Here is a 110,316-nt window from a genome sequence, read left to right as displayed (position 1 = left end):
GCCTGCTCACTCAGGGTCCCTGGGACCAGTGGCTGTGGAGGTTTAGTCAGGGGCACTCCTGTGTGCGATTTCCTAAGCCTCCCGCCTCCCTCCCCGCTGCCCCGCCCCTTCCCCCCACCCCCACCCCCACCCCCACCCCGACACACAGGGCCAGGGCCTGTCCTCAGCTGCCTGGGACTCCTGGTCCCTTCACGAATCACCCAGGAAGTGAGGCTGCAGGCTGAAGAGCCAGCACTTGCTCGGGCTGGGCTGGGGCTGCGCCATCCGGGGCCAGGCCAGGTCCCCTGCAGGTTCCGGGGCCTGGGCAGATGTGATGCCGGGGTGCCGGGGCATACGTGTGCATGTCTGTGGGCTCAGCCCTCATCCCCCAAGCCCCATGGACGGGACCGCCGGCATCTGCGATCCCTGTCCACCATCTTGCTCCCCCAGTCCCTTCATTCTGAAGCCCCTCTGTGAGCACGTGCAGCTCCAGGCATGCAGGCTCCTCAGGTTGGACTGTCTGCACACAGGTCACCCAGAGAGTCATGACAATGAGGTGATAGGTGACGCATGGGGGTGGCGGTGGGGCTGGGTGGTCTTCGACCAGGCTGGGGTCAGCCAGGTGCAGGGCAGGGGCTGGCGGAAGAACTGGGCACCCTCAGAGAATGGAAAGGAGCTCTCTGTGCCTGCAGTGCGGGGAGTGGGCTTGGGGAACGAGGCAAGAACTGAGGCTGGAGAAGCATGTGAGGGTTCCGAGGCCGTTCCAGGAGCTGGGGTCTCACGTCTTGGGCAGTGGGAGCCATGGCAGTTTCAAGCAGGGCCCCATGTGTGCCTGCTTGACATCTGTCTCTGGCTGGAGTCTCAGGAACGACTGGGGGGAGGGGACCAACCAGAAGTCTGCTGCCTTCTTGCAAGCGAGACAGGAGGGTGTCCCGGTGGGCGGGGGCCGGGCGGGGGGCGCTGAGGGGAGAGGGCAGTGCTGTGGTCTGCTTGGAAAGCAAAGCCCGCAGAACGAGATGCTTGATGCTTCCTTAATAGGTTTGGTTGTGCAGATGGACGTGAGGAGAACTGGGTGGGACCTTCCGACCCACAAGCATGGTGTAGCTATCCATTTTTGACAGTTTAATTTCTCTCAGCGATATTTTGTGGTTTTGAGCATACCTGTTTTCCATTCCTAGTTTGCTGAGAGTTTCTGTCATAAATGGGTATTGAATTTTGTAAAATGATTTTTTTGCACCTATTAAGAGGATTATGTTCTCCTTTATTTTATTAATATAGCGAATTATATTGATGGATATTCTAATGTTAAAATAAACCTTACAATCCTGGGATACTTGTGCATGGTGGATTATTTGTTTTCTATATTGCTGGATTCAATCAGCTAAAAATATTTTATTAAGGATTTTCGTGTCTATGTTCATACATGATGTTAATCTGTAGTTTTCTTGTAATACCATCTTTGTCTAGTTTTGCCATGAGGGTAAAGCTTGTCTTTGAAAATGTGTTGAGAAGTGTTCCTCCTTATTTATTTTCAGAAAGTGTTTAAGATTAGCATTATTTCATCCTTAAATGTTTGATAGAATTCACCAGTGACATCATCTGGGTCAGGAGTTTTCTTTGTGGAAAGGTTTTTAATTATAAATTCAACAACTTTAATAGATGCAGGCTATTCAAATTTTATATTTCTTCTACAAATTTTGGCAAGTGGTGACTTTCAAGGAATTTGTGAATTTCAACTGAGTTGTGAAATGTCTCCTCATAAAGTTATTAATAAGGTTCCTTTATTATTGTTCTAATGTCTGTAGGATCTAAATGATATGTCCTCCTTCATTCTTGATATTAGTAATTTATGGATTTTTTTTCCTTTTTTTTTTAATTTTTAAATGTTATTTTATTTACTTTTTTATACAGCAGATTCTTAGTAGTTATCCATTTTATACCCATCAGTGTATACACGTCAATCCCAATCTCCCAGTTCATCCCACCACCACCCCCCCGCCACTTTCCCCCCTTGGTGTCCATACGTTTGTTCTGTACATCTGTGTCTCAATTTCTGCCCTGCAAACTGGTTCATCTGTACCATTTTCCTAGGTTCCACATATATACGTTGATATACGGTATTTGCTTTTCTCTTTCTGACTTACTCGTCTCAACAAATGACCCAATTTCGTTCCTTTTTATGGCTGAGTAATATTCCATTGTATATATGGACCACATCTTCTTTATCCATTCGTCTGTCGATGGGCATTTAGGTTGCTTCCATGACCTGGCTATTGTAAATAGTGCTACAATGAACATTGGGGTGCATGTGTCTTTTTGAATTATGGTTTTCTCTGGGAATATGCCCAGTAGTGAGAGTGCTGGGTCATATGGTAGTTCTATTTTTAGTTTTTTAAGGAACTCCATACTGTTCTCCATAGTGGCTGTATCAATTTACATTCCCACCAACAGTGCAAGAGGGTTCCCTTTTCTCCACACCCTCTCCAGCATTTGTTGCTTGTAGATTTTCTGATGATGCCCATTCTAACTGGTATGAGGTGATACCTCATTGTAGTTTTTTTTTTTCTTTCTTTCTTTTGTGGCACGCGGGCCTCTCACTGTCGTGGCCTCTCCCGTTGCGGAGCACAGGCTCCGGACGCGCAGGCTCAGCGGCCATGGCTCACAGGCACAGCCGCTCTGCAGCATGTGGGATCTTCCTGGACCAGGGCAGGAACCCACGTCCCCTGCATCGGCAGGCGGACTCTCAACCACGGCGCCACCAGGGAAGCCCGTTCTCATTGTAGTTTTGATTTGCATTTCTCTAATTATTAGTGATGTTGAGCAGCTTTTCATGTGCTTCTTGGCCATCTGTATGTCTTCGTTGGAGAAGTGTCTATTTAGGTCTTCTGCCCATTTTTGTATTGGGTTGTTTGTTTTTTTAATATTGAGCTGCATGAGCTGTTTATATATTTTGGAGATTAATCCTTTGTCCGTTGATTGGTTTGCAAACATCTTCTCCCACTCTGAGGGTTGTCTTTTCGTCTTGTTTATGGTTTCCTTTGCTGTGCAAAAGCTTTGAAGTTTCATTAGGTTCCATTTGTTTATTTTTGTTTTTATTTCCATTACTCTAGGAGATGGATCAAAACATATCTTCCTGTGATTTATGTCAAAGAGTGTTCTTCCTATGTTTTCCTCTAAGAGTTTTATAGTGTCCGGCCTTACATTTAGGTCTCTAATCCATTTTGCGTTTATTTTTGTGTATGGTGTTAGGGAGTGCTCTAATTTCATTCTTTTACATGTAGCTGTCCAGTTTTCCCAGCACCACTTATTGAAGAGACTGTCTTTTCTCCATTGTCTATCCTTGCCTCCTTTGTCATAGATTAGTTGACCATAGGTGTGTGGGTTTATCTCTGGGCTTTCTATCCTGTTCCATTGATCTATATTTCTGTTTTTGTGCCAGTACCATATTGTCTTGATTACTGTAGCTTTGTAGTATAGTTTGAAGTCAGGGAGTCTGATTCCTCCAGGTCCGTTTTTTTCCCTCAAGACTGCTTTGGCTATTCGGGGTCTTTTGTGTCTCCATACAAATTTTAAGATTTTTTGTTCTAGTTCTGTAAAAAATGCCACTGGTAAGTTGATAGGGATTGCATTGAATCTGTAGATTTCTTTGGGTAGTATAGTCATTTTCATAATATTGATTCTTCCAATCCAAGAATATGGTATATCTCTCCATCTGTTGGTATCATCTTTAATTTCTTTCATCAGTGTCTTATAGTTTTCTGCATACCGGTCTCTTGTCTCCCTAGGTAGGTTTATTCCTAGGTATTTTATTCTTTTTGTTGCAGTGGTAAATGGGAGTGTTTCCTTAATTTCTCTTTCAGATTTTTCATCATTAGTATATAGGAAAGCAAGAGATTTCTGTGCATTAATTTCGTATCCTGCAACTTTACCAAATTCATTGATTAGCTCTAGTAGTTTTCTGGTGGCATCTTTAGGAATCTCTAGGTATAGTATCATGTCATCTGCAAACAGTGACAGTTTTACTTCTTCTTTTCCAATTTGTATTCCTTTTATTTCTTTTTCTTCTTTGATTGCTGTGGTTAGGACTTCCAAAACTATGTTGAATAATAGTGGCGAGAGTGGACATCCTTGTCTTGTTCCTGATCTTAGAGGAAATGCTTTCAGATTTTCACCATTGAGAATAATGTTTGCTGTGGGTTTGCCATATATGGCCTTTATTATGTTGAGGTAAGTTCCCTCTATGCCCACTTTCTGGAGAGTTTTTATCATAAATGGGTGTTGAATTTTGTCAAAAGCTTTTTCTGCATCTATTGAGATGATCATATGGTTTTTCTTCTTCAATTTGTTAATATGGTGTATCACATTGACTGATTTGCATATATTGAAGAATCCTTGCATCCCTGGGATAAACCCCACTTGATCATGGTGTACGATCCTTTTAATGTGTTTTTGGATTCTGTTTGCTAGTATTTTGTTGAGGATTTTTGCATCTATATTCATCAGTGATATTGGTCTGTAGTTTTCTTTTTATGTAGTATCTTTAGTTTTGGTATCAGGGTGATGGTGGCCTCATAGGATGAGTTTGGGAGTGTTCCTTCCTCCACAATTTTTTGGAAGAGTTTGAGAAGGGTGGGTGTTAGCTCTTCTCTAAATGTTTGATAGAATTCACCTGTAAAGCCATCTGGTCCTGGACTTTTGTTTGTTGGAAGATTTTTACTCAGTTTCAATTCCATTACTTGTGACTGTTCTGTTCATATTTTCTATTTCTTCCTGGTTCAGTCTTGGAAGTTTATACCTTTCTAAGAATTTGTCCATTTCTTCCAGGTTGTCCATTTTATTGGCATAGAGTTGCTTGTAGTAGTCTCTTGGGATGCTTTGTATATCTGCGGTGTCTGTTGTAACTTCTCCTTTTTCATTTCTAATCTTATTGATTTGAGTCTTCTCCCTCTTTTTCTTGATGAGTCTGGCTAATGGTTTATCAATTTTGTTTATCTTCTCAAAGAACCAGCTTTTAGTTTTATTGATCTTTGCTATTGTTTTCTTTGTTACTACTTCATTTACTTCTGCTCTGATCTTTATGACTTCTTTCCTTCTGCTAACTTTGCGTTTTGTTTGTTCTCCTTTCTCTAGTTCCTTTAGGTGTAAGGTTAGATTGTTTATTTGAGATTTTTCTTGTTTCTTGAGGTAGGCTTGTATAGCTATAAACTTCCCTCTTAGAACTGCTTTTGCTGCATCCCATAGATTTTGGATCGTCATGTTTTCATTGTCATTTGTCTCTAGGTATTTTTTGATTTCCTCTTTGATTTCTTCAGTGATCTCTTGGTTATTTGGTAACGTATTGTTTAGCCTCCATGTGTTTGTGTTTTTTACATTTTCTTCCCTGTAATTGATTTCTAATCTCATAGCGTTGTGGTCAGAAAAGATGCTTGATGTGATTTCAATTTTCTTAAATTTACTGAGGCTTGACTTGTGACCCAAGACGTGATCTATCCTGGAGAATATTCCGTGCACACTTGAGAAGAAAGTGTAATCTGCTGTTTTTGGATGGAATGTCCTATAAATATTAATTAAATCTATCTGGTCTATTTTGTCATTTAAAGCTTCTGTTTCCTTGTTTATTTTCATTTTGGATGATCTGTCCATTGGTGTAAGTGAGGTGTTAAAGTCCCCCACTATTATTGTGTTACTGTTGATTTCCTCTTTTATAGCTGTTAGCGGTTGCCTTATGCATTGAGGTGCTCCTGTGTTGAGTGCATATATATTTATAATTGTTATATCTTCTTCTTGGATTGATCCCTTGATCATTATGTAGTGTCCTTCCTTGTCTCTTGTAACATTCTTTATTTTAAAGTCTATTTTATCTGATATGAGTACTGCTACTCCAGCTTTCTTTTGATTTCCATTTGCCTGGAATATCTTTTTCCATCCCCTCACTTTCAGTCTGTATGTGTCCCTAGGTCTGAAGTGGGTCTCCTGTAGACAGCATATATATTGGTCTTGTTTTTGTATCTATTCAGCAAGCCTGTGTCTTTTGGTTGGAGCTTTTAATCCATTCACGTTTAAGGTAATTATCCATATGTATGTTCCTATGACCATTTTCTTAATTGTTTTGGGTTTGTTTTTGTAGATCCTTTTCTTCTCTTGTGTTTCCCACTTAGAGAAGTTCCTTTAGCATTTGTTGTAGAGCTGGTTTGGTGGTGCTGAATTCTCTTGGCTTTTGCTTGTCTGTAAAGCTTTTGATTTCTCCATCGAATCTGAATGAGATCCTTGCCGGGTAGAGTAATCTTGGTTGTAGGTTCTTCGCTTTCATCACTTTAAGTATATCATGTCACTCCCTTCCGGCTTGTAGAGTTTCTGGTGAGAAATCAGCTGTTAACCTTATGGGAGTTCCCTTGTATGTTATTTGTTGTTTTTCCCTTGCTGCTTTCAATAATTTTTCTTTGTCTTTAATTTTTGCCAGTTTGATTATTATGTGTCTCGGTGTGTTTCTCCTTGGATTTATCCTGTGTGGGATTCTCTGCGCTTCCTGGACTTGGGTGGCTATTTCCTTTCCCATGTTAGGGAAGTTTTCAACCATAATCTCTTCAAATATTTTCTCGGGTCCTTTCTCTCTCTCTTCTTCTGAGACCCCTATAATGTGAATGTTGTTGCATTTAATGTTGTCCCAGAGATCTCTTAGGCTGTCTTCATTTCTTTTCATTCGTTTTGCTTTATTCTGTTCTGCGGTAGTGAATTCCACCATTCTGTCTTCCAGGTCACTTACCCGTTCTTCTGCCTCAGTTATTCTGCTATTGATTCCTTCTAGTGTAGTTTTTATTTCAGTTATTGTATTATTCATCTGTTTGTTTGTTCTTTAATTCTTCTAGGTCTTTGTTAAACATTTCTTACATCTTCTTGATCTTTGCCTCCATCCTTTTTCCAAGGTCCTGGATCATCTTCACTATCATTATTCTGAATTCTTTTTCTGGAAGGTTACCTATCTCCACTTCATTTAGTTGTTTTTCTGGGGTTTTATCTTGTTCCTTCATCTGGTACAAAGTCCTCTGCCTTTTCATCTTATCTTTCTGTGAATGTGGTTTTTGTTCCACAGGCTGCAGGATTGTAGTTCTTCTTGCTTCTGCTGTCTGCCTTCTGGTGGATGAGGCTATCTAAGAGGCTTGTGCAAGTTTCCTGCTGGGAGGGACTGGTGGTGGGTAGAGCTGGGTGTTGCTCTGGTGGGCAGAGCTCAGTAAAACTTTAATCCACTTGACTGCTGATGGGTAGGGCTGGGTTCCCTCCCTGTTGGTTGTTTGGCCTGAGGCAACCCAACACTGGAGCCTTCAGGCTCTTTGGTGGGGCTAGTGGTGGACTCTGGGTGGGCTCACGCCAGGGAGTACTTCCCAGAACTTCTGCTGCCAGTGTCCTTGTCCTCACGGTGACCCACAGCCACCCACCGCCTCTGCAGGAGACCCTCCAACACTAGAAGGTAGGTCTGGTTCAGTCTCCCGTGGGGTCACTTCCCCTGGGTCCTTCCCCTGGGTCCCAATGTGCACACTACTTTGTGTGTGCCCTCCAAGAGTGGAGTCTCTGTTTCCCCCAGTCCTGTCAGAGTCCTGCAATCAAATCCCACTAGACTTCAAAGTCTGATTCTCTAGGAATTCCTCCTCCCATTGCCCTAGCCCTAGGTTTGGAAGCCTGACATGGGGCTCAGAACCTTCACTCTAGTGGGTGGACTTCTGTGGTGTAAGTGTTCTCCAGTTTGTGAGTCAACCAACCAGAAGTTATAGGATTTGATTTTATTGGATTGCACCCCTCCTACCTTCTCATTGCGGCTTCTCCTTTGTCTTTGGACGTGGGGTATCTTTTTTGGGTGAGTTCCAGTGTCTTCCTGTCAATGACTGTTCAGCAGTTAGTTGTGATTCTGGTTTTTTCACAAGAGAGAGTAAGAGCACGTCCTTCTCCTCTGCCATCTTGATTCAGGCTCCAATACACAATCTTGTATTATGTGTGTTTTACAAAATGAGGATATAGAGGAACACAGAGATCATCTGGCCACAGCTAGTAAGTAGCAAGTGCTGGGATTTAAAGTCAGTCTGTTTGTATCCAGTCTGAGTTCCATTGCCTCCAGCTGATCAAGGAGTGAATGATCCTTTGTCTGGATTTTTTTTTCTTGATCAGTTTAGCCAGAGGTTTACCAGCTTCATTGATCTTTTCAAAGAACCAACTTCCATTTTATTGATTTTTCTCTGTTGTTATTTTTCTATTATATTACTTTTACCTTTTCTTATTTCCTTTCTTCTACTTACTTGGGTTTAGTTTGTTGTTGTTGTTGTTTCATAGCTTCCCAAAGTGAAATCTTAGATGAATGATTTTAGGCCTTTTCTCTTTCCCAGTATCAGCACTTAAAGCTACAAGTTTTTCTCTAAACACTGCATTAGCTTTATCTCACAAATATTGATAAGTTGTGTTTTCATATCAATTAGTTCAAAATATTTTCTGATTTCCCTTTGATTACCTATTTAACCTTGAGTTTGTTATACTTATGTTGCTTAATTTCCAAATATTTGGGCATTCTTTAGATAGCTTATATCTTTTGCTACTGATTTCTCATTTAGTTGTGTTGCATTTGAAGAACATATTCTATATGATTTAAATCCTCTTAATTGTTTTGAGACTTGCTTTCTGGCCCAGTATATAGCCTATTTTGGAGACTATTCATGTGTACTTGAAAAGAATGGGTATTCTGCTCTTGTTGGGTATGCTGCTCTGTGGACATCAGTGTGGGCAAGTCGATTGATGTTGTTCAAGTCTACTATACCCTTAATAATTTTTTTCTCAGCTACTGAGAGAGGAGTGTCAGAATAACCTATCATAAGTGTGGATTTGTCTACTTATTCTTCTGAGTTGATCCTTTTATCAATATGAAGTGTCACCTTTTTATCTCCAGTAAGAGTCCCTGTATTGAAGTCTACTTAGATAACAATACAGCCATCCCAAATTTCTTATGATTAGTGTCTTCATTTTACGTCTTCTTCCATTCTTTCACTTAGCTTTCATTTTTTGCTTTTAATCTATCTGTTTGTTTAAAGTGTATATCATTTAGAGAGTGTATTGTCACTTCTTGCATTTTTAATCAGTTTGATAATCTTTGCCTTTTAATTGGAGTGTTTAGACCAGTTATATTTAATGTGATTATTGATATGGTTGGGCCAGATCTACCATCTTGCTATTGTTTTCTATTTACCTCATCTATTCTTTGTCTCTTTTCCTCCCACTTTTGGATTAATTGAGTACTTTGTTTCATATTCCATTTATGTCCTCTGTTGGTTTATTTCTTATGCCTCCCTGTTTTATCTTTTCAATGATTGCTATTGTGCTTACAATCTGCATACTTAACTTATCAATGACTGATTAGATGTAGGAGGGAGGGGAAATTTGTGTGTTAAGAATGACACTCAAATATCTGGCCTGGGCAACAAGAGGGATCATTCTCTGAGATGGGGAACTTTGAAGGAAGATTACAGCATGGGGGTATGACGAAGGGGCTTGATGATGTGGTCAGTTCTGGTCAAGTTGCGCTTAAAGTGCTTGTTATATGTCCAAGAGAAGATGCCTTGTGGACAGTCCATGTGTGGCCCAGAGGTCTGGGCTGGAGCTGGCAGAGCGGTCAGGGGATAGGGGTGATTCTTGAATCAACAGGACTGGGTGAATCTGTATGGAGAGTGTGTGATGGGGCGAGAAAGGGCCCAGGACCAAACCCCAGCAAACCCCAAGTTAGGGACCCACATGGAGAACAACAGGGATGTGAGAGGAGAAGCCAGAGAGGAAAGAGCAAAATAAGGCGAGTGCACCACTGTCTCAGAGCCAGAAGGGCAGTGGCCCAGCAGTTAGCCTGTGCCCTGGGTCCTGCGGCCAGATCCAGACAGCATGCAAGGGGGCCTCAGAGGCCATCTGAGGGCCTCCCCCTTACCTGTGCACAGGTACCTGGTGTGCATTAGACCTAGTTAACGTTTCATTAAAACATTTTAAAAGTAAAGAACTAGGGATAGTTCATCTCTGCCCAGTGCTGCTGGGAGATGGAACAAGGTGGTCTGCCAGGGCCTGCTGGGTCTACGACATGGCAGCCAGAGGGCCCCCTCAGGGAGGATGCCTCTATGTGCTGACCATGGTGGGTCCCAAATCCCAGTGGCGGAGCAAGGAGGGGTTGGGAGAAGCAGACACTGTGCGTGCAGACGTCTTTTGGGAGAACGTGTGGGCCTGAGGCACTGTACTGTCCTCTAGCCAGGCTCTGCAGAGGGCTGAGCCCCCAGGGGCGGCAAGCAGTCAGCCGGACCCAGGCCAGTCTTCTCCAGAGGGGGAAGTGCAGTGGGGGGAGCATCGCAGCACCATGGCCGACAAGGGGCCCATCCTCTCGGCCGGCAGCGCTTCCCTGGGGACGGGTCTCATGAGTTGTGTCGTGCTCTGTCCTGCTCCGGAAGCTGCTCTTGCAGCCAGCCGCCCCCTGGGGCACGTTCCGCACGCCCCACCCCTCTACTGGCTGCTTATCTAAACAGGAGCAGCCCCAGCAGCTTTCCACAGCCCTGCAGTCTGACCAATCTGCCCCAGTACTGACTTCCTGGGAGTGCAGCCCCACCACATGGGGCTGTGCAGACTGACTCTGACCTCAAGCAGGAGACCAGCTGCTTGGCTCAGGGGCTGCCAGAGGGTGCTCAGCAGATAGCGGGGGGGAAACGAACAGCTGGTAGATGGGGTGGCAGGCCTGCTGCAAGGGGCCCAGAACGGGCAGGTGGGGGAGGTAAGAGCAGAGGTTGGTGGCCCAGGTGAGGGTGAGCAGGTGCGAGGGTAGGGCCCATGAATCCGCCCTGAACTGCTGTGGTGTGTGTGCATGTACATACACGTGTATGCATGTATGCATATATGTGTATACATGTATCTGTGCCTGTGACTGCGTCTGTGTGTCTGTGTACGTGTGTGTGTGCATATGTATGCGTGCATGTGTGTGTACATGCACGTGTATGTACATGCATGTGTATATACATACATGTGCATAGGTGGGCGGGGTGCTTGTTAAGTTGGGCTCGCCCCAGACAGACTGGCTGAAGCCAGCCTGAGCTAAAGGCCGGCTGCCCTTAGGGGAGGGGGGAAGGGGGAAACCCCTCATAGAGAGACAGGAGCCTTTCAAGGGAGATGCGCCCCCTCCTGCTCTGAATCCAGCTGCTGACTTTAAGGCAAGGATGATGTGTGCTGGGCACACACTTGGGTTGCTCTCTGCCCATTGGACTCCCCAGCCCGAGGTCGCCGCCGGGAGCAGGGCCTGGGAGCTGCTGTTGGGCAGTGGGGGCCCCTGCAGGGGACTGGCCACCTGGTGAGGAAGGAGAGCAGAGAGTGGACAGGGGATGCCCGGGTGGGGTGGCGCGGGCCAGGATGGCCATCTCTGCTGGGAAGGGAAGCCCGAGACCAGGTGGGGTGCTGGCGCTGGAGGGCCGCCCGGGGACATGGAGTCCCAGGGGGGGCTGTCATGGGGCCAGCAGCTGCCTTCCAGGCAGAGAAACCCCAGGCAGAGAAAGGGGAAGGAGACCCTGGAGCAGGCAGGAACCTGCGGTTGGAGCAGCGCCACGGCCCACCCACCGCCCCTGCGGGAGGGGTCCCGGGGTTCAGGGCAGGTGACGGAGCGGGCGGCCTGGGAGCCACCCCAGAGGAGGCCTGATGGGCCGTCAGGCGCCCCTGCCCTCAGCCAGCTGGGAGAGGACTGGACATCCCTGGCTTGGCCTCTGTTGGGCACCAAGGGGTCCCAGGGTGAAGGGAGCATGGGGGTAGGAAGGGGCTGCAGAGCATAGGAGGGCGGAGGCGGGGTCTGTCTGGGGGCACCAGGGGTTTACGAGCGGGACTGGGTGGGGGAGCTTGCAGTGAGAGAGTAGCGGCGCCGGGACGGCCGGACGCCAGAGCTGCCCGCCCCAGGGCACCAGAGTGCGTGCTCTGGACCCATGGCCTCTGTCCGCCGGGCCCCTGGCCTGTGCGGTGGTCACAGACAGAGGGACATTCCAGAGCCTGGAGAGCATCTGCAGCGCTGGCCGTCTGACCAGAGGACCACAGGCTCCCCGCCCCGGATGTGCCTGCTCGTTCCTGGAAACAGGGCAGCCATCCTTGGGCCGCTCAGAGCCGGCCCCCCGTGGGCTCCCTGGCCGGGTGGGGACCGGGTGGCAGTGGAGGCCAGAGGCCGAGGGCAGGCAGGCGGCGTGGCCGCCACGTCCTCCCTGGTGTTTCCAAGCCCAGTGCTCTCCCTCTCTGGCTGCGTCCCACTGACTCCACCGTTTAAGGGGGAAACACGAGCCCGTGCGGGTGACACAGTGGGTGTCCAAAGGTGGCCTGTGGGAGCTGGCCTCCCTGTCCCCTGTCTGCAGCACAGCCAGGCCCTGAGGGCGGCTGCCGGGGCTCTGGCACTCCCTGCCCTCCTGCCCACACCCTTCCCTGCTCAGCCACATTTGCTGAGTGGGTGAACGAATGAGCGAATGGGGGGCAGGGTGAGCAGGGCGGGTCACAGAGGCCACGTAGCGGCTTTGTGGAAGGACAGAAGTGGCAGCCGCAGGGGCAGGGGCTGGAGGCCTTCCGCGGGAGGGCCCCTGCTGGCCGTGGTGGCATCTGCCGCTGAGCCAGGCGGGGCTGGCGGGCAGGAGGTGGGGTCTAGGAGGGAGGCGGGTGGCTTTCCCCGCCCCTCAAACCACTCCTGTGGTGCCGTCCCCTCTCCGCCCGGCCAGCGGGCAGTGCATGGAGATGAGTCATGGGTCGTGCCCGAGGCCCTGCGCTGGCGGCCGGGTGAGCGCCAGGCTTGGCACAGAGCAAGTCTTGGGTTGAGGGCACCTCGGGCCGAAGAGCTGGACTCGGGCAGGCAGCCCCTCCCGTTCCACGTGCCCTTGCTGACTGGCCACCTCATCTGCCCACCTAATGCAGACCCTTCCCCAGCCATGCACCTGTGTCTCTATTTTTATAAACTTTTTATTACGGGAAGCTCAACTATATATCAAGGTAGGGAGTCTAGTACAGAGAACCCCAGGTCTCCTGCCCCATGAGGATCAACTCCCCGGCTCCTGTCCAATTCCAGCCACTGTGTCACCCCAGCCAGTGACACTTGAGTGTGCTTCCAGCAGACAGGAGGCCAGCCAAGGTGCCATGAAGGCGCCCGAGGACAGAGGGCTGATTCCTGGCCTCGTCCTCTTGCTGGCCGATTCCCAACGTCCAGTCACAGAAGGATGCCTTCCCCAGGTGGCTCTCCCCAGGTGGCAGGCAGTTGGGCCTGCGAGGCCCCATCTGGCCGTGCCTCTGGTCTGTGGATCCCACCGCCGGGTCCCCTGAGGGGCTGTGAGGCTGTGGGCAGAGCCGGGGGCCTGGGCTCATCCATTGCCCCTGAGAGAGAGAGGAGAGAGAGAGACCGACCAACCTGCAGGGAGACAAAGGGAGTAAGGCTGGGAAGAGCCAGGCCGGGGGGTGGGGGGCAGACCCAGCAGAGAAGGGCTCCTAGACGCCAGTGGCTGCTAGGTGAGGGGACGGGGGACGGTGCCGGAGAGGAGGGGGCGAGGGGGCAGCCCTGACCGGAAGGGTCTGTCTCCTGCCTCTCCCGGCCTTCCTCTGGGGAGCTGAGGCTGGTCTGATGGCTCAGGGGGGACCCAGGGCCCAGGGCCTGCGGGGGAGAAGCAGCCCGCCCAGCGCCCAGGGCCTGCGGGGGAGAAGCAGCCCGCCCAGTGCGAACAGGGCCGGCAGCGGTTCAGGGTGCGGGGGGAGTGTTGAGCGGGAGCTCGAGTAGCTGACGTGAGGACCCGGGACAAGGCTGAAGGGACTGCGAGGAAGAGCGGGCGGCCCAGGGCAGGGCTGCCGGCCAGCGGGAGGAGGGCAAGGGGGATCCTCTTCCTCCCCCGAGCCGTGTCCCCATCGCCCGCAGTTTCCTGAGGGGTGTGCCCCCATCCTCCTCCACTCCCCGCGTGGCGTCCTGCAGTCACCCCCGCCTTGCCCCACTACGGTGACAGCAGGGGCAGATGACAGGGCCCCCAGGCTGGCTTTTGGCCAAACCAGCGGGAGGCGGGAGGGATGTTTCCTAGGCCTGGTTTCCGAGAAGAGGGGAACAGAAAGTGCCCGCAGTGACAGAAGTCCACGCCTCCTCTCTCAGCTTCGCAGGGATGCCAGGCCCAAGGCTGAGCCCAGGGCCCACGGGCCCACAGGTCCACGCCATCCCGGCCAGGCGCCTGGGCCAGGGTGAGGCAAGTGAGGCCTCGGCCTCGGCACATCTATGAGGCCCCGCAGAAGTCAGTAATCAAGATAAACTGTCCTTCGGTGCAATATTTCAATACATCAGAGATAATGCAGAATCCACGAGAACAGAGAGTCAGCGTATACTAGATTAAAGGCAGGGTGGTGGGACCGGCATTCCTTTGCCTCAGGCCGAGAGGCGCGATGGAAAACCAGCCTCCACGGGCCCGTCAGGCTCTGGAGGTGCCTGCTGCGCGGGGTCCCCCTCCGCCTGCGCCAACGGCCACATCTCCCTGCGGGCAGTCCAGCTGCCCCGTCCGCCCAGCTGTGCTGGGGATCGTGCGAGAGAGGTTGTGGCTCATCTCCAGCCTTCTGTCCCGGTGCCAAGGCAGGTGTCGCGCTTCCATCTTCCAGGAAGCCCCTCCCCCTCTCCGCTCCTCCCACCTCCCAGGTCCAGCTCCAGGGCCTCCTCCTTCAAGAAGCCTCCAGGTCCTGACCTGCCCTCTGTGAAGCCTCGCGATATGACTGCACGCTGCCCCCGTGCTGGGTACGCCCACCTGGTCCATGGCCCCCGCCCCCGCCCCCCGCCAGCCATGTCCAGCACGTTTGCCCACGCGTGGGGCGGCGAGGGTGGGCACAGAAGAGGGGCAGACCGTAGTGTAGAGTGAGGTCGGAGTGGACACAGAGTGTATGTAGCCTGGGGAGGACAGCCTGGGTGGGTCAAGGCCCTTGGCCAGGGGCCACACTGCCCGGCTCAGGACACCCCACCTGGGTGTCCTCAGGGTCCTTCGTCCTCTTTCTCGGCCAGGGTCCTGAATCCCCCACTCTCAGGGCTTTGTCCCCTCCTTGACCCTGACGGCAGGGGCCCCGCTGCCACCCGAGGTGAGGAAGCTGGGGCCCCGGAAGCAGTGAGGTTCCCGGGTGGCGGTGCGGTAGGGGCCCTGGGCCACGTCCAGAGCCTATGCTGGAGTGACTCCGCCTCCGGGGGGCACTTCCCTCGAAGGAAGGCTCACCTAGATAGGGTAGTGATGCATATCTCCCAGCTGCAGCTGTTGCCAGCAGCTTTTTTCTCTCAAACCCTAAACGTTCGGAGGGGTGGGGGGCCGGGAGGAAGGGGCAGGAGAGACCCTCCTTCAGACATGCGCCTGGACCGCCACCACCCACGGGCCTGCCACGTGGGCTCCCTAGCAGGTGCAAAGCCGGAGAGGAGGGTGCTGGGACGAGGCGCGGGGGGCTCTGTCTGAGCCTGAGCACCGAGGCTCTGGGGGCTCCAGGGTGGGTGCCAGCAGCGGGGTTCTTTCCGGTCCTTCTCTGAGGAGGGTGCTTTATGGTTTTGAGACCAGCCGGCAGTGAGAATGGGCCAGGCCTCTCGGAGCCCCGGGGATCCAGTGGGACTTGAGGAAAGGACCCGGCCCTCCCCTGAGCAGCCCCAGCTCCCTCCACTGGGAGGGAGCTGGCCGAAGGGCCGGTAGAGGGAAGGGCCGTGGGGCAGGGAGGTGGGGAGAGACGCTCCATCCCACTCCAGGCCGACAGGGTTCTGAGCCTGCGTCCCCTCCTGTTTACAGCGCGCCCGCTATGGGCCAAGAATCTGCTTGTTCCTTGGCGCTGGCCACCCGGTTGGATTCTCCGGTTGGGGCCCCTGCTGACCGGTGAACGGGATTTGTTGAGGCCCTACTATGCGCGAGAGTGGGTGGGGGTCCCAGAACAAGGACACGGTAGACATTCAGGGGAAGCCCTGTGGAGGACGCCAGGCAGGGTGGGGGGCTAGGGAGGGGCCGGGGGAGGAGGCTGGGGAGACTGGGGGTCGGGGGACGGGCATAGAGCAGGCAAGGCAGGGGAGGAGCCCACGGCAGGACCCTCAGGCCTGGGTCTGGAGGGTGGAGCCCGGGCCCTCCTCAGGGGCCTCTGGGCAGGGTCTCTGCAGGCTTAGGAGGCCTGGGCCAGCCACTCCCCTTCTCGGGCCTCAGTTTCCACCTGTGGAGATGGGCAGGGCTGGGGTCGGAGCTCTCCCAGCCCCTGGCAGTCTGTGCAGAGAGAGGTGCTGAGGCCAGGTGCTGCGGGACCCAGGCGGAGGGCTCCGTACCCGGAGGTGGGCTCTGCAGGGGGCGGGAGTAGCCCTTTGAGCAGGGTGTCCCAGCCCTGAGCTCAGAGCGGGGAGAAGAGAACGCCCCGGGAGGGCCTGGCGGAGCGGGGCGGGGGAGAACACTCTAGACCAGGGGAAGGGACGGTCTGGAAAGAAGGCCCCTCAGGAGGTGGGTGTGACGAGGTGCAGCTGGTGGAGGGGAGGGACGAGCCTGCGGCTGGAGCAGAGCTGCAGGAAGCCCCCGTGTGTCCGCGGTCACCCCGTCAGCGTCAGCGTGGGTGTGGTGCGTGCGAAGGTGCAGGGCCTTCCCGCCAGCGTGCCGGGGTGGGGTGCAGGCACCGACCGCAGCCACGGGGCTCAGCCCTGGGAAAGGCTCAGCGCCATCCAGAGAGGCCAGAGACGATGGGAGAGAGGATGCCTCCGCGCCGCCGGGTGGTCTGGACTCGCTAGCTCGGGCCGTCTCCAGAGCGGGTGCTGTCTTAGCAAGCACACCGCTCCTCTGGAGGTGTTGACACAGGCGGCCCCTGGCACCCCACTTCCTCTCCCAGAAACTCCCCCAGGCAGCCCTGGGGTGGGGCTGGTGCAGGTGGTGGGGAGCCATGTCACCCCAACTGTGCTGTCATCAGCCTGCCCACCGCCTGCCGGCTTGAAGGAGGCGTACAGTCAGCGGGACCGGCTCACCTCAGCCCTGCTTCCCCACCACCCCCATCAGGTAGCACCTGCGTAGGCTTCGGCGGCTCAGTGCCAGCAGGCCAGTGCCCCTGGGGCCAGGGGTCTCAGAGCGGAATGAGGGCTGGGATGGGGTCTCAGCAGGTGGGAGCTGGGATAGGGTTTTGAACCTCAGCAGAGTGTCCTGATGGAGGAGATCTGCGGGAGGTGATGGTCTAGAAAGGGGGCATGAGCGTGGACAGCAGTGCAGAGGAACTTAGGGTGTCTCCCAGGGCCTGGACTCCCACGTCATTCAAGTCTCTGAAATGTATCCGTGGGTTGAGACAAGCATCTGAAGCTGGAAGAGGAGGTATCTGAGTGGGGTTTTCCTAGCACAGTGAGCGCTGCTTTGTGAAACTTGTCCTGGATCCTGGGCTCTTTCTAAAGTGCGGTCCCAGCTCCAGAGGTCGCTGTGGTGCCCAGGCAACGGGGGTCTGTGCCCACTCTCTGCCCCAGATCCCGTTCAGGGGGGCTGCGGGGGGCTGCGGGGGGCTGCGGGGGGCTGCGCTGTGCTCGGACCCCCCAAACATGACCAGACTTATCTCCAGGTGACAGCAAAGGCATTTCAGCGCATAATCAGAGGGTGGCTTCCTACGTCTTGCAGGGGAAGCCGACTGATCTCCCTGTCACCCCTGGAGCAGGAAGCGACACCTCTGAGGTCCTCCTACCCCTCGGGCCAGCCTCCCCCAGCAGGGACTGGCAGAGGGCCCCTGACAGCCGAGCACCCTGAGCACCGGCCGTGCTGCAAGGGGCCGTAGCCGCCACAGGGCAATGGCTGCACAGTGTCTGTTGGAGGTGACAGGTCTGTACATCCAAGCAGGAGGCCAGCTGGGCCCCCTGTTCTCCACAGAGGGCCCCACGCCCTCGCCTGGCACAGGCAGGGACCTCAACTGGTTGCCACGCCTTCTGGGGACCCCATGCTATTTGAGCTGGACCTTGGGACTTGACTCCCCAAACTTTTTTCACCCTAAAGGACAGAGGTGAGGTGCCACGAACAAGGCATTTCCTCAAAGTCTCGTGTGCACCTTGAGACTCTTGCAAAGTTGGTGTCCTTCTCCCTGACAGTTAGTTTGTTTTATTATAAAAGGGAAAATTGAAAGACTGCAGTTAGATTTTTTAACTTTCCTGCACAAAATATTGGGCCACACTGAGGCTACACTGAAAGTTATACGCCCCGGGGTGTGTGGACCGGGGCCCAGACCCTAGGCAGCCGTCTGAGTGGAGGGCATCAAGGGAGGGGACAGGCCTGCCTCCTCTTCTCCTGCCCAGGCAGTGCCCTGGGCTGTGGGTGATCCAGAAGAGACAGCAGCCATCCACTGGTGCGGCACCACTGGCCCGAGTAGTGAGGGGTAGGCCCTGGACCCAGCTCGGGTGGGGAGATGGCACGGAGGACCCCCTGTGGCAGCTGGGCCTGCAGAATCAGGGGACATTCCCAGTAGGCTCCGAGGGTTCTGGGCTGGGGGTGCCACACACAGCTGGCCTGGCTGCGGCCAGCAGGGCAGGCGGACAGGAAGGGAGGATCCCAGCAGTTGTTCCAGTGGGTTCTGGGGTCCGAGGAGACTGCCTGCATGGGTCTGGGGGTCACAGAACCTGTGCAGAGTGACGTGTCGCTCAGAACAGGGAGAGAACAAGCAGAACCCTGCAAAAACGAGGAGAGAAGCTCCTTAGGGGCTGTAGAGATTTCATACACAGTGAAAGGGCCCATGAAAATGTAACTGCTGGCAAATGTGCAATTTATAATTCAGCAGAGATGGAATGGGGGCAACTGGTGGAAGACTTCTGCTCTGGCTACAGTCTGTGCTCCTGCCTCCCTAGTGGCCTGTGGCCTGGAGGCTCCCAGGAGGCCGTGGCTGAGGAAGTGGGCGCCCCCCATGCCGGACACCAGTGAACCCGACTCTGCAGCCGCGGGCTCTGGAATACTCTTCCCTTCCTGTGTGGGGAGGGGGCCGGTGGAGCAGAACACACCAACCTGGCTGCGGGCCCTCCCCTGAGTGGACTGAACCCCCTTCCCTACCTCACCTAAAGGTCAGCGAGCCCCCAACAGGGCCTGTGCCCATGGGGGAAGGAAGGCCACTTCCGCCCCACCCCTCCAGGCCCTTCCAGCCAGAGAAACAAAGGTGGGGGGATGGGAGGGGGTCTGGTGGGCGTGCACCACTCACGCATGTGTGCTCCATGGTCCCGCACGTTTGACACCAGCACCCCCGGTGCTGCCCGGCTCAGGGTGAAGCCAGAGCCTGACCTTTGCACCATCTGCCCCGGAGCACTTCCAGGGGAGCGAGAGGCACGGAGGGTGAGGCCACGTGCGTGCTTCTGATGACAGGGTGTACGACGCCCAGGGCCACCCTAAGGCCGGCTCTGAGCCACGGGTCTGCACCCGGAGGAGCAGGGCTGCCCTCATGGCCCTGGCTGTAGGGAGCTCAAGGGGACTCCTGACCCCAGGGTGGCCTCAGGCCAATCTAAGTGGGACCTCAGGGCAGAGAGCTGGGGAGGTCTCGGAGGGAGGGAGGGAGGGAGGGAGGCTGGCGCCTGGGGTGGCCCCAGCCACTGTGCCCTCAGGAAGAGGATAAAGCACTGGTAGGAGGGAGGAGGGAGGGAAGGAGGGAAGGAGGGAGGGAGGTAGGAGGGGGGAGGGAGGAGGGGGAGGGAGGGAGGAGGGGGGAGGGAGGGAGGAGGGAGGAGGGGGAGGGAGGAGGGAGGAGGGGGGAGGGAGGAGGGAGGAGGGGGAGGGAGGAGGGAGGAGGGGGAGGGAGGAGGGAGGAGGGGGAGGGAGGAGGGAGGAGGGGGAGGAGGGGGGAGGAGGGGGAGGAGGGGGAGGGAGGGAGGAGGGAGGGGGAGGGAGGGAGGAGGGGGGAGGAGGGGAGGAGGGAGGAGGTGGAGGGAGGAGGGAGACGGAGTTCTGGAGTTTTCTGGAGAGCTGGTTGACTGAGCCACGGACCCTGCTGTCCTGAAACTCAGCAGCCAGGAAAGGCCAGGTGGGGCAGGTGCCGGCCCACCGAGGTGCAGGTGTGGGTCAGACTCGGGCACCACCTGCAGCTGGGTTTGCCGAGCGGGTGGAGGCGGCAGTAGGCGGCCCTGGGCTTTGTCCTCGGCCTGTCTCGGAGTCGCCTCTGAGCGTCCCCCCATGCTGTGAGAATGGTACTGGGTCTGGGGCGAGGCTGGCCCCCCTGGCCCCCCCATCCCAAGAGCTGGCAGAGTTGGGGTGGCTGGGACTGGAGGTGGACAGTGGGCTCCCGATTTCCTCTCTGCCCAGCGGCAGGCAGGTCCCTGCAGACGGGGCTCGGGAGAGGGGAGGGGAGCTGGGTCCAGCCCTGGGTCTGCTCACCGTGCACCTTGGACCCGCAGGCCTCTGAAGGCCTTGGTTTCCCCACCCATCCAGCAGGTGGGGGGCGGCCTGGAGGGTGCCTCAGAGCTCCTTTTGATTTCTTCTTTGGGAAGGTGAACTGGGGTCTCCTGACTGTGGGGTGGGCGCTCACCGCCTGCATCCCTGGCCGGAGGTGGGCGGGCCCGGGCGCCCCTCCCGGCCTGCGGCCTGCGTGCCTCACACCCTGCTCCCCTCCTGCAGCCCCAGGACCATGAACAACAGTACCTGCGGCTCCAGGGAGCTCCCCGGGCCCCAGGCGGCCAAGTACATCTTCTTCATCTACATGGGCGGGCTCCTGGTGCTGGGTCTGCTGTTCAACGGCCTGGCACTGTGGGTGCTGTGCTGCCGCCTGCTGCGCTGGACGGAGACCCGCGTCTACATGGCCAACCTGGCCGTGGCTGACTTCTGCCTGCTCTGCGCCCTGCCCTTCTTTCTGCACTTCCTGAAGAGCAGCACAGACTCGCCACTCTGCCAGCTGTCCCAGGGCATCTACCTGGCCAACAGGTACATGAGCATCAGCCTGGTCATGGCCATCGCCGTGGACCGCTACGTGGCCGTGCGGCACCCACTGCGAGCCCGCGGGCTCCGCTCCCCACGCCAGGCCGTGGCCGTGTGCGCCGTGCTCTGGGTGCTGGTACTGGGCTCCCTGGTGCTTCGCTGGTTCCTGGATATGCAGGAGGGCGGCTTCTGCTTCTCCAGCCGCTCCGGGCAGAAATCCTACACCGTGGTCTTCTTGCTGCTGGGCTTCTACCTGCCGCTGGCCGTGCTGGTCTTCTGCTCTCTGCAGGTGGTGACCACCCTGGCCCAGAGGCCAGCCGCCGACGCAGGCCAGGCGGAAGCCACCCGGAAGGCCTCCTGCATGGTCCTGGCGAACCTGGCCGTGTTCGTGGTCTGCTTCCTGCCCTTCCACGTGGTGCTGGCTCTGCGCACAGCCATGGGCCTGCACACCTGTGCCATCCATCTTGCCCTCCAGATCACTAGCAGACTCTCGGACGCCAACTGCTGTCTGGACGCCATCTGCTACTACTTCGTGGCCAAGGAGTTCCAGGAAGCGTCTGCGCTGACCGCCCTCCCCACCAGAGCCAAGGCCCACAAAAGCCAGGACTCCCTGTGTGTGACCTTGGCCTAGGAGGTGGGCCACGGGCTCCTGGGCGGTGCTGCTGAGGCGGGGACCTGTGAGCAGTGACGAGGAGCTCCGGGATCAGGCTGGGGGCACTCTCACGAGGCCCAGGTGGGCAGAACAACCCAGGCATGGAGCGTGGGGAGGAGACACCCCTAGCCCTGGGGCCGAAGAGGGGCAGGGAAGACGGCAGGAGGATGAGGCCTGAGCGAGGCCAACGCCAGGGGCCCTGGGTGGGGCTGCACCCGGAGCCTGGTACCTCTGGGGTGCTGGGGGGTGGGGCCTCCTGGGTGCTGTGAAGCTCTGATGGCTAGCTTTCTGCTGCTGCCCCACAGGGGCCGGAATAAAGCTCTTGACCAAGGCTCTGTGTGTGCCACCCACACTCACATGGCGGGAGGTGGGGGCCTGGGGGCATCTTCCCCGGTAACTTTCTAGAGCTTTCCCCGTGGGGGCTCTCCTCGGGCCCTGCCACCTGCTTCCCACCCCTGCCCACACTCCACATCCGTCTGGCAGTTCCTGGAGGGGCCACGCTGGCCACCCTGGAGGGCTGGCTCTCATCTGCCTTGCCAGGCCCAGGCCCTGGCCGTGCCGAGTGTAGGCAGCTGGTCCTGAGCTCCCGGGCCAAGTGTAAGGAGGGGCGGAGGGGACGGTTGACGTCTGTGTCTGGCAGGTGACACGAGTGAGCGTCTGTAAGGGCCAGAGGTGGGAGGAGCCCCATGTGCCTCAGCCTGGGGCGTGAGGAGGCCCTTGAGACAGAGACAGTCTCTGGAATAGAGAAAAAGTGAGAGATGGGAGAGAACGAGACAGACGAGGAGAAGGGAAGAGGGAATGGGGGTGGGAAGTGTGGAGGAAAGAAGCAGGGGGACAGAAAGCAATGGGGGGAGAGCGATAAGGAGAGCAGGAGAGAAGGCCCGGCCAGAGACAAGAGTGAGGAAGACGCTGAGCAGAGCGAGAAGGGGCATCCGAGGAAGGTGAGGAGGGAGCACGAGGGCAGAGCCGGAGACAAGGGACAGACAGACTAACAGACAGACAGACAACAGGTCAGCCTGGTCTCCCCGAGGCGCCAGGCCCTCACGCTCTCCTGTAGACTGGGAGCCCCAACGGCTGGCCTGGGAGCCCTTCTGGTCCCTCAGAGGGTCCCCGAGAGCAGGTGGGGGTCCTGGATTCTTGAAGAAGGGCCAGGGGCCAGCTCTGCCTTCCACAGGAGTCTGGGGACCCCACGCCTAGGGCTGCAGGAGGATGGAACTTACAAGGGGCCACATGGCCTGGGCAGACAGGGTAACTGGGCGGAGGTGCGGACCGGCAAAGGTGCTGGGCTGAGCAGAAGCCTTGGGTGGAGAGGCCCAGAAAGGACCCCCCACAGAGCCCCCTGCCTGGAAGGATGCCACAGTCCATGCCCAGGCACAAGGCCAGCGGCTGGGGCCCCTCGTCCCACGGGGCAGCGTAGGGGAGGTGGCGGGTCCACAGGCTGGAGGGGGCCTTGGTGGAACCCCCTGAGGTTAGGGGAGGGGCACCCTGACCCAGCTTGTTCGGCAGCCCTGGGGCTGCCACTGGAAGTCGGCGGGAGAGAGGGAGAGAAAGATGGAGGGGCTGGGGGAGGGGGAAGAGAAAGGCAGTGGCATCTCCCTCCCTGGCCCAGGTGAAGCTCAACCCAGCCAGGGCAGTCCTGGCCCCTGAGCCCGCTGAAGCTCCCACCATCTCCCCCCCGCCCGCTCCAGGCCGTTGGCCTCGGTGCCTGTGGCCGCTGCCCCCGGGAACGACTCCAATGGCTGCAGTACGGGCAGGAGTGTCTTGTCCAGGTGGTGACCAGTGTCTCCATCTGCCTCCTCATGGCGCTGGGTCTGCCCTCAGCGGCCTGGCACACTGTGTGTTCTACCACTGTCGACGTAGGTTGACAGAGACCTGCATCACCTGGTCAACCAGGTGGTGGTGACCGCCCACTGCTGCTGAGCTGGACGGATCCTGCCCCCAGGGCCGGGAGGCCGCCCTGTGCGAGGTCCTGCAGTGTCTCCTAGGTCAACACCTACAGGAGCAGGTGCGTCATTTCAGCGCAGCCTGAGGGGAAGCTCCGGGGGACCCTGCTATGCCCAGATCGTCATGGACCTCAGGATGTGTCCACTCCACTGGGGCCAGAGGGTCTGGCTTGGAACCAAATGACTGGATCAGCACAAACACCTGCACTAAGAAGCCCAGGAAGGCGACCGTCCTGAGGACTCGTGCTAGAGTCCGGAACCCCCAAACCGGGGCCAGGGCAGTAGCGGTGGGTTCCCCTGACAACCTCAGGTGGCCGGGTGACCGGAAGAAGGATCAGGAGGCCCAGGCCCCTCGTTGGCCTCCCCAGCCACACAGGGAGATTTGTTCATGCAGAATGAGGGTGGACAGGCCGCAGGCAGGGCAGTGTCCCAGGCCAGAACTGCTTTCCTGCCTGGCCACCAGCCTCAACCTGAGGGAGACAGACTTCTTGGCACTGAAACAAAGCAGCAGGGCCCTGGACCTGCAGGGTGGTCAGCGTGGCCTGCTGGTAAACCCCCATCTGCCCATGCAGGTGCCCCACCCATGGCCTGGCCCCGGGGTCTTCCGCTGCCAGGAGGTCCAGGCTCACCTGGATGCCCCGGTCACGCTGACCGCCGGCCGCAGTTCACCTGCCCCCTCCCGCACTTGCTCTGGTGAGGTGTTCAGTACCTCTGGCCCCTGGGCACACTGCTCTGGGCCCAGGCCCAGGGACGCTTCAGATGGCCCGTCAGCAGGCTCCTCAGAGAGGCCGTTTTTGTGGCCAAGGCGGGTGGCAGCATCAGTGTCCTTGGCCGCTGCTCCAGTGCCGAGGACGTCAAGAGCAGCCGTCCTGTCCCTGGATCAAGTGCGGAACTTCTTGGGGTGCCAAGAGCACGGCCACAGCCCCTGCCCCCATCTCCTCTCGGGGCTGCCTGCTGGCCAGAGTGGCAGCTGGCCGGCAGAAGGAGGTGTGGCCCTGGCCCGGCATCGCCCCCTCTGGAAACTGCAGGGCATGAAGTCCACCCCACGGGGTCCAATCCTGACCACCGGTGGGTGGGGAGGGGGTTCCTGAAGGGGGCACCGCCACGTCATCGTGAAGAGGCAGCGCCTTGGAAGACAGCCCTGAGCTGCGAGTGACCCCCGGAGGGCCAGACCCGAGTTGACTTAGTCATCAGCCAGTGGAGACACAACCAGCCCCGTGACAGGCACGGGACCCAAAACGCGCGCCCCGGAGCCTCAAGGGCTGCGCTCTGAGGCCTCGCATGGAGGGAGCGGGGAGGAGAGAAGCTGGGAAGCGGGCCAGATAGGATCATGGGGCCTTGCAGGGGGATGCGGGCTCCACGGGTGCTCTGAAGGTGGGGGAGGGTTTGTGTCAGAGGAGCCGGAGGCGCTCTTCGTGCGGGCCTCTCCTCGTGCTGCGCTGGGGTGTCCAAGGGAGGGCTGGCCAGGGCCAGGGTGTCAAGGGCAGATGTTGGCCAGGATGAGGGCTCCGACCGTGATGAGGGGCAGCACGGGACTCAGCGGGACACGCTAGAGGGGCGTGGCTAAGGAGGAAGAAAGGGGGCCCCCAGGAGTCGCGGTGTCCTGGTTCCAGTGCGGAGGGGTGTGAGGGCCGGAGGAAGCAGGCAGCAGGCAGAGGCAGCGGAGTGACCCTCCGTAACCAGGAGGGTGCTCTCTGGAGAACAGCGGGGCGGGGTTGCCCAAGGGTCACGCTAAGTTCTGTCTCTTCTCAAGGACACCCCGGACCCCACCCCCACCCCTGCAGAACCCCCACCGGTTCTGTAGTCTTTGCGCCTCACACACTGGACTGGAGGCCGGAATCGCTGTCCTTGGCGATGCTCAACTTGCTGGTCCCAGCCCTGCGCCCCGCACGGGGCAGGGACAGGCTGGACAGGACTGCCCTGGCGGGCGGGGGCGGAGCTTCGGCGATGGGGGGCGGGGCCAGGCCACCGGAGCCGCCCACGTCCCCCGCCGCTCCAGGTTCCGCCCCTCGGCGCCAGGCCCGGCCCATGCCCAGGGCCCCGCCCCTTAGCGCCCCGCCCCGCCACCTCCCCTCCTTTCCTAGGAGGTTCTGCGACCCGTGGGGCTGGGGCCCTCTGGTGCAACCCCTCTTCCGTCCCCAAAGACTGTTCAGGCTCCAGGAAAAGAGCTGGGGGTCGGCTCCCGGCGCTGGTGGGGAGGGGGAGGAGGGCCGGGGCTTTGCCTTCCCCCTCACCTGCCTCTCACTACGCAGCTGTGTCCAGCTCTGCTTAAGGTTTTAAGTTAATTTGCGAAGGGAATGTGAATTCTGCACTGCGACCGAGATCGACAGGGTGAGGATAGCATGCTCAACAGAGAACCAGCGGCGGGCACACAGGCAGCTCGGGTCATGGGTCTGTCCTGCCTGCCACTGTCCCTCGGCCCTAACTCCTTCCTGTAGGACTGTCCCAGTCTGCCGCGGCCGGTGGGGCGCTGCAACGGAACACCACAGGCTGGGTGGTTTGTAAACGGAGCCCCGACATCAGTGCCCACTTGGTCCGGGTGCCGGCGTGGCCGGGTTCTGGTGGGGCAGGCTCCCGGTTCCCAGACCACCGTCTTCTGCTGGGTCCTCATGTGGTGGAAGGGATGCGGGAGCTCCCTGGTGTCTCTTTCATAAGGGCTCTAATCCTGTCCCCGAGGGCTCCACTGTCGTGACCTAATCAACTCCCGAAGGTCCCACCCAGTACCATCCCACCCGGCGTTAGGATTCCAACGTAGGAATTGTGGGGACACACAGACATTGTGGCCATAGCAAGGGGCAAGTGATTTGACTTAGGTCATCACCTAGAGCTTGCCTGGTACATAGTCAGTATCACAAGGTGCTGGTGTCTATTAGGAACTTCCAAGCCCCCTAGATGAGAACCACTTTGTTAGTGAGAAGTGCCACCCAAGAGAAACAAAACTGAGACCTGGGCCCCTGCCCTCTCCCCTCCCTGCATCCCGGCCAGCACACACGCAAGAAGGCCCATCTCCCCTCGCCTTTCCTACCACCTCCAAAGTTTACACCCCAGCTGCCCTGTCCTCAGCCTGCCACAGCCTCTGGAACCCTCCCGCCTTTGCCCTGTTGCCCAGCTGGGCGCCCAGTGTGCCAGGGCCGGCAGGCTCTGACCTGCCCTTAGGATAGCCTGAGGTCCCACAGTCCAGAGCGTGGTCCCGCAGCCTGGCTGCCTGAGTGCAGATTCGCGTGGCTTCCTTACCAGCCTCAGTGTTCTCTCAGCCTCAGTGTTCTTGCCTGTATCCTGGGATCCTTGGATCCAGGGTCACCTCTAACATTTGTAGGGCCAAGGACATGAGTACAGGTGAGACCCAGGCACGTCCAAGTATTGAACTTACACCCGAACCCTCGGAGTCTGGCCTTAGTTCCCAGCCCAGGTCCCCAGGCCTGGAGACCACAGGGGGCCCAGGGCTGAGGAGCTGCCCCGTCCCTGGCAGGGCTCCCCGGGAACCTGAGCCATATCCCCAACTTCAGGGTCTGGCCAGGACTCCTGGGAGTGATTCCCTGGCTTGGAATGATGGGGGTCAGGGTGGCCTCCCTCAGGCACCCCTTTTCAGACTTGGGATCCCGAGGACTCCCCCAAACCACCACCTGAGCAGAGGACAGGGAAGGGCACGTCCCGCCTGCACTGTCCCTCTGAGCAACTCTGAGAAGCAGTTTTCAATGCTCCTCCCATCTCATCTCCTGGACTTTCTGCAAGGCCCCTGTGGGTCCAGGCACCACAGGCCTTGGTCCCCCTATTTGTACGTAATATTGCCACGAATGGTCACTGTCTTCCTGTCAAGATGCCGAGGCAGCTCTGCATCAGACTCGGGGAAGGTTGTGGGCCTGGAGAACCCCAGGCAAAGCTTGAGTTTTGGGTGTTGGCTTTGAGGCCTGGAAATGGGGAAGGCGTTAGACATTCAGGATAAATGGCCACCCATGAGATTTAGCGGTGATACCTTTGATAAAACGGTCACCTGCATCAAGGTCAGAGCCAAAGATCACCAGGAAGCCTCCGTCAGCAGCCAGCATCTGTTTTTTTTTTGTTTTTTTTTTTGCGGTACGCGGGCCTCTTACTGCTGTGGCCTCTCCCGTTGCGGAGCACAGGCTCCGGACGCGCAGGCTCAGCGGCCATGGCTCACGGGCCCAGCCGCTCCGCGGCATGTGGGATCTTCCCGGACCGGGACACGAACCCACGTCCCCTGCATCGGCAGGCGGACTCTCAACCACTGTGCCACCAGAGAAGCCCCCAGCATCTGTTTTATTACTCACTGCAGCGGACGACTATTAAGATTCACATTTATAGCAGGTACATTTATAAAACTCTATCCCAAGAATTATAATTCTATCAGGTCCCCATTTGAGATGCTGTCTGATCACTTAGACGATAGCATTAACACTGAAAGAGAAAAACATCAGAATTATTCTAGAAGACAAAACAAAATTCTTGCTGTGGGGCTGGATTATTTTATTATCCTGTTTGTGACAACGAGATACTGTAATTACACTTCCCACAAATGGAATAACTTGGAAGCCCTCACCTTCTAAGGGAAAATAAAAATGATTTTAGTGGGCAAAAGCATCTCTCTTGGTTCTAAATCTTCAGAAGCTCGTGGGAAGGTGGGGGCAACTCGGAGGTGACTCATTTCTGGGACCCCTTGACCTAGAGCCCATGCCCTGTGTTTCCAAAACCTGTGGGCGAAGTCCCAATAGAAGCGAACGTTAGATCTTAGGAGGAGAAAGGAACGCAAGAGTTGATGAGATTGAAGTGAAACTTTGGATGAAAATTGGATGCTTGAACAGACTGCAGGGGAGGTGCATCCTCTGTAGCAGAACGTATTCCGGGGATATGTACTGTGTCTGACTGGGGACGGCATCCCCTACCTAATCCCGTAAAACAGGAGGCGTGTAAACCCACCCTTCAGCCCACATTGATCGAGAGTTCTAAGTGGGGGGTCAATGAGATTGTCCAGCCCACAGAGGTTATTAATATGAAATAGTATAGGACGCCTGATGGACGAAAGGGGATTACTATCTTCTTTATGTCCGGTAGAAGCTGGAGCTCAGTAAGGACAAATTGAACTATAATGCAAAAGAACTATTGCCCCATGTGGAGCACAGACTGGGCCTTAGGGTAAAAGTCAGTGAGCGCCACCCAGCGGGGACCACTGGGATGCTGGACCGGAACATTTCCGTCTGAGATGATCGGTCAGCTATTGGGCTTTGATTGAGATCACTCCTCTTACCCTGGGACCTAAAGTAATTCTGAAACATCCTAAGTGATGCCAAAGAAACCGCCAGTGGGGAGGTCCGTGACCGGAAGAGCTCCCCAATAAGATGGAAATTTTCTTTACTTATTTATACAGGTGCATGCTCCCAGAGGAACATCCATGATCAGGGAGCCTGTTTCCCCCTTGCACTGACTTTGGAAGCCCTGAGGAGCCGCCAGACGCCACTACCGCATGGACGGTGCCCTATACACAGCTCTCAGGGGACAAACAGAGGGCTGCCTGGTTTACGGACGGCAGTTCCAGGGGGATGGGCAGCATCCTGCTTGCATGGTCACCATGTGATCCAAGAAGGTAAAAACGAATCAGCTCAGCGGGCTGAATTGCATGCGGTTTGCCTCTGCGTTTGAGTTTTTACTGACTCGCGGGTGGTGGCCAATGGCCTGGCCATACGATCAGGTAGATGATCACACAGATGACCTGTTAAGGAGACGGTCCCACGCAAATCACTATGGAAATTTAAGGGGTGCATTAAACTAGGACATTTCGATACCCATCAGAAGAACCCCCTTCCAGGATCAGAGGTGATTGGAATTGGCAAATGGCTATCCCGGTGCTTTTGCCTAAGGTGGCCACAGGGGCCCATGAAATGAGTGGACATGTGGGCACTGCAGCCACGCAGAGATGGGCTGAATCCCTACAGGGTCCTCCTGCCCCCGCTGACGCACAGAGTGCCGACAAAGGCTGTGTGTCCATCAACGAGAGAGACTGAGACTGCAGACGGCTGGGGGTAGGTTCCCAGCTGGTGGTGGCTCCCACAGGGCTGACAAGTCAGATTGATGCCCCATGGCCCCAGGTGGCCACAAATGGGTCCCACTAGGAGCAGATGCTAACCCTGCCCTGGGCTTTGCGGGCCCAGTGGTAGATGCAAGCGCTCAGAGTGCCAGCAAATAACTGGAACAGCAGGGTTTGCGCCAGTTTGTATGGTCAAGTTCTGTTTCTTCAGGCCGGAGAAGACACTTTCATCTTCAGAGTAACGGTCTGACAGAGAATTGGGGCAGGCGATTGAAACACTGGCTGCCTAAGTGGTGGGGAGATGTGGCACAAAGGGCCGGTGTGTGCTCACCCTCAACACAAGGGGCCACGGGCAGCTCCTCCCAGAGAGCTTCCTGTGTTTCTCTGGGGGGTCCAGGGAAAGGGGGTGAGGGAGAAGCTCGTCCAGCTATACGAGTCTAGGAAGACTTGTAGAAACGGGGAAGGATTCTAGTGCAACTGTGCGGTTTGGTGCACGTATATTAAGGACTGCCTTGCCTTCTTGGTGCATTTAACCCCTCTTCTCAATATGTAATGCCTCTCTCTGTCCCTGGTAATCTCTTTGCTCCGCAGTCTATATCTGATATGAACATAGCCACTCTGACTTTAGTTCATGTTTGCACGGCATATCTTTCTCCATCCTTTTACTTTCAGCCTTCTTGTCTGATGAGGGTTGAAGCCAGCTTGTGAAAGGCAACATGGATTAGTGTTTTCATGTCCATTCAGCCAGGCTCTTTCAACTGGCATATTTGATCCATTTACATTTCATGTGGATATTGACATGATAGGGCTTTGTTCTGCCATTTTATTTACTGTTCATTCCTTCTGTTTTTGTCTTTCTTCCGTAGAATTTATTTTTAGAATAGTTTTAGATTTGTAGACAAGTTGAGAAGATCGTACAAATAGTTCCCACGTGCCCTGTACTCACTTCCCCATTATTAGCATCTTACATTTGTGTGGTGCATTTGGTACAATCAACGAACTAATATCGATTGTTGTTATTGACTACTGTCCATAGTTCATTCCTATAGTGTAGTTTTACCTAATGTACTTTTCATGTCCCAGCATCCCATCCAGGATGTCACGTCACATCTAACTGTCCCAACTCCTGGGCTCTCCTTGGCTGTGGCGGTTTCTTAGACTTCCTCGTTTTTGATGACCTGGGCACATATTTTGTAGGATGTCCCCCTATTAGAATTTATCTGGCCTTTTTTCACTATCAGGCTGGGATCGTGGGCTGGGGGAGGAAGACACAGAGGTAAAGTGCTATTTTCTTCGTGTCATATCAGTGTACATGCTATCAGCATGACAGATCACCGTGGGTGTTGACCGTGGTCACCTGCCTCAGGTAGTGCATGTCAGGTGTCTCCACTGGAAAGTTGCTCTTTTTCCCCTCTTTCCATCATGTCATCTTTGGAAGGAAGTCACTAAGAGTGGTCCACACCTATAAGGAGTATGGGATAGGCTCCCCTCCTTGAGAGCAGAGTATCTGCATCAATTGGAATTCTTCCACACAGGAGTTTCTTCTACCTCATTCATTTATTTATGCAATCATTTATTTTTATCAGCGTGGATTCGTGCATATTTATTTTATACTGCGGGTTATTGACTCCGTTTTTTTTTTTTTTTTGCGGTACGCAGGCCTCTCACTGCTGTGGCCTCTCCCGTTGCGGAGCACAGGCTCCGGACGCGCAGGCTCAGCGGCCATGGCTCACGGGCCCAGCCGCTCTGCGGCATGTGGGATCTTCCCGGACCGGGACAGGAACCCGCGTCCCCTGCATCGGCAGGCGGACTCTCAACCACTGCGCCACCAGGGAAGCCCTTTGTTGTTGTTTTTTAAATTTTTATTTTATGTTGAGTATAGTTGATTTACAATGTTGTGTTATTTTCAGGTGTACAGCAAAGTGATTCAGTTATACATATACACGCATCTATTCTTTTTCAGACACTTTTCCCATTCAGGCTATTACAGAATATTGAGTAGAGCTCCCTGTGACATACAGCAGGTCCTTTTGGATTATCTGTTTTATATATAGGAGTGTGTATCTGTTAATCCCAAACTCCTAATTTACCCTCCCCCACCTTCCCCTTTGGTGACCACAAGTCTGTGAGTAGATTTTTGTTGTTGTTGCCCAGATTGTTCCAGTCTTGGCCATTGGGGAACCTTTTCAGGTGGGTCCTTGTCCCTTTGACATACTCCCACCAGTGTGGGTGCTTGGGCGGGGGGTTTCCTACCTTCCTGGCGCTACAAGATGCTCCAGGCTCACCTTGTGTACTTCCAGCCCCAGCCCTAGAAGCAGCCATTTCTCCAGGAAGTGCTGGTTCCTTTGATCGGAGGATGGGTTTAGAAATCAAGCTCTGGGAGCTGGAGGGGTGCTTTTGGGCCCTCTCTGCAGGCACCGGGCTCCTCTCCAAAAGACCCCTCCCTCGCCGCAGCCGGGCTCCCACACCCCACGCAGCCAGGACGGGTGGGGGTGTGCTGGGGGGAGGGAGGGGCAGCGGGCCAGAGATGGGGGAGCTCTTGCTGGAGCCAACCTGGACGTCGGGCCTGGTGTCTGGAGCCCAGGAAGCCAGAGGTGTTGCAGGGAAGCCCGGACCTCCCTGCAGGCCCACGAGACCAGCCCCTGGAGTGCACCCCCCAGCACCCCTCCCACCACTACCCTGATCACTTCCTGCCTTCAAAATGGGCAGTTTAGACCATCAGGGGCTGGAGGGTCTAGGAGGAGTAGGGGTGCAGAGAAAGCTCCAGGGCTGTGCCTGGAGGCCTCAGCGGAGGGCAGCCCCTCTCGCCCTGTAGCCAGGCTACGGTTAACGCCTGCTGCCCACAGCGGGCTGCCCTGATTCCTATATGTACCGCAGCAGGCACTGAGCAGCCCGCGCCTGGGGCGCTCCCTGCAGAGAAGCAGGGCAACCCCAAGGCCTCCTTCGGCTGCGCAGCGGACTCTCTGGCCTCCCACTGACCTCTTTCCCATTGCGCCTCCTCCCTGGAGGGCCCGTGGGCTGAGCTGGGCACCACGCGGTCAGTCAGCCTCTCCCACCCCCCGGCACAGGGGCTGTGAGGGCGCAGCCAGGGGACCAAGGAAAGGTCCTTGGAGCAGGTTAGCGGCACTCGTTCCTTAAGTGGCCAGCACGGGGACAGCGTAGGGGCTTAACCAGCACCCATCAGGTAACGCTGACCATATAAAATGACGGGGTTGCCTGGGCATGAGGCTGGCAGTACAGGGGTGGCATACCCAAGGGCACCTGGAGCTGTTCAGACAGGTGCAGCCAGGTACTGAGGGAAGCAGCTGGATGCGACCACGATAAACACCACCTTGTACCTCCCACCCCTCAAGGCTCTCTCCCCTCCCCACCTCGCCACTGGGAGATGCGTGCTGTCTCCAGACAGCGCTGGACACCTGGCCCTGTGGCTATTTAAGGCCCCAGCAAACAGACCTAACGCATCAATAAAGCCAAGCGGAGACCCGCGGGTCTGGTGTTGCATAAAGAGCCATGTTTATTTCTTAACTGGACAGAGCCTTAAGTGCACACACATCGTACAGGAGCCTAGAGCCTAACACTTGGGTTTCGGACATCAGGGAACTAGAGTCATTACATCAGGACGGCAGTTACAGTGCAGGGGCTGGGGTGTGCCACACAACCACGTATGTACAAGCCACAGGGGAACTCAGGGGACAGCTGGCCGCAGGACGCACGGACCTGGGAAGAAGCCACAGCCCGTTGTCTCTCCCGAGGAAACACGTGGCCCAGCCCCAGGGATACAGGAGGGTGCCTGCGGGGTCCCCACACTGAGGAGAGCTGACGGAGGACCAGTGTGGCCACCCTGCCTGTGCCTGCAGCATGGGCGACATTTGGGGACCCTCCCCGAGTGCCTTGCGACATCCGCCCCAGAGGTGTCGAGGGGGGACGAGGATTGCTGGGAGACCACGTCACTGCAGCCGCCCTGGTGTGTGTGTGTGTGTGCGTGTGTGCGCATTGTCGGTGAGTGGGACAATGATTACTCAGAACAGAGAGGCCTTGAAACTTACGAGCATCTCAATAGCCGGCCCTGGGCACCAGCCGGATCGCTTTGGAGCCGGGGCCGCTCAGCCGGGAGCCCAGCATCTCCCTCCCTGGGGCTCCTCCCCAGGGCCACAGCGGAGGGAGCCCACCCCTCCCTGGGGGACGGAGAGCCCTCTCCAGGCGAGCATGGCCTCAAGCACAATGAGGCTGCAGCCTGAGCGGCAGCAAGCACTGAACCAAAACCCGTCCAAGAGAGATGGCTTTCTGGATCTTTCCTTCCCCACTCACAGAACACAGCAGCCACAGCCAGACCTGACTTTCCTGTCTGCACCCCACAACCTGAGGACCCTCACGGGCCTTCAGACCAGCCTCCCATGTCACAGATGTGGCAACTGAGTCCCAAACCACTCGTCTCTGGCTTACATGACACCGGGCACGAGACAGCAGCTTTCCTGACTCACACACGGAATTCTCGGACCCGGGCCCTCGCGTGGGAGCTGGCCTGAGAGGAGGAAGTGGTGACGGGTAGGGGCCACCAGGTGGGCCACACCTGGTTCCGAGTCACTGCCAAGACGGCGCAAGGCCCAGACGAAGCAGCCCTGGAGGCCTCCATGGCCGTGGAGGCCCCTGAATTTGGGGCGATTCCCAGAAACCCTCCCGGGGGCCCCCTGCCCCACTCAGCGGGTGCTCTGAAGGTTGGCTGGCCCCAGACACCTGTGCCCGGGGTGAGAGGGCCTCAGACTCTCCGGAGGCCTCCGCCTCAGGCTGGCTGACCTGAGTGGCCGTGGCCTGGCCCTGCTCCTCCAATCTCCCCGCAGGAAGGAGGGGCTCTCGGAACTGACCCATCTTAGAACAACTCACCCCACCTGTCTCTCCTCCCTGCCCTCAAGGCCATCGTGGTGGCCAGCATCAGTGCTTGCTCCAGAGCGTGCTGTCCCCTCTGCTCTCTGCGTCTTGGCCTCTGCCTCCAGGGAAGCCCTGTGCGGGGGGCACAGGCCTGCCGGTTTCTGGACAGTGTTTGACTTCAGTCTGGAATGTGAACCCTCCGTCACCCCCTCTTGGGGGACGTGGTAGGGACGGGTCTTGTGTTGCGGTGGCTGTTTTCCCTCGAGCTAAAAAGAGGCTGAATGTGCCTCTGAGTGTAGGAACAGGTCACTGAAGACCCCGTGGTTTCTCTGAAGGGCTTATGGCCTGGGCATGACACACGGCCAGACTCTCAGCCCGGGGCTGGCTCCTGCCCGGTCCCGGGCAACCCTCAGGCACGGGGTCTGCAAAGGGGACGAAATGGATATTGTCACGAGAGGGCAGAACAAGACAAGGGTGACACCCTCGGATACAGGAGGAAGCCCCCTTGATGACGGATGACCCCAGCACTGGCTGCCCTCACCTAACCCCATGGAGTTTTCTCACCAGGACTCAGAAACTCTGCTCTTGGGGCAAAGAGGGGAAGTCACGATTCCTTCCCTGGAGCTCACCCCGGGTCTCGCAGTGGCTGGAGACGCCGCACCAGAAGCCCCTCGCTGCCTGGACCACCTCTAAACACAGCTCCCCGCACCCAGCCGGCCTGGACACATGACACACCCGGTGGGACCCTGACCACTCTCCCGTTTGGTTCCCACCAGGACAGCCGCCAGCCAGGCGCCTGCTGCCTCACCCCCCACGTGCCGCCAGGGACGGGCTGCCGGCGTCACCGGGACAGTCACACCTCAGGTGGCTGCTGTCCAGGTGAGACGTGGGTCCTCCCTCCTGCGAGGAGGATGCATCCACCTTCTGTGCTGCTCGGACCTCAGGCATCAGACCCCCCAGACACACACACGCACACGCACACACGCACACACACGCCCTGGGACCAGGGCCTGCCCCACGTGCCGCTGGGCAGAGACCTCAGCTCAGGCCGGGCAGGTGCCCCCGTGGTGCCAACCAGGAGGTGCCCGGCCTGTCCAGACGCCACCTCACTGTGGTCTTCCCAGATGGCTGCCCCGCCTTGTGCGTCCCCAAGAAGCTTGGGAGGTGCGTTTGGGAGCAAGCGGGGTGGGTCCACCTGAGCCCTGCGGGTCTACGTGAGGGCATTAGAGATGCACACTTATAAATAAAACACAGTCTTACGGTTAACTTCTGAGTGGGCTGTTTCAGTGTCACTAACTGATGTGTATTAATTATAGTCTGTCTATGCTTAAAAAAATATTAGAACGGCAGCGATGCCCCCGTGGCTCCTGTCCTCTGGCCTTCCTGGCGTCTCCCAGCTCTTCCCACCCAGGGTGCGTTCTGAATGAAGAAAGGACAACAAACGCGGCCTCTGCTGGGAGCACGACAGGTCGTGTGGCAGGTCCCCGGCCAGAGGTGGTCTTTTGGGGCCCAGCGCGGGCATCCCCAGGAGGAGGGGGCACGTTGGCTGTCTGCTGGGAGCAGGGCTGGGCGGCGGATGACATGACAGATGGTGACGAGGGTGGGAGAGCGGGGCCGGGCCTGCTGGCTGTCCAGGAGGGCTCGGCTCAGACCCTCATCTGGGCAGACCTCCTCCTGGAGAGCTTGGACCTGCCGGGGGCGGGAGAGACGTGGCGGTCAGGGCGCCAGGCTGCCGGCATTAGCGTCTCTGGTTCCCCGGTCGCCCGAGAGCCGTAACCTCTGTCTCCTGTCCCTGCTACTCGCGGGGAGCGGCCCTCCTCCCTGTCCTGCCCCCCACCCCCCGCCCCAGCTTCCTTTGTGAGTCACTGACTAGGGGTGGGGCTCCGTCTACCGGGGGCCTGGCTGTCCCCAAGCCTGGTGCAGCATGTCCCCGACGTGGAGGCCCGCCCTGGTTGAGTGGCGGTTCTGAAAGTCGGGGATTTACACACTCGGTGAGGAGCGACGGCCCGCAAACGAGAATCCACGTCCTCAAGACCGCACCCCTCCCTCTGCAGGCAGGACGTACCGTATGGTCCCCGCCAGGAGGGGGTTGAACGCGTACAGCCAGTCGTGCATGTCCTTGTCGCTGCTGGCCTGCAGCAGGATGCCCCGGTGCTCCGTGCACACGGCGAACGTGTTGGGGGTCTGTGGAGGGGCGCTGCCGTGAGGGGCGCCAGGCCTCCCGCGGTCAGCTAGGGGCGGTCGCCGCTCCCCCGAGGCCCAGGTGTGGGGGAAGGGCCCTCCCCCCCCAGGGGGAGCGTCAAGGATGAGGAAGCAGAAAAGAAGACCCCTAGGAGGGAGCAGCGCTGCTGCATGCACAGCCTGTCCTGACCCTGCAGGCGGTGGCTCCCCTCCGGAAGCCGGTATCTTCTGGTCATCCCCGTGGCCATGCCCGAGGCTACCTTGTCACTGCTCTGTGTCCCCGTGGGATGAGTCAACCCCTCATAGGCCAAGGTCCCTCCCCCGGGGACCCTGGCACAACTGCTCGCCCAGATGTATCCTCTGGGGCCCGTTAATCCTGGCGTCTTCTCTCAGGCCCGAGCCCTCGACGTGGTGAGCGTGGGTGGCAGGCTGAGCTCACACCTCCCCCTCCCCCACCACAGGGAATCAGTGCCCAGTGGGCCCTGTGGCCACCAGCCAGGAGTCAGGGCTACTCACGTCCAGGGCCACCGCTTGCTCAGAGAGGAGCAGGGGCAAAGCCAGGCACAGGGCACTGGACTCCTGGGCCCACTGCCCCGCTGGCCCTACAGGGCTCCATGACACCCACTGTGGGCGTCCCCAGGAAGAGGGGACTGTCGTTAGCCATCAAATGGGAGAGGATTAACGCCTGCCGCACCCGTCACCGCCGTTGTCACCAGGACTACAAGCCCCGTGGGTGGGCAGAGTGGCCCCGGGACACAAGAGGCAGAGAGACAGTGAGGCTGACCCCGACGGCCCTGCCCGTGACAGACGGGCCCGGCTTCAGTCAGGCAGTGGGCAGACGCAGGGCCCGCAGAGGAGGACCCGTCCCGGCTCCTGCCCTCCCCCGCCCGCGGCCGTATCGCACCTTGAGCATCGCCTGCTGGTCCTCGCTGTACTCAACGTGGGCTGTGGACAGGTTGAGCACAAACCTCTCCACGGCGTCCTTGTCGCTGTTGTACATGTAGGCGTAGGGCCGCCGCACCACCACGAAGCGCTTGGCCCAGCCAGCCGTGTGCGGCTCCAGGAAGTGCAGGTACCCCTTCTTGGAGACGATCGGGCTGGGGATGGGGACGCCCCAAAACCATCTTTCTGCAGCTGCCCACCGGGTGCCCAGCCCCCGCCCGGCACTGGCTCTGGCTCTGGTCCACCCTCCTGCCCTTTATGTCTGCTTATTCTCCACCCCTGTCCTAGGTCAGGGGGCCCTGCCCGACCCCCCGGCATACAGCTGTCTCCGTTCCAGGTCAGGGGCAGCCCAGCTGTCCTTGCAGGAGCAGAACGGGCCGGCCGGTGCTTTAGAAGGGCCCTCACGCACCTGACCCGGATCTCCTGGATGTCGGGAACCAGCAGGCGCCGGGGCTCCTTGTCGGTCTCTGTTGCCCGGGCAGGGGAAGGGGACTTCTTGGAATCCACCTCCAGCAGGGGCTCAGGTTCTGGGCTGGCCGGCCGGGAGCAGGGCTGTGGGGTCCTGGGAAAGCACAGTGAAGCCCCTGCACTCCTGCCAGAAGGTGCCTCTCTGGCCCGGCTTCCCCGACGGCCAGCGTTACCCGCTCAGAACCGCCGGGGGCGCCTGCCTGGGCCTGCCCCCCACGCTGGCTCAGACCTCCGGCCGGCCCGCCGCTGCACCACGCTGTGTGGCGGGCAGGGTCCACACCGACGCAGCGCCTTCTCCCGTGGCACGTTCTGGCTCCCCACCTCCACCTCCTGTGAAAGCGGCTTCCGCATCTCTTGTCTCCAAAGTTATAAACTGAAGCTGACCCGACTTCCTCAGGGACCGTGTGCGTGCAGGGAGCTGCTATAGTCCACTGTAGCCACCAGGCCCAAGCGACGGACCCGGTGGCCAAGGAGGCCTGACTCAGGATGGCGCCCAGAGGGCTTGATGCCTTTTTCTTTCAAGAAGAAAATTTGGAAAGCCTGAGGTGTTATAAGACCTGATGGGTCAGACACGAGCGCTGTCAGCAACGTGTGCCCTGCTCCCAACACCGCTCGGCAGGTGTCAGGTGGGCTCAGGTGTCCTCTAGGCTCCGCTTTTTCACCACTTTTCCCACTGAGTATTTTGTGAGTGCTGCCACTGAAAAGGGCTTTTTGTTTAGTGTTTTGACCCATTCCTGGTTTTACTCACGACTGTATTCTAAATCTATGCTTTAGCAGAAAATGACCTTGGACAGGGCTGCGTCAGCTGGGCAGGGCAGACCCCCTCCCCCGGCCCTGCCCTAGTGTGCAGCTGTCCCCAGACACGCAGCCCCTTGAGCCCTGGCTTCTTGCTCTGTGCCCGAGTCACAGCCGTTTTGTCGGTCAGCTTGTGGAGGTGGAAGCTTTGCCGGGAGCCTGGAGCTCACTCACCTCAGTTCAGCAGCCCCGTACCGGCCCTCGACCAGGGAGGGGCAGGTGGAGGAGGGGGTGAGCGTGGCCGCCCCCAGGGGGGACATGGACGGGTCCCGCAGCAGGGTGACAGACATCTCAGAGAGCTGCGGAGGAGAGACGGCTCTTCAGGGACAGCCTCAGGGCCCTCTGCGGGTGGGGACATCCCTGCCGCGGCACCTTTGCATGCATTTTACCCTCCGTTTAGGGCAACCCCACTCCAGCTGCGGGCTGGGCTCTCCTCCCAGCCTCCCCACCCTCTCCCAGCCCCCACCGTCCCCCGGCCCACCCCGCCCAGGGCTTCAGGCTCTGCCTTTTGCCGAAGGAGGTCCTCAAGGCTGTGGAGCCCCAAAGACGGAGCGAGGACCGCTGGGTGGGGGTCGGGGAAGGAGTAGCCTCTGAGCCCCGACTTCAGGGTGCGCAGCCTGGCAGCCGCGGCAAGAGGAGGTTTGGGCAGAGGGAGAGGCCGGTGCGGAGCACAAAAGCCGGGCAGGACTGTCTACCAGGCTGAGGGGGGACGGGTGATGGGCCCGAGCGCTGGAAGGGAAGCCTGGAGCCTGACACGGGCCAGGGCCAGCCTCCAGCACAAGAGCCGCCCCAGCCTTGGGCGTGGGTGTAAGGCTGCAAGACCAGGGTGGGCCCCCAGGGGAGGGAAGGAAGCCGAGGAGAGGGGGCTTGGTCAGCCCAGGACACAGGCAGCTGGGTGAGGGCCAGGCTGGACAGGGCCGGGGACCGGGGAGAGTGGGAGCCAGGGACGACACTGAGTGGACACCCCTGGGCCCGGCGGGCCCCTCGCTCCCGGCCCTCCACGGACCCCAGCCTCAGGCCCCGGGAAGCCAGCCCCTTAGCTCTGAGGCATCCCTTTAGGCTGGGAGAGGAATGTTCCTAAGAAAACCCTTATCTCCTTCTCTCGGCCACAGCAGCCCCCCCCCCGCCCCCCCCCCCGTGGGCGGCCCCTCCACGCCCACCTTGCTCTCGCTGGCGCTGATGCAGACGTGGCTGTGGGTGTACTCTCTGTTGAAGGAGTGGGTGAGGAGCCGTAAGCACTGCCGGGAGAGCAAACGCCTGGTCAGGGACCTCCCGGGACCCGGCTCTGCCACGGACACAGGCCCAGGACACGGGAGACTGGCTGAGGGGCCAGGCACCCCAGGTCAAGGTGGGAAGCACCCTCACCTCTCCCAGGTGATGTGGCGGTCTGAGGAAGCCCCCCGGGGCAGGCCTGGGGCCTGGGCGGGGGTGGGGGTGGGGCCAGCACCCCCTGAAGTGCGGGAGGCCTTCCCCGTGGCCCACCCAGCAGCAGACAGGGCCAGCTCTGGTGTAGGTGGCGAACTCCCCATCAGCATAGGTATGCAAGAGAGAGCAGGTCACTGCCTGGGGGAGCAGAGGCTGTAAGAGGTCCCCGGGTTCCAATGTGGGTAGGGTGGGGTGGGGGCGGGGTCAAGGTGACCCTACGGACTCATTCTCCCAGGTCCTGGTGGCCGTGACAAGTCACTGGCACCAAGAAAGGGCCAGGAGCATGGCCCCGGCCGCCTGCCACCCACCTTGACCGCCAGCTCCCGCTGCCTCTCGTTGGGAGCCTCCAGGGATGACGGCCGGCCCGCAGCCGCGAGCGGGCAGGTGGGCGAGCTGTGGGCCTCGGAGCCCTCGCTGGGGGTGGGGGGCAGGGCCTCGGGGCCAGGCCGCTGGGCCGCCTCCAGCTTCTCCCGCAGCAGCAGGTAATGCCGGGTCTTCTCCACCTGCACAGACGAGCGCGAGTGTGGCTTTGCCTCTGCTCCCGCCAGGGCGGGGAGGGCGGGCGGCTGCTCTGAGCCCCAGGCCCGCTCAGGCCCGGGAGAGCCGGCCGCCCTGCCGGGCTGTGGCATGTGACGTGGCGCCAACAGACCTGCCCGTGCGCCTGCCGTGAGCCGACGGGACGGACACTGTGTTCCCGCAGCCGCGTTCCGGGGGGCCGTGCGCGCTGCAGCCGTGGACTCGGGAAGGGCCCAGAGGGTGGACGTGGCCCCCGACGCCCGCTTCCCACCCGCGCCCTGGGTCAGCAGTCAGCGCCGCTGCCGGACACTGGCCGTCCTGGCCCGAGCGACAGAAGGGCCTCGCCCCGCCCACTAGCTTCCCTCCCGGTTCCTTTCTTGTCTCATCTACGTGCCCGACAGTCCGCGCTTGGGTCAAGAATGAACCTCCGGGGCTTCCCTGGTGGCGCAGTGGTTGAGAATCTGCCTGCCGATGCAGGGGGCACGGCTTCGAGCCCTGGTCTGGGAAGATCCCACATGCCGCGGAGCAACTAGGCCCGTGAGCCACAACTACTGAGCCTGCGCGTCTGGAGCTTGTGCTCCGCAACAAGAGAGGCCGCGACAGTGAGAGGCCCGCGTACCGCGATGAAGAGTGGCCCCCGCTTTCCTCAACTAAAGAAAGCCCTCGCACAGAAACGAAGACCCAACACAGCCAAAAATAAAAAAAAAAAAAAAAAAAAGAATGAACCTCCCGTCCTAGCCGGTGGCGTCATGCGGCCCTAAGCCCTGTGACGGGCGGCTCGAGGGCCACGCGCTCCATCCTGCGTGGGGTGGGGACCTGGTGGGCTCGGCCCTCTCACCTCCTGCAGGAGGCTCAGCTTCTCCAGCTCCCACTGGTGGTCCAGGATGAGGCTGTCGCTCCGCGGCCTCCAGCCCGCCAGGTTCTCCTCGCCCCGGACGTAGGCCACGGACGTGTCCAGCACCCGCCGGCGCCGCCGCTGCATCCCTGGAGCGGACGCCCGTCAGACGCGTCCCTAGCTGCAGGCTTATGCACGGAGGGAGGCGGACCCCCACCCCAGGCCCCCAGAGCCAGGTGTCCCATGGGGTCTCAGCTGCCCCTCCTCTCCCTTCCTCTCTCCCCTCACTGTCCTCCAGCCCCCCAGCAACTCCGGGGGGCACGAGGTGAGCACTCGAGTCTCCAGGTGAGGGGCCCCCAAATGGCAGCGTGGCTGAAGTCACCCAGGTGGTCCCAGGGGACAGGGCTCCCTGACCTCCAACGGTGCCCCACCCCACCCCCGACGAGAGAGCCCAGGGCAGACGCTTACCTGGGCTGCCCGTGTCGGCCACGTGGCACAGGCTGAGCTCGTACACGCCCGTCACGCGATTGCTGCCAGGAGTGGTGGGGGGATGGGAGGAGGAACGTCGCCACCTGGCCCCGCGTCGGCCAGGCACCGACTCTCGCCACCATCAAACGCACACTGGGCACGAGTCCTGCAGCCGCCCACGCCAAGCGGCCTTGCACGAGGTGGCTGAGGTGCTTGGTTCCCCGCAATGCAGTCCCTGTACATGGTCCCCATCCCAGACTCCCGCTGGGCCCCCCTTTCTCTTGGGACCACTGATTCTGCCAAGGGCACCCCGCTAACCCGCTCATGGAGAGGGACTCACGCTCACGGGGTGACCTCCTGGATGACAGGACCATGGCCAGCCCAGGACCCCCACCCCCCCTTCCTCCTGGCTGTGCCAGAGCAGTGGGGACACAGGAGCCCACGAGACAGTGCGTGGGGAGCCTCACTGAAGGCGGCCAGTGGTGACCCTGCACCCTTGGTGTCCCTGTTGCTGGCGCAGGGGCCCTTCTCACTGCCTTGACGTTCTCGGCCATTCCTGCCCTACCCCCAAGAATGCAGGTCAGAGCGCAAGAAGGGACGCTGGTCCTGGTGTCCGACTCCCCCACGTGCCCCCAGCCTCCAAGCCTCCTCTGGCTCAGCACAAGTCCTCAGGAAGTGCTGTCCAGAGTCACCCTTCCCGCCCAGCCCCATGTTTACCCAGTTTCTCCCACAGAGTGGGGGGAGCAGTCCCAATAGCACAGATCCGCATGGCCCCTGGGGAGGAAGGTCACCGGCACCTCCCAGGGAGGCCCCAGAGTGGACACCTCAGGCCTTCCCACTGTGCCCTGTGGGGCGAGCCTGGCTCTCTCACACCCCCCAACATGACATCGGGGTCCCCACAACTGACGGTCCGAGTGAGATGGACCCCAGAGCCGGAGGCCCGACGGGACCGGGCCAGGTCCTCCGTCTCATGGGCCAGCCGGCCCGGAGTGCACCACGTGACATACTGCTCCGTGCAGAGCCCAGTCTGGTACTCGCTGCGCCCAGGGCGCCACTGCAGGCTCACCTCTCCGAGGCCCGCAGGCTCCCGCTGCCGAACAGGTTACGGATGGAGCGCGAGGCCGGCAGCTTGGCATCGCGGGAGTAGAAGACCATGCAGAAGTCCTTGGTGATGACGGCCGGCTGTGTGCAGTTCTCCATCTGCGGAGGGCAGGGAGGGGCTCGTACCCAAGGACACCCCAGGGGGCTCGGCTCCAGCCGCACCTAGCCATCTCCCCCTCGGGGCACAAGAGCCTCCGCGCCGAACCACAGCCAAGCGGGAGAGACAGTGGGGCACCCACTGCCGGGGGCCAGTGTCCGTGCAGGGGCCCCAAGTGTCCCGGACACGGGCCTCAGCTGCCTCACCATTAAATCGGGGTGACACACTCCCCAAAAAGTTTGTGAGGATCTGACCAGACCCTGTCTGTGCACCCACAGTTTAACTCTCAAACGCCACAGGAAATGACTGCACAGCGAGCGAGGTGCTGTCTTAAACAGCCGGTTCTTTGGTTTTCCCGAAGCTCCGGGATAACTGCTGACAAAGCTGGCGCCTTGCCTGGGCAAAGCCCTGCAAGTGTTTTCTCAGCCTGAGCAAACCTCATCCCGTGGGGCAGTCACGCAGGTAGGTCCCCATATTACAGCTGGAGTGGTTAGGCTCTAGGGGGGTGGATGCCTTCGTCTCTGCCATCCCACTGGCTGCCGACCCCAAGCCCCCGCCCCCATTCCTCAGCACTGTGCACAGCAAGAAACGCCCACGCCCCCAGCCTCCTCCTGTGCTTCAAAGGAGGTCACGGCCTGAGACCCTGGGGAGGGGGAATGCGAGGCTTCTGCTTTTGTGCCGCCTGGAAGATAGATGCAATGTCTGGCGGTGCTGCAGCCATCTTGCAACCCCAAGGACAAACTCATACACTAAAGGTAGCAGCGTTAGTTAACTGCGAGCACAGCCATTAAAAGTACATAGATTTAATTCAAGGACTTAAGAAGGCTTCTGAGAAGAGAATAGGGTTGACTGGGTTTGTCCAGGGCTAACAAGCACCCTCACTGCCCCTTGGCAAGCAGCTCAGGCTTGGGGGACGGGTGATTTTGGTGGAGTGCCCTGGGGGCAGGTTTCTTGCCTCAACGTAAGCAGAGAGGGTCATGTAGATCTTCTCTCGGTAAGGGGTGACCCGGTTCAGCAGGAGGGAGTTGTGCATGGAGCTGTCCCACGCAGCCTCAAACTGGTAAAAGGTCCTGGACGGAACAGAGACAAGGTAGAAGGTCGGATGTGGCTTGCTCTTGGTGGGGGTGGGGACATGCAGACGGACAGACACAGACAGACAGACGTGTGGGCCACCTGCAGGGAGAGCCGCTGGGGCCACAGGTCAGAGGCCCAGGTGTTGGTGTCCAGGGAGGATGGAGCCCTCCTTACTCAGGACCATGCCAGGTGGGGGACTCAGGCGCCCCCCAGGGTGAGTGCGGAGCCCTCTCAGCTCCACCCTGGGGGAGGGGGAGAGGGGTCCCCTGGAGCTGAGGCAGGAGTGAGAGGATGGAGAGGGGAGGAGAGGAAAGGGGAGGGGGCTGTGACAAAGGGGAGGGAGGGTGAGAGGAGGGGGAAAGGGGGCAGAGGCGACGGTGGTGGTGGGGAGACCATGGGAAGGGGTGCCCAACTCCACCCAGTCTCGGCCTGAGTAAGGAGGCACCCTGGCCTCTCCCTGGACTCAAAGGGAGCCCACCCGGCTTTGCCAACACTCTCCATGGCCATCTCCTCCACCAACCGACTCGTCCTTGGGGGAGGATGCTGGGGGTGAAAACCGGGGTGGCCCCTCTCCCAGACGGCATGGCCTCCGCCCACCTCAGCCAGGCCCCGTGGAAAGGCAGGGCCCCACGTAGCACAGAGCAGGCAGTGGTGGTTTCTTCCTGTCCCCAGTCTCTAACCCGGAAAGTAATGACCAGTGCGTGAGCCAGGGGCCAGGAAACCCCTCTGAGGGCAGCTCAGGGCAGGCCCAGGGCCCAGACAATTTGGTGGCCTCCAGGGCAGAGTATTCTGTTATACGACAGCTTCCGTTTTCGACCATCTGATGGCAGAGCTCCTAAACTCTTGCCTCAGGCCGGGTGCGTGTTTGGAGGACCCTCGTATCTGAGCTGGGGCTTTGCCTCAAGGCACAATGTGGCCGCTCTGTGGGCCCTGGCAGCCCCCAGCCTCACCCGGTTTCCGTCCAAGCATCCTCACACAGACACAGCTGAGAAACGCATCACCACAAGCGGCCCGCCACAGCACGCGCCCTGACACGGCCCGGCCCCTGCGGAGGAGCCGGGCCCACCCGGCAATGCAGAGGGAAGAGGAGGGAAGCCGCGGAGGGGCAGGAACAGCGCCACGGCCACCCCCGCTCTCCATGGCGCAGTCCAGGGGCGCGGGAGAAGCAGCGGGACAGGGCAGGGCCACTGCCGGACACGTCACTGAGGAGAAAGTTCCAGAGGCAGGACGTGAGGACAATGGGGTAACCAGAGAATGGGCAGAGAGAGAGGGGAGACACCGGAGGAGAAAGGAAATTGAAAGTCAGAAGAGGACAGACTGAGCGAGCGCGGAAGAGAAAAGTGAGCTGTACCTAGTGTCATTTCCGAACGAAACGCTAAAGGCGGTGGCAGCCAGGACACACACGTACACACACAGAAGAAATTCACATGTCAGAACGAGCACCGTCACCCGGCCAGGTACCAGCTAACTGATACGGAGCAGGCGGGGCTGTGCCACACCAGCCGTGGAGCTGCTGACTGCCGTCTCGTGGGGCCCAGACGCCCCAGCCCGGGGAACTGCAGACACCCCTTTCCCTGTGTCCACAGGGAGAGCCTTGGGTCCACCTCCAGCAGGACCAGCTGGGCACACCTGGAGCTGCCACCCAGACCCAGAGGGATGCCCTCTGTCCCAGGGGTCCCCAAATGCCCCAGGTCTGCAGACAGAGCCAGAGGCCCGCTGCAGCGCAGCTCAGAACAAATGCGCCCCCGCCCCCCGACCCCGACAGCCCAGCTCCAAATGCCACTTCACAGCACGTGACCTCGGGCTGACAGCAGACATCTCTGTGCCCTGCTTCCTGGACCAATGACGGGCAGTCACTGCCCCGCCTCATTGAGACGTCCTGTGGGTTAAGTAAGCTGGTGAGGAGCTGAGGACAGGCCTGGAAGGCATTATTGTTATTACAAGTCCTCTCCCCAGGAGGCCCAACCGCACCCTGAGGCCCCGGCCCTGGCAGGCTGGCCAGCCCAAAGCCTCCCACTGGCCCAGGGCCTGGCTCAGCGCTGCCACCTCTGTCCACCTGCCTAAAATGTCGCTACAGGACGCTGCCGGCTTCCTTCCCACCGCAAGTGCTCGGGGCGTGAGGACCCAGCCCAGCCCAGCAGGGCAGGAGGGCGGCAGCCCACCGACATGGGACCCAAGCAGCCACCCTGGGCAGGGTGTCACATGGCAGGAAACTAAGACCCAGCGGGCTGAGAGGGAGCCACGGTGCATCCAGGAGGTGCCTGGCCTGCGGGGAGACCACGCCAGGACCCAACTCATGAGCAGCCCCAGCGGACCCTCTGGGGTCAGGTCACCCGGAAGGGCGCCCCTCCCCTGTGGCTTCCCTCACCCTACCTGAGCGAAGTCCAGTCAGCCCCCCAGGTACACTTTCAAGGGGAATGTGTGGCCCAGACTTGGGGTCCCTGGGCCCGCAGCATCGGCACCACCGGGAACTGATCAGAAATGCAGATTCCGGGGCCCCCGCACTCACGGAAGCAGGAACGCTGGGGCGGGGCCACCTTAAGGGCAGAGCGTCAGAGCTTCACCGTCGGCTCAGCACCGTCACACTGTGGACCCTCTGCATCCAGCCCATTCTGGGGAAAGTGGCCAGTCCCTCCCTCCAGCGAGGCCGTGCCAGGCTCCACCATGGATCCTGGTCCTTCGCCCTTCCATCTGCGTGCTGTGCCCTGGGACCCCGTTGTAAAGAAAGGGGCTGCAGGCAGGCCAGCCTGCACCCACAGCAGAGCCCCGGGGGGGTTCCTGCAGGGCCCCCAGCCGAACAGAAAATGCCCATCAACACAGTCCCTCTGCAGCAGAGTGGGGACCCAGCATGGAGAAGTCCCCCCCTCAGACACCTCCGGTCCACTTCCAGGAGCCTCCGGCTGACATCCTGACTCCAAGCGAGCCTTCCAAGCCTGGCAGGGAGGGGTTCCTGGACGAGGAGGCCTGTCTGGCGGCTCTCCTCCAGCCAAAGGGGTCAGGCAGCAGGCCCCGGAAACAGAACCACCCCAAATTAGCTCTGGGACGAGAGCGTGATGCTCAAACAAGCGAGGACCCACATGGGGAAAACTTGAAAACTCAGTTAAAAAGTTTTGTAGACGAAGAAAATGCCACATGTTGTAAACATCTTTTCTGTCCTGCCACAATCAGGCTGCAGCTGTTTCGTTTTCCCCGGGGTTGGTGGAACGGGAACCCGTATTGGCCCTGCCTGTGAGCATGTGTGGGTCCGCGGGAGGCCCTGGGCTGCCCGGGTGGGAGGTGATGGAATCTCAGGGCTCTCGACACGAGCACCTGGTCATTCTGTATGAGCCTCTACCACTCCTGCTGCCGACGGCCCATCAGAGCTCGTTTAGACAACTTCTGACATGCGTCACAGTCATCGTGTGCCAACAGGCCGGCATGGCGGGCATCCTAAGGCGAATGGGTCTGCCGAGAATCTGGAAATTAAACCCCACGCTCGAGGTTTCAACCTGAAACTCGTTATGCTCTGGGAACTATGTTTCTCGAAAGAGTGTCACACTTGCAGGAGTGGCCCAGGTTCTTGGGGGTGGTAATCTGATGGGCAGGCTTCCAGGACTGAGCCCCCGGACTGCAACCAGGGCAGCTCTCCTGTCCCGTGGGGACCGTGATCCCAAGACGTGCCCACACGGCTAAGAGCACGGGAACGGCCTCGAACCTCAGGAATTCTGCTGTGTCTGGATGCCACACGTGCTCGGCCAAGTGGCATCACCCACCACGCAGAGCGAGCTCTTAGACCAGAGGGACACAGGGGATGGAGGATCGAGGGGATGAGGGGACAAGCGAACCCCCGAGCCAGGCTTTGAGCTTCCTGGGGACAGACTGTTCCTGTCTTAGTCTTTAATCCCCCTTTCTAACACCCCAAAGAACGTGGCTCACATGTGACAGATGAATGAATAAGTGAGTGAGGGTCATGGCCCCATAAATGGCGCAGCATGGCAGGACAGAAGGGGAAACTCAACAAGATCCCACAACTGGGCCCTTCCGGGGAGGCTGGAGTAGCCTTTGGGGCACCTGGGCCACCTGTTTGGGGAAATCAGATCCCGCGCCTGGTGGGATGGTGGGAGTCACCGTGCACTGCCAGTGTCCCCCAGCCTTCTCCTCAACACCTCTGTGCTTTAAAGGGTCATGAGGACCCTTTCTACTCCAGGCAGGTGGAAACCCGAGCCCTGGGCAGGAGCGTGAGCTGGGGTAAGATGTGCGGACAGCGTGGAAGGTCTGACCCAACTCTTCATGGGTCACAGGCTGTGTCACAACCCCTCTTGCGTGTCTCGGGGTCTCCGCAAGGTGGGCGTGAGTCCCTGGTATTTAAGTGGGGCTCCTTCGGCAAAATTGGAGCGGTTAGGAAAAAAAAAACAGGCTTTTGCTCAGGAGGTATGTGTTTTAAATTAATTACGAGTATTTTAAATTAAATACTAACAAGGTAGTAGTGAAAATAACCACACAACTTACATTAATAAAGTTCCACACGCAAGACCCCTGCTAAGAGCTTTTCATGTTCATCTCATTTAACATCACAACCTCAGGCAGGCCCTAATAAAATCCCCATCCTGAGGCGGAAAGAAACCAAGGTTCCAGAAGATTCTGCCACTTGTCCACATTCACAGCCAGGCTGGCCCAGCCCAGTCGGTACAGCCCCCAGTCCCCACCCCACTCCAGATGGGATGGGTGGGGGTCACCATGCACTGCCAGTGTCCCCAGTACTGGGGACTCTGCTTGTCCCCAGTACCACCCACCACAGTGGTTTCCTGCCCCGCAAAACACAGCCCCGTGAAGGAGGCACTAGCCTGAGTCTTGGGGTGCTGGTCCCTCACCCCTCTGAGCACCCTAAGCCTCCTCTTCGGGCCAAGTCCACTGGGGGCCGATAAGCCCACCCCTGAAACTGGGGGCTGGGGCCCCCTGCTCAGGTGCAGGGGTGAGGTCCTCCTGAGGTCTAGGGGCTGGCGAAGGAGGCCCTGCCGGGAAGGAGGGGCTCCCCCTTCCTTTCCTGGTGCCATGTCTCCTCCTGGCCCGAGGGTATGTTTCCATTTTACCCAGAACCCTCCTGGAGGCATGAGGTATTTGTAGGGGGGTGTCCAGGACCAGCCTGAACACCCTCTATCATGCTGGGCTGGTTGTGGAAACGCAAACTTGAACAGAATGCCCACACACCCCCACGCGATCGTACTGATGGGCCTGGAAGTTTCCACTCATCAGGGAAACAGCCCCTACATCGGGCCCCCTGCAGGGATGAACCCGAGCCGATGGGATCCCGCCCCAGAGCCTTCTGAGATCCGGCAGACTTCCATCTCCAGGACCAGCTGGTAAGCTGCCACCTCCAGCAAGCCCTCCGGGCTGCCCGAGAGGCAGGTCCCTGCTCTGGGCTCTGCAGGGCTGTGACCCTCCCCTGGTACAGAGTCCACTGCCGTTTTCTCCTTGACCAGGTCTCGGCCGCACCCAGCTGCGTGTCCCCAGGGAGGGCAAGGATCTGCTCCTGGAGTGGGTGCATACGTCCTCGGGCACACCCCGACAGGAACCACAGTCTGCTCACTGCCCCAGGGGGGCCTCAGCTACAACTGCCCGGGGCACATTCACAGTGACCATCTGTCCTGACACACCACACCCATGACCTGACAAAGACACAGCCTCCGAAGGTCCTGTTGTGCCCCCAACCTGGTCCTTGGGCTCCCCCCTCATAAAGGGGCAGGCACCACCCCGTTCCCCTCCCTGCAGCTTAAAGCCTCAAACATCGGCACTGGAAGCCTTCCTGCCGCTCCTTTCATCCTTCAAAACAGTGACCCCCAGGGCCACCAAGCTCTGGCCACAATCCACAGAGACCCATGAGCTGCCCACCCCAGCTTGGCCCCCAGAAGCCTCTCCCTCACATCCTGCCCAGCCTGGCAAGACAGTTACGGCCTTGACCCTCCGCTCAGAACAGACTAGAGTCTCACGGACAAAGTCTGAATTAGGGACCGTGAGGCTGTCCACCCCCAGGGTCTCAAGGACCCTGCACCCAGTCACCACGCGCCAGGGCCTCACTCGAGTCGGGAGGGATCTGCTGTCCCCGGCCTAGGAGCCCGTGCCTCAGGGGGTTGGACCTGGGGCCACCCGAGCGCGTCCAGAGCCTGGGCCCACCCACCTACTTCCAAAAGGGTGTGCGGTGGCCACGGCAGGAGCACGGCTGGAGCCACCTGCCTGGCCAGTCAAGGGGCTCGCACCCAGGCCTGGGAAGCATAGAGCGAGGAGATCTCAGCCGGGCTGCTCCTGTCTACGGCCCCTCCCCCCTCCCTCCCTCTTTTCTCTTTCACTTTGCGGGGAGTGGGCCTGGCCGGCCAGCCTGCATGCGGGTGCTCCCGCTGGGGTGCAGGGACGGGCAAGGCTCAGGGGTGGGGTGGGGGGGAGGGGAGCAGGAAGTCAGCCAGTGTCTACCGAGGGCAGGAAACTACCAAAGCAGCCAAAATCAAGAGTGGGGGCAGAAGGGACTCAGCCAAGGGAGGGTGACGGGGAAGGAAGCAGTAGGAAGAGAAAAATACAAAAGGAAATAAAATGAAAGGAGAAGATGGGAGAGACGGGAGGGAGAGGTGAGCAAGTGTGGAAGGAATCCAAAAAGCGGAAATGAAATCTCAGGGCTGCAGGGGTGGGAGGCGAGGCTGGAAGGAGACCAAGGGGCGCAAATGGTACCTAGGCATGTCCGAATCAAGAAACTGCCTGCAAAACACAAACAATCACAGGTTAGTGAGGGGCGGGGCGGCGCGGAGAGAAGCCGTCCGCTGCCACAGGCCCCCTCTGAGCTGGGGAGGCTGCAAAGCGCGGGGCCTTTGAGCGGGGAGGAGGCTGAGGCCGCGGCAAAGCGGGTGGGCAGCTGAGGCTCCGAGGCCCAAGCAGACCTGGGTCTCTGAGCCTCAGCATCTCTGGGGGCAGAAGGGCCTGCCGGGTCCCCCGCAGAGCAGCCGGGCCGTCAGCCACCGTCCAGGGAAGATGAGGGCCCTCGGGAGGAGCTGCCGGCCTGGTCAGCTAAGCCTCAGAATGTCTCCTGCCGGGGGCCACCCCCCGAGGAGCGTCCCTGAGATTTTCCAGGCTGGGCTGGGGTCGGGGCAGTCCTGGGGCCGTACGGCACGGGCAGAAGCCAAGCAGGGGCCAAAGCAGCTACGGGCAAGGACTACAGCCCCAGCCCAAGGACGTCCTTGAGCCGTGAGGGCCCGGACCGGCCCAGAGCTGGCCGGCCTCACTGCCCACAGCCCCCAGGGAACAGGACAGAGCCCATCAGCGATGGGTCCTCTGGCCTCCAGGAACAGGGAGAACCTCTTTAGCCAAAGCCCCACTGACCCGAGGTCCAGCCAGGAGCAGCTGTCCCCTCCGCTGCCTGGGGACTGAGCCCAGGACGAGGTCCCCCTGTGCCCTGCAGCAGCCGTGCTGGCCGGAGGACGGGAACCCAGAAACGCAGTCTCCCTCCTCAGAGCAGGGAGACCGTGTAGGGCGGGAGGCCCAGAGGCACCCCCGCCCCCTTCTCTCCCCCCCCACCCTTTCTTGCCCCAAGAATCTAGGAATTGCCGAGGCAAAGGAAGGGTCAGAGGTCAGGGGAATGCTGGGGTCATTCTCCAGGTCCAAAGCGGCACTCAGCATGGCAGACAGAGCCCTCCCGGGCCCCACCTCCCCCGGGGTCCCCACCCCACCCCGGGGTCCCCACCCCTGACGGCCTGGGCACAGCGGCCCGTGTCCCTGCAGGCAGCCCGTGCGGGTGGGTGCCAGGCCCTCTCTGCCGTGTCCCCAGGGTGTGTTCTCATGGCGACAGGCCCCCCCGCACTGTGCCTCACTGGCCCCTGCCCCGAGGTAAGCCCCGCCTGCCTGTCATGGTGTCCCCCGCCCCTGTGAGAACACCCCCCAGCATTCTTCACCCAACCCCTCCCCGCTCTGGACATGAGTGCAAGGTGAGTTTCTTCTGGAAGGTTCTGGGGCAGGGCTGGAACCAGAGCCACACCTGCCCCTGTCGGAGTCTCTGCCCCCACCCCCCCAAGCTGCCCACACCAAGGGATGGTTCCCTACAGCCCACTCTCCAGGGAGTCTATAAAGAAAGCGAGCTCCGTCTGGTCCCAGGACTCTTTATCCTTATGGATCCAGTTCTCCCTGCACGTGTGGGGTGCCCGCACTCTGCTCTGAGCACACCCAGCCCTCAAGACATCTTTCCTGCAAACAGAGCCGCAGAAGCCCGCGGAGACGCCCATGGCTCGAGCTCAGGGTCAGCTCTCGGCTTCTTCCTCCTGGGCCAGGTCGAGCCCTTGGGACTCGGGAGCACCCTCCCCATGTCCCCGAAGCCCCAGAAAGCAGCACCTCAGACACAGCCAAGCCCTCCGACCTTCCCCCCCCGGGAGGGCGGCTCTCAGTCATGAGCTGCCTGCCCCGGCCTGGCCCCCACAGGCCTCCGCCTCACATCCCCGCCCGGCCTGGCAAACCCCAACAGGCCTGCTTTGTCAGGGGCTGCCGGGGGGCCACATCCACCCACCCTGATGCGGTCAAGCTCAGACTGCCCAGGTTGCAGAGATCTCGGCCATCACCTGGGAGCTTGGAAAGGAACAGCCCAGTGACGAGGAGCGTGGGCTAAGCTGTGCCGCTGGGCAGACCTCCACCCCGGGACGCCAGACTGCCGACCCAGCTCAACCCTGAACTCCTCCAGGACCCTCGGCCCCAGCACTCCTGCCAGAGGGTACAGACTTGCCCGCAGCGGTGTGGTTGGGAAATCCAACCTGTTTGTCCGCCCCATGCCTCCCACTGCCCCATCCCGCCCACCCACCCACGAAACTCCCAAGGACAGGACCCAGCTCATCCGCCGGCAACTCCCACGCGGCCCCTCCGTGGGGTGACCGAGTGAGCCAGAGACAGGATGGTGCGCAGACAATCCTGCCAGGGGAAGTCGCGGCCACAGGCACCCCTCCCTGCACCCCTTCCTGGAGGGCTCAGAAAGGAGGGCTTGGAAAGCTTTGGGCCCTTTGTGGCCAGGGGGGCCAAGTGAATGAGCTGAGAACGCACCCTGGGTTCTGATGCAGACCCTCCTCCAGGGAGTTGGGAGCAGCCCTGCCGCCGCCCCCAGGGGACTCACCGGTCGTCCTGGGCCGGGTAGATGTATCCAGACGAGAGGATGTTGAGGGACAAGATGTTGGGGTCAATCAAGGACTCGTCGGTTTCCGGGGTGTTTCGGATGCGACCTACAGGAAAGGGGACAGGACGCGTGTCACTGCCCAGGAGGGCAGGTGGGGGGCTGGGTCCCTGCTCTCCGCCTCTACCTGGGCCGGAGCTTCCACCTGTGAGGCCACATCATGTGGCTCCCCACGTGGCCACAAGAGCACCTGACAAAAGGCAACACCGGGGGTGTGGGGGACAGGGAGGCCCACACGGGGTCTGCACCTGCATGTGTGCCACCTGTCAGTGGGCGTCCTGCCATCTTTCCCTGCAGCCTAAGTTCTGAGTTTCTTAGTCTTTCAGCCATCGATAACTCTCGCAGTATCTCCCCCACCCCAACTGATAGATGCCAATCCCTCAGCCTAGAACTCATAGGCTCTCCTACCTGCTGGAAAAGGAAATCTTAGCAAGATGAGAAGGAGAAAATGTTCCCTTTTCTCTTTACACTTAAAAAAAGGAAAAAAGAAAGAAAAGAAACACTATGTGCGTCAAAAATCTCCCCCTGTAAGAAGCATCTCCAACAGAGCCCTCTAGGGCGCCCGCACTTGGGTGGGGGGCGGGAGTGACTCTGTAAACGGCACCAGAACCGCTATGAGTCAGAACTCCCTCCTGGTGGTTTCAGTAATAATTTCGTGCCTTGTAGAGATCCTTAAATTCACTGCTCTGCTTCCTCGAGGAATAAACAAATACTGACTTTTCTTTGTTAAGCCAGAAAGGAATCCCTGGCCTCTCCCCTCCTCCCCGCCCCCCATGCAGAGATGAAATAAGACCCAGCACCAGGACAGAATTCTGAGCCCACACACTGGGGCTCCACTTCCTGGAAGCCTCTAGCAACATTTGAGCTCTGGGAGAAGGCAGGTGTGGGCCTCCAGCCACGTGTCCCCGAAGGGTGTGTCCCCCATGGCTGGAGGCTAAGGCAGGGGAGGGCCAAACGGCCCCTGCTGGGGCAGCTCAGCTGCAGGAAGAGACCTGGCCCGTGTGCCAGCCTCACCCCTCCTCACCCCCCGGGGGTGGGCTTCAGCGGAGGCTCTTCGGAGGGACTCTGTCGGCTCAGAGTCTGCCCAGGGCTCCACCTGCAAAACTGATGCCCTCGGAGCCCCGGTCAGGCCGAGACGTCCACTCACAGGTCTGCGAGGTTGATGTAGCCCAGAGCGGCAAAGCCCAAACCCCTTAGCCCAAGAGTGGGGGCCTTGGTGTTCCTGCCAGCATCTCCCCGAATCCCCTTCAATAGCACCCTTATCCCCTCACCACACACATAGGCGAACACCCCTGTCTGCATTTTCAAATGGGATGTGGCCCGGAGAGCAGAGAGAAAGGTGGGATCCCGGGACCAGGGCCTGGCTCCCCAAGGCCAGCGAGGGTACAGCCTCTGTGCAGACACAGGGGTGCTGGTCACTATCCTAGGGATGAGGGTGATGGGGTGGGGCGTCAGGGAGAGGTTCCACCAGGACCAGAGCCGGGTCAGTAGGTGGTGTAGACCCTTCCCTCTGGGCAGAACAGGCTCGGGGTGACGGCGGCATCATTTCCCACCCAGGTGTAGTACATCCGCTAGCGAGTTGGGTGTCTGCTCCATCTTTCTCTTGAAATTGATGCAGAGTTTTTAGATTCACCCTAAACAACATCTGAAATGGGGGTGTGTGTGCTTGTTCTACTATTTTTCTGATTTGTGTGAAAATAGATACGAAACGTCTAAAATAAAAGCGTTTGTCCTGGAGCCCCCAGAACCTCCCTGCCCACAATCCTGCACTTCGGGTGCAGGACGATGGGTCCCTTGTCACAGTCCTGTTACTACACCCTCAGAACCCCCCCCCACAAGCCCCAGGGACACTGCCCTGGAGCTGTTGCCCACCAGCCACAGCAATGCCCCAGGGTGGGCCCACCACGGGGCCCTCAGCTCCAGGCCAGGGTGGCGTGGGCAGCTTCATGCTGACGACACGCTGGAATGGACAGTGGTCCCTATCCTTGAATGGAAACTGGGAAGACAAATTCTTTACAAAGAATCAGCAAAGGAAATGTTTCCAGTAGATGAAAGAGTTCAGGACATGAAGTTACAGAAGGAAAGCGTCTAAGCTCCTGGGTGATCTCTGTAAGTTGAACTGTGTCTCCCCAAAAAGACGTGTTGCAGCCCTGACCCCCAGAACTTTATTTGGAAATAGGACCTTGGCAGACGTGATCAGTCGAGATGCTATCACACTGGAGTCAGGTGGGCCGTCATCTAAGTATCTAGGCCCTGTGAAGACGGAGGACGGGGGTGATGTGTCTACAAGCCGAGGATTCCCTACAAACCACCAGAAGCTGGAAGAGGCAAGAAAGGATTCTCCCCTGAGGTTGCAGAGGCAGCGTGGCCCCTGCTGACACCTTTATCACAGGACTTGTGCCTCCAGAACTGGGACAGGATACGTTTCTGTGGTTTTAAGCCGCCAGTTTTCGGTGCTTTGTTACGGCAGCCCTAGCAAGCTAGTACAGTGATTAAATAGAAACCTGGACTCATCACCTGAGGCCAAGCCCTTCTTTTCAGGTGAGGGGCTGAGGCACACAGCAACAGGGGCAGAGCCGCGGTTAGAACCCAGGCGTCTGGCCAGGGCCCGGGGTGAGGGGGGTGGTCTGTGCTCTTCCCCCGAGCCCCCCCCCCCCCGCAACACTCACCCACGACCAGCTCTCGCACTTCCTTCCAGTGAATGTGGCTGCCTGTCTCATGCAGCAGGGTCACGGTTATCCGTCTCTGGATGCCCTGCGAGGCACCAGGAGAGAAGACACAGTCAGATGGCCTGGGGTCCCTGGGGGCGGGGGGGCGCTCGAGGCCGGTGGGAGCAGCAAGCGCTTCGCACCTGGTGAAGCAGGAAGGTCCCCATGCACGGCATCCCGCCACGGTGGTCCACCACTGCAGGGATGTAACTGGGAGAGAGATGTGAGAGCTGAGGGCCGTGCCCCTCCTCCCTGCCCCCCACCCACAGCACACACACCCGGCCCCCAGGAGCAGAAGGGGTGAAAACAGGAAAACAGATCAAAGGTGGGGTGGCCCGCTTCAGGGAGACCAGAGTGCCACCACGTGCCACCTGGCCCAGCCCCCGGACCCCTCCCTGCTCCACAACCCCAGAGGACCCCAGCCCATCCCCAGCGTGGGCTGCACCAGCCTTGGGACTTACTCGCCATTGGCCTCCAGCTCGCAGATCTCGAAGTAGACCAGCAGGTCGTACTTGCAGTGGCAGGGCCCGGGGCAGGGCCGCGTCAGCGTGCTGAGCTTGGTGGCGGGCACTGGGGGCGACGGGGGAGAAGCACACACTGGTGGGAAACTGAGAAGCCACGTGCCGAGGGCGCGCTCAGAGGGGAGGCCAGGGAGGGGACACCTCAGAAGCAGTGAGGTCGTTGCCCTCCAAGATAAAGCACCAGCGGACCCCTCCCCAGGGCCCAGGGTACACCCTGCTCTGGGTACCGATGGGCCTGGGAACAGACATGACCGTGGGCCTCTCTGTGCCCCGCGGGAGGAGCGCTCAGCCACGCGCACCTGGCACAGGCTCTGCAGAGGGTGGTACTTGAGCCACACAGAAGCAGCAGGACGGAGGAGCCCTGCTTGCTCGGAGGCCACACAACCCGCCCAGGACCCTCTGCTACACCACCCTCACCCCAGCCGCCACACCAGCCCGAGCACCTGCCTCCAGCTCAAGGGGCCCCGGCCCTCGGCTCCCACTGCCCTCCACAGCCCCTCCTCCATCAAGTCCCACCTGAGCCCCACCGCTCCACCACAAATGTGCATCTGGGTGTCCCCCTGGAGGCTGCAGGGAAGGCTGAACAGCCCAGGAAACACAAGGGGCCAACCTAAGACCCACAGAGAGGCCAAGAATAATGTCCACAAGTGGTCCGCAGGCCTGGAGGGGCTGGCGTGCGTCCCCCTGCGGCGCCCTCAGTCCGCAGACCACCATCTTACGGGGACTCGGGGGCGGGTACGCAAGGGTCACCGCGGACGTGGCCCAGGAAGCAGCAGACGCACCTCCTGCACGGCCCCTCTCGGGCACCCATGCCGGCGACAACGCCCCCCGACCTCAAGGCGGGTTCCTGGGCTGTGAGGGCCTCGGCTGCACTGCCCGCCCCCGTGCTGACGCTCCAGCCTTCTAGAGACTGTGTCCCTGGACTTCAGCTCTTGTCGTGAGGGCAGGAAAAAACCCTATAACCCCTTTTAACTAAAACCCAACCGATCTCAAGAGCTCTTGCTCCACCCACCTGCTCCCGGGGAGGGGCTCTGGGCGCCAGGCAAGGGTGCTGACCGTCCAGGGACCCCACTGGCCTGGCCACCACCAGCCTCAGCCTCCTGTGGACCAGCTTCCGGGTCTGCCTTCCACCCCAAACCTCATCCATCCTGCGAGGTTCAGCTCAGATGTCCCTGCCCCGCTGAAGCCCCTGGCCCCCCACTGTCGGCTCCGGGCAGCCTCACGGGACTCCGGGCAGGCACCACCTCACCGTTGCCCTGCTGCCCTGTGCATGCCGAGGGGTAAAGGACGTCCCTGTACCTTCGCCCTGTGCCCCCCGCTCCAGTGTGAGCCCCTTACGCCATGGGGACCCCATGAGGCCCAGCAGGGGCAGGGTGGCCCCAGGAGGCCGGGAGAGCACTGCCCCATCACCAGGACTGCGCTCGGCCTTGGAGGGGCCGCCTACACGGGCACCCACTTGCCCAGGCGTGCACCCAGGAGGGCCCCGCCTACCTGGCTTGGACAGTGGCATGACCCGTGGGAAATGGCGGCGCGAGGGCCTCAGGGGGCTGTGGGGACAGAAGCACCAGTGTGAGGTGACCAGAGACTGGTGTCTGCAGGCTCCCAAGGTGGAGCAGGCAGCCGAGGGCAGGGGCTGGCCGGGGAGGCTAGCAGGCTGCTGGCGCCAAGCCCGCGTCTCCCTCCTTCCCTCCCTCCCTCCCTCCCTCCCACAGGGCCCGGGGAAGGCCCGGTCTCAGGCCCTCCACCAGCTCGGAGCGAGAGGGGGGCCCCTCAGGACCCTAGAGCCCACCTGGGAGGCCCCACGAGGCCCCGAGAACCGGGGCAAGGGCCAGGGGCTCCCGGGACAGGGCTCCTTTGGCACTCCCAAGGACCGACAAGGCTCCTGGGGCCAAATGCCCCGAAACCACCTCCTCCCTGGGCCCTCTCTTTCCCCGACACCCCAGATGCTTTGCTCTGGGTTCCTCATGTCAGCTGAGAGGGGAGATGGAGGTGGCAACAGGGGGTCCCACTGCCCCTGACGCCTGTCGGCTATTCCCCCCACGCTCTGGGTGGGGTGGCCTCAGAGGGGACTCGCCCGACCCATAGAGTGAGCCCCCGGCAGGTTGCAGCAACGAGGGAGCAGACGAAGGGCCCTCGTTCAGTCTGCGGAGCTGAGGACTCAGGGACCCTTCAGCGGAGTTCTCGGGGGGCCACAGAAGCCGTCTCCCTGTGGGCCACCCCGGCCTCCTCCAGCCCAGCACCCGGCTCCTCTCGGCCCCAGTACGCGGTCCATGCCCAGCCTAGGCTGAAGTTCTGACAGCGACGGTCTTTAAGAAACCCCTCCTCAGTCCTCAGGGGTCATCTCTGACCCGCTCTGGGTCCTGCCGACCCGGGAAACCGGCCGCCATAGGCGGGGAGATAGGCGGTGGGAGGCGCACGGCTCTGCAGCCGCCACACCAGGCTTGTCCGGGGCACGGGCCGACCCTGCTGGCCAGGGGGTGGAGAGGCCCTGACCCCCCGACCCGGAGCCGCTGACCTGAGCACGTCCTTGCAGAGGGGCGGGAATGGGTGCTGCTGGTAGTGACCGAAGACCTCGAACACAATGGGCTGGCTCTTGATGTACTCGATGAAGGACCTGGTCACCTCCACTGCGATCTGGAGGGAGGTGTGGTCGAGGGGGAGAAGGAGAGGCACAGAGGTGAGCACTCAGCCCCCACAAAGGACTCGGCACTCCAGGCCCACATTGGAGACCCCCAGCCAGGCTGACCTGTGCCCACGAGGGGGGCAGTGCTCCTTGCCTAGGTCTGTCCAGCCCACCTCTCCTACTGTCACACTCCCAGTGGACAGGCCACCGGGCAGCAGCCCTAGGGCTCGCTCCGCAGGACAGATGGGGCTGGGGGCCACTAGGCTCAGCTGCTCCTTCAGAACACAGAGCTGGAGGAGGGGCCTCTGTGATCCGGTCTGACCCTTCTCGGGCCCTCGCCCACTCATCAAGAGTTGTGGGTTGAATTGTGTCCCCCCTGCTTCATAGGCTGAAGTCCTAACCGCCCCCCGCACGTATGTTTAGAGACAGGGTCTTCACAGAGGTGATCAAGTTAGAACGGGGCCCCAATCCAACATGACTGGTATCGTTGTAAGAAAGGGACATTTGGGCACAGGTACAGACGGAGAGGTGACGTGAGGACACAGGGAGAAGACGGCCGTCTATGAGCCAAGGACGGATCCTCCATCACAGCCTCAGAGGGAACAGCCCTGCCCACCTGGGTCTCGGGCTTCCAGCCTCCAGGGCCGAGAGCTGCTAAGTCTTTGTTGCTGAAGCCCCAGGGCGTGGGGCTCTGCTGGAGCAGCCAGGAAAGGAGTCCACCAAGCACACCTTCAGACCTGGCTGCATTTCCCTGCCTTAGAAACCACGGGAGCCCCTCTTCCCGAGGGTCAGGACAGGCTATAGCTCGCAAGGCCCTTCTGAGCAAGGCCTCTGTGCCTGTTTAGGCTACACACCCACAGCCGGGCAGCCAGGGTCAAACTCGCATTCCCTGGCCGGGCCCCTGAGGCCTCGCCACCCGACAGTTTCCGTCATGGCCCCATTTTCCTGCCTCACAGCAGCAAGTCCCTGCTCTCCCGAGAGCCTGGCTTGGAGACACTCCCCGGCCCGGAGCTCTCCTGGCCTCTCGGGCGTCTGCCCAGGCACCCTGCAGCTCTCTGCGTGCCCTGCCCTGGTCTCAGCCCCAGTGCCAGGCCAGGGTGGCCCCGCCGGGCACCCCAGACACTGCACGTCCACATCTGCCCAAGGCTCGCTGCAGGGAGCCCTCGGGGGCTCTGATCTGCCCCCACCCCCAGTCTTAAACCCACCAAGGCCCCCAGTGCCCAGGACAGGGCTGGTGCTCAGAGGAGGGAGAAGCAGTGTCAGAGAGAATGAAGCTCGCTCGGGGAGGCTGCACAAAGCCCCGGGCCCCAGGAGGGGCCGACCATGGCGGGGGAGAAGGGGGCTCTAGGGACGTACGTTCTGGACGTGGTAGAAGCCGAGCGGGGGCCCCCTCCCCGTGTTCTTCAGGGGCTCCGTAGAGAAGGCCTCGTCATGGCGATGGATGAAGCTGTGAATGGGGAGAAGTTTGGCGGGTGTGGGGCCTGGACACGGGGAGACCCACAGCCTCCCGGGGGTCACCAGGTGCCCCCCGCACCTTGCCGAGACCCACCCGCACAGCCCGGCCCCGGTACGAGACTCACTTGAACTGGCAGAAGATGTCGGCGTACTCGGCGGAGATGCTGGACGCCTGCAGGACGGTCACGCGGAAGGTGAAGGTGCTGCCCAGGCCAAGGTGGTCCAGGGCGGCGTCCAGGGGCCCGTCCAGGGCGGCTTTCTCGGGGCTGTCCAGGAGGCCCTCCGGGGTCACTGCTGCTGGGAGCCAAGGGCAGAGGGGCATGGCGGGACCTGAAGGGGCTAGAGCCCGGGCTCAAGGGCGGGGCCTCACCGCCTGTGCCGGCTAAGAGGCAGGGAGGGGGTGCGGGGGGCGGGGGCGAGGAGGAGCTCCAGGCCCTCGCGGGGTTGGGCCGTGTCCCAGAGCCTGTCCCAGCAGCCGCGGGGACCCACCTGAGCAGGTGTTGTTGTTGACCTCATCGGCCGAGGGCCCCGCGTCAGCACCCTGGCCCTGGCCCTCCACGATCCGCAGCTCCTCCTGGGAGGTCCCCGAGCGGGACATCCCCACCACGGGGCAGGACTCGGACTGGAACTGTGTGGGCAGGGGACACAGTCAGACAGAGCCGGCCTGGGTGCGGCCACTAGAGCCGCGTCGAGGACCCCGGGAGCCTCGTTCCAGGCCTACCCTGCCGTGGGCGGGCACCCACCTCCCCAGGCCTGTCTCCCATGCTGTCATGGCCTATATTAGCCTACCAAGTGGGAAAGGAAGGTGGGAAACGGTCTCTGGCCTTAAGTTCTGCTCCCTCTCCCCAGCCAGTACCCCTCCCGCAGCTCCTCCCCGCTACGGGCAGGATGCAGTGAGACTCTCCCACTGGCTTCCAGGGCCCTGGCCAGGTACACCGCCACCAGGTGCCCCCATAGCCTCTGCTGCCCCGTCCGTGCCCCCGCACTCTCTGCCTGATGCCCTCTGCCCCTCCTGTGCGTCCCCAGCACTGACGACCCCTCCGAGAGGGACCGCTGGGGGGCTCTGGGCCCAAGGCCTCAGAAGCACTGAGGTTCAGGGTGGGGCGGTGGGTGGCCGGGTGGTGTCAGGTTAGGAAAGGGCCTAGAGGAGAGAGGAGGAGCTGCCTGCTCCGGGAGGGCACCGAGCGGGACCCCCCTCCTCCGCCCTCTCGCCTGAGAACAGAAATGGGAGCCCTGGGAGGCAGACACTGTCTGCTGTTCCCCCGAGTAAGGCCCGGAGTGCTGAGGTCGGGCTGGAGGTCTGTCCAGTGGCGCCCATGGCTGCACCACCCCTGCGCGCTACCTTCTCAAAATGCTGGTCGTCGAAGGAGATTTTGGCGGTTCCCGACTGGCGGACGCCGGAGCCGTAATCAGGGGCCTCGTCGTCGGCTGAAGTGGGAGCGGAGCAGGTGGTCAGCGCCCAGCTGCCCCGGTGCGAGTGGCAGAGCTGCCCGGTGCGGGGAGGGCACGGGAACCAGGACGGGCTCTGGCCCACTTTGGGGGCAACCCCGACACCGTCAACTGGCTCTGGAAGAGTGAGGGCGCCGTCCCGGGCACACTGACCCCCAGCCTGTGCTAGCCCGGGGCCCAGAGGAGCCACGTCCTCGGCACGGCCTGCTCTGACGGGCCCGCGAACTCCACATTTTCAAAACAAAACCTTCAACCCCTGCCCCTCTCCCCCCCAGCCCCGCCCGCCCGCCCCCACCTGCCCTGGCCCAGACTCAGATGCTCCAGCAGAACCCAGGGATCCTCCGGACCCTACCTCCCCCTCAGCAGGGCCTGCCCCACCAGGTCCTCCTGGCTTCCTCTGGGAATCGCACCTGTCCCTCTGCCGCCACCGTCACCCATCTGGACACTCAGTGCCCCACACGCTCTCACACCCCCTCCTTCACAGCGTTTGGGGTTCCCCGCTGTGCTTGGGACAAAACCCTAACCCTCCTCCTGCTGCCTAAAGGACCCCAGATCTGACTTCCCACAGACTCCCTGGCCCCCAAGTCCAGCCACTCTGGCTAGATGCCACCCCAGCAGACTTCACAGACCCCAGGGGGCTCCAACCCTCTGTTCCGCGGCCTTGTCGGGGTGCTAACACCACCATGCTCTCCACCCTGGCTGCCCGAGGGGCCGTGGCTCTGTCCCACCATCACCCAGGGCCGGCCCAGGGCCTGTGCACAGCAGGGCTCCATGCTGGGAGACTGGATCAGCTGACCCCTGCCATGGTCGAGGGCAGGGGCAGGTGTGGCTTCTGAGACCATGAAACAGCACCCTGTGACTTTGTAAAGTTCCCTCTCCTTCACCACAGCCACTAGACAGGGGGTGCCAGGTGTGGCCCAAGCACAGACAGCGTCGACCTATAAAGCAGCCGGCTCAGTGGGATCCACTCACCAGGGCTGAGCGGGTCAGGAAGGGCCAAGGAAGAGCCCAGGGAGGACAGAGCCCCGGAGGTTGCAGGGGCAGCGTGCCCCGGGGGATGAGTGGCACTAGGTGCTCCCAGCATCCCTGTCACCTAGAGCCACCCTCCCCCCAGCCCAGGCTCCCCCTTCTCAGCTGGGTCCCCAGGGGCCTCGGCACCATGGTGACATGACTGGGAGGTGCGGAAAGAGCACCTGGAATGATGGGGTCGTGAGAATTTGGCGAGGGGGGACCAGACACCCAGAGTGGGGTCACGTGAGCTGCCCAGTGGGGGTACAGGCCACCCAGGTTGCTCACTCCGAGCCTCCCTGTCTCAGCCTGGAGACACTCCACTGCCACACACTCTGTCTGTCCTGCCCCGTTCTGGCCCCAAGGTGCCTGGGCTGCTGAGACGTGTAGAGGAAAGAGAGTCCTGTGGAGGCCCCGGGGGCCCGAGGGCAGAGAAGGGAGGAACGGCCGTTACAGTGCGAGCACCAGGCCCTCTGGCCGAGCGCGCCCACGTCTGTGTTCTCCAATGATCTCTCCGCACTCCTGCCTCTAGGAAGCTTCAAAGCGGACGCCATTCTCAAGGCAGCAAACCCAGGCTCAAAGGCCTGTGTGGCTGCCCACGGCCAGGAGGGGGTGCTGGGAAGGTGACTAGGCAGGGAGAGCGTATCTGCCTCTGCAGTGAGGGGGTCTGTATCGCCAGGCCCACGGTGGAGGGGGTGTTCATAGCCTCTGAGGACACAGGCCAGCACATGAGAGGTCAAGGGGTCCAAAGGGGGCAATGCTAGGGAGTCCGGAAAGGCTTGGGGGCTGCAGTGGGCAGGGCCGGAGCTATGGGCTGCAAGTCTGTGCGCCTGCCCTGGGGCAGAGATGGCGGTGGAGGGGGTGTGGCGGGGGGCACCTCTGCGCCAGGCTGGCTCCGTGGGTCCATCTGGGGCTGCCTGGTGGCAGGCCCGAGCCGGAGTGGGCTCAGACAGCCCTGGGCTCGGCCTACACAGCCCCAGAGGCCCCAGCCGACCAGGAAGAGTCCAGGAAGCTAGAGCCAGGAGCCGGGCAGCAGGGGCTTCTCCCACAGGGAGAAACAGAGGAGGCCGGGGGCCTGGGCGGGGCTAGATGCACGTGGACCACCATGCGAGGCCCGCAGAGGTCTCCCCACCCAGGGGCCCCATCAGTGAAGGGACAGAGCCAGCCCGGGCCGCCCCGCACGCACCTGAGATGGCCTGGACGGCCACGCGGAGAAAGCCCTTCACCTCGCCCTTCTCACTGACGATGGCCACACGGTGCACCAGGGGCACGGGGTACAGCAGGTTGCTCAGGTACACGAAGGCCCTGGGGGAGGCAGAGGCCGCGGTCAGGGCCAGCCCGCTGTGCGCTGTGACAGGCGGCAGCGGCTGCACGGCCCGGGCTCACGACACAACACTGCAAAGCAGAGCGAAGCGGGCAGCCAGGGCGGCAAGCAGCAGGGCGGGCGGGCAGGCGGGGCACTGCGCTGGGCGGGGGGGAGGGGTCCTCGGCCGCAGAGGAGACGGGAGGAGGCGCAGGGACGGGGGGCACGGGCGCCGGCGGGAGCAGAGGCTGTGGTGAGGGGGTGGGCCGGGGCGAAGCCCGCGACCTGAGCAGAGAGCAGCCGAGGAGGGAGGTTTCAGCCTGCTTCAAGGAGGAGGACCTGGGACCCGCCTCGCTGACCTACGACCCTCACGCTGGTGCTGATGTCTCCCCCGCCCCTGTCTCCCCACCCGTTTCCCAGTGGCCCCTGACGCTTGCTCACGGACCCCACGACGGAATACGCCTCACGATTCCCTCTGAGCCCCTCCAGGAACACGGCGGGTGGGAGCTCCATGATGTCAGTAAAGCCAGGGCACGCCCCCCTCACCGGGGCCCAGGGGTCCAGCTGAGCCCTGAGGGACACCCCAGAAACCGTGGCACTGCCTGGCACGGCCCCACCAGCTCCCAGGGTGCCCAGAGCCCCCCCTCTCCTGTGCAGCTCAGCTGTGCACCCAGCTAGTGCCAGCACAGGCGGGACAGAGGCCACATCACCCCGGCGGTGCCCCTCTCCCTGAGCCGGCCAACGAGTGGGAGTCACACGGGCAGCCAGGAGGACAGGGGGGGTCCCTGGAAGAGCCTTGCTGCCTCGCCGGGTGGGCGGGCTGCTGTGAGCACAGCTCCTCACCATTCGGGGCACCCTCCTTTCGGGGGTCACCCTTGCCCCCCACCCTGCTCTGCCCTCCCCTCCAGCCCAGAGGAGCAGACCTCGGCAGCCCTGAGCTCGCTGGGCTGGGGGTCCGGGGTGGTGGTCCCGGGGGAGGGGCACGGCTTGGGCAGGATTTGGACAGAAGAGGGTGGGAGGCGCTGGGGAGGAAGTGCAGAAGGAGGGGTGAGGGAGGCCCAGGGCCACGGCCAGGGATGGGGGAAGGTGGGAACAGAGGTGAGAGCAGCAGGGAGGACAGTGGAGGGGAGGTGGGAGTCTGCTGGCCAGGTGGGCGCTGGCCCCTGGTGCATGACCAGTGGGGGGGGGGCGGAGCTGGGAGGACAGGAGGAGAGGCGTGTCATCCCAGGCACCCTGCCCCTCGCCCAGGCTGAGCCACTGATATCGCCCCACACTGAGAGCTCCAGGGTCCCCACTCTGGACCACCTGTGGTGAGAGGCACGGGGAGGGGCTCTTCCCCAGGGGCCCTGATTCCAGGCCCTGGTGTCCCCTCTCAGGTGGGCTCCGTGTCTTCCCGCCACCCTCCCCCCGCAGGAGGTCGGAAATCTGAGCACCGTCCTGGCTTTTATCTCAGATCCATCAGTTCTACCTCAAAACTCTCTGAAATCCGCCACCCAGCCCATCACCCCTGGCCTCCCACCCGCTTCCTTCACGGCCTCCACAGCCGCCAGAGGGGACTTGAGGCGCGACCAGACCCGCACCTGCCGTGGCCCCCAAGCTCTTTGCATCCAAGAGGCACCTGAGCCCCTGCGGCAGCCCCACCCGCCCCGCTCAGCCCCGCTCTGGCCCCCAGCGCCCATCTCCCTGCTCCTGCCACTGCCCCCAGCGGCTCCCATCTCCGCGTCCAGGCCGCCTTGTGCGCGGCTCTCCCTGTCTGTCTGAATTCACTCGTGGCCCATCTCTGTTGACTGCTTTTCGCTTTCTGGGCACCCACAGGCCAAGGCAGGCCCCCGTCAGGGGAGGGTGTGCTGCCTCCTGGGCCGCCCTCCTGGGGCTAGAAGAAGCCCCTCTTCCCCAGCACAGTGCCCCTTCCTTCCACGAGCTCTTCGGGGTCACGGTGTAGACAGATGGTGGAGGCACCTCTGCCCATCGCGGGGTTGGTGGGGGCCTGGGGCTCCATTGCCCCGACCACCCACTAAGGCGAGCCCCGGCCCTGGTCCCAAGAGGACATTGAGGCCACAGCAGCAGAGGGCGCCAGCGGGCAGGGGACGGCCGGGGTGGGCTGCTGGCCTCATCCAGCACCCACCTCGGGACGGGACGGTGGTGGCCTTCCCTCACCGGACACCCGGGCTCCTGGCCAAGGGCCTTTGATTGACATTGGGAGTGGGAGGGGAGCTACCATGAAACGATCAAAGTCATGAGGTCCAGAAGGGGAAACGGAGGGGGCCCAGGACTCAGGCTATGGGAGGAGGTGCAGACCCTGCTCTGCCCCTGCGCCCGGAGGCCTGTCCCCCGGGTTGGGACACCGCCCAGCCACCCCACCCTGCCTGAGAGAGCTTAGGGAACTGGGTAGGACAGCCCCAAGCTGCAGGGCCAAGTCAGCACCCACCCTCCAGCAGGTGGAGGGCCTCTTCCCCAGGGCAGGACCCCTTCCCCGGGGCACTGCCCGCTGCAGAAAGCCGGGTGTCGGGAGGCTCCCAGGAGCCCCAGGCACAGCCGGAGGGAGGGGCCGCGGCCTGCCCACTCCACCCGCAGCCTGCAGGGAACCCACAGGAGGACCCTCAGGGAAGGCGGGGACACCTCTGGCTGTGGGCCAGGCACAGGGGTGCTTAATCTTCACAGCTCCCCCGAGGGAGAGTTGAAGGGCGTCCAGGGCCACCTGGCCGGGAGGGGAAGCCAGGCGCAGGGCCGCCTCAAAGCCCCCGGCCCGCCCAGGGCTGCCTTCCTGAAAGGGCCAGGGGGCAATTCCACAGGGACTTCAAGCTCCCAGAAGGCCACTTACAGAACCCTGGAGGCGACCCAGGACCGCCCCTGAGGGACAGTAACGGAGGGGCAGGAGGCTACCCCTCCCCCTTTTTGAGTCCGCAAAGGCCAGGCCAAAGGGAGTCTGGGGCACTGCACAGAGAAGTAAACTGAGGCAGGCGCCGGACGCAGCCCAGGTCATAGGCGAAGGCCATGGCAGGCGGGCCCCCTCCTGGCTCCCCCCCAGGGCCTCACTGCTCCACAAACCTACCATGGTCTCCCAGGGGGCGCTTTCTACCACGTGGCCCACCCGTGGGCACAGACGCCAGGGTCCCACACATCAGAGGGGGCTGCGCCCCTCGTGTCCTGAGGCTCAAACAATCCCATTGGCAGCCCACGAGACTGAAAACTCCAGTGAAGAAACCATATGTGCCTGTCCCTCCGAGCTCACGGGGGCGGCACTGGAGCCCCCAGGACCCCGGGCGGCAGGTGCGCCCGCGTCTCCTCCGTTCATATCCCAACACGGAGACCAGGGCCCCCTCACCAATGGCACATCTTAGTTGGATTGGCTGCGTCTTTCTTTCTTGGGGGCACAAATACGGTGCCGGAGAGCTAAGACGCCGCACTAGAGCTGGTGAAATATGCCATTCCTGCCCCATTTCACAGGTGAAGAGACGGAGGCTCAAGGACATTAAGGAAGTTGCTGGCAGCAGAGCCCCAGCTGGCATGAGACCCCACAGGCTGGCTCCTGTGCAGCTCCCAACCGTGCGGACACCACACTCCCCCCCAACCGGCTTAATTAATGCAGCTCATTAACTAAGTAAATCTAGCCTTTCTTGATCTTTCAGGATTTCCTCGTGTCAGAGAGGAAAGGAAGCCCAGATACTTCTGGCATTGAAAAACGGCAGGGCCGGGGGCCTCGAGGGACCCCTTGGCTGGAGGTTAGGGTTTTACAATGAAAAAGACGCCTGGAATTCACGGCCACACTCACTCCCTCTGAACTTCATTACCCGGCTGTGGGACGGCCTGCTCTCACGCTCACTGGGGTGCCCAGGTGGGTTCGCATGCAAATCCAGCTGCGGCTCTGGGGTCGGTGCTCCCAGAGGCAGAGAAAGGAGCCACACTGGATACTCTCTCCTTCCTGCTGCCCCGGTCCCCGTCTGACTGGTGACAGTGACGGGTGCACTCATCCACAAGGGACCTCTGGGGGGCCCAGCAGCCACGGCCCCTGCTGGCAGCACCAGCCTCGAGGGTAGGGGGCGGGGGCTGGAAGACCCCAGGCCCACCCCGCCTGGCAGCCCCAGAACTTGAGGGGATGGGGCCACGGTGCAGAGGCTGGGCCTCCCCCTCACTGCCCACCAGGTGCCAGAAACAACCTGACGTCAGCACCCGCCACCCTGGGCCAGAACAACCCAGCCCTGTCCAGAGGACCCTGTCGGCCACGGCGCACCTACCCGCACACGGGGTGGCTCGGAGCCTCGCGGGGGACGATTCGGGCTGAGCGGCTCGGCACGCAGAGCGCACCCAGCTGGGAGCTGAGGGCCCAGCCTTGCCAGCCCAGACGGCACAGAGCGGACACGGCGGGTCAGTGCTTTCCCACCCAGTCTTGAACACGTCCCTTGGGCGGTCGCCAGTCCTCCTTCCCCGGGACCCTCCATCCCAGACAGTCACCCCCTCGCCTTCCTCTCTCTGCAGCCCACCCACCTTCTGAAAGCCACGGTCTGAGCAGGGAGGATCATGGGGGAAAACGGAGCCCCCAGGCCCACTTCCTCCACCTGGGTTGGCCCATCTCACCTCCCAGTTCACTGGTACCCAGACCACCAGAGGGAGACCCCCCCCGGGGGGCTGACCCTGGACTTGGGTGAGGAGCCCCGGGTCAGGACGGGGGAGGCCCCTGCCGGGGGCCCTGTTCACAGAGGTGAGGGCACCTTGAAGCAGGCTGAGACCCGCCGGAGAGAGAGGAGGTGGCAGAGCCGGGGCTGAGTGTGGGGCAGCGCTAACCACGAGATTGGTGAGGTGCAGACGCATGCTGGGGCCCGGGAAGCCTGTCCGAAGGGAGACAAGAGTGGGCGCCCCCATTTCACTTAAGCCTTGGAGAGAGAGCCAGCGGCTACCAGAGGGAGAAAAGGAAACCAAGGACGGGGTCCTTCTCAGGGCCTGGGCCTGCACAGCTGCTGCGCGGGAAAAGCCAATTCTTGCCAAACCAAAAAGATCAGGACGTTTCCAGATGAACCCCTCGCAGACGGCCACCGTGGGGAGCTGGCCTCTCACTCGTGGCTTTGGTTTGGCTTGGTGGTTTTGTCACATCCCAGATCCACAGAGGGGGGAATGTCGGAAGGACCCAGCTCTTTCTGGCTGAGACTGCGAGAGCCCACCCCCGTTTCTCCCGGTGTCCTCGCCCCCGTGTGCCCCGACCCCACGCCTGCCTGGCACCCGGCCACCCTGGCCCTAGCGGCCGGGCTTCCTGAGAGGCCTGCGTGCAGCTGGCCCTGGGGCCGCACCTCCCCCTCGGGCTCAGCAGAGCAGGAACCCAGCCGGGGCATCTCGGAGAGAGCCACGCGGTTTTGTCCAGTGGGCCAGCATCTCACACTCAGGGAAGAGTAATCAGAATAAATCCATGACGCGCCAGCTGAGAACCTGCTTCTTTCCAGGAGGAACCAGTGGGCCCTTCACTGCACCACCCGCACCCAAGGGCTCCCAGTGCAAACCCCGCTATCTGGGGACCAGCCTCGGCCTTCAGCTTTCAGTACTGGTGCTGCAAGGTCAAGACTTCCAAACACTTCCATCAGTCTAGCCCAAGGAAGCAATCTGAAACTCCTAAAGAGTGTGCTGTTAAAGCTATCTTACACCTTTGCGTATACGTAAATTCAGTTTTCATGAGCTGAATTTCCTACTACTACAGCTAGGTTTCTAGGCCCTTCCTTCACCTTCCTGCTTGCATTCCATTCCATGGTCATAGACATAAGGATGGACTGGGTACGCCCAACCTGCCTGCAGGGTGGGGGGCCCCCGCTCCCCCCCGAACTTGGCCTCTCTCCTCTGTCCAGGAAACTGAATCATGGGCTCCTCTGCAAAGGGCACTTTCCCATGAGGGCACGCGGCCACCAGCACCATCTCCGGCACTGGGGGTCAGGAGGGACAGGACGCCCTCACATTTAGACAGAGACTGGCTCAGAGAGAGGCCGGGCTGCCCGGGACCCAGGGCCTCAGAAGGAGGCCCTTCCACTGCCCGGGCACCTGCCCTTCCTTCCCTGCTCCCCGGCACGGCCGGCTCCAGCTTCTGCTCCTCTCCCCACAGAGAGGGTAGGGGCACTGGGAGCAGACCAGGACCCTCCATCTCTTTTGGAAAACAGTGGAGGGAGGGAAAGCCACGCTGGCCAGTGCAGGGCGGCGGGGCGGGGGGGGGGCGCAAAGATGCATGGCTCCACCTTTCTGAATGCCCCCGCGGGCCCTGAACGGGCAGGGGCGTTGCTCTTCCCGAGTCCCGGAGGCCTCTCTGCGGAAACAGGCCCACCAGTGAGGAGCCCGTGCCCCGGGGCACCCTGCCCTCCTCCATCACTGGGGCCCCTCCAGGAAGGCCAGGAACCCCCGCGCCCCCTCACGCCCTGTCCTGGGGAGGCCCCGCTCGCCGGGGGCCGCGCCCTGACGGCGGTCAAATCGTGCCCGCAGCAGTGCTCCTGTGCAAAAGAGCTGGTTCCTTCCCAGCATGCTGTCCTCGACCTCACCAACCTTCCTACTACACTGAACAGGGGGGGCCGGTCGTAAAACGGGTCCCGGCCGTCGCACGGCATGCGCTCCGGAAAGACGTCGTCCTCCAGGTCCTCCTCCTCCCCCACGCTCTGCTCCTCAGCAGGCTCGGCAGCGTCGGAGTCGGGGCTCGAGGAGGCGGGGGAGGGGGTGAGAGCAGCCATGCGCTCGCTCATGCATGTGTTGAGAAGAGGGTAGCTGTTGCAGCCAGAGATGACTGAACTGGGGTTAGTACGACAAGACAGAGAGAAGTTAACGCCAGCTCCTCGGGGGCGGACGGGGCGGGGTAGGGGCTTCCGAGGAGAACCCAAACCAAACACACAGACCGTCGAGGATGCTGCCTCGACAGGCAAGAGAGCCAAAGTGCCCGGTCCCCAGGCGTGGGAAGACACCGCACGGGGGGGGGGGGGTCAGTGTAAAGCTCCGGAAGGTTCCGGAGGGCACCGGCAGGTATGGTCCCGACCAGGTGTGGCTGAGGCCGGTGAGGGCCTCGGGAGCCTGGCCGCACTGAGGCCCCAGGAACCTTGCCCCGTGGGGGGCAGGGGCCGGGTGCAGCCCCCGGACCAGGAGACTGGGGACGTTAGGCGTGGACTCTGAGCTCTGGGAGGACACAGCTCCGCCTCCCGCTCACACCCCACCTGAAAGCCTGACCAAGCCTCACATTCACACACACGGACAGGTGTCACCTGACGGCCATGGTCCCGGAGCGGGGGTGGGTGGCGATGCTGAGACCCCGCTCCCTGGCCAGGGCCCACCGATGTGTGGAGAGGACTGGCCAGGGGGCTCAGACCAGGAAGGACCAGGGCCGGGGAGTCGGGATGGAGAAAGGTATCTGGCCGGCCCACTCCTCGTGTCAGGGCCAGGGCCCAACCCCACGCTGCCCCCCACCTTCTCTCAATCTCTCAGCCCGGGGGGAGGAGGCGCCTACCTGCCCACGAGCCGGAACCAGGGGAAGCGGTCGTAGAAGGGGTCTCCACCAGTCACCACGTTGTCACAGTCCTCGATGACGCTGGAGGGCACCTCGGCCGCCCGGTCGTACATCTCCCGCATCAGGTCCAGCCGCTGCCTGCAGGGCAGAGGTCAGCGTGGGCCCCGGTGGAGCATCCTGGGGTCTCAGGCCCAGCACGGCTCAGGCCACAGCATCCTGCTCAGGGTCACCCACGGCTCAAGCTGGTTTGACAGGAGGACCCTCTGGGGTCCTCAGAGTCAGCCGACCGTGGCCAAGGGGCTTGCAGTTCGCTCACGCTCCTGCCTTGCCTGCTCAGGGTGGTTGAACACGTTCCTCTCGGCCCCCGTGATGGCCGCGGCACGTCAGCCGGGTGGGGTCGGGGACCAGCCCCACTCAGGACGGGGAGTCGGGGCACGGAGCCCCGGAAGTTCGTGGGGCAACGGGCAAATTGTGAGAAGACACAGGAAACAAGGCGTTTTAGCAGCTATCCCCCGGAAAACCGGCAGGTGGTGGGAGAGACGCAGACGTCTCCCTCAGGGTCTCAGGCGCAACAGGAGGGACGTGGGCTGGTGGGGGACGTCCGCCCTCCAAGAGCAGACGGCAGCCCAGGAGGACGGGGCAGAGGCAGGCACGTGTCTGTGAATGCGCGTGGGTCAGTGCGTGTGCCGGGGGCGGGGACCTCATAAGAAGGGAAAGCGTCTGCGTGTGAGGGTGTGTGAGCGGAATGGAGCGCGTATAAACGTGTCTGCGTGCGTCAGCGCGTCGTGACCACGTTTTCCGTTCTCTGCATCTCATGATGTTTCCACATCTCTGGGGGCCACATCACTTCCCCCCAACAGTGAACAGCCTGTGGGTGAGCCCACCTCCACACAAGCCACCACCCGCCCCTTAGCCGACTTGCACGCCAGCCGGCTCCCCAGCCCTAAATCACCCGGGCACAGCCCAGGCCCGAAGCCCGCAGGCGTTATGCTGACCAGCCAGTCCTCACTGTTCACCCTGCCCTGCTTTGCCCATGAAAACCTCGCAGAGGCCGTGGCAAGGCCCTCCTCTCCCTCCTTGGCCCCCGGACGGCCCTGTGCCCACGCGCCTCTCATTTCTAGGGGCACTTGAGCAACATTAAAATTGTCTTCAGTGGCAAAGAGCCGTCCTGTCACCTTCACCCAGGAAGAGCCAGGCGCACGTCACGGTGAGCGTGCGGGACCTGAGGTAGAGCCGTAGGGCAGACACCTCCCAGGACACCTGGCCGACCTCCCTGGGGCCCCCACCCGGCCCTCCTCCACCCCCCCCCCCAGGTGGAGGAGCCCCCAGCTTCCTGCAGCGCCTCACCCGCCCCTTCCTCCAAACTGTGCCACTGCTCTGGTCGAGGAGAACATGGATTCTATAACGAGGCTGGATCCTACTTACATTTTTTCTTCTGATTTTAAAAGAAATCGAAACAGGAGAGACCGCTGCCTGGACACATGCGCCCCTTGCATCCCACGCCCGCTTCTGTCTCAGCGGCCTCGGCCCAGGCCCGGGGAGCCTTGCATCCCGCGTCCACCTGTCTCAGCGGCCTCGGCCCAGGCCCGGGGAGCCTCGCATCCCACGCCCACCTCTGTCTGTTTCAGTGGCCTCGGCCCAGGCCCGGGGAGCCTCGCATCCCACGCCCACCTCTGTCTGTTTCAGTGGCCTCAGCCCAGGCCCGGGGAGCCTTGCATCCCACGCCCGCCTCTGTCTGTCTCAGCGGCCTCGGCGCAGGCCCGGGGAGCCTTGCATCCCACGCCCACCTCTGTCTGTTTCAGTGGCCTCGGCCCAGGCCCGGGGAGCAGCCCCGCCCCACTGCCCACCGCATGGCCCACCCGCTGCACCTGAGCTTCTCCAGCGTCCAGTAGTGGGTGGCCCCGTTCTTCTGGTCCTGGACCTCCACGGCCACGATGGTTCGGGGGAAGGGGCGAGTCTCTCGGTCTTTGGCGGCCTCTGGGGGCAGCAGGTCAGGCGGCAGTGGGGAGTACAGCGTGTCCGTAAGGAGGACAAACTGGAACTGGACCTGTGACCGGTGAGGAGGACGCCCGTCAGCCCCGGGGAGGGTGGAGCCCGGCCCTGGAAGGGCCTCCTTCCCGCTGCCTGTCCCTCAACCGTCCTCGGAACCTTCCCGCCGACTCCACCTGGAGAGGAGGCTCCACCTGCCCACCGGCCTGCCTACGCGTCCCGCTCTGTCAGTCTGGGCACCCCCCCCGGGAGGCGGCGCAGCCTGGCACCGAGGCCCGGCGGGAAGCAGGGCGGGTGACGCCCGCCCTCCGAGGCACAGACAGCAGGGGCAGGTGCAGCGGCAGGGGCCCACCTTCTTCTTGAGCTCGACGCTGATGGCGTTGGCCTCCTTGAGGAAGATGGCGTTGCCCCACAGCAGGTCCCGCAGGGACGTGAACTGGTACCACTTCCACTTCCGGAAGGCCCACAGCGCCAGTTCACACTCCCTCTCCGTCCACTGGACTGCGGGGAGAGGCGCACGGGGTCATCACGGGGCTGGGCGCTCGGTGCGCGGGTCCCCAGTTGCACACTAACACCCTGCCTCAGGGGACGACCCTCGTGCCCCAAAGAGGCCGCCGGCTCCCCCAGCGTGAGCGCCAGGGTCCTGAGAGTCGGGCTGGAGCTCAGCAAGGGCCTGGGGGACAGCAGTGGGACGGGGGCAGGAGGGCAGACCGGGGCTTGTGCCACACACCCTCTCGGGTGGACGGGTCCAGCCGGGGGAGACCTGGTCACATCAGCACAAAGGTCCCGACCAGCTGACCGGAGGCCGAGCTGGACGTGAACACCCTGCCCTTCGGCCGCCCTTGGGCCCCCAGCGGCGAGAGGTCAGCCAGTGGGCCGCCCAAGCAAATGCTCCCAGAGCGGGTCCTGAGGTGTAGAGCAGAGACCTTGTCCCGGGAGGAGCACCAGCCTCCCTGGGGCAGGACAGGGGTGAGTGGACGCAGGGCACCCGCCTGGGAGCACCCACCCGCCCCGTCGTCCTCACGCTCCAGGCCGCCCCCGCCAGAACCAGCGGGTGGGTGCTGCTGCAGCCCAGCCCCCGCATCCTGCCTGCAGGCCGGGGACCCCAGGGCAAAGGTGCCAAGCAGCTGACCTGCAGGGAGCAGCCCGGGGCCGCCTCTTTCCTGAGTCCCCTCTGCAGCCCACCTCCACGCGGGACAGGGCCCCTCACCTTCATCCTCCGGCCCCTCCTCCTCCTCATTCACCTCCGGGTAGTACCGGGAGTCCATCTGCTTCTGCAAGGCCTCCAGCTTGCTCTCATAGTCCTGGCGCAGAAGCGAGGCTGGTGGCTCCACATGGAGACCAGCCCGTCGTCCCCAGCCCTCCCACCCGGGCCCGGGCCCAGGGCGCCCGGACGCAGCCCCAGCACAGCGGGCCTCCCCACTCTCCCTGGTTCCACCCCTCGGGCCCTCCTCTTTCGGCCTCGAGCGCCCGCCGCCCTCACCAGCCTCTGCTGCTCCAGGAGGTAGGTGGCCTCCTCGCGCTCCCGGCGGTACTGGTCCTCCAGCTCCTGCAGCCTGCGAGAGCGTGCGGGGGTGAGGGCGGGCGGGGCGACGGCGGGTGCGGGGGGCGCCCGGGCGGCAGCCCCTGGGGCCTCACCTCTGCTCCATCTCCTGCTTCATGTCGATGCCCTGCTTCTCCAGCAGCTCGCGCTGGGCGAAGGCCCAGTCCACGGGCTCGGCGGGCGTCTCCGCGCAGGGCGTGCGCTCACGCTCCTGCCTTGCCTGCTCAGGGTGGTTGAACCGGAACACGTGGCTCTTTCCCATGATGATGCGGTTTCCTGGGGGATGGAGGCGAGGCCAGAGTTGGTGGACATTTAGCCTCAGCTGGTCTCGGGGGTGAGAGTGGGGAGGAGGAGGGAAAGAGGACGAATGCAGCTGGGGCTGCATCCTAGCACCACCCCCCCCTGGGAGGGCCTCCAGCCGCCAGGAGCCGGCCCCCCCCGGGTCCTGTGCCCGGGGTCACCCTTGCCCCCGCCAGGGGGCCACCTCCCCCACCAGGACCTGAGCGGGCCTCCCCACTCTCCCCGGTTCCTCCCCTCGGCCCCTCCCCTTTCAGCAGCAGCGATGGTGGCAAAACACAACCTGGGGCTTCTCCACTGCCCCATCCCCTCCAGGGCCCCACGGGTGCCACCCCCCGGGGCCAGCCTGGCCTCCTGCTCCCGTGCCCTGGGTCTTGGCACTCCCCTACCCAGGCGCTGGGCTTGGCCCCCTCCTGCAGGGAGCTTCCCTTCCCATCTGTCCCACCGGCGGAAGCAGGGCAGGGGTCTGCGTGTTTCCGGGGCAGGGTCCACCCTGTCTGCAGGACCCTCCAGGGTGCACCTGTCCCACGAGGGCAGGGCCTGCTGTCTCTAGACAGTCCTGCCGGTGGGGCTCTCTTTGGCTGGCCTAGTTTCTCTCCAGCTTTTTCTCCAGGAACCTCGGCTCTGCCTTGCGGCCTGCAGAGCTGGTTCAGCCCCTCTCCCCACAGGAGAACCCGGGCCTGCAGGCTGGTCCTCCCCAGGCCTCCCTCAGCCCCTCCTCCAGCTCCCGAGCTCGGCTGCCCCTCCCAGCCCGGGCCCTGCCCCGAGCCCGCAAGCACCAGGCCCCATCCTGAAACAACAGGGGGGAGAAGGGAACTCTGGACCTGCCCTTGCCCAGCTCAACTGCCCCATCTCCCCACACTGGCGGCCAGGCGAGGACACCAGCCACTGGCGGCCAGGCGAGGCCCATGAACCCAGGACACATGGTGTGTCCCTCCCTCAAAGCATCCCTCGGGACCCCAAAGGCAGGACCCTGGGTCCTGGAAGCTAAAAACAAGGCCCTTCAGGGTGGCCGGAGAGGTCTGCATGTCAGGCTGCCAGGCGTCACCTTCTAGGCCTCCCATCCCCTCTGCACCCCCAGTTGGGGAAGGGGAGGGTCCCCCTCATTCTTAGCAAAAAGTCACCCCAGCCAAAGTTGACATGATGGTCAGTGCTGTGTGTCAGTTTGGCTGGGCTGGGGAGCCCAACGGTGCACCTACAATCACGTGACCTCGGGAAGGAAACCACCCACCGTTACGCAGGCGGGCCTCCCCCCACCGGGTGAAAGGCCTCAGGAGCTAAACTGAGGCTGCCCTGAGGAGAAAGTCCCGCCTGTGGATTTCAGACGTGCCTGCCCAGCCCTCACCACGTCCTGAGCCAATTCCATTAAATAAGTCTCTTGATAGGTGAACAGACAGATAGATAGACGACACACACATCTCCAGGTGTGTTTTAGAACACGAGGACACGAAGCCAGGGGGCCGGCGTCCGGAGGCCAGGGCAGCGCGCCAGCCCCACCGGGGCTCTCGGACAGGTGCCCCCCGCCCGGAATCCCGCCTCGGCGCCCCTGGAGCGGCCTTCTCCCCCCACCCGCCCCAGCCCGTGCGCTGCCCGGCTGGTGGGGGGCGGATTGGGGTGCCGCACGAGCAGGAGGGGCGTGCGCGCAGGGCGGGCAGCACGGGGGCCACCCCTGCCTCCACTGTACCTGACCGCAGGACACTGGGCTCCGTGACTTTCTTGCCATTGACGTAGGTGTCTGCCCCTTCACAGGGCTCCAGGGTCACCACGGCTATAGGACAGATGGGGGCACGGAGAGGACCGTGAGGGGCTGTCCTCCTGGCCGCATCCCCGTCTGAGCCCAGCAAGCCCCGCTCAGGGTCGGGAGCAGGGGGCTCGACCCATCTGGCCACCTGCCACCCAGGCGCGGCCCCCGCCAGGCCCCTCTCCTCCCCGTGGCACCTGGCTTGTGCCTCGAGAAGCTGGAGGGGCCTCTCAGCCCCTCACAGGTGAAGAAAGTGATGCCCAGTTGGGAGGCTCACGGGCCCAAGTCAGAGGCGGGGAGGCCGTGCTGGGTGACCGCCCCGCCCTGCAGGGTCTCCAGGTGGGATGGGAAACAGTGGCTCGCATGTCCCCAGGAGTCCCAGAGCCCCTCCTGGCTTTGTGCCCACCCACCGAGGGGACAGAGAGCTTTGGGGACGGAATTCTGGGAGAACCAACGTCCGCAGCACTGTTTAAGGCCACCCTGAAGTGGCCTGGTCACAGAGGGGGCTTTGGTCACTGGTCTGCATCCCAGAGGCTGTCCAGACGCCTGCCCTGATCTCGGGGGCTGAGGGCACTGGGACAGCCCAGCAGGTGCCTTCTCGAGAAGGAAGGGTCATGCCCAGAACTGGCAGTGGGGACAGAGGCCCAAGGGCAGGCCGGCCAGGGAGATGGACAGATGGCCGCTCCCAGCCCACGGGAAGGCGTGGCCTAAGAATAGCCGTCCCTTCGATCCAGGCTCAGTGCCCTCCTGCCCGTGAGCACCCCAACCAGCCCCCTGTGCAGGGACGGAGCTGCATGTCCCCAGCCCAGCCTTCAGAGCACCTTTTGGGGTGGGGCAGGGGGGCTCCCGGGACTGAGTGGGGAGCCAGGAGGGCCGACACCAGCAGCGCCGGGTAGGGGCGGGGCTGGGGGAGGCCATACCTTCACCGCCCCCTCGGGAGTCGCTCCGGAAGACGCAGTGCTTCTCCTTGATGAAGTGCCCGCTCAGGACTATGTCCTGCCGCTTCTCTGCGCCTTCCCGGCCCACTCTGTGTGTGTGGTGCGGTCGTCAGCGCCGGCTGGACCCAGGGCACCACGACGCCACCCACTGGCCCGCCTGGTCCCCCTGCAGCCCCCAGGATGCCCAGCTCTTACGGGAAATGCCTGGAGAGCACAAGTGGGGGTCCAGGGGACAGACCCCAAAGCGGCCTGGCCTGGGGGAGCCACACTGCCCAGAGGGGCCCACAGCACCCCTGCCAGCAGATGCCCGGGCTCAGCGACCCCTCAGTGGGGGAGCCCAGTCCTCCCCTCGCCCCGTCGATCCCCACCTGGTGATCCCATCCTTGATGTAGTAGAGAAGGCACTCGGACATGAGCGGGTCCTCATTCAGGTTGACGAGATGCGGCGTCTGTGGAGATAGAAGGGTCACCTCTCTTCGGGGGGCAGGGGGGGAGCCCGGCCCAGGCTGCCTGCTGCCCTCTCTCTCCCCAGGACCAGATTGCCACCCGTCCTAGGCCTGGCCTCTCGGGGGACACAGTATCCTCCCAGCCTGGCAGAGAGGAGAAGACTTTGATGGGGACCCCAGAGTCTTGGGAGGACAGCTGCCAGGTGGCACTTGGGGGGCTGGGCTTCAGGAGGGGCTGGGACCCCAGCTCTGAGCACGTGAGTGCCCAGGGAGTTCTTGGAGTCTGTGGTAGGCCCTTGGGTGTGCAGGGCAAGGCTGGGTCTCATGGGGCCTGGGCCTGGTCATCCATCCTAAAACGGGGCTGCAGGTCCCCATTCCAACCGGGGCAGCCAGGAGCTGAGGGCCCCGGGATTAGGACACTGGGCAGGGAGGGGTCGGGCCCTGGATGCCAGGGAGCAGAGAGGCTGTGAAAAAAGTCCCCCTGAGCCACCCAGGTCAGACGCCCACACCTGTCCTAACCACGGGTCTACCAAAGCATGACCCAAGGCCAAGGTGACCACTTCCCACAAGCTGCCCCATCTAAGCACTGCCCTTGGCTCCCCACCCCAGCCTGTGCCCAGGGCAGCCACTGCAGGCTCTGTCCACTGGGCCTTGGACCAGCACCCCCTCTCTTCACTTTCTCCATTGCTCTCGCCCGGGGTCTCTGGGCCCCGACACTTCCTGACCTCACACCCGGTCCCGGGCAAGGATCCTGCAACATGGCAGAGGCTGGAACAGCTTCCTGTCTGTTCCCCACCTGGCACCTTGGGGCAAGCTGCCCCCACCCTGAGCTACAAACCCCTCTAACACCCCTGCACAGGGTTGTGGACACCTGGTCATCAGACACAGGACATACCATCCACAGCGGCCCCTTCCCCTGAGCACAGAAAGCGTCCAGCCAGGAAGGGCCTGTGCTCCCTCCACGGGGCCGAGCGGGGGACCCAGCTGGCCCATGTGCTTCTCCAGAGTCCAGTGGGGACCCCACTGTCCGCCAGAGGAAGTGTCCCTGGTGGTCCCGAGGGCCGCCCTCCCACTCCTGGACAATGTCCAGACCCGGGGCCACCAGCAGATCCCTCTGCCACCAATGAAGCCAAAGGACTGCACAGCCAGTGTCCTGAGGGCACCTGTACCCCAGCTTCGCCTGCCCACCCCGGGGCACTGCACCCACGGACAACGCAACAGCTCAAGAGCAAAGCATTCCAAACGAAAACCAAAGGCCCATCTGACAGGCACTGAAGCAGGACCCCGCCAGGGCGCCACCTGCTCCCCGCCCTGCCGAGGGCCTCCCAGGCACCCCTCCTCCCTGCTTCTGGGCCGGAGTGCATGGGTGCAGGAGAAGCCTGAGGAGCCCGGCCCTGTCCCCAGGGAGCAGCCACCCTAGCGGATGTGCCCATCCTACCAGCACCCTGTGCTCCTTTTCCCTTGGGGCCCCAATGGCTCCGTGGGGGGCTCCACGTGCCGCCAGCTTCAGAGGCTGGCAAACAAAGAAACCCTTTGCTGGGGTGAAAAGTCAGCCAGGCACTTCCTCAGCAACAAGGCAGCAGAGGCAGGGCCTGCGGAGTCCTGTGCTAGCGTCAGAACAGACGCCACTGCCTTCCAGGCAGGCTTCTGCGCTTGAAGCTAAGCTCCTAACGGCTCTGAGGGTCTGGCAATCTTGGGGGTGGGGGCATGGGTGTGGGGGTCTGGGTCCTAGAATCACACAGAGACTTTTCCCCTGATGTTCATGCTTTGCCCCATCTGAGCTACTGAACAGGGGGTGGTGCTCTGCTCCATTTGAGGGCCGGGGCCATGGGCAAGCTGGGCCTGGGTGGGAGAAGAGGGGTCCCTGCTGGGACAGCCAGACCCTGCTTTAGCTAATCTCCAAGAGCGCAGCTGGCTCCCAGCTCGTGTCCAGCCAGGCCCTGCCCATGAGGGGTGCAGGCTCCTGGGGGTCCAGGCCCCACCTGTTTCAGGACCCCATCCACCCCTCAGGCAGCTAAGTGACCTCTCTGACGTCCTAAGGCCATAGGGACATCCCACCATGAGGAGGCAGGGTCTAGGCTCCACACAGGGAAGGGATGGCTGCGGGTGAGCCTGGCTGGGTGCCAGGAGCCACTCTGCCTGCTCCCAGGAGGACCCTGCTGACCTTCCAGGAGCCGACACCCTGCCAAGGGCCGCAGGTCCCCCAGCCCTGTCCACATCGGGGCAGCCCAGAGAATGGCTGGCTCCTACCTTTTTGGGAGAGAACACCCCCAGGGTGCCGCCGTCCTCCCTCATGGCCACGCCCATCTCGGCCAGCAGCGCTTCCCTGGGGGATAGAGCGGGGGTCAGCACCCGCACAACCTTTCATCTGGTCAGTGAGTTCAGGTGTCCACTTGAGGGACTGGTCCCCTGACTGGGGATCGGCTCAATGGGGCCATTGGTGACGGCAGGGGGCATGTCACTGGATGAGAGGGGACGGGTATGTCCTGCACTGGGCGCGGCCACCCCTGGGTACAGGAGCCGAGAGCTGAGCACAGGGCTGCTGCCGGCCCCCAGCCCGCACCGCCCACCTCTCCATCCGTATGGCTTCCGTCCGCCGCAGCTTCTCCTCCCAGGTCTCATTGAGCTCAGCGATGATCTTCTCCGTCTCCTGGGGAGCAGACAAAGCAGAGCGAGGTCAGTGCGGGGGGCAGGCAGTGGACAGAGGCCTGCGTGCCAGGCAAAGGGGAGACGAGTAGCCGGGCCTGCAGGGCCCAGCACCCCAATTCCCAGGTCCATCCAGGCTGCTCGAAGTCTGAAAGGTCAAGGTGAAGGGCTGAGGGCTAAGACATGCAAAGGACGCGTGTCTTTGCTGTGGACACACACAGAGAACAGAGAGAAAGGCAGAATAAACCCAGAGGGAGAAACAAACACGCAGGGAGACGCTGACACCGGTTTTGAGGCTCGGATGCCCCTGGACCACGGGTGAGACGGACGACACTTCCCACATCAGCACTGCCTCCCCGTTTCCTTCCCAGCCCCCACATTCCAGTGGGCCTCTGTACCCCAGGTCCATCCCGGGTGGACGCCTCCCACACCTCAGGTGGGCCCTACGCCCCAGGGTGGCCGCACAGCCCACCCCCTCATCAGCCCGGGTCTGGCGCCTGTGCCGTTGTCCCCTCCGTCTGGGCTCGCCGTCCGCCGCTCACACCCGGCACCTTGTACCCACTCGCTGAAGGAAGCCAGTAACCCTAACCCTAAACGCAGGCCGCCGTGGCCAGGCCGGGAGGGTGAAGACCATGCAGGAGCAGGTATAAGCACGGAAACCCGGGAGGGAGGGTGCAGAGGCCATAGGACCCCCGCCCCAATCAGCAGACGGGCCCCACGGTCCTGGACAGGGTGCACCGACCCCCTGGACGGGGTGCTTGGGGTCGGGGGCCGAGACTCACCCCGCGCCCCCCTGCATGGCTCACTTCGCCTCTGACCAAGCCCCTCCGCCTGCGACCATCCAAGAGGAGGGGTCTTGGCCTAGCGCCCACCAGGTCCGAGCCCGGCCCTGCCTCACCTTCAGCCTTTCTATGGCCTCTTCACTGCCTGGGGCAAACAAGATGCGCTCGTGCAGGCTGGACACAGAGGCGGCACGGCTGGACAGGGCCGAGAGCGAGGACGACGGGCTCACACCCACCAGGGCGTTGGTCACTGTGGAGAGATTGTCAGGGACTGCACTCAGCTCCACCCCGCCACGGTTACAGTTACTGTTCTCAAGGTCGGACACGTCTACGGGAGGAAGCGGGGCAGACAGACGGGAGGAGAGAAAAGAAAGACTAAGTTGGGAAAAAGCAAGAGGCAGGTGAAGAGAAGGTAGCAAGCAGGGACCAGGAGCTGGGCACCCGCACGAGCACATGCAATGCTGCCCCTGCCACGGTGCGGCTGCGCCACCAGGTCCCTCGGCATCCCTGCCCAGGGCCTCTGCTCCCCCCGCACACATGCCGAGCCTGCGGGCCACCGGCGTCCCTGCCCTCCTGACCCCCTGCCGACCGCCCTTTGCTGCCACTGCCCAGCGGCCGCCCTGCACCCAGGCCCTGACTCCCATCCTCATCCTCTCTGCCCCCCGCGCCGCCACCCACCAGCCCGCCACGCACCCCGAGCGGCCTGGCCGAGCCGTGGACTGTGGGACCTCCGAGGGAGCCCACGCTCCTCCACCCCAAGAAGCTGCTCTGGGCACCCCCCCCCGCTCCCCGAGGCCCGGGAGTTGGGGCTGCCGCAGCCCCTGGGGCGGGAGGCGCCCAGGCCCCTCCTGGCAGAAGCAGACACACAGCAGAGCAGCGGCAGACGTAGGACAGCACGGGCACTGGGGAAACTGAGGGCGCCCTGTGGCCCCTGGGGTGGGGAGGCCCCAGCACGTGCCCCTGCCCGGGGAGCCGGGCCCACAGCCGGCAGGAGACGCAGGCTGGGAGGACCTGGCCGCATTCACACTCCTGGCGTTTCCAGGGGAAGGGGCCTCGGGGTGGGTGGGGTCAGAGGGGGGCCGGAGCCAGGAGTCGGGGATGGGCCCGGCCCTGTGAGCTGTCCCAGCCTCTGTGCTGACATTCAGGCCTCTATGAGCACAGCGGGCAGAGAGCCTGACCTCAGCCGCACTCAGCCTGAGGAGGCCTTGGCTGCCCCGCGCCTCCCGGTTGCCTCAATTTCCCAGCAGACGCGAGGGTGAACCAGGATCACGGCTCGCAGGGTGCCGTGAGAGAGAGGGCTCAGGTCCCCCAGCCCCCAGGGGGGGAAGGCCAAGGAGGGGTGGGTGCGCCCCGCCCCCCCACCGTGCTGCCCTAGGCCCCGCGGGGCTGGGCCGAAGCAGGGATGCGCAGAGAGCAGCGGAGGGGATACACACATTTGGGTCCTCCGGGCACAGTGTTGGCTAAGGGGGGGAGGCGAGGGGGAGAGACAGAAACAGAAGAACAGGTTTGTCTCCAGAGGGCGCCGTCGCAGGCCGGGCATCAGGTAGGGTGGAGGTGGTCTTCAGCGGGACGGGGGGACAACCCCGGCACCGCGGCCGGCCGCTGTGGCTTCCGGGGAGACCGTCACTGGCCTGCTTGGGCCAGCGGCAAACCCAAACCAGGCCCAGTCCAGAACCCCGGCCCCCCACCCAGCGGTGGCTCCGCCTGGAGCCGGGAGCAGAGCCTGGGCCTCGGGCCAGAGGGGCCGCGAGGGCAGCGGGACCTGCCCCAGCCCCACAGCCCCGCTGCCCTGCCCAGGACGGGTGGGCACAGACACTCACTGTCGGCGATGTCACCGAGACCCTGGGCGTACAGCAGGTCCCGCAGCCGCGTCACCTCATCCTTCAGCTCGCGGATCAGCTTGTTGTTGGGGTCCTCGTTGATGACGGCGTTACAGCGGATCTGCTTGGCCCGGTCCGCGTACCTGGGCGGCAGAGGGGGGCTGGGGGCTGTGCTGCACGGCGGCCAAGGGCACCCGGAGCCCCGCCTGCGCCCAACTGCAGGGGCATCTCCGACAGGGAGTCACCAGGGCCACTGACCTACAGGGGGGCTTGCCACTTGGGGAAACCGAGGCCCCGGGAGGGGAAGGGACGGGGTGGAAATTTCTCCGCAAGGCGAGGCCTCCGCATTTGGACTTGTGGTCCCAGGTGGATGGTGCGAATCTAACCTGCACTCCAGCCCTTCGCGGTGGCAGCCAAGAGGCCAGAGCGCCAAGCCAGGCCGCCAAGCTGCTTCCCGCAGCCCGGGACGGCCCCTGGCCAGAGGGACCTTCAGATGTGCCTGCCCCCCCGTGGCTCGTTAAAAACCCCGGTGGCTCTGTGGACCATGGGTGGGGGCGAACCGCTCAGCCCGCAAGCCCAGCTCTCCTGGTCAGATGGCAGGGCCCTGAGGCACTCGAGGCCACACGCGGTGGGAAATGGAATGGGGCCCGAGAAGCGCCAGGCGCCCTGCCAGCCATTTGGAGCCTCAAGAATTCCAGGTGAGCCGGCCCTGCAAGGAGGCACCTGGAGGATCCACTCCCGCCCAAGCCGGCTGGTGGGGGACAGGGAGGGTCCACGCCCCGCGGACACACCTCAGGGTACTCAGCGTCTCATCGTAGTTGATGTCTGCGGGGCTCAGCGCCGCCACCATCGCTGTCCGCGAGTTCCCACCTGTGGGAGGAGAGCAGGTGGTCCCAGAGGAGGGTCAGCCCCACTGCTGCGCCCCCTGCCCTCCCCCCGCACAGGTGTAGCTGGGAGGTGAGCAGACAGCAGGCGGCCGGCCTCCCTCACCGCGCCAGGCACCTTGCTCACTTTTCGTCTACATAAAACCATGCTTTTCTGACATTTGGGGTCACATTACAACCAACAGGCCTCCCCCTCCCCATAATAAAGAGAAAAGTTGTGGAGAGTTTTATGGCGTTTACTATAAGAACTGTTTCTGCTCCATAAACGTTTCGCTTTTATCCTTCTTATTTGGAATATGTTTCTTAATGTTTCATGTCGGATTCCCAACTCGGGTCACACGGATCCCGGCATCAGGAAACGCACGGACCCACAGGGACCTGTGTCCCGGGGACCACATCCCCAGGGTGTGGCCTCCAGCAGACTGCGAGGCGATGCCGCGAAGGGCTCGGGGTGCCATGCTGTGAAGGGCCTCCCCACCCACCCTGGGGCGGGACCTGGGTGTGGCCCTGGGGGAGAGGCCTCCGTCCAGGCCGCGTCTCAGGTGAAGGGACACTCATTCCTGTGACTCTCGCGTCCTCTCTTGGGGGGTCCACCTGCCCCCGGGGTCTCCCATCTGCCCTCTCTTCCACCGGGAGGCCGGACACTGCACCCGACGCTGGCCCGAGCCGTGGACCAGCTAGGCTGGCTCTGGGGTGCAGGGTCAGCCAGCCGGGGCTCCCCAGAATCACCGAGGCCCAGAGGGTGGGTCCTTGGTCTGGGCGTCACAGCCCTGAGCCAGGAGCGCTGACACAGTGGCTGCAGCCCCGAGGGCCAACCGGGTCCCCGGGCCTTGCGTCGTTAACCTACTGCTGACCACTGGCCCGGGCCCCCGGGCTCGCTGCACAGCCCGGAAAGGATGGGCACCCGCCCAGGCCGGGGAGGACGGCGGCGGCCGGGCCGGGTGTCAGGTCCGGGTCGGGCGAGTCCTCACCCAGGTTTTCCCGGAGAAGCCAGGTCAGCACCGAATCTCTGTAGGGAATGAAGTCCGTCTTCTTCTTTTTCTTGTTCTGCAGGAGAGGAGCGTCCAAGGTCAGCCCCGAGCCCGCCGCAGCGGGAGGGAAGAGGGGCTCAAGCACAGGTGTGTCCCCGAGGTCCGGGCGGCCTGGGGCTCAGGGCGGGGCCTGCTCCCAGGGCCTCCGCTCGGGCTGCAATCAGGGACTTGCTAGCACGTTCCTGGCCTCGCCCCTCCTCCGTCGCCACGGTGTGTCTGGCCCACACGGCCGGCCGAGCCCGGGCGGGCTGACGCCAGTGGCCAGGGCCAGTGCTTCCTTTCCGCGCCGTCAGAAGGACCAGCGCGAGCCCATCGCCCCACAAGCACCGCCAGCAGCTCTGCTGACTGAGGGCAAGAGGCCCCTCGCCTGCAGGAAGCCCTGCGGGGCCCCCTCCCCGTGCACGTGAAGCCGCCGCCGCCTGCGCCAGGCCCGGCCCGGCCCGCCTAAGCGGCTCCGAAGCCCCAACAACCTGGTCCCCCTCGGCACCCGCTACCCCCGTCAGGACGAGGCTCCCCCGGGCGCCACTGAGCGTGGCACAGGGACCTCCCCGCCTCCCTCGCTTGCACACGTTTTTGCTTCAGGAGCGTCTGCTCGGCAGCCGCAGCGGCCGCCAGGGCCCCGCGAGGGCGCTCCTCAGGGCGCAGACGCATCATCCCCGAGGGGAGCCTGCGGCCAACCCATGGCCGCTTCCGCTAGATCACAGTCAGCTGCTTCCTGGTGACGCTGGGGAGCGGGTCAGGCCCGGCCCTCTGGCCTCATCGCCCACGGGCCCCCACGCTCCCGGCTCCAGGCGCTGAGCCCCCAAACTGGTCTCGCTCTGTTCCTGCAAAGTCTCCATCGCAGCCCCTCACAGTCCCTTCCTTGTTCCCTCACACGGCTCCTCACAGAGTTTCTTACACAGTTCCTCACAGCTCTACACAGTCCCTCACACTTCCTCTCACACCTCCACAGTCTCTCACAGTCACACCCAGCTCCTCACACACTTCAGCACACAGTGCCTCCCAGTTCCACTCAGAGCTTCTCAGAGCTCCCACAGGTTCCCTCACGCACTTCCACACGTCTTCTCACGCGTCCCCACACAATTCCACACGCATGTCCCTCACAGGTCCTCACACCACCTCCCACACTTCCTCTCCCGTTTCCACAGTTCCCCCGAATCCGCACGCTTCCTAACGATTCTGCTGGCCGTTGCACACGTTCCCACACGCTCCTCACACCTTCTTGCACAGGCCCCCTCCCAGGTCCTTGCACTGGTCCTGGTCCCACCCCACGCTGTTCCTCACAGCCCAGGTTCCTCACGGCTCTCTCACCGCCACACGCAAGGCCTCACACCTCCTCACGTATCTCCTCACACAGCGGGTCCACACCTAGCTCCTCTCGCAGCTCCTCACGGAGCCCCTCACAGTTCCCGCTGTGCTGCAGCTTCACTCGCCTCCTCACAGAGTCCCCGCGCAGAGCATCACGCTTGCAGCCCAGCTCGGCACACAGTTCCTGCCAGTTCCTCAGCTCCCGCACACAGTGCCCGCGCCTGTCACACGCGGCCCTTCAGCCTTCACGCAGCTCCTCGCAGCGCCCGGAGTCCCTCCGCCTCCTCACAGAGCTACCCGCTCACTTCCCCCAACACGGGCCACGCTTGCCTACAATTGTCACACAGCCCATCACACGGGTCCTTCGCATTTGCCCCCGAAGCTTCTCACGCTCCTCTCACAGCCTCGCCCGGTGTCGCGGTCCGCGCGCTCTCTCCGCTCCTCACGGAGCCCCTCACAGCGCTCCTGGGACCCCCGCCACCGCACGTGCTTCCTCCCACCGCTCCTCACACAAACCAGGCTCTTCCCACCTGAGCACGTCACGCGCTCGGCGGGCTTCCCAGCTGCAGGGTGAGCGCCCCTGGGTGCTCCTCAGCCCCCAGGCCCCAGCCCCAGAGCCACCTCCCCCACGACGCCCCCGGCCCCCCAGCCACGCGGACGAGAGGCCACCCTCCTGCTCAGGGTCACCCTCACAGCCCCGTTCTGTCCTTCGTGAAGCTCGTCGCCGTTCGTTCACCATGATCTCATTTCCCGCCATCGCTCATCCACCCCCGCGGCGCTGCTCTCCCCGCACCGGCACCGGCCCAGCTCTGATGGGGCTGGTGTGTCCCGCGGCTGCTCTGCTTCTCAGGCACCCCCCCACCTGCCCGAGAGGGCTGAGACCCCCCCACTCCCCGAGAAGCGAGGAACGAAGATGCTTACCTTGTTGGGCCCAGAGTCCTGCAGAGGCAAAGACAGAGTCTGAGGACGGAGCACGCTGGGCCCAGGGGCAAAGCGGTGGGAGGAACCCAAGCACAGCCCAAGCCCCCCTCACCACACTGCCTCCCCTCCACCGCCCACCAGGCCCAGCCCCTCAGCCCGAGGGTCCCGGCTCCCCCTGACAGCCCGGGGGGCCACCCAAGGTCACTGCCCCGCCCGCAGCCCAAGGCCACCCCCAGGGGCCTGTGGGGAGGTGGCACATCCCCATTTCACAGGTGGGACAACTGAGGCTCGGGAGAGTGACAGGGTCGTGGCTCCATCTCCAACCCGGGGACCCCCCTCACCTCCAAGCCTCTGGGCTTTTCCGTGAACCTGGCCCCACAGCAGGGACAGGTGGCCGCTCCCGGCATCTCCCCAGCAGGGCAGGACGGAGGCGCCCGCTGTCCCCCCACCCCCGAGGCCACCTGATCGCAGCACTTGGAGCCCGCTCACCATCTCGGCCAGCGCGGAGATGACCTTGCCCAGGGTGGTCAGGGACTTGTTGATGTTGGCTCCCTCCTGCGTAGGGAAGATGAGGCCGGGCGTCAGGAGGCCTCAGGCCCTTCGCTCCCTGATGGAGACCCAGCGCCCAGCCCTGCACCGTTGACCCTCCCCGCTTCCCCGTCCCACGAGAGCAGGGGCAAAGGGGGCGCCCACCCGAGGCCGGCCCGCCTCCCCCGCCACCCCCTGGCCCTGCAGCCACTGGGCGTCAGGCCCCGCCGGCAAGTCGGTGGGGACCCTGGTGGGGGCGGCCCTACCTTGAGGCGCGTGCCCTTGGCCCCCGTGGAGTCGGCCCGCTCGCTCCCGGCCAGGTCCACCAGGCTGACTTTGCTCACCTGCGGGGACACGTGTGTCACACGCAGAAGCTGTGACGCTGTGTGGGCCCCCGCCTCCCCTGGGTGCGGCCTGCAGCGTCCCCCCTCCCTGGGGCCGGAGCGCCCAACCCTGCGGAGCACAGCGGCCCTGCTCTCAGCTCCTCTGAGGAGGAGGCCACCTTCCCTGGGAGGCTGCACGGCCTCTGCCCCTGGCACCTGGCACCCAGCTGTTCCCTGCCTGCTGGCCGCTCGTCACCTGCACGTCACTGTCGCTATCACCCGTTCCACAGACCAGGCTCACCGTGTGGTGGGATTTGAACCTGGCTCCGGGAGCCCCTTCCCCCACTGCCCGCTGCCCCCGGAGCCACCCGGGCACTGGGCAGGGGCCCCCTCCCCAGCACTCGCCCAGCCCGGGCTGGGCAGCCACATGCACCCGGGGAAGCCCAGGGCTGCGGGCAGGAGTCGCCTGGTGGGCCTGCCAGCCGCCCTGAGCCCGAGGGGTGGGAGCTGCCGGCAGCCCGCAGCCAGGCCCCCGGGAGGACGGCGCCAGGCCGGGGTGACCCGGCCTCATTGGGGACCGAGCACCCCGAGCTCCCCCCAGCCACTCTGCGGACCCCAGGGTGCTGCCCCCGGGGGCAGGGCCTGGCTGGCAGGGTGCCCAGTCAGAGAAATCGAGATGCTTAGGGTCAGAGCCACGGAGGGCGCCCGCCCTACTGCCCCTGCAGCGCCCACAGTCAGCGTGTCTGGATAAAGGCCCCAGGAGACGAGGCCCCTGCCTGGGTCCACTGACAAGGCCAAGGCTCATGGGAAAGGCATCTGGGGCGGGGGCAGTGGGCAGGGCCGCTCAGCACAGCCTCTCCTTTGTGCTCACAGATGCCGGTGCCCACGGGGTGAGGGGCACCCCCAGCCTGCACCAGGGCCCACGGCCAGCCTGTGACGGGCACTCACAACCTGCGGCCTTCGACACCGCCCTCCAAGGGCCCCCGAGGCGTCTCCGGCCAGTGGGGCTGCCCTGGAGACGTCCCTCCTCGGGCCTACAGTCTCCACCATAACCGCCTGGCAGGAGGCTGTTCCAGGGTCCACGGCCCCTCCACTCACTCCCTTCCCCAGCCACGTGGCGCCAAACACCAAGAAGAGATGGCCTCGCAGGCCTGGCCAGCCCCTCACCGAGGCCCGGGCTGGGCAGGGAATGGCCCGCGCCCAGGCCTCACGGGCCAGCATCCGGCTTGGCCTCCTCACCCGCCTGCCCGGCCCGGGGCCCCGCCCGCCGAGGCTGAACTCACTTTCTCTGTGGTGATGTTGGTCTCTGCATCGTGGCGCTTCTGCGTGAAGATGATGTTGAAGACGGCGTGGGAGCGGCTGCTGGTCTCGTTCATGTTCGTGGCCGCCACGGTCCTGGGGAACGGAAGCCACACACTGTCACCCAGTGTCCCGTGGTCGGGCGTGTGGGCCGCTGGTGCTGCCGGCCCGCTTGACCAGTCACTAGACGTCAGCTCCCCGGCCCTGCCCGGCCTGGTGGTGACCGTGCCTCCTGTAGAGCTCGGGCAGGGCCCACACTGCCTGCCCCACTGCATCCGGTGTGGCTCCTTCGGCCCCCAACTCGAGCCTGGCACTCGGGGCCCCGTGACTGGGGATGCCCTGCTTCCAGGGGCTGAGCAGAGCCCCCTGGGCGGTGGCCTGCAGGCTGTGACGTGGAAAGGCCCCCAGAAGGGAAAGGGGGCTCTACTGTCCATCCACACCGGCCAATCCAGGGAGGGCCAGCACGGCCTTGGGGGAGAAGGCCCGAGGCTGCCAAGCGGAGGCCAGTGGTTGGTCCCGATGTCGCTGCCGTGCAGAGCCCCCAGGGAAGCCCCCAGGCTGGGCTCGCTGCCCGACAGCTGCCTCCACAGAGGTGGAAGAGCCCCCGGGGACCCCTACTGAGTGCAGGGTAGGCCACTGGCCAGGGATCCTCACCCTCCCGGGAGTCCCCGCGTGGCAGAAGGCAGGGGGACTGTTGCCACGACAACCAGGGCAGACCCTCCTAGGCTGGGAGGCCCAGGGCAGCGTGGTCACGGAGACCAATATCTCGTGGCCAGCAGCACCTTGTGGCCGACCCTCCCCACACGCCCCTGTCCAGAGGGCCATCTGCCCTCCAAGCAGGCAGGGCTGGTCCTCACAGCCTGGCCCCACCCAGGGCAGCCACCGCCCCCCAGGGCGCACAGCCTGACCCCCCACGAGGAGCAGACCCTGTGTAGGCGACAGCGTCCCCTTCCTGGGGGAGCTGGAGGCCCCCATGGGCTGGCATGTGCCCTTGATGTCCTTAGGCCCACAAGGCCCACACCTCCATGGGGGCCGCTAGACAGACCCCATGGGGATACCAACAGGCACCCCAAGGACAGGTGTTCCTCAGAGAGACTCGGAGTTGCGCGAGTGGGAGGGGGAGGGCAGGGAGGGTGGGCGCGTCACCCCGCACACACCGGGCCTTGTTCCCTGAGTCCATGAGGTCCTGGATGTCATTGTAGGAGGTGACAGCCAGCTTGGACAGGTCCTCCACGTAGGGCCCCAGCAGCGGGTGCTCCCTCACGCGCAGGTTGCCCTTGTTCTTGGGGTTCAGGAGGTCACGGACACGCTCGCAGTAGATCTCCATGTAGCTGACCTGCGGGGCAGCGATGACATCAGGGACGTCTGAGGTGGGGGGAGCACACGGTGCGGCCAGGACCCCGCACGAACATGTCAGTGGGGGTGTCAGCCCACCCCCTGCCTGGCCCTCCCCACACACAGCCATGCCGGGGGCTCACCCAACGCGGTCACACCGGGGCCACCCGGGCTATGGCTCAGCCCGGGCCACGCAGCTCGGAGCAGCTGCTCAACAGACACCGCAGAGCAGACACAGCCCTTCGCTCCTGTGCCCGGCGTGGGCTGGCACGTTGGCCACATGCACGCGTGAATGACAAGCTAAGGGCACAGACCGGTGGCGGGCACTGGCTTTAAGTCAGTAAAGCCACGTTCCGAGGGACAGGTGACGGAGAGCCCTACCTCCACGGAGTAGGACATGTTGTCATTGGTGGTGTCGTTGATTCGGGAGAAGAGGTCCTCACAGAGCTGCAGGGACAGAGCACACCATCAGACGTGAGGCTGGGCTGTGCCCAGAGCCTCACCCCTCGAGGTGCTGTGGCTCCTGCGACCCAGGCTGGACTCTGCTCTCCCGGGCCCCTCCCGCACCCTCCCGCTCCACCTTAAAGGCACTGAGACGGCCTGTAGCCAAGGAGTCACTGTCTTCTGCTAACTCGGGGGCCCCCCAGCTGATGTCTGATCCTCTCCTGTTCCTTGCACCATCCTTGCCTGCATGAGGTGGAGGGTCTGCCATGCGACAGGCCACCCAGCACTCTCCCCTGCCCTGACCAGGTCAAGTACTGACCAGCTCAGGTTCAGAGACCCACCCCGTGGGCGTCCCCTTGTCCCGGGCCTCTCCCTGCCGGGACCACCAGCCCTCACAGCCCTCCCAGGGAGGGTCGGCCCCTACCAGCGGCTGCCCCAGCCTCCCTGTCTTATGGGTGTGACCATGGTGGGCACTGCCCGGGCCTGGGGCCCTCCCGCAGCTCCCCGCCCTCAGATCTGGGTCTCTAGCCCCTTCACAGCCCGTCTGCCCCACGCTGCCCCTCCTGCCCTGCCCTCCCCACCACCCCCATGCTTTACCTTCCCTCCCGGCCCCCTGCTCTCCCGGGTCTCAGCTTGTGCTCGCCTGCCTGTCCTGCCCTCACCGGGTCCCCCCGCCCCCCGCGTGCCTGTGGGATGATGCCCTGTTGGTCCCCCTCACCGCCCCCCACCCCCGCGTGCCTGCGGGATGATGCCCTGCTGGTCCTTCTCCTGCTTGCCCATCATGGTGTAGGACTTGCCGGCCCCGGTCTGCCCGTAGGCGAAGATGCAGACGTTGTAGCCCTCGAAGGCATGCTGCAGCATCTCCTCGCCGATGTCGCGGTACACCTGCTTCTGCGAGGCGTAGTTCATGTCTTCTGGCTGCAGGACAAGGAGGGTAGCAGCTGCAGGAGGCTGGGCCTGCCGTGCTGGGCTCTCGGCCCACGATGTTCACTGAGAGCCTGCGTCGCACCCAGGGCCTCCAGGCGCCAGGGCCACAGCACCGTGGGGAGGGACGCCTGCCCGGCCCATCCACTCACAGGAGACCCGGAGAGGGGAAATAATCCTGCCTGGGAGGCAGCTTCCAGAGGGAAGGGTGGGAGGAGCCAGCCAGTCTAGGGCCAGACAGAGTGGAAGGGCATTTTAGTAGTGGGAAGAGCATGTGCAAAGGCCCAGAGGCGGGGGTACGTGACGTGGTGCTCAAGGTAGCAGCCGTGGGGGTGACGAGGTGGGGCTGGAGAGGCAGCAGGGCAGGGGCCCAAGGAGTCCATGGTCCTGGCTATCACCCCTGGACGCTGTCCTGAAGACAGCGGTCACTTCAGGCAGGCCCAGGGTTACCCTGACGACGTGAGGGGAGGGGCTGGATGGGGAAGGTGAAATGGGGAGCCCTGGGGCCGTCCCGGGACCAGGCACTCAAGGTGTGACCCAAGGTGGGCCCTGGCCCTGGGGCAGGGGGCCTGGACACCTTCTCGGATTCAGGAGGCTGGGGGATGGGAGGACTGGTGTAGACCAGATGGGGGATGTGGAGGCGCAAAGTCCGGGGGTCTCCCAGGCTCCAGGGGGCGGGGGAGGGCGTGCAGGGGCTGGCGCCAGGTGGGCAGCTTCAGCTTCGGAAACCGAGCTTGGGGTGTCTGGGGAAGAGGAGAGGCTGGCAGGCAAACGGTTGTACGGCTAGGACCCTGGGAAACTGCCCACAGTGGGCTGATGGCCCCTTGGTCCCTGCCGCAGCTGGGCAGTGTGTGTCACAGCTCAAGGTGACCTTCCACACACAAGGCGACTCAGGAAAGCAGGCCCCTCCCCACAGGCCTCACACCTGTGCCCCCACCTCCCAATCGGCCCTGCAGAGGAGCAGGGTGGCCCCTCGCCCCATTGGCGCAGAGAGGTCAAGGCGTTGGCTGAGGGCCGCACAGCGAGCAGGGCTGAGCTGGCACCCACACGGCAGCAGCCCACCCCTCTGGAACCCCAGCCCTGGGCTTACCGAAGTGTGTGACCAGTAGGAATAGTCGAAGCTGAAGCTCTTGGGCATCTCCTTGGGCTGTTTGGGGTTAACGATGGCTGCGGGGAGGGGACAGGCATGGTGCTCAGCGCTGTGCTGCAGGGACAGGCTGACCCTGGATGCGCCCGCCCGAGAGGGACCCCAGGGCAGGGAGGCGGGGTCCTCAGAGGCCTTGGCCCCAACAAAGCCAGCCCCCCTGCCAATGGGCAGCGACAAGGGCCCTGTTTCCAGGCAGACCAGCCATCTCTGCCCCCTGCTCTGTCTGACCTGCCCCCCCACCCCGCCAAGGCAGCCCAGAACAGTCCCTTGGCGCAGGCACTGGGTCAGACCTCGAGCCCCGGCCCATCCCACCTCTCGGGTCCACATCCCGCTCGCCCCCCAGCCCAGGTCTGTCTTGTCTGCTCTGCATGCAAGCGCTAGGAGGTGCGGCACAGTCACAGCCGCGTCCCTGCTGCTTTGGGGCCCCATCATGCCCGCGTGCTCATCCGTGTCGGGGGCGTGCTGGCTGTCCCCCCGCAGGGACACCACACGTATCCCTCCTCCTGCCGGGGAGCCTGCAGGTCCCGTCCAGGTTTCTCTCAGGGGCTGTGGGACTGTCCTCTGCTTAGGTCCTCCCCAACCCGTCCCCCTCCTCCAGCAGCTGCACCTGGGCTGGCAGGAGGCGGTGCTCACAAAACGTCGGTTCATCAAAGGAGGAGCAATGCCACCGGCACACACCGCCGGGCCTGCTGGGCGCCCCGGGAGCCCCCCAGGCAGGGCTGAGGCATCCCATGTTCCCCAGGCCCTGGACAGGTCTCGGCTCCCCGAGGCCCGGGCCCAGCGGGTGGTGAGTCTTCGGTAGCTGGGCAGAAGGGGCTGCGGCTCCCGCGCCCGCCAAGCTGCCCTCTGGGACGCTGTCTGAACCCCCGATGTCTGTGTTGATAGAGGACCCCGAGGACCCCCGAAGTCCCACCTGGCCGGGGGTTTTCACCTCCACCAGGAACTTGGGCTGTCCCGGTGGGAGAGGGCTCCAGGCCACGGCTCCACATCATCCCATCTGAGGGCCACATTCCCCCCACCTACTTGGAGATGAAAGACGTGTCTGCCAACCCCATGGATTGGCTTTCCTCAGCTGCAGTGGGCTGGGGGCCTCGCCTCTCTGGACTCCAGGACCCGCCCCCCCCTTCCCCACCAGCACGTGTCCAGGGTGACCTGTAACTCACACCAAGGGAACAAGCCCTGGCCCTGTTGCAGGTTGAATTCTATCCCTCAAAATTCACATGTTGAGTCCTAACCCCCAGGACCTCAGAATGTGACCTTATTTACATACTTGCAGACGTAACTGGTAAGGATGAGGTTATACTGGAGTCAGGTGGGCCCTAATCCAACATGACTGGTGTCTCATGAAAGGGGAAATTTGACACAGACTCACACGTAGCGTGGAGGCCATGTGAAGGGGGAGGGGGAGACTGGGATGGTGCTTCTACAAGCCAGAGGATGCCGGCATTGCCAGAAAACCACTAGGGGCTGGAGAGGCAGGGAATGGATTCTCCCTCTGGACCCCAGAAGGCACCAACCCGGTGACACCCTGGTCGGGGACTTAACAGCCTCAGGAGCTGCCATCTAAGCCGTCGTGTCCACGGTGCTCTGCTCCAGAGCCCTGGGACGCTGGGACTCCCACCAGCCTCACCCCACTCGGCAGCTGCCCCGGGCCACGGCTTGGCGGGCAGGAGCTAACTGGCTCTGGGTCCCAGACCCCAGGCTTATGGGTTCTGAGAGATGACCCGGCACCCTCGGGAGGCCGGCAGGAGGGAGCAGGTGACTGACCATCACAGCCCTTTCTTTGGAGCCGAGAGGGGGTCACGTCCATGCTGGCTCCAGGAGTGAGGCTGAGAGGAGACCTCGCCATCCCGGTTTCAACTCCTGCGGGACCTGGGGATGCGGCCGCCAGAACCCGAGCACGTTAATGCCGGCGCCATGGGAACGACAGTCACGGCGTCTCCGGAGCGCAGGCAGCCTGGGCAGGGCCCCCGATGATGCCCACCAGTGCCCCACCTCCACCCACCCCACCCAACCACTCCTGCTCGCAGGCTGCGACACCTGCCCCCCCGCTGACCTTGCTCTGACTGTGTCCTGGTGCCGGGGAGTCTGCTGTATACCCTGTGTGGACCGGGAGCTCCCTGACGACCCCTCCACCAGGGATGGGGCACGGATGTGCTCAAGGAACGCTGGGTGGGCAGGGGACAGCCGGCTGTGAGGGTCAGTGAACGCAGAGTGGGCCACGAGGAGAGCCCGCAGTGGGGACCACCAGGCAGAGCTGCTCTGGCCTGCGGGAACTGCTGTCACCTGCCCCCTCCCCCTTGGGCGGGGTCCCCTGGTGTGGCTCTGACCCCTGCCCTGGTCCTGACCCGCAGGTGTCCTGCGGGGGTCCTGTGGTGTCTCCGTGATCACAGATGGGGTTCTGCGCTCCAGAGGGGATGGCACTCCCCAGGTTCCACCCCAGGCCTGCTCTCCACCGACGCCTGGGAGCCCTCACCAGGGTGACCTGCTTGGACTAGGCCTGGACGGGCAGCCCCCTGCCGGCACTGAGGCGATTTGGTGGCGAGGGGCTTCCCAGGCAGCTCTCGGGTCGCTTCCTCCCGTGGGTTTGAGGAGGGGTACGGGACCGCGGGCTGTTGATCGGGGGGCTCCGTGCCCTCTGCCCCTGCTGCAGGAGCACAGAGGGACAAAGGCGACAGCTGTGAGGGCCCAGCTGGAACGGGGGGCGGGAGCAGCTAAGCAAGGGAAGCCGTGTCCTCAGAGCCTGAAACCCCACAGCCGCGTGCGGCGCCCGCCCTTCCGGGAGCCGTGGCCCAGCTCTGCGGAATTCCACGGGTCTGTGGTTAAACCCTGGGTAGCTTGCACCTGTCTGTGGGGAGAGCAGTGACACCACGGAAATCGGCAGACAGGGGTGTGTGTGTGTGTGTGTGTGTGAGAGAGAGAGAGAGAGAGAGAGAGAGAGAGAGAGAGAGAGAGAGCGAGGGGCCTTGCGAAAACGGAGACCGAGACCTCAGTGTCAGGAGTCTCGGGGACGTTCTCAACACGGGGCCCGTGCCGGTCCTCATGAACCCTCAGCGACGGCTCTCCGGACGATGGGACGGCTCCTCCCACTGACCTGACTTGGCCCCCACGCTCCACGCCCCCGGCAAGGCCCCCCACGCCCGTCACTGCCTGCCTGACTGCGATCTGTGGCCCTTGTCACCGGCCCGTCTAGTTCCATCTCCGTGTCCCCACTGGAACGTCACCCCCAGGGCAGTGAGAGCCTCTGTCCTGCTCCACGGGGCCCGATGCCAGGAGTGGAGCCTGGTGCAGGCTGGAGCTCAGTGATGTGTGCTGACCTGACCCCCCCCAAGCCTCGTTTCCCCGCCTGGGCTGTGGGAGCATCCTCAGCCCTGAGGGGCTCAGGCAGCCCTAACCCTAACCCTAACCCTGCAAGTGGAGAGCCCGTCGCGACTCTCACGGGTGGCCCCCGGGGAGAGGCAGCTCAAGGCAGGGAGTACCAGGGGCATCTTGGCCTGGGGCCAGCCAGTGACGGCAGGCCCCCAGCACCCTCGGCCGAGGCTGCTGACCAGGACTCTGCTGGCCCCCGGGGTCCCTACTTTGACACCACGTGTATGGAGCCATTCCTCTAATAGAAAGGCCTGCACCGCGTCACCACCTCCTGGCAAAACCAAGCTCCCTTCTGTGGACTCCCAGGCCCAGTCTCACTGTATTTGGAGCCCAGAACATTCTAGAATAGTGATGGCAAATGGGGCCGACTTCTTGGATGGGTTAGGTTTTGAGACCGCACGGGGGCTGCTGGTCAGGAGGGTCCCGGTGGACCTTCCAGAACGGTGGTCCATTCCCTGAAAGCACACACTGGGCCCAGCTTGCCAGGGTCCAGTTGGAAGGCTGGGGGCCCGGCCCTGAAGACATCACCCTGTGGTTTTGGGCGGGGCGGGTCCCTCCCCTCCAGGCACTGTCCTGGGTTGAACAGTGTCCTCCTGGAACCTCAGACTGTGACCTGATTTGGAAATAGGGTCCCCGCTGTAGGGACAGAAGCACACATCACATACAATTTGGTTGGCTCACAGAATTGCTAGATTCGCTGTGTTTCAGATGAAGAGTGCTGTTATCGAGGCCATGATTACAGGATAAGAATTTAAACCGACTTTGAAGTGTTCTAATTTCTGTGTCACAGTGGAGATTCCGGGTGGCACGTTCCAAGAACTGGGGTCTCCTGCTGTGCCCCTCGTTTTGAGATTCAAGGAGTATGTCACCACCCCCGCTGACAGGGCTGGCCAGATCAGCTCCTACCCTGACAAGACGACCATGAGCTGCTGCCCAAACCCAGCTCCTGTGAGCGTCTGCCTCAGGCCGGCTTTGGAGCCGCCTGCCCTGCCCTGCCCCTGGCCCAGGGCCTCCAGGGATGAAGCTCACCCAGCCCGCCGATGCCACTCCTCAGGCAGGCTTCCCTGTGCTGAGGGCTGCCTCTCTCTCTGTGTCTGTCTGTCTCTCTCTGTCTCTCTTTGTCTCTGTCTCTTTCTGTCTCTGTCATCCTCTCTGTCTCTGTCTTTCTGTCTCTCTCTCTCTCTCTGTCTTTCTGTCTCTCTCTCTCTATCTCTGTTTCTCTCTCTGTCTCTCTCTCTCTCTGGTCTTTCTCTCTGTCTCTGTCTCTGTCTCTATCTCTGTCTCCCTCTATCTCTCTCTCTGCCTCTGTCTGTCTCTCTCTCTATCTCTCTGTCTATCTCTCTCTCTGTATCTCTGTCTCTATCTCTGTCTCTGTTTCTCTATCTCTCTCTCTGTCTCTCTCTGTCTGTCTCTGTCTGTCTGTCTCTATCTCTCTCTCTGTCTCTATCTCTGTCTCTCTCTCTGTCTCTGTCTCTATCTCTCTCTCTGTCTCTGTCTCTCTGTCTCTCTCTGTCTCTCTTTCTCTCTCTCTCTCTCTCTCTCTCTGTCTCTGTCTGTCTCTATCTCTCTCTCTGTCTCTATCTCTGTCTCTCTCTCTGTCTCTGTCTCTATCTCTCTCTCTGTCTCTGTCTCTCTGTCTCTCTCTGTCTCTCTTTCTCTCTCTCTCTCTCTCTCTCTCTCTCTGTCTCTGCCTGTCTCTACCTCTCTCTCTGTCTCCATCTCTGTCTCTCTCTGTCTCTCAGGCCCCAGGTGGATTAGAAGTTCCCCTGAGTGCAGCCCACCATCATCTCCAGCTCTTTGCTTCTGTGACACCTGCCCCATCCTGTCCTGGACCGCCCCCAAGTTCCAGGGGAGACACAGGGTCTGCCTCTGATCCTTTGTTCTTTCTGTCCATTCTACAGGCTCCCGTAGGGTTTGGTCACCTGTGAGCCCCTCAAGCCGAGACCCCCAGCTAATGTCTAAGGTGGCGACTATGCCGCTGGGGCCTGACCCAGCATGGACGGGGATTCTCACAGCCATTCCTGATGTCCTGGGTCACCCAACAGCGATGTGGCCGCAACCCTATCAGCTCCTCGTGCAGATGCCCCCTGCCCACCCAGGGTCACGCTCCCACCTGCGGTCACAGTCCCTGGCTTCCCACCTTAAGGCTTGAGTCACACCTCCTGAGCACTTTCTCCAGCCTCGAGGGGGCCAGGCTGGAGATACAAGAAAGCCAGGACCTGAACGGACCCTCCGCCCGCGTTGGGCAGCAGCTGAACAAGACCTCCAGCTTCCTGGGGAGGACACCCCAGAGGTGCACTCTGTATTCAGAGGGTCCCAGCGAGCTGAGCCCCTGCTTCCCGTGGTGGCCACCTGCTCACCTGCTGGTTCGCAGCTTCTGCACCCCCACAGTGCATCCAGGGACCACCTCCCACATAAGCTCTTGGCACCCAAATCCTCACCTCAGTTCTGCTTCCAGGGACCAAGCAGAGGCAGCACCACTCACAAGAGTAACTATGAGCCCCCAGATATGCCCAACAGAACCCCATAGGCTCTGAGTGGGGCCTCCACAACCTGCTCCAGGGCCTCCTGCAGAGACCCCCAGCCATACCCGAAGCCTCAGCCCCATAACAGGCTTAGGGCGGCAGCCGCCATCAGCCCTGAGCGCCCTTCCCCTGGGGCAGCCCCTCCCTCCAACCTGGTAGATAACAGAAGGGGTGGGGTTACTCAGGTGCAGGTGCAGTGACGGCAGCAGCTCCAAGTGCAAACCTCCCGGCTGAGCCCCGCCAAACCCACAGCTGGGGGAGAGGACGGCGAATTCTTGCTCTAAGTCACCGAGCGTGGAGGTGGGCTCTTGACCAGCAGGAGATGCCAAACACTGGTTTGACTTCCAGGGGACCCCAAACAAGCCCTCTAACCTACAGTGTTAGAAGCAAGGATGCCGGCTCCCCTGTGGGTAAGGGTGGGTGGGGCCGGGGAGGGGGGCTTCCGGGTGCCGGCATCGCTCGGTTCTCAGCAGCGGGGTGCTCCTGGGAACTCCTTGAGCTGCACTCTGGGCTCTGTCCACTCTTCTGCAAACATGCCCCAACTCAGGACAAAGTCTGTGGCACCAGAAAGAGCAAAAGGGGAGGCTCGGGGCTAAGTCCTCTCTGCTGCTCCGGCAGCCGGGTCCTGCGCACTAGAGGGGCCCTGGAGGCCATGCCTGTCCTTCTGACCTTCTCGAGATTGCCATTCTGTCTCTTCCTACTCCCTGTTCACCCTGTTGACCCCAGGCCTCCTACTTCTCAGAAAGGCTTAAGATGACTTACAATTAGAAACAAAACAGAAGAGCAGACAAAGTAAAAAGCAGCTGAAACAAGACAAGAAATCAGGAACCTTGTGCCCTGGGTTGAAAAGCGGCCCCGCCAAAACTCCTGCCTACCCCGAACCTCAGAATGTGAGAGGCAGGGTCTTTGAAGATATAATCAGTTGTTGAAATGAGGGTGTGTCCAGTGGCCATCAGGTCACACAAAGACACAGACACGCAGGGAAGAAGCCACGTGATGACAGAGCAGAGACTGGGGTGATGCGGCCGCAGGCCAACCTGGCGGCCACGACTGGAAAAGCCACAAGAGGCGGGAAGGATCTTCCTCCAGAGGAGTGTGGCCCTGTCAACACCTCGGTTTTGAACTCTGGCCTCCACAACCACGAGAGGATAAATTTCCGTTGTTTTAAGCCACCCAGTTTGTGGTCATTCGTTACTGCAGTCCCAGGAGACCGACACCCGGGGCGGACCAGGAGGGAGCCAGGGCCCCGAGGGCCCAGCAGCAACAGCCCCGAGGGAGCAGCAGCCACGGCCCCGAGGGCCCAACAGCCACGGCCCTGAGGGCCCAGCAGCAACGGCCCCGAGGGAGCAGCAGCCACGGCCCTGAGGGCCCAGCAGCCACGACCCCGAGGGCCCAGCAGCCACGGCCCCGAGGGCCCAGCAGCCACGGCAACCCCGAGGGCCCAGCAGCCACGGCCCCGAGGGCCCAGCAGCCACGGCGGCCCTGAGGGCCCAGCAGTAACGGCCCCGAGGGCCCAGCAGCCACGGCAACCCCGAGGGCCCAGCAGCCACGGCCCCGAGGGCCCAGCAGCCACAGCCCCGAGGGCCCAGCAGCCACGGCGGCCCCGAGGGCCCAGCAGCCGCGATACTCACTGGTGGTGCTTCCAGACATCTGGATGATGCACTTGGAGTCGCGGCTCATTTCTCGGGAATTGAAGGGGCGGACGCGCACCGCCACCTTCACCGAGGCCCCAGCCATCTCTGCGGCCTTTGTGGGTCACTCCTAGTGGCGGCGGGAGCCCCAGCGGGCACAGGAGACACCTTGGGAAAAAGGGAGACGCGAGTTAGAAACAATATCCACAAGGGCAGCGCAGATGTTTCCGGCTGTGACACCTGCTCAGATAACCAGTCCACAGGAAGAGGAATGGAGCAGGGCAGCTGCAGGTGAGAAATGCCGCGAGTTTTAGGAAAGAACGCCAACGGGATGAGAGGAGCCTAGGAAAGCTGGAGCCTAACAAGAAACAGCCGATTCGCTCTCTGGGACCCGGAAAGACTCCAGGTGCCTCTGAAGGTCAGCGGCTGGGTGGGACCGAAAACAGGTGTTTGTGGAAAGTTAGCAGAGGGTGGGTCAGGCCATGTCATGGGTTAAATTGTATCCCTTGAAAATTCACATGCTGAGTCCTAAACCCCGGGACCTCAGAACGTGACCTTATTTGGGGACAGGGTCCTGGCACTGTAACTGGTTAAGATGAGGTCCCACTGGAGTGAGGTGGGCCCTGCCCAGGGTGACCAGCGTCCTTATAAAAGGAGACGCACACAGGGAGAGTACCACGTGAAGACAAAGACAGAGGTCTACAAGCCAAGGACTGGGGGTAAACCGCGAAAAGACAGGAGAGAGGCAGGCAGTGGTTCTCCCCCACGGCCTTGGAGGGAACCACCCTGCACATCTGGGACTTCCAGCCTCCAGACTGTGAGACAATACACTTCTGTTGTCTAAGCCCTCAGTCTGTGGTACTTTGTTATGGCAGCCCCAGCAGAGTAATGAAGACCCCGAGACCATCATCCCCACCCGGTGAACATCCAGGACCTGCCCCCCCACCCCATGCCACCATCAGGCAGGAGGCCAGAGGCTACCCTCTGGGAGAGTGAGGCTTGGTCCAGCCTGGAGTTCTGAGGACCAGCTGAAGGTGGGTGTGAAAAGCCCAGTGAAGATGCCCAGGAGTGGGGGACCCCAGCCTCCTCCTCCTGCTGCAGGGCCCCCACCTGCTGGCTGCCAGGGAAGAGGGCAGGGTCCTCTGCTGGGGAAACAGGACCACAGCCTCTAGCAAGCAATACAGAGACTAAAGCAAACAGAAAAGGAGCACAGCAGAAAGAGACAAAGCAGGAAGAGAAGAACAAAAATGTTTCAACACCTTGTAATTAATATCCTCAGAAAGGAAATTTACTCACCCATGAGCAAGTGAAGTACGCTTTTTTTCAAAGGACCATTTAATGAATAAGAAAGAGTCCTTGGAAATTAAGACTATGAAAACAGGACCTTCAGAAGTAAATAAAAAGGTTGGAAATACAATTAAGTAATTTTCTGCGTGAGGAGAGAAATAAAATTTGGGGATCAATGAAAAGAAGCTACTAAAGAAATAATTCAAGAAAACTTCCCAGCACAGCCAGTCACGAGTCTCCAAATTCAAAGGGTCTACCTACCCCACCTGCTATAAAAGGTCAGAAACCACAGCAAACTGTGAAATCTCAGAACCTCAGGGCTAAAGGGAAGATTCCAGAAGCTTCCAGAGAGAAAGGATGGAGACTCAGAATGGCATCTGCATCTCATGGATACCAGATGAAGAAACACTTTCAAAGTGCTGAGGAACGGCGACTTTCGGCCTAGAACTCTGAGCTCAGCCACATCACAACTGGGAGGGAGGGTGACAGGAAGACCCAGGAAGACTCTGCAGGAGGCTAGAACCTGTGCTCCAGCAGGTAGGTGGCTGGTGGGGCAGACGTGGGTGCGGGCCCAGCCCGGAGGATGGTGAAGGGGTCCCAGCAGGACCCTGGGGCTGCCTCGAGGGGGGGACGTCCCTCATCGGAGGGCAATGGAGGGGACCCAGCCAGGAAGAAGACGGGGCTGCGAGGCGGGAGGTGGTCTCCCTACGTGGAGAAGCATCCATCAGAGGGTTTGATGAGAGATCAGTGATGACCCCAGGCATTATGTTATCACTCATTCCTGATACAATGTTCTTCAAGAAAGAAAATATAAGCAGAGTGCACTCCTGGGAGCAGCAGGAAAGAATGTTCACTAGTTCTGCTGGTGTAAACACAAAATACTAACCAACACACAGGAAACACGGCAGGAAGACGGGGAGAGGCGTTGCACGTGGTGGGGTCGTTAGCAGTGCGATGGGGCAGAAAAGCTGACTCTGTCCCAGTGGGATCTAAACGGATCAGACAAAACCAAAAACGGACTGTGGAGGGTGAGGCCCGGGTCGGGCTGCTTCTCCCGTGGAGACTCGCAGCCCTGATGGACCTGGATGCCACGTCTCCACATGTTACTTTGGAAAAATTTTAAGAACAAACAAAAGGGGAAAGCCAAGAGGGAACCCACAGTGTGGCCAGGCTCTGGGCAAATGCCTGAGGAAGGAGGGCAAGGGCACGGCCACTGTCGGCCACCACGGAGTGAGCCTAGGCACGCGGCTGCCACTCCCTGGGCCTGCTTGGCCACCACCCAGGTGTGAATGTGAAGCTGACCCTCACGTCCACTTGAAGGTCACACTCACACGGAGGAGGCACCCCCCCCACCACCTCCCAAGGACGCAGGCCCCGGGCAGGCTCCATGCCAGGTCTGTGCCGGCTCGAGAGGGCTGTCCCTCCCTGGGCTGGAAGCCCACGGGCCCAAGATGAATGGACAGAGCAGTGCCCACGAGACTCGGATGAGCCGGGAGGGTGATTCCATGGAACACTGAGGTTCCATGACTTCTCCCCTTCTGAAAAGGGAATCTTCTGCCTCAGTCTCCCTGCCTGTAATTGACACCCTCAGGAGAATCTGGCCCAAAGACCCCCTTCTAGAATGGGGCAGGGACCTCTGTACATGGACCCCAGGACCAAGAGCAGGAGGGGCCTGCAGAGACCCTGGGGACCCTCTCTCTACAGATGGGGGAGGGCATGGCCAGGGCTGAGGTCAATGCTGTAAAGTCCCAGGGCCAGCTCCTAGGCTCCCCAGAACTCCCCAGAGCAGGCTGGGCACAGAGCAGGACCGTCCCCTCAGGCAACACAGCTCTTCCAGAGGCTACAGGGAGAGAGGGAAGCGCCAGGCCAGCCAACAGCTGAGGGCCAACGGGTTCAGGACACGAGCAAAAGCCCAGGTGGGTGGAGCAGAATTCAGGGGCTGGAATCATGCCCAGCTCCACCCCACAGCCCCTCACAGCCCAAGTGCGCCCTCATCTACACACCAGGAACGTTTTTTCCAACACTGTTTCACCTTCTTACATCCATGAATGACAGTCCAGGGTGGACTGGAGGACGTGCCTTTCTGAGAATCCATGTTTCCTTGTGCTGGAAAATCTTTGCCCTTTCTAAACTGAGAAAAGCCTTAGGACATGCTGGCTGGAGTGGGAAGAGTAGGAACAAGGTCATGAATTCTTGGTGAGAATGCAAACTGGGGTGAGATTTCTAGCAAGCCTTTAGCAACAGGCCTCATGCCTTAAAAATAAAGGCCGTATCCTTTGAATAAGTGATTCCCAAGTGGCGAAATAGGTAATAATTAGAAACGAAGAAAATATTTATGAAAGATGTTCAATTTGACATTGCAAAATGTTCAGTTCTCCTCAGATTTAGCTATATTAATTCGGCGCAATTCCAGTAAGCAAAATATTCCAACAGGATTTTCAGTGGAATTTGGCAAGTATTTGGAAGAGTTTTGAAAAATAAGAACAAAGAGGGGGTGCATCCCCTGCCAGCTATCATATTTACTATAAAGCTACAATAATTTACAAAGTCTAGTAGTGACACAAGAACTGAGAGATCAATGGAAAAGATGAAGCTTGGCCACAGACAGACACACACACACACAGACAAAGCCAACATATGAAAAAGCAGCATTGCAGGGATTGGGTAAGATTGGTATCGGACAACTGGCTATCCCATGTTGAAAAATAGAGCTAGAACTTTATCTTGGAAAGTGTTACAAGAACATATAGGAGACTCTGCTTATGGCTCTGGATAGAAACTATGCATTGACACCAAGCATGAAAAACAAAGGAGGACTTGTGCGTCCAGGTGGCAGAACGGCTGGTGGCAGAGGGTTGCTGCCTCCCCTCCGTGCACAACTAGAGGAGCTGCATACAATTTTTAAATCTGTGTGAAGGTCTAAGAGCTACAGAAGCCACGCAGACAGGCAGGCCAAGATTCCAGAGATGGGGCTACCGGGGCAGGGGAGGACTTTCCCCAGCACTTTCTCCCTGAGCGTTTTGCATTCTGGTCACGGGCTCGAGGCTGGGAATCTAGAGTTTTCCCAGGCAGAAAGCCATTGCTGAGGGATGGAGAACCTGCAGAGCTTTTTGGTCGAGAAAAACAAAACTTGAGAGGTCAAGATCCCAGGAGAAAGAAGCAGAGACTTAAGCCGAACAAATGGTCAGTTCTCCCCTTAAGACATCTGCCTGACTCCAAAGGCATGAGGGGCAGAAGTTTAAAACTCAAGTAGAAAGCCTCTGGAAATCAAAGAGAAGTCCTCCACGGTCTCAGGTGCCAAGGAGTCAGAGGTTAGAGTTCTGGGTCCACTGGGAGGAGGGGCCACAGCAATCATGCCAGGGTCTGATTTGAAAGCCCTGAAGGGCACAGAATCTAAAAGCAGGGCAGAACCACAGGTAGGCTGCACCTCATCAAACTGCAGCCAGTCCTGACTCAGCTCGGTCTCTGACTGAATGAGGGATGACCCTCAGTCCACCTGCCTGGAAGAGAAAATCTGAGCCATCTGGAGCCTCGAATATGTATTCGCAGGCAACTTCTAAGACTAATCAAAACTCACAAGTCATGAAAAGAGACAGGGCTATATGACTCAAAACAAATTGGGAAAGAAAGGTAAAAAGAAACAAACCTACATATGGTCCAGATCTAGGACTTATCAAACGAGCACTTTAAAATAATCATGACTTATATGTTCAAAATAAGAGAGAAAAGGATGGAGAAAATAAAGGGAAAATGGAGAATTTTGCAAGAGGATTTGAAACTATAAAAAAGAATCAAATGGAAATTTTAGAACTGAAAATACAATAACTGAAATTAAAAACTGAAGAGATTAGACACATCTGAAGACAGTGTTCACGAAGTGGAGAACAGGTCAACAGAAAGTTAAAGAACAGAGAAAACAAAGAATGGAAAATATAAAACTGAGAGTCAGAGAAATACAGGACACAGTGAAATGGTCGAACATGCATGCAACTGAAATCTAAAAGGAGAATAATGGAATAGGAGAGAAGCAATACTTTAAAAGATAATGACCATTAATTGTCTAAAACTACTGAAGTATTTTAGTACTTCATCCAGATTCAAGAAGCTCTGCAAACACCAAGAATACTACACCAACGCACATCATAATAAGACTGTCGAGTACCAAAGACGAAAAGAAGAGTATTAAAAGCTGGCAGGAGAAAAAAGACCTTTAAAGGAACAAGAATAAGATTGACAATTGAGGACTTCCCTGGTGGCGCAGTGGTTAAGAATCCGCCTGCCATTTCAGGGGACAAGGGTTCAAGCCCGGGTCCGGGAAGATCCCACATGCCACAGAGCAATTAAGCCCATGCACCGCAACTACTGAGCCTGTGCTCTAGAGCCCTCAAGCCACAACTACTGTGCCCACGCACCACAACTACTGAAACCTGCGTGCCTAGAGCCTGTGCTCCTCAACAAGAGAAGCCACTGCAATGAGAAGCCTGCGCACCACAAGGAAGAGCAGCCCCTGCTCACCACAACTAGAGAAAGCCCGCATGCAGCAACTGAAGACCCAATGCAGCCAAAAATAAAATAAATTTATATTAAAAAAAAAGATCGACAATTGACTTCTCAACAGAAATGATGGAAGCCAAAATACAGGTTCTAAGGTTTCAACGTTAAGTAGAAAAGTAATCATTTATATTAGACTGTCAAGGATACTTGTTTCAATTGCTAGGGTAACCATCAAAAGAGCAGAGAAAGAATGTACAACTAACAGGTTAATAGCAAGATAAATAGAAAAAATTTTAAATATTTTTATTAATCCAATAGAAGGCAATACAGGAGGAAAAGCAGAACAAAAAAAGTGTCAAATGGAAAATGAAGATTTAAGACCCTAGATAAAAGCTCAAGTCAATTAGTATGGACCATTTACTCCAAGTCAAATGTTACAGTTGTCAGAACAGATTTTTTTTTAAAAGTTATAGTCTGTTGACGAGAGACATCTTTAAATAAAAAGACACAGAGAGGCTGAAAACAAAAAGATAAAATTTTTTCGTTTTCCTATTCTTTTTTTTTTCTTTTAAGTGGACCATTTTCAAAGTCTTTATTGAATTTGTTACAATATTGCTTCTGTTTTACGTTTTCTGTTTTGTTGTCTTTTTTGGCAAGGCATGTGGGATCTCAGCTCCCCGACCAGGGATCGAACCTACACCCCTTGCATTGGAAGGCGAAGTCTTAACTACTAGACTGTTAGGAAGTCCCTGCTTTGCCTATTCTATCAGTTACTGAAAAGGAAAAATATCTATCATGCACATTCTTTTAAAGCGCCCATGGAACATTTACTAAAATTAGCCATATGCTGGTCATAAAGTAAAGGCTAACGAATTTCAATTTATAATTAAATCATTAAATTCATAAAATTAAATTCATATGTTCTCTGACCACAGTAGAATTAGGCTATACATCAATACCAAACAAAAAAGCAGTAGGGCTTCCCTGGTGGCGCAGTGGTTGAGAGTCCGCCTGCCGATGCAGGGGACACAGGTTCATGCTCCAGTCCGGGAAGATCCCACATGCCGCGGAGCAGCTGGGCCCATAAGCCATGGCCGCTGAGCCTGAGCGTCCAGAGCCTGTGCTCCGCAACGGGAGAGGCCACAACAGTGAGAGGCCCGCGTACCGCAAAAAAAAAAAAAAAAAAGCAATAAAAAAACCTACAACCAGGACTTCCCTGGTGGTGCAGTGGTTAAGAATCTGCTTGCCAACACAGAGGACATGGGTTCGAGCCCTGGTCTGGGAAGACCCCACATGCCGCGGAGCAACTAAGCCTGTGCGCCACAACTACTGAGCCTGCGCTCTACAGCCCGCGAGCCACAACTACTGAGCCCGCGTGCCACAACTACCGAAGCCTGCACACACTACAGCCCGTGCTCCGCAACAAGAGAAGCCACCGCAACTAGAGAAGAGAAGCTCGCTCACCGCAACAAAGAGTACCCCCGCTCACCGCAACTAGAGAAAGTCCTCACGCAGCAACAAAGACCCAACACAGCCAAAAATAAATTAATTAATTAAAAAAAACCCCAAAACCTACAGCCTCTCGACTGTTTGGACATAAAGCAATACAATTCTAAATAACCTATGGGTCAAAGGAAAAAAACCTCATTGACTATTAGAAAATATTTTGAACTGAATAATGAAGATACAACATATCAAAGCTGTGGAGTGCAGTTCACACAGAACTCACAAGGAAATGTATAGCTTTAAGTCACGGGGGTCGAGGTGGGGAGTCCTTCACAGCAGTCCCAGGTCAATCCAGAACCCACTGCCCCCCAGGGAGCCATGGGTTTGCCAGGCGGACCTTCGGACAGGAGATGCCTGGAGATGTCTGGGAGGGGGCTGGATGTGAGCGTTTGAGGAGGGGTCAGGGCAGGAAAGATGCATCACTTGCTTGTGAGCACTGACTCTTTGAGTCACGGAGATGGACGCGATCAAGGAGGGAGAAGGGCTAGAAAGGAAGAAAGAAATGGGGAAGGAGCAGGTGGGGAGAATTCTCAGGAGTCTAGCTGCTTCTCGAGCAGACTTTGGACCCGTCTGCCCAGGGCAGCTGGGGGCCCAGTTCCTGAGCCTTGTGAGGACGTCCGCGGGCTGCTTCCCAATTTCCCTCCATGCCTTTGGCTTTCCTGGACCTGCTGTCAGTTACCACGTGGACTCTGCCTTTCATTTTCCAAAACGTGGTTGCTGAGCCTTGTCTTCTGTTTTTTTATCCTTATGGAAGCATTTAGGTCTTTCTTTAGTTTACCTCTACTGTTATTTCAATGGCATTTAAGGAAGGAGAGAAGATAAATTAGAAATGATGAACCAAACACTGAATTCTATATAATTCTACCTATGTGACTTCTGAAACAGGCCAAAAATGAGCAGAATAGCACATTATTTAGCAATCTAGAGCTAAATAATAACATTAACAACAACAAAAAGTAACAACAAACAGCTGAAGGGAGCTGAAAGAGGTTGCAGATAGACAGCAAAAACTGCTGATTCCCTAAATGAGTTTTGTAGATACATTCGACTCTTCTAAATCATGTTCATATTTTACCTAAAAAGAATTATTTTTAAAATAATTACCAAATGGTTCAGGGAAAGAGGGAGAGAGAAAGCTAGCTCACTTTCGGTTGACAAGCGCTGGTGTGCATGAAAACAAAGATCAGTTTTGCTCATTAAAATTAATATTTCAAAACTGATGGC

At 61.0% G+C, this 110,316-nt stretch overlaps 2 protein-coding genes across 6 annotated transcripts; one reads left to right on the top strand and one right to left on the bottom strand.

The window, feature by feature from the left end:
- The first annotated feature begins 7,013 nt into the window (after positions 1 to 7,013).
- On the top strand, positions 7,014 to 21,829 carry GPR35 (G protein-coupled receptor 35). Of its 4 annotated transcripts, none has more exons than XM_089916107.1 (3): positions 7,014 to 7,444; positions 18,803 to 19,012; positions 20,550 to 21,829. In XM_089916107.1, the coding sequence occupies exon 3, from the start codon at positions 20,560 to 20,562 to the stop codon at positions 21,475 to 21,477; it is 918 nt and encodes a 305-aa protein (XP_089772233.1). In that variant the 5' UTR covers positions 7,014 to 7,444; positions 18,803 to 19,012; positions 20,550 to 20,559; the 3' UTR covers positions 21,478 to 21,829. The 4 variants fall into 4 exon arrangements, with proteins under 4 accessions (XP_089772233.1, XP_089772232.1, XP_022423860.3 ...); XM_089916106.1 differs by having other exon boundaries at positions 18,736 to 19,012; XM_022568152.3 differs by lacking the exon at positions 18,803 to 19,012 and having other exon boundaries at positions 7,176 to 7,444.
- Positions 21,830 to 32,974: 11,145 nt separating this feature from the next.
- KIF1A (kinesin family member 1A) lies at positions 32,975 to 102,027 on the bottom strand. 2 transcript variants are annotated; one of them, XM_022568171.3, is made up of 47 exons: positions 101,806 to 102,027; positions 94,224 to 94,300; positions 92,948 to 93,127; positions 92,147 to 92,212; positions 91,588 to 91,766; positions 90,415 to 90,526; positions 89,075 to 89,152; positions 88,770 to 88,835; positions 88,281 to 88,298; positions 85,992 to 86,067; positions 84,928 to 85,006; positions 84,137 to 84,279; positions 82,433 to 82,566; positions 81,459 to 81,538; positions 81,139 to 81,214; positions 78,812 to 78,891; positions 78,426 to 78,532; positions 77,449 to 77,532; positions 75,563 to 75,743; positions 75,408 to 75,480; positions 75,135 to 75,228; positions 74,277 to 74,425; positions 73,804 to 73,982; positions 71,936 to 72,073; positions 70,990 to 71,229; positions 64,363 to 64,481; positions 62,062 to 62,147; positions 61,209 to 61,347; positions 60,845 to 61,013; positions 60,621 to 60,711; positions 59,157 to 59,275; positions 58,133 to 58,188; positions 56,582 to 56,690; positions 56,264 to 56,330; positions 56,082 to 56,166; positions 53,356 to 53,461; positions 44,128 to 44,242; positions 43,041 to 43,174; positions 41,975 to 42,036; positions 41,510 to 41,655; positions 40,464 to 40,658; positions 39,891 to 39,968; positions 38,905 to 39,029; positions 37,877 to 38,029; positions 37,430 to 37,622; positions 36,410 to 36,528; positions 32,975 to 36,033 (listed from the first exon to the last, which is right to left on the bottom strand). In XM_022568171.3, exons 1-47 carry the CDS (start codon positions 101,909 to 101,911, stop codon positions 35,991 to 35,993), a joined length of 5,304 nt encoding a protein of 1,767 aa, XP_022423879.1. In that variant the 5' UTR covers positions 101,912 to 102,027; the 3' UTR covers positions 32,975 to 35,990. The 2 variants fall into 2 exon arrangements, with proteins under 2 accessions (XP_022423879.1, XP_022423877.1); XM_022568169.3 differs by lacking the exon at positions 70,990 to 71,229.
- Between the last annotated feature and the right edge of the window lie 8,289 nt (positions 102,028 to 110,316).

The sequence above is a fragment of the Delphinapterus leucas genome, chromosome 8, assembly GCF_059928025.1.
Source record: "Delphinapterus leucas isolate spDelLeu-1000000601 "Yukka" chromosome 8, BTC_Dleu_Yukka2, whole genome shotgun sequence".
Classification (NCBI taxonomy): Eukaryota; Metazoa; Chordata; class Mammalia; order Artiodactyla; family Monodontidae; genus Delphinapterus; species Delphinapterus leucas.
The sequence above is the reverse complement of the archived record's forward strand: the minus strand, read 5'-3'. Positions and strand labels throughout refer to the sequence as shown.

Bases quoted from the DNA above. Each gene is read 5' to 3' on its own strand.
- GPR35 (XM_089916107.1), top strand. From the start codon at position 20,560: ATGAACAACAGTACCTGCGGCTCCAGGGAGCTCCCCGGGCCCCAGGCG.
- KIF1A (XM_022568171.3), bottom strand. From the start codon at position 101,911: ATGGCTGGGGCCTCGGTGAAGGTGGCGGTGCGCGTCCGCCCCTTCAAT. The intron at 77,533-78,425 runs GTATGGCCTCCC...TCTGTCCTATAG, and splicing joins CTCCCGAGGGGGCGGTGAAG to CCGTGGTGACCCTGGAGCCC. The intron at 73,983-74,276 runs GTGGGCCCCTGC...CACCGGTCACAG, and splicing joins GCGTCGAGCTCAAGAAGAAG to GTCCAGTTCCAGTTTGTCCT.